At 46.1% G+C, this 144,179-nt stretch overlaps 3 protein-coding genes across 4 annotated transcripts; 2 read left to right on the forward strand and 1 right to left on the reverse strand.

The window, feature by feature from the left end:
* The first annotated feature begins 6,872 nt into the window (after positions 1-6,872).
* Positions 6,873-9,062, forward strand: LOC128843179 (alpha-1,4-N-acetylglucosaminyltransferase-like). The gene is made up of 2 exons (XM_054039778.1): positions 6,873-7,283; positions 8,451-9,062. The coding sequence occupies exons 1-2, from the start codon at positions 6,873-6,875 to the stop codon at positions 9,060-9,062; spliced, it is 1,023 nt and encodes a 340-aa protein (XP_053895753.1).
* A 2,967-nt stretch (positions 9,063-12,029) lies between these two features.
* DZIP1L (DAZ interacting zinc finger protein 1 like) lies at positions 12,030-63,087 on the forward strand. Its single transcript, XM_054040915.1, has 16 exons — positions 12,030-12,109; positions 25,225-25,803; positions 27,688-27,772; positions 29,185-29,309; positions 37,200-37,361; positions 38,096-38,233; positions 40,691-40,753; positions 43,500-43,640; positions 44,911-44,941; positions 46,546-46,596; positions 48,049-48,182; positions 49,622-49,814; positions 50,754-50,964; positions 53,187-53,386; positions 56,091-56,230; positions 58,578-63,087. The coding sequence occupies exons 2-16, from the start codon at positions 25,288-25,290 to the stop codon at positions 58,755-58,757; spliced, it is 2,370 nt and encodes a 789-aa protein (XP_053896890.1). The 5' UTR covers positions 12,030-12,109; positions 25,225-25,287; the 3' UTR covers positions 58,758-63,087.
* Positions 63,088-90,334: 27,247 nt separating this feature from the next.
* CLDN18 (claudin 18) lies at positions 90,335-131,239 on the reverse strand. 2 transcript variants are annotated; one of them, XM_054040646.1, is made up of 5 exons: positions 130,900-131,239; positions 98,321-98,485; positions 95,243-95,351; positions 94,245-94,355; positions 90,335-92,973 (listed from the first exon to the last, which is right to left on the reverse strand). In XM_054040646.1, exons 1-5 carry the CDS (start codon positions 131,117-131,119, stop codon positions 92,796-92,798), a joined length of 783 nt encoding a protein of 260 aa, XP_053896621.1. In that variant the 5' UTR covers positions 131,120-131,239; the 3' UTR covers positions 90,335-92,795. The 2 variants fall into 2 exon arrangements, with proteins under 2 accessions (XP_053896621.1, XP_053896620.1); XM_054040645.1 differs by lacking the exon at positions 130,900-131,239 and adding an exon at positions 107,326-107,625.
* Positions 131,240-144,179: the final 12,940 nt, after the last annotated feature.

Consider the following 144,179-nt stretch of genomic DNA (forward strand, 5'->3'; position numbering starts at 1 on the left):
TGCCAGAGCATCCAGGGACCCCCCCAGTAGAATTTTGATGTAGTTTAGGAACATAAGAATAGTCATACTGGGTCAGCCCATGTAGCCCAGTATCCTATCTTCTGACTGTGATGGGGTCTCCACCCACACAGGACTGGAAGAGGTGAAGGTAGCCAGGTAGGCCTATTAACTCCACAGCCTGCACCAGAAGGGAGAGCCAGGGAGCAGGAAACTGACTGCAAGCAGGTTCACCTGGGCAGGAACAGGTGGGGGCTATAAAGCCAGGAAGCTGGCAACAGAGAATAGGTCATTTGCTTCCTGGTCTATCCAGAGAAAGGAGGGGAACTAGGCGTTGTATGAAGCTGTCCAGGGAAGGAACCAGGAGGGTTGGGAGAGGAAAGCCCAGAACTACTGGGTTGAAAGTCACTGGACTGGAACCCAGAGAAGAGCATGGGAGTGACAGAGGATGTGAAGGGCTGTACTCTGGAAGGGAGAATGCTGAGGGAGTTAGCCAGAGGGCTGAGTCATGAAGAGGACACGGCAGTTCCTGGAGTGAGAGAGGGTCTGCAGACCAGAGAGAGAGAGAGAAATGGAGAGAGAGATGGTGTTACGGTGTGCAGGATCCTACAGGCGGGAAATAGGAGAAGGTGAAAGGGCCAGAAATGGTCTGGCACTAGGAGGTCAGAGGCCCAACCCTGAAGGTGTTAAAGTTGTGGGAGCAAGAGGCAGCTGAAGAGGGAGCGTCCCGATGTAGATGAAAGGAAAGTATCGTATCAGGAGGCAAGGGCCCAGGAAGCCCCACACAAGAAGCGATTGGGTCAGAGGAGAACCTGCTTTTGGTATGGGGAGCAGGGCCATATAAAGAGACATTGCACCTACAGAGAAAAGAAAGACAGTCAATAAAAGAAAGAAGAAACAGAGGCCCATAATGAACCTATAGATGTGGGAAAAGTGGAGAGGCAGCTGAGACTGGGGGGAGGAGAGAGACCCCCAGGGAGGAAGCTGAAGCATGTAGGAATTATCACCTGATGAACCACAAGACTGTGGGGACTCAGACTCTGGGAGAGAGGGTGCTGGGGGACTCACTGGAGAAGATGAAGCAGCTGCAGGGGAGGCTGGTAGCTATAGAACAGGCCTGTCAGGTGGCTGTGCATCACCTGGAAATCTAGTGGAAGAAATTAAGAGATAACATGGGGGGTTCTTCTCATGAAGAGTGATATAAAGCAGGAGAGGGACGGTCGGTGTGCTTAGCTATGTAAGAAGCAGGGGAGATGATACTTGCTCCCTTTCCTCCCATGGGTAGCAATCTTGAGTGGGAGAGTATGTGATGGGGTGTCCACCCCACACAGACTGGAGGGGGGTAAGCCTATTAACTCCACCGCCTGCACCTGGAGGAAGACTAAGAGCCATGGAGCAGGGAACTGATTGCAAGCAGGTTCACCTGTGCAGGAACAGGCGGGGCCTATAAAGCCAAGAAGCTGGCAACAGAGGGGCTGATGCTAGGAAAGGACAGTCACGCCTTGGGAAGAGGGAGGAGTGGCTGGAGCTGATCTACCCAGAGAAAGGAGGGGAACCAGGAGTTGTAGGAAGCAGTCCAGGGAAGGAGCAGTGAGGGTTGGGAAAGGAAAGCCCAGAACTGCTGGGTTGAGGGTCCCCAGACTGGAACCGACCCGGGTTCCCCTACCTGCCTCTGGGGAAGTGGCACCAGCAGGGCAGTGTATAGGAATACTGCCTGAATCAATGCGGAAGTGACAGAGATGTGAAGGACAGTACCCTGGAAGTGGGGGAACACTGAGCGACCTGGCTGGAGGCCACAAAGAGGACACTGCGGTTCCTGGAATGAGAGAGGGGCTGCAGACCAGAGAGAGAGAGATGGTGTGACAGCGTGCAAACCGTGGAAGGGGGCGTTGACCTCAAGCACTAATCCCCAGAGTGATCAGCAGGAGATGCCAGACAAGAGGTGAGTGGAGCAGCCTGTGACACCCACCTTGGTTGGTGCCAGATGCTTCAGAAGGAATGAACAGAATAAGATAATTTTGAGTGATCCATCCCCTGTCATCCCATCTCAGCTTTTGGCAGTCTGTGTGTCCCTAAACCTCTGATCATGGGGTTGCATTCTTGATCATCTTGGCCAATAGCCAGTGATGGACCTATCCTCCCAGAACTTATCTAATTCTTTTTTGAAACCAGTTATATTTTTGGCCTATACAACATCCCCAGCAATGAGTTCCACAGGTTGACTGTGTGTTGTGGGAAAAAGTACTCCCTTTTGATTGTTTTAAACCTGTTGCCTACTGTATTCATTTCATTGGGTGACCCCTGATTCTTATATTATGTGGAGGATTAAATAACATTCCTCTATTCACTTTCTCCACATGTTCATGATTATCTACTACTTTGTTTTATCCCCTATTTGTTGTCTCATTTCTAAGCTGAGCAGTCCCAGTCTTTTTAATCTCTCCTCATATTGCAGCTGTTCCGTACCCCTAATCATTTTTGTTGCCCTTCTCTGTATTTTTCCAATTCTAAAATACCTTTTTTTGAGATGGGGCAAACAGAACTGCCTGCAGTATTCAAGATGTGGACATATAATAGATGTATATAGTGGCACTATGATATTTGATGTCTTATCTATCCTTTTCGTAATGCTTCATAGCATTCTGTTCGCTTTTTTGACTGCTGCTTCACATTGAGCAGATTGTTAGGAGACTATCCACAATGACTCCAAGATCTTTTTTGAGTGGTAACAGCTAATTTAGACCCCAACATATTGTATATGTATAGTTGGGATTATGTTTGCCAATGTGTATTACTTTGCATTTATCAACATTGAATTTCATCTGCCGTTTTCTTGCCCAGTCACCCAATTTTGGGAGATCCCTTTGTAACATTTTGCAGTCAGCTTTGGACTTAACTATCTTGATTAATTTTGTATCACTTGCAAACTTTGCCATCTCATTGTTTACCTCCTTTTCCAGATCACTTATGAATATGTTGAACAACACCGGTCTCAGTACTGATCCTTCACCGGGTCCCTGATATTTACTTCTCTCCACTGTGAAAACTGGCCATTTATTCCTACCCTTTGTTTCCTATCTTTTAACAAAGTACTAATCCATGAGAAGACCTTCCCTCTTATCTTACAGTTGCTCACTTTATTTAAGAGCTTTTGGTGAGGGACCTTGTCATAGGCTTTCTGAAAGCCCAAGTACGCAATATCAACTGGATCACCCATGTCCACATACTTGTTGACCCCCTCAAAGAATTCTAATAGATCAGTGAGGCATGATTTCCCTTTACAAAAAGCCACGTTGACTCTTCCCCAACATATCATGTTCATCTGTGTCTGATAATTGGTGTGCAGTACATGGTACTTTCTCTATATTCTGATCTGTTTAATTAGTTAATAAAACAAGTTACCAGATAAAGAAATGTGGGTGTATCTCCTAACTTTACTAGAAGTACAATTTACTCAGTTTACTCGCAAGTTTAGTGACTACTATAGATGGTTACTGCAGACACCTCAAATCCACAACTTTCAAACAATCACCCTCATGCCATACACTGGAACGGGGGGCCAGGTTTGTATCACTTTCTCTCTTGCAGCCTTATCCTAAACATAAAACAAGTGGCCTCCTTAGGCACTGAGGCTGCTGTTCAAAACCTCAGGCTAGCTAATGAGCATTGGCAGATTTATCTATAATGAATATGCACTGGTAACATGCAACCAAGTGGCACACTCAGTGTGAACATACCTGAAACACAGTCCAATCCAGATATAGGGCCAAATTCTGCCTCTCATGCAGCAACTTCTGATCATAGAATATCAGGGTTGGAAGGGACCTCAGGAGGTCATCTAGTCCAACCCCTGCTCAAAGCAGGACCAATTCCCAACTAAATCATCCCAGCCAGGGCTTTGTCAAGCCGGGCCTTAAAAACCTCCAAGGAAGGAGATTCCACCACCTCCCTAGGTAACTCATTCCAGTGCTTCACCACCCTCCTAGTGAAATAGTGTTTCCTAATATTCAACCTAGACCTCCCCCACTGCAACTTGAGACCATTGCTCCTTGTTCTGTCATCTGCCACCACTGAGAAGAGCCGAGCTTCATCCTCTTTGGAACCCCCCTCCAGGTAGTTGAAAGCAGCTATTAAATCCCCCCTCATTCTTCTCTTCTGGAGACTAAACAATCTCAGTTCTCTCAGCCTCTCCTCATAAGTCATGTGCTCCAGACCCCTAATCATTTTTGTTGCCCTCTGCTGGACTCTTTCCAATTTTTCCACATCCTTCTTGTAGTGTGGGGCCCAAAAGTGGACACAGTACTCCAGATGAGGCCTCACCAATGTCGAATAAAGGGGAACGATCACGTTCCTCGATCTGCTGGCAATGCCCCTACTTATACAGCCCAAAATGCCGTTAGCCTCCTTGGCAACAAGAGCACACTGTTGACTCATATCCAGCTTCTTATCCACTGTGACCCCAAGGTCCTTTCCTGCAGAACTGCTACCTAGCCATTCGGTCCCTAGTCTGTAGCAGTGCATGGGATTCTTCCGTCCTAAGTGCAGGACTCTGCACTTGTCCTTGTTGAACCTCATCAGGTTTTTTTTGGCCCAATCCTCTAATTTGTCTAGGTCCCTCTGTATCCGATCCCTACCCTCCAGTGTATCTATCACGCCTCCCAGTTTAGTGTCATCTGCAAACTTGCTGAGAGTGCAGTCCACACCATCCTCCAGATCATTAATAAAGATATTAAACAAAACTTGCCCCAGGACCGACCCTTGGGGCACTCCGCTTGAAATCGACTGCCAAGTAGACATGGAGCCATTGATCACTATCCATTGAGCCCGACGATCTAGCCAGCTTTCTATCCACCTTACAGTCCATTCATCCAGCCCATACTTCTTTAATTTGGCGGCAAGAATACTGTGGGAGACCGTATCAAAAGCTTTGCTAAAGTCAAGGAATAACACATCCACTGCTTTCCCCTCATCCACAGAGCCAGTTATCTCCTCATAGAAGGCAATTAGGTTAGTCAGGCATAACTTCCCCTTGGTGAATCCATGCTGACTGTTCCTGATCACTTTCCTCTCCTCTAAGTGTTTCATAATTGATTCCTTGAGGACCTGCTCCATGATTTTTCCAGGGATGAGGTGAGGCTGACTGGCCTGTAGTTCCCCTGATCCTCCTCCTTCCCTTTTTTAAAGATGGGCACTAAATTAGCCTTTTTCCAGTCATCCGGGACCAACCCTGATTGCCATGAGTTTTCAAAGATGACGGCCAATGGCTCCGCAATCACATCCGCTAACTCCTTTAGCACCCTCGGATGCAGCACATCCGGCTCCGTGGATTTGTGCTCATCCAGTTTTTCTAATAGTCCCAAACCACCTCTTTCCCCACTGAGGGCTGGTCACCTCCTCCCCATACTTTGCTGCCCCATCCAGCAGTCTGGGAGCTGACCTTGTTTGTGAAGACAGAGGCAAAAAAAGCATTGAGTACATTAGCTTTTTCCACGTCCTCTGTCACTAGGTTGCCTCCCTCATTCAGAAAGGGGCCCACACTTTCCTTGACTTTCTTCTTGATGCTAACATACCTGAAGAAACCCTTCTTGTTACTCTTAACATCTCTTGCTAGCTGCAACTCCAAGTGCGATTTGGCCTTCCTGATTTCACTCTTGCATGCCTGAGCGATATTTTTATACTCTTCCCTGGTCATTTGTCCAATCTTCCACTTCTTGTAAGCTTCTTTTTTGCGTTTAAGGTCAGCAAGGATTTCACTGTTAAGCCAAGCTGGTCGCCTGCCATATTTACTATTCTTTCTACACATCGGGATGGTTTGTTTCTGCAACCGCAATAAGGATTCTTTAAAATACAGCCAGCTCTCCTGGACTCCTTTCCCCCTCATGTTATTCTCCCAGGGGATCCTGCCCATCTGTTCCCTGAGGGAGTCAAATTCTGCTTTTCTGAAGTCCAGGGTCCGTATTCTGCTGCTCTCCTTTCTTCCTTGTGTCAGGATCCTGAACTCAACCATCTCATGGTCACTGCCTCCCAGGTTCCCATCCACTTTTGCTTCCCCTACTAATTCTTCCCTGTTTGTGAGCAGCAGGTCAAGAAAAGCTCTGCCCCTAGTTGGTTCCTCCAGCACTTGCACCAGGAGGTTGTACTGGGGTTGTGCAGGAATGCTGAATTTGGCCTATGCATTTATTTTTCACTTCACACAGCCAAAATAAAACAGAGGGTGACTGGATAATAACCCTGGGTTCCACAGGGACTGCACAGCCAAGTAGACTGGGTTTCTTCTAATATTACCAATGACCTGCAGTGAGAATATACATACAAAAATACACTACCCACTTCCTTTGGGATTTCATATGATCTGAAAGGTGTGAGTGACTGACTCTTCTGCTCCCTTATATGGAGCTCCCAAGACAAAAGAGAAGGTTGTTCATCGGGGCCTTTAACTGGGTCTTCTTCAAACACCCATTACCTTAGCTCAGGAGGGTCCCTTGCTTGTGTGCAGCATGCCGCTCAACTAGAATCCAGACAGTTTCTCCTTTGTGTCATGATCTAGGGCCCTTTTCATTGCCACTGAATTCCATTAAGTTCAGTAGAGAACATCTCTGGTTTGAGGACTGCAAACTTCAGGGCTCCAACCCATAGACGGTTGACAAGTCATTTTCATGAACTGTAGCCTGACTCGAAGAGGCTGATGTCAACTCAGGTATGTGATTCGGTTTAACTCTTGATTCCCCAGTTTTGTAATATGCTGTCCATTGCATAAGAAATAATCCAAGGTAGTAATAATTTTGGAAATCCTGTCCTGTCACATTTTTCTCCCAGCGATAAACAATGAACCACTGACATTGACTTTGTTTGTTTTTTATTAAGGAAAAGCAAGAATGTTGAAGGAGATCCAAATAGTGCTCTGGTTCCTTTTTGTCTTTGTCATTTCCATTTTCTATAAACTCTCCCTGAAGTCTGGCTGCATCTTCTCTTGCATGCCTATTGCTAAGCGATTCCTGACGCCAGAGGATGTTATGAGCCAGAGCAGAAGCATCATCTTTGTGGAGATCACAGATCGCCTTGAGCCTCTTCCACTGGTTTCATGTTCTGTGGAATCTGCTGCCAGGATCTACCATGACAGACCTGTTGTTTTCTTCATGGCAGGGCTGAACAATAGCACATGGCTGGATTCAAATTCCACTTATCCAGCCTTCTCACTTTTATCTGCTATGAAGAATGTCTTCATTTTTCCTTTCCAGATGGAAACTTTGTTCCAGGAGACACCTCTGCTCGCATGGTATCATAAGGTGAGAGGAAATGTTTTTGAACAAGATTTAAAGTAGAGATGGTGGAAAATGAAGCTGTTGTCGTTTTGTTGCACCCAATATGGACCCCTTGTTTATGACAGTTTGCCATGCATTAGTCAAAATACTTATTGAAATTGTTATGGACATTTACCATTTCCTGATGACAGGAGTTATGGTAAATGGAACATTTCAATAATGATTTTGATTAACCAATTTGATAAAATATGGTTAATCACTATCTTTTCAAAAAACACACTATATTGATAAAAAATGTTGTATTTGAAAAATTTCAGTCAGCATGAATTTAAAGTGAGCTTTTACTGTTTGCAAAAGTGCTTTCAGTGCTTCTTAAAGCAATGAAAATGTCTGTGGACAAGCTCTAGAAGTAAGAGGGTTATTCAGAGGTCAATTTTGGGGGAAAAAGGCAGTGATGCTCTACCAAGCTCCACCCACGCCTCTCAGAACTGTTGTTCAGGGAGTTCACACCCTCTTGTTCCGAGTCCTTTGAGTCCTGTCTGAAAACTCAGGCAGGCATCACTGCATTAATCTGCACTTGTTTCATGTTTTCATGAGTCTATTGGCAACCATTACAGCTAAGGACTTCTTTATTTTATTTATTTTTAAATGAAAGTGGAGACTCTGGAGAATAAACAGGGAGCTGGCTGCTATACTGGTATTCCAGCCCTCCGTGCACCAGCATAACCCAAGACCTGAACTTCTCTCTCACTTTTTATCCTCTTTAGAGATTGCCAGGAGGGGCCAGTTCCAAAGCCCACTGAAATCAATTAGAATCTTTTCTATTGAATCCCATGGGCTTTGGATCAACAGTGAGTGTGTAAATTGAGATGAGACAGGGTTGTGTTTATGGAAATTACAGTTAATGATTCATATTCTCATTATTTCATAAACATTGCATGTTTCCTTGGAGTTTACTGCACCTTGGAAACACTTGTAGAATCACGCTGAATGAAACCTACATCTGCTCTTGCCTTTTTCCAGCAAAGTTTCATAGCTGAAAAAGAAAAACAGCCATTAATTTTTAAAGGGATTAAAATGAGGATAGACACTGTTGAGAGTTTTACAGAATATATAGCTAATGGGATCAGGTGTTTAGAAATTTCATAGTGAAGTCCATTGCATCTCTGTGATCCCTTTCCAACTCTGCAGGTAAATGCAGCCCAGGAAAAGTACTGGGTTCATATCAGCTCTGACGCCAGCAGACTTGCACTCATCTGGAAATACGGTGGGATCTACATGGACACAGATGTCATCTCCATGAGGCCTATTCCAGTGGCAAACTTCCTGGCGGCCGAGGCTTCCAAGGTCTCCAGCAGTGGGGTTTTTGGCTTTCCTCACCATCACTGGTTCATTTGGGATTGCATGAATGATTTTGTTCAAAACTACAATGGACGCATTTGGGGAAACCAAGGACCCATCTTAATGACGAGAAGGCTGCGAGCCTTGTGCAACCTGACCAATTTCCATAATGTGGAGGATCAAAGGTGTGGGAACATTTCCTTCTTACATCCTCAGCGTTTCTACCCTATCCCTTACCCAGCATGGAGGCAGTACTACACGGTTTGGAAGAGAAGCCCTGACTTCAACAACTCCTATGCTTTGCACCTGTGGAACTTCATGAACCAGGGACGCAAGACTGCGGTTGCAGGAAGTAACACGTTAGTGGAAAATCTGTACAAAACATACTGCCCCACCACTTATAAGGACCTTATTCAAGGCACAGAAGGCAGTGGTCATATGCAACAAAACAAGACTGAATGACTGCATCTAGCAGAATGAGGGGTTCTTTCCAGCCCTGATAGCCCTGTGTCTAAAATAAACTGTGCACAATGTGTACCTCCTCTTAATCAGTGTCTCTCAGCCATTTTCTGTCTGCAGACCACTTCGTAGGAGAGAACCTCTCAGAAACCACCTCTTTTCCCAAGTTTCCCCAGGACCTAATGAAATTTGTAGGAAGGTGGGGGTATAAATATCATGTAATCACCAATGGTAAGTATGTTTTGTCCTTTAGGGTAAAAGTTTCCAAAGCAGCTAAGTGATCTAGGAGCCTGAGTCCCACTTTCAAGTCATGTTGGCTTTGGGAGCCAAAGATCCATTGAAAATCAGTACCACCTAGGAACCCAAGGGTCAGATTTTCCAAGGTATTTGGTGCCTACAGATGCAGATAAGTGCTTTTGCAAATCCCATTAGGCATCTATCTGCATATTTAGGTGCCTAAATGCCTTTAAAAATCTGGCCTTTTAGATGCTTTTGGAAATTTTCCCCTGTCATTTGCTGTGTGCTTGTACAGCACTTTGTGCAATGAGGCCCCAAACTGGCTGAGGCCTCTTGGTGCTACTGTAATATCAATGTTCAGTAATAATGAATATAATAAGCAACAGAGGGTCCTGTGGCACCTTTGAGACTAACAGAAGTACTGGGAGCATAAGCTTTCGTGGGTCAGAACCTCACTTCTTCAGATGCAATGAATATAATGACAATCAATCGTAGCCCAAACTTTCCCCACTCAAAGTGTTCATTAGCATTGTTTATTTTTCCTCTCTTTTGCTTCAGCTATGCACATGTAAATAAAATATCTACCCCACTCCAATGACTCTGAATTTGTATTCCCCTCTTAAGCCTCCTTCAAGCTTCTGGGATGGAGTGAAGAGAAAAAGGGGTTGTGTTTATTCATTGTTTCCTATGACCCTATTCTTACAGCATTTGGGCAGCTCACTTAAATTATTGAGTTTTGTCTCCCTACAACTTGTGAGGATGGGAAGTGCTATTCTCCCCATTGTACAGCTGGAAAACCAAGGCCTGGAGATGAAGGCCTAGATCCACAAAGGAACCTTGGCACCTAAAGCCCAGTTTTAGGCACTACCGCAATCCACAAAACCCCCATTCAGCTACTGCCTAACCCTATAGATGCTGAACTCATGATTTTAAGTTCCCTTGGCACTTAAATTTCTGCCTCTAGTCACATGTGCTGCCTGCAAGGCCCAGTCTGATAGGTGTGCTCTGAGTATGCCTAACAAAATGGGCAGGGAAAGACGCCTCCTTATAACCTTTAGCCCAGTGGTTAGGGAACTCACACCAGGTGAAGGGGACGCCAGTTCAATTCCCCCCTCTGCTTGTAAGGGGAAGGACTTGTAACCTAGGCTCCACACCTCTCAGGGGACTGACCAAGCCTCTGAACTATGGGGTATTCTCATGTGAGAGTCTCTCTTGAATAAGCTTGGTCCACTTTTTATGAATAATTAAATACGCATTGGGGCAGAGAAAGCATGACCCTCAGTACATCCTCAGGCAGTTAGCCTCTGCCAGGCTGTGGCTATATTGCTATTTTTAGCATGTTAGCTCAATCAGTGGTAGCACATGTATATTTACATAATGTAAGAGACCACGGCACAGGCAGTGTGGCCAAGCAGTAACAGCCGGATTGGGATCCACACGGCAGGGACAGTAGTCAGAGGAATTGCTAGATCCAGGTTCAATAAATAAGAGTCGGGATCAAAATCAGCCAGGGTCAGAGACCAGAGAAAGCGTCAGGCTGCAGTCAGGAGTCAGCTACCTGGGGCACCCTCCAGGGTTAAATAGGGCTCGTGGCCAATCAACAGGCCACAGGGTACTGTCACTCTGGGTCACTTCCTTCAGCTCCTACTCTCCACCATGCTCCCTAGCTGTGACTTTGCATGGGCTCTGGGTGGTGATGTCCCAGGCTCTGCAGACCTGGGTCCTCATCCCTAAATTCTTACACTTGTCCTGGAAATTACACCTCCAGCTGCAGTGTAGCTACACTTTAGGAGAAGAATGACAAGATCTTTCACCATCGCCCCTTGTAATTCACCATGCTGTTCACCTCCACTCTGCGTTACAAATAAACCCTCCCCGTCTTCCATATGGTATGATTTGCAAGCCACAACAGCAGAAAGTCTTCCCAGCTTTTTAGTCTCCTGGCCTTTTATTAGGGGATTACATTTACTTAGAAAGAAATGTAAACTGGATTCTTTCCCAGTGTTAATTCAAATCCTTTCAAGCCCAGACCTCGAACAAGTCTAAATAGCAAATCTGTTTCTGCTCTGCTAGAAAGGCTGTTTAGAAATCCAAAGCCCAGGGGTTGGGAGTTTAATAACCCATCATCAAATGTTTGCCATCTGTGATATGGTGTCTTTTGTAAACACAGCCGCTAACAAGCAGACTGCAATCTGTAGCCTTTTCTATGCTCAGCAAGTTACAGTAGAATTTACTAGCAGGAGTATGTACACGTTTACACACGCACACGCGTAGTGAACCCTGAGCTCTGTTCCCTTAAATCATGGGGCCAGATTCTCCTCTCACTCACCACAGTCAATCGGGAGTAACTGCACCGAAGTCCCTACAGCTAAACCAGTGTCAAGAGGCTACACGTCAGAGGAGAGTCAAACCAAGTGTTTCCAGTTGCCAGAGCAACAGCTTGGCTTTGGAGAGCATTTTACCATTTGTTTTTCCCTGGAGAAGCCCTCTCGGGGGAGGGGGGCGGCGCAGGCAGCTTTCATCAGCACATAGGCATGGGCTGAGGTGAGCTGTATTTTTCTCCTTGTGCTGAGACAAGGGAACTGGGATTTTGCTTGAGCTCAGCACTGACAGCTGCTTTTCCTGGGTGGTTTTGAATTTCCCGGTGGGAGATGAAGGGAGGGGTGTAATGTTACAGCACAGGAAACCCTCCCTGTTTTCCACGCAGCTTTGCGTGGCCCCTCTGTGTTAGGAACCACTTTTTAACCCTCTGCATTCATCGCTCCAAGCCGACCTTTCTAGACTCTTTCCAAACTCTTCCTCTCTGGGGACAGGTAAGAATTTGCTTTTCTTGTGTCCTAGGGCTTGGATCTGCAGTCTCTCCTGGCCGGTCGAGTAATAAATACTGTATGTAAAAGTCTAGCTCGGAGGAGGGCTCTAGGCCAGTGTTTCTCAACCTTTTTGATACCAGGGACCAGCTTGCTGCTTTCCTAAACTGTGTCAGGGAGATCTCAGGGACTGCTGCCGTGCTCGGACCGATCCTTGAGAAACACTGTGTCTAGTTGGAAAGAGCTTCTGTTCGCTCTCATGCATTGGAAAAGGAAGTATTGCAGAGGTCCCGCTTGGTTAAGTATTAGCTGCTGTGTCATGTCCCCTTCCCCCTCCACTTGGCTGTGTGCTAAGTTTGCAGACGATGGGGGATTTTTTACAACCAGCCCATTAGACCTGGGATCTGCACACGGAATCCCTTCCTTGCTCCAGCAGTTAGAGAGTGTTCCTGTTGCATCCGTCCAGGAGAAAGAGAGTTTTGTGTGTGCGCCAGTGATTTCCCCAGGAAGGGAGGTCTGGAGCAGGCATGCAATAGAGGACCCTGCCAAGAAAGGAGGGGACGCCAGCACACTGCTGTCACTCACTCCGGGTCTTGGGGAGGGCTGTTAGCCTGCTAAGCTGTTTCTGAACCAGGGCCCAAATCCTGAAGTCCATCATCTGGTTCTGTAGCCAGTGGGAGATTTGCCTGAATGAGGTGAGGTCACCACCTTTGAAATGCAAACCCCCCAGCACCCTTATAGCTAGCCCACTGCAACCCCAACGGCAACTCCACAACACCCCACCTCAACAGCCATTTATAGTATCTGGAGAGAGAACACATATAGGTAAGATTGATAACATCACAAGTCTCCTCACTCTCCTGTGACTCAAATCCTCTCTCCCTCACACAATGCGCTTGTGTGTTGGTGGGCAGACAGCTGCTCTCTTTTCTACAGTTTTGATCTGTTATCACTTAAACCATGGAAGTGGGAACAGGGCAGTATCTCTAGCTGAACACAGACACTTTTACATATCCCAGTGTATTGTCAGAATAATGCAAATCTTTAGACCCACGTAAAAAAACCCAGCAGATTAAATTATTTTTCTGTCAATTGGCAAATCTATTTTAAAAAATGACCAGGCTGGTCAAATACTGGCCAGCTGATAGCCCTAGAGTGAGGATTGAGAATACAACTGCCAACATTTGGGAACTTTTTTTCCAAGGGACAAATTTTCAAATAAGCGGGGTTGGGGTAGGGATGGAGGGAGAGGCTACTGGCTCCTCTGTGTGAATGGGGTGCATTAGTCTTCCCCACAGCTCGAGTGCCTTTAAGGAGGGAAAAAAGGGCCAGCAAAATAACCAGAATGTCCCTAGAATGCTCAGATAGCGGGGGAAGATAGGAGGTGGAAATGGGAATGGAGGGGTAGGAAATAATGCTGGTGGAAGATTCGATAATAATTGATCATTCTTAACACTTACTTAGAATCATAGAATATCAGGGTTGGAAGGGACCTCAAGAGGTCATCTAGTCCAACCCCCTGCTCAAAGCAGGACCAATTCCTAACTAAATCATCCCAGCCAGGGTTTTGTCAAGCCGGGCCTTAAAAACCTCCAAGGAAGGAGACTCCACCACCTCCCTAGGTAACGCATTCCAGTGTTTCACCACCCTCCTAGTGAAATAGTTTTTCCTAATATCCAACCTGGACCTCCCCCACTGCAACTTGAGACCATTGCTATTTGTTCTGTCATCTGCCACCACTGAGAACAGCCGAGCTCCATCCTCTTTGGAACCCCGCTTCAGGTAGTTGAAGGCTGCTATCAAATCCCCCCTCATTCTTCTCTTCTGGAGACTAAACAATCCCAGTTCCCTCAGCCTCTCCTCATAAGTCATGTGCTCCAGACCCCTAATCAGTTTTGCTGCCCTCCGTTGGACTCTTTCCAATTTGTCCACATCCTTCTTGTAGTGTGGGGCCCAAAACTGGACACAGTATTCCAGATGAGGCCTCACCAATGTCGAATAAAGGGGAACGATCACGTTCCTCGATCTGCTGGCAATGCCCCTACTTATACAGCCCAAAATGCCATTAGCCTTCTTGGCAACAAGAGCACACTGTTGACTCATATCCAGCTTCTCGTCCACTGTGACCCCTAGGTCCTTTTCTGCAGAACTGCTACCTAGCCATTCGGTCCCTAGTCTGTAGCAGTGCATGGGATTCTTCTGTCCTAAGTGCAGGACTCTGCACTTGTCCCTGTTGAACCTCATCAGGTTTTTTTTGGCCCAATCCTCTAATTTGTCTAGGTCCCTCTGTATCCGATCCCTACCCTCTAGTGTATCTACCACGCCTCCTAGTTTAGTGTCATCTGCAAAGTTGCTGAGAGTGCAGTCCACACCATCCTCCAGATCATTAATAAAGATATTAAACAAAACCAGCCCCAGGACCGACCCTTGGGGTACTCCGCTTGAAACCGGCTGCCAACTAGACATGGAGCCATTGATCACTACCCGTTGAGCCCGACGATCTAGCCAGCTTTCTATGCACCTTACAGTCCATTCATCCAGCCCATACTTCTTTAACTTGGTGGCAAGAATACTGTGGGAGACCGTATCAAAAGCTTTGCCACATTAGGGCAATAAAGGGCCACTGTGGGCACAACATCTAATATTAAGAAGTCACCAAATTCCTCAAGTCTAATTTCAATCTGGAACTAATTTTTTACACCCTTTGCATGTTCAAAGTGCTTTACACACCTTAACTAAATAATCTTTATATTGTAAATTCCCTAGCGCAGGGACTGCCTTTTCCTTGTGGGTTTGTAAAGCACCTAGCACTGTGGGCTCCGAGGTGCTTTGGTAATACAAATAAGTAAGAGGAGGGGGAAGGCCCTCAGCCCCTCCAATAGCCTTCCCCTAGTTTTCTAATTGTTAAAACAAACTGTCAAACATCATATCACAATATACAACATAAATATTGTTAAATCAGAGCCTAAGAAGTTCTCAAGCAGCATTTTTCTTCCTTTGCCTTCCTGTATATTTTGATTATTACCTATGGAAATATTTTTGTTGGTTTGTATGTGTACAGTGAAATGAACATTTGCCGACATTTACCGATAAAAATCTAATCTTTCCAAACCTAGTTGTAGACTAGGGTGACCAGACGTCCCGATATTTCCTTGTTTGTCCCGCGTCCCGACCAGTGATCAGTTTATTCCCTGAAGTGACTGATTCCCCATCTCCTCACCAGCAGGACTATATTCACTCTTTCTTTCACGCTCTCTAAAATACTATAAATATATGTAATACATAGAGCATTGTGTTCTCTATAATTCTGTATTTCTGCAGCAGCCCTGTGGTTACCTTTGCTATATGTAAACAGTACAGGGCACTTTCAACACTGTTATTACCTAGGCAACCATAACAGGAGTTGATAACCCAAGGCTAGAAGTGATCCCTGCAGGTTTCTGTTTCACAGAGCGCTGCTCAGCATTCCCGTCCCCAGATCATATTGCATGTCACATTGCATGACAGTCCCGCTCTCGGCCCCCCCCCCCCCTTTGTTTGTCACAGTAACAGTGAAATAGATGTTTCACTGCAGGACACAGAAAACTGACAGCAGTTGGCTGGTTAATTTCAGCTTGTGATTAACTGTTATGAGCCAGGGCTGGGGTTTGTGGCTGTTTTTTCACAGTGCCTGGCACACTGGGGTTCTGATCTCAACTGGGGCCTCTAGACGCTACCACAGTGCAAATCCTAAACAATGAATAGCAATCATTACTTCCACAGGCCAGAAATATGGTGCATCCGGGTATTAGTCATGGGAACCTTACCATTAGGGTTGCCAACTTTCTAATTGTACAAAACTGAACACCCTTGCCCTGCCCCTTCCAAAAGTCCCCACCCTTTCTCTGAGGCCCCCCTCCCTCTGTTGCTCACTCTCCCCCACCCTCACTCACTTTCAGCGGGCTGGGGCAGGGCATTGGGGTCAGGAGGGGTTGAGGGCTCCAGCTGGGGGTGCGGGCTCTGGGGCAGGGCTGGGGATGAAGAGTTTGAGGTGCAAGAGGGGGCTCTGGGCTGGGGCCAAGGGGTTTGGAGTGGAGGAGCGGGCTCAGGGCTGGGGCAAGGGGTTGGGATGTGGGCTCTGGGAGGGAGTTTGGGTGCGTGAGGGGGTCCGACCTGGGGTAGGAGGATGGAGTGCAGGTGGGGGTGCGGGGTCTGGGAGGGAGTTAGGGTGTGGGAGGGGATTCTGACCTGGGGCAGGGGGTTCAGGGTGTGGGCTCTGGCCAGGCAGGGCTTACCTCAAGCGGCTTCCGGTCAGCGGTGCTGAAGAGCTAAGGCAGGCTTCCTGCCTGCTCTGGCTCCACACTGTTCCTGTAAGCAGCCGGCATGTCCAGCCATTCGGTGGAGGCGTGGCCAGTTGGCTCTGCGCGGTGCATGCTGCCTGCGCCCGCTGCCCCTGCAGTTCCCATTGGCCACTGTTCCCAGCCAATGGGAACTGCAGAGTCGGCACTGGAGGCGGAGGCAGCGCATGGAGCCCCCCCAATCACCCCTGCACCTAGGAGCCAGACATGCTGGCTGCTTCTGGAAGCAGCGCAGAGCCAGGGCAGGCACGGAGCCAGCCTTAGCCCCAGGACCCTGCTGACCGGACTTTTAACGGTCCGGTCAGCAGTGCTGACCCAGAGCGGCCAGGTTTCCTTTTCGACTGGGCGTTACGGTCGAAAACCAGATGCCTGGCAACCCGACTTGCCATCTCTATCCCAACAAAGTCAGGTTGCGTAGGATGGGCTTTTAAAGGGTTTTTATTCACTTCCAGAAAAGCTATGAAGTAGGAAACAAACCTATCCCATTTTCTGGTCAAATAATTCAATTGTAGACAGAAGTATGTTGCCCAGGTGCACACTGTTCCCTCTGGAGAACTACTGGGGAGATACAACTGTAACAAAAGCACGCAGGTAGCTGATTTGCAAGTTCACCATTTCCTGTGTTCCTTGGATGCAGGACAAGTGTCTCAGTGTTAGTCGCAGCCAGCCCAATTCTCGTCCTGCTGACACCAGTCCAAATGAGGGGCAACTCCATTGACGTCCATGTGGTTTCTCCTGTGTTAACTGGGTGTAGGTGAGATCAGGCTCAGGCGCGGGCTCCGGCCCAGGACATGCACACCCAGGATAGATAGATTATGCTTCAGGGGGTTCTGAGTGGGAAGAACTCTGGCCGACTTCTCTCAGCCGGGCTGTTTGTGACGCTCCCTCTCCTTGTTACCTTGTGTCATTCCGTTTTACCCCCTTGGGCACAACTCAGGAGAAACACATGGGACGGATCCATGTTGAGTTATATCAGCTGACAATGTGGCCCATGAATCTCTATTTAAGTGTGCTAGAGGCTGTGAACAAATGCTGCCTTATCTTCCTTTGTGAGTTCAGCCTGAGCAGAAGCTCAGAAAAATCTGATAGAGCTCTGCATTCATGAAATGTACCCAGATCTGCATAAACTCTCACTCCGTTTCCTGGCCCTATTCATTACTTGAATCAGACACAGGCACCCTGCACCCTCAAACAATTTCAGACAATGAAATTGTCACATGTTTATTTTAATCACCTGGAGATCTCAGGCTGGCTGCGGTATAAGTCTACAACAGGCCACCCTTAGGCAGCTAGTTACTATTGCATGTGACACACCTAGTAACACACTGTTGCTCTACACAACTCTCTTTGGTCAGTCATCTTGGTGTTCAGAGTTGATCTGAAAATATGGTATGTAACATTTTATAAATGGCAATTTTTCTAAATAACTTCTCTGTAGGAATAGAACAGCAGGTATCCCATCCCATTCAGGATGATTGTATAACACTGAGGGCAGAATTTCAGAATCCTGTAACAGATGTCCTGATTTTAATGGTTAAATACTGGTTACATTTTACAGTTTGTGGATATTAACCCTCAACAGAATTTCTAGCTACGGAGGCTAATGAGAAAGATTCCTTGAAACTATATAGAGAGGTTTACAGATTTTTAAAATATCTTTTAAGCCTGGTTATCTAACTGCTCTAATATGTATGTCTGTATTTTAGGACACAAAATGACCAAACACTGTGTCATGGAATAACTTAGATTTAAGTCAGAGCTAGGTAACATACAAAAGTGTTTTTGGCCTGTGGATGGCACAAATCAAAAATTTTGCAATATTTAAATACTGTCAATGTATCTGTTTAACATGTGGTGTTTGAAAGCAGTCAGAACTGTGTGCTACCATGAAGAACTGTGTGTGTGTGTATTGTGACAAAGTTCCTCCTCTATCTTGGTGGGTCCTGCGCTTATTGGCGGATTTTCTTGCCTCAGAGATTCACCATGTGGGTTGGGGAACAGTCCAGAGACCTTCCCCTCTGGAAGAACCCACAGTCCAGGTCAATTGGGAGGTTTGGGGGGAACCCGGGCCCGCCCTCTACTGTGGGTTCCAGCCCAGGGCCCTGTGGACTGCAGCTGTCTATAGTGCCTCCTGTAACCGCTGCATGACAGCTACAACTCTCTGGGCTACTTCCCCGTGGCCTCCTCCAAACACCTTCCTTAGTCTCACCACAGGACCTTCCTCTTGGTGTCTGATAACGCTTGTGCTCCTCAGTCCTCCAGCAGCACACCCTCTCGGTCTCAGCTCCTTGCATCTCTTGCTCCCAGCTCCTCACACTCGCCCCACAAACTGAAGTGAGCTCCTTTTTAAAGCCCAGATGCCCTGATTAGCCTGCCTTAATTGATTCTAGCAGCTTCTTCTTAATTGGCTCCAGGTTTCCTATTAGCCTGCCTGCCTTAACTGGTTCTAGCAGGTTCCTGATTACTCTAGTGCAGCCCCTGCTCTGGTCACTCAGGGAACAGAAAACTACTCATCCAGTGACCAGTATATTTGCCCTCTACCAGACTCCTGTACCCCACTGGTCTGGGTCTGTCACATATCCCTCCCCCTGCTCAACGCCAAAGGGTTGGGCAGCTTGGGACGCCAGACAGTGCACACGTGACAAGCCATCGGCGTTGTCATGACGGCTCCCTGCTCTGTGTTGCACACGGAACTGGAAAGGTTGGAGGGATAAGAACCATCTGGTCACCCATGTGTTCTTTTCCTTGTTCCGCTGCATCCATTGAAGAGGGGCATGGTCGGTCACAAGGATAAATCTGCGCCTGAGCAGGTAGTAGCGCAATGTTTCCATGGCCCATTTTACAGCGAGGCATTCTCTCTCCACCACTGCATATTTTTGTTCCCTTGGAAGGAGTTTCCGACTGAGTTATAGAATTGGGTGTTCCTCCTCCCCGACCATCTGTGATAGAACGGCCCCCAACCCTACTTCCGATGCATCCGTCTGCAGGATAAACTCCTTGGTGAAATCAGGGGCTATTAGTACGGGGTTATTGCAGAGGGCAGTCCGTAGGTCTGTGAATGCTTCCTCTGCTGCGTCAGACCATCTCACCAGATCAGGTCCACGGGCTTTCACTAGGTCTGTCAGGGGGCTTGCCCTTGTGGCAAAGTGGGGGATAAATCGTCGGTAATACCCCACCACACCTAGGAACGCCTGGACTTGTTTCTTGCGACTTGGTCAGGGCCAATTTTGGATGGCCTCTAATTTGTTCACTTGGGGCAAAGATCCCCACCAGCTCTTTGGCTATAGTTTTAGAGGCCGTGTTCCGCAGGGGAATGGCTTCTGGGTAGCGAGTAGCATAGTCCAAAACAACAAGTATATATTGGTGGCCCCGAGCTGTCTTCTCCAGGTGTCCCACTAGATCCATGGCTATTCGCTCGAAGGGGACCTCTATGATGGGAAGGGGTACTAAAGGTGCCCTCAAGTGGGGACGGGGACTGTGCAGCTGACACTCCGGGCAGGAGGCACAGTACCTCCGCACTTCTTCACGTACTCCGGGCCAGAAGAACCGTCGTAGTACTCGTGCCAGGGTCTTCTCTACCCCCAAATGCCCCCCAAAAAGATGACTATGAGCAAGACTTAATACAGCGTTCTGGTGTTTTTGAGGTACTAGGATCTGCTGTACCTTCTGCCCCTAGATTCATAGATTCTAGGACTGGAAGGGACCTCGAGAGGTCATCGAGTCCAGTCCCCTGCCCGCATGGCAGGACCAAATACTGTCTAGACCATCCCTGATAGACATTTATCTAACCTACTCTTAAATATTTCCAGAGATGGAGATTCCACAACCTCCCTAGGCAATTTATTCCAGTGTTTAACCACCCTGACAGTTAGGAACTTTTTCCTAATGTCCAACCTAGACCTCCCTTGCTGCAGTTTAAGCCCATTGCTTCTTGTTCTATCCTTAGAGGCTAAGGTGAACAAGTTTTCTCCCTCCTTCTTATGACACCTCTAAGATACCTGAAAACTGCTATCATGTCCTCTCTCAGTCTTCTCTTTTCCAAACTAAACAAACCCAATTCCGTCAGCCTTTCTTCATAGGTCATGTTCTCAAGACCTTTAATCATTCTTGTTGCTCTTCTCTGGACCCTTTCCAATTTCTCTACATCTTTCTTGAAATGCGGTGCCCAGAACTGGACACAATACTCCAGCTGAGGCCTAACCAGAGCAGAGTAGAGCGGAAGAATGACTTCTTGTGTCTTGCTCACAACACACCTGTTAATACATCCCAGAATCATGTTTGTTTTTTTTGCAACAGCATCACACTGTAGACTCATATTTAGCTTGTGGTCCACTATAACCCCTAGATCCTTTTCTGCCGTACTCCTTCCTAGACAGTCTCTTCCCATTCTGTATATGTGAAACTGATTTTTTCTTCCTAAGTGGAGCACTTTGCATTTGTCTTTGTTAAACTTCATCCTGTTTAACTCAGACCATTTCTCCAATTTGTCCAGATCATTTTGAATTATGATCCTGTCCTCCAAAGCAGTTGCAATCCCTCCCAGTTTGGTAACATCCGCAAACTTAATAAGCGTACTTTCTATGCCAATATCTAAGTTGTTAATGAAGCTATTGAACAGAGCCGGTCCCAAAACAGACCCCTGCGGAACCCCACTCGTTATGCCTTTCCAGCAGGATTGGGAACCATTAATAACAACTCTCTGAGTATGCTTATCCAGCCAGTTATGCACCCACTTTATAGTAGCCCCATCTAAATTGTATTTGCCTAGTTTATCGATAAGAATATCATGCGAGACCGTATCAAATGCCTTACTAAAGTCTAGGTATACCACATCCACAGCTTCTCCCTTATCCACAAGACTCGTTATCCTATCGAAGAAAGCTATCAGATTGGTTTGACATGATTTGTTCTTTACAAATCCATGCTGGCTGTTCCCTATCACCTTACCACCTTCCAAGTGTTTGCAGATGATTTCCTTAATTACTTGCACCATTATCTTCCCTGGCACAGAAGTTAAACTAACTGGTCTGTAGTTTCCTGGATTGTTTTTATTTCCCTTTTTATAGATGGGCACTATATTTGCCCTTTTCCAGTCTTCTGCAATCCCTGTACTGGTGCAACCCGGTATAAGAGATCCTTCTTCATTATGAAGTAGGGTCCTGGTCCCTGGGTTTTCCCTTCCATGGGTACCCCATCTATTTCAGTCACCTCCTTCCTAATGTTGTCATACCTTGGGTCTTCTGCCTGTTCCCGTCCAAAATTTCCTCTCCCGGGGCTAATCTGCCCAAGATCTAGGGGCCCAGTCTCTGTTGCCTCTACTGGTTTAGCAGCATTAGGGTGGGACTCAGACTCAGGTGCTTCTATCTCCTGCGTGGCCTCCTTTTCAGCTGCGTGGGTCCGCCTACCTACAAGAGCGACCCTCTGGCTTTGGGTCAGTATTCGGGTTCCCAAGGCCTTAGCTGCCCTTCTTTCCCTTTTTGTCTTTCTACCCTGTCTGGGAGTGGAGAACAAATCTGGGGATATTTCAGAGAAGATTGGGGGTTGACAGTCTGCTGTGGATGCCTCATCCATTTTAGGGTCCCCATCTTTCTCCAATCCCCCTACTGGGAGTAAGTCTCCAAACCCTGGGAAGTCCCTCCCTATGAGCACCAGGTATGGGAGTTTAGGGACTACACCGGCTGCTACCTCAGTAGTGTTCCCTTGGATCTCGATTTTTACTGGGATGGTGGGGTAGTAACTAACTGTCCCATGGACACATATTATCCCCGTATGTTTAGCCTGCAGCAGCTGACTACGCTTCACGAGCTTCCCTGAGATAAGCTTGATAGCACTCCCCGAATCAACCAGTGCCGTGGTCCCTACCCCATTTAGTTTCACTGGTCTGGTATACATATGTGGGGTTAGTGAGATCCCCACAAGGTGGATTAGGGAGCATGGATCTGCTCAGTGCCCCAGGTTACACTGCATAGGCTCCTCAGCACTGGGACACTGTGCAGCTATGTGTCCCCACTCCCCATAGGCATAACATCTGTATGGAGCCCTAGGCGTTCCCCGTCTCTTGGTTTGGGCAGTCTAACATCACAATCCTCTTCTCCCTCAGTGCTCCGACTCTTTGTGGCCTCTGATGGGCCTTCAGCCTCTCTCTTTTTCCACCTGGGCCCTCCTGGTGGCCCAGTCACCCGAACTCTAGGGCTTGGTGCTGCTATTTTAACCCGGGGTGCCTCTTCCTTAACTGGTCGGGTCAGCTCCCTCACTGTCCTTCGCCTCTCTACCAGGGCGACAACCTCGTCATAGGTGGAGGGTTCGTTCTGGCTTACCCGGGCACGAAGGTTTGATGGTAGTCCCCTCATGTATAGGTCGATGACCAGAACCGCTAGGATCTCTTCCGGATGCCGGGACTCTGTTTGCAACCACTTTCGTGCGAGATGGATGAGGTCATACAATTGGGACCGCGGGGTTTTGTCTTCCTGGTACCTCCAACCGTGATACTGCTGGGCCCGCACTGCTGTCATTACCCCAGATCTGGCCAGGATCTCTGCTTTCAGCTGGGGGTAATCTGCCGCAGCCTCTTCAGGCAGATCATGGTAGGCCTTCTGGGCCTCCCCACACAGGAATGGGGCAAGGATACCAGACCACTGATCTCGAGGCCAGGCCTCCCGTAGGGCTGTCCTCTCAAAGGCCATAAGGTATGCCTCTATATCATCCTCCCGTGTCATTTTCTGCAGCCAATGGCTGGCCCGTATGAGCCGCGTCCCATCATGGCTGCGATTCAGCTCTGTAAGGGACTTTACCTGGTTTACCAGTTCCCGCAACATAGCTCGGTCTTGAGCAGCCTGGTCCATCAGCAGGCGATTAGTCTCTTGCTGCAGCCGCACTGTCTCCTGTTGGGCAGCTGGCTGGACACGGGTAGCCTCCTGCTGGGCCGCCGTAGCATGTATCAGTGCCCGCACTACATCATCCATGTGGTGAAAAAAAAAACCCTCTCCCTTTTTTTTTTTTTAAATCACCCTCCTTCTTCCGCCGCACTGTGCACCCCAAGATCCCACTCCTGACACCAGTGTGACAAAGTTCCTCCTCTATCTTGGTGGATCCTGCGCTTATTGGCGGATTTTCTTGCCTCAGAGATTCACCATGTGGGTTGGGGAACAGTCCAGAGACCTTCCCCTCTGGAAGAACCCACAGTCCAGGTCAATTGGGAGGTTTGGGGGGAACCCGGGCCCGCCCTCTACTCCGGGTTCCAGCCCAGGGCCCTGTGGACTGCAGCTGTCTATAGTGCCTTCTGTAACCGCTGCATGACAGCTACAACTCCCTGGGCTACTTCCCCATGGCCTCCTCCAAACACCTTCCTTAGTCTCACCACAGGACCTTCTTCCTGGTGTCTGATAATGCTTGTGCTCCTCAGTCCTCCAGCAGCACACCCTCTCACTCTCAGCTCCTTGCGCCTCTTGCTCCCAGCTCCTCACACTCGCCCCACAAATTGAAGTGAGCTCTTTTTTAAAGCCCAGGTGCCCTGATTAGCCTGCCTTAATTGATTCTAGCAGCTTCTTCTTAATTGGCTCTAGGTGTCCTAATTAGCCTTCCTGCCTTAACTGGTTCTAGCAGGTTCCTGATTACTCTAGTGCAGCCCCTGCTCTGGTCACTCAGGGAACAGAAAACTACTCATCCAGTGACCAGTATATTTGCCCTCTATCAGACTCCTGTACCCCACTGGTCTGGGTCTGTCACAGTATATATATGTGTGTGAGAGAGACAGAACATTTAAACAGCTGTAACTGGATGGGTTTCTTTTTAAAGTATCCACTTTAAAGCATTAAAAGCTGAAAAGTACCATTCAGCAAAGTTACCATCTGTTGATTTTCCACATATCTAGTGATTGCTCGGTCTTCAATATATCAGTAGCTGACATGTATTTCCCTGCAGAATTTAACAAAATAAACCGATACCATTTCCTCACAGAGAATCATTTTCTAATAGTCTCTTCTATTTACATAGGCTATTGTTTATATGGATATGTGCGTCTCTATGCATGTGTATGCGTCTATGTATACAGTGTAGTTATAGCCATATGTTATTGGGATTCATACACTGTGGTTGCATGATATGTTTTAGGTGTGTATAGGTGTGCTGTATAGAAGTGTTTGTATGAACATTAGATATGTATTTGTAAATGTAGGTATGTGTATGCGTATAGTTGTGAGTGCTAGGGCCATTATATTAAAAAGTGATTTTCTGAAATTGGCTCCTAAATACACATTTAGGCACCTAACTAAGTTCTCTGATTTTCAAAAGGGTTGAGCACAGCAGTTTGCATTGACTTTGTATAGGCATACAAGTATGTGCAAAAACCATTGGTATGTGCATCTTCAGTATATGAGTGAGTTCTATACAGAGTTGGTAAAAACGTATTTTAATTACCACAAAAAATTGAAGAAAGTTTTCCTAAAAATAGTTTGGTTTTTCATCCCCCCCAAAATAAATAAATAAATGATTTAAAAAAGAACCATTGGAGGGGATGGTTGTGGTTTTTTTTTTTTTTTTTGACAAAAATCCAAAATATTCCAACAAAACCAGAAATTTTCTTGCACAAATTTAACAAGCCATTTTTTTGTTCTGAAAAATGTTTTGATAAAATGTTGCAGCCAGCCCTAGGATCACAGAGATTTGAATGTATGCAGATGAAAGGTAGCTTTGTGTTTGCACACAGTAGATGTTCATGCTCAGTGCAGATTTCTGTGTGTGAAGAACGATAAACATACCTACCAGCCTTTTTTCCTTATTTTCCAGCCTTTCTCCCAAAATACATACTACCCATTGCATTGGCCTGTCTTCAGAACTAAGTGGCTGGGTATGCCAGGGCACACCACCTCCATGAGCTACCCTGCTAGTGGGATTGTCTTTGGGAACATGCTGGCCAACCCAGGTGGAATTCCCGCCTTCAAATTCCAGTCCCGTCGAGACAGCGTTGACTGGAGGCGGTTCAGTGCCATAGACGTGGAACGGGTGGCTCGGGAGCTGGACGTGACCACGCTCCAAGAGAACATTGCCAGTGTCACCTTCTGTAACCTGGACTCGGAGAAGTGCCCGCACTGCCAGCAGCCCATAGACCCGGTTCTCTTAAAGGTCCTTAAGATGGCACAGCTGACCATTGAATACCTGCTGCACTCGCAGGAGTACCTGACTGCCAGCCTGGCGCTGCAGGAGGAGCAGCTGCAGGCTACCCTGGAGGAGCTGAAGCGCACCAAGCAGGAGCTGGACAAGCAGGCAGAGGAGTTGAAGGGAGTGAAGGAGGAGAGCCGGAGGCGGAAGAAGATGATTGCCACCCAACAGCTCCTCTTACAGGCTGGGACCAATAACTACCACAAGGTGAGCTCTGGGGCTGAGAACAAAAATAACTTTCCAGCATTGATTGTCCTGGAGGTGTGAGAGGAAGGAGTCTTTTCACCAGTGACCTCAGCGGCAATGGCAATTCAATCCCCAGCAGCACTAGGTAAGCGTGACCTAGACCAGGTGCTAGACAGAAAAATTCCCTGTTCAGCCCTGATCCAGCCAAGCTGAACTGGAACCTTGCGAAGAGTTCCATTGACTACTGCCCTTCTTCTAGGTAAGTGTGTGCTTAAGTGGCGGGATCATGTCCCTGGTGGCTCGGGCACTCACCCAGGATGTGGGAGACCCTGATCAAGTCCCCCCTCTGCCTGCTGAGGAGAAGGGATTTGATCAGGGATCTCCCACATCTCAGATGAGCTCCCCGAACCACTGGGCTATGGGACGTTCTGAGGTGGGTCTCCTCCAGTCTCTCCTGTTGAAGCCTCTTTCATTAAATGTCAGTTGGGCCACAGCCAGTGAGAATGACTCTCTAGCCCAGCAGTTGGAGCAGTCCCCTGAGAGGTGGCAGATGCCTGGTCAAACCCCTTCTCCCCCCCCAGGCAGCTGAACTGGGGTCTGCCACATCGGGGGTCAGGGCTCTAACTACTGGGCTAAAAAATGTAAGGGAGGAGATCCTCCTCCTTCCCCCCTTCCCCCAGGCTGTTTTGTGTGGAGTGAGGGAGGTACCTAAGATGCCCAGCTCCCGGTGAGGGGCCTCCCTGCAGCCCAGACTTAGGTGCCTAACTCCGGGAAGGGGTGTGGCTTAGGGCACACCCCTCTCCTCAGCATCTCCCATTGGCTATCTTAGACGGCTCCCTGCCTAGCGTGCTGGCTTTGTGGATCCCATTCTTAGGTGCCTCTCTCTCCCCATTTGTTGTATAAGGAGCCTAGGTGCCTCGCTCAGGCTCTGTGGATCCCAGTGTGTTCCTGTGATTTGCTAGGCACCTAAAAGTTAGGGGTTGCAATGCCGAAGCCCCTTTGTGGATCCAAGCTGAGGTGCTCAGAGTCTACGGTCCTGGGGGACATATAAATACCGATGATAGATATATGACAGGAAATGCTAGGATTCCTTTCTTTGGAAGCCAGTAGCACATTTCTTTCCTCCAGTCTTATTGTACCTACCCATTTATCCATAATTATTAAAAACAAGTGATTGCCAATAAATCACCACATCCGTCAGCTAATTTCCTTACTGCTGTGCTATGCATGTCCTACAAGCCATCGGATTTATATTCATCTATTCCAAACCGTCTCTTAGCCGCAGCTCTTCCGTCTTTATTAATGGCTTCAGCTTCACTTCCATCTTTTTCCAGTTGAAGACCAATTTTTTTTTTAAATTGCAGTACTTCAGCCATTTTTGAATCATTAATTCATCCTCCTCTTCGTTTGTTAATGAGCCTACTCTCTCCCTAGTACTTCTTTCCTCCTGAATATCTTTATAAAAGCTCTTCTTTTTGTCCTTCATCACCCTGTGGCTGATATTAACTCGTTGTGGTCTTCTATAGCCAAAAGTTTTCCCTGCAAGCCTGAGCAGTCTCTGAATCTTCTTTTTAGATTGTCTCTTCTTCTCCAACCCTACGAGAGGTTCTCTTTTGGCCTCAGAGTAAAGATGCTCTGATAATCGTGCTATGATAAGGTTCTGACTCAGCGACAAAGTGTCCTGTGGCATCTTATAGACTAACAGAAGTATTGGAGCATAAGCTTTTGTGGGTGAATACCCACTTCGTCAGATGCATGTGGTGGAAATTTCTGACTCAGTTATCCAAGTATGTTGGGAACTCTGCTTTCAACTAACAGAATGAAGTCTTTTTGTTTGGGGTGGGATGGTAGGATGGGATGGGATAATCTGACCCCTTTCACTCATTCGCTTTTTCTAATGCCCAGTGTCAGCTGTGTGACAAGGCCTTCATGAACTACTCCTACCTCCAAGCCCATGTTCAACGCAGACACACTGAGGCCAGCGAAGCTGGTGAGTATGGGGCTGAGCTTTTCTCCTTCAGCTTCTTTTTGGAAGGGTTTTAGGCCTCCTAGCTGCAGGGGATGACAAGCCTTGGAGAGGAGCAACATGGGCATGCAGCACACTGTATTGATTTTAAGACTGTCTTTCTCTGATATACTTTTGTTCTAAGTAGATCATACTTTCCTTTAAGGAAGCTGCTGGGTCACTAATTTCCACTGTCATTGCCCTGATGGGAGCAGCACTGCAGGGTCTGAGTCCAAGTCCAAGCTGCTAAGGTGATCGTAGTGCATTGCCACCCAGCATCCAGTCTGAGAGTGGGAAAAACCTATCTTCTCACCCCTCAAAAGAGGTGACAGACCCAGGGCTGGGACCTAGAGTGGGTGCTGTCAGAGAGACCAGGGGCTGTGTGAGGTACAGTGAGCCCAATAACTATGATACTCAGCATCTCTGAAAATCAAGCTGTATATTTAGGTTCATAGAAATGGATCTACGTGACTAACATTAGGCGACCATCTGCACTGCTGAAGATCCCAAATCAGTAATGAACATTTGCATCTAAAATCAGAGACAACACATTTGAAAACATAGAGATGTCTCCTTTATTCAAAAAAAAGGGGAAAAAAAAAGAAAGAAAGGAGAGACAGGGTGGCCTAGTGGCTAGAGCAATTGACTGGAACTTAGAAGATCTAGGTTCTAATCCTGGTGCTGCCACTGGCCTGCTGGGTGACCCTACGCAAGTCACTGCCCCTTCTGTGCCTCAGTTTCCCCATCTGTAAAATAGAGATGATGCTACTGATCTCCTTTGTAAAGCACTTTGCTATCTATAGAATTACTTAGTCACTTATAAAACCAGAATTCCAATGCTTCAACTTGGCAGAGAAGAGAAGTCAGAACCGGAGCCACACAGACACTATAGTCACCTGTTCCACTACCCACAAACAAGTTGCCCGAAGGAAAGAAATCACAACATTGGGTACAAAAAATTCAAGCTGAGCTCAACTCAAGGATGGCTCTCCAGCTGCTGTGATATACATTCTGTCCAGCAGAGGGTAGTTGTGTTATACATATAGCTTACACATGTGTCCATCCTTAAGCCATTTTCCCATGTATCTTATTTTAAAATTGCAGCAGCTGTTCAAAAAAACTTGCAGTGAAAAGCCAAAAATGGCTTGGCGTTTTTAATTTTGTTACAAATTTGAACATGTGCCACATTTTGCAAATGTTTTTCAATGAAAATTGAGCTCCTTTTCTGGGGCAAATGACTCAAGGACTGATCCTGAAGCTTTAAAGTCAATGAGAGTTTTGTCACTTGCTTTAATGAAAGCAGGATCAGATCCTAAACACCCCAAATAAGTCACAGCAGAAGCCTCTGGCAATTCAGGCCATCGCTCATGGTTCCACGGTTTGAATGGCCTTCCCAGAGAGACAGAAGAAGAAGCAGGTTGAGCAAATGGAGGATGAGATTCAAGAACTAAGAATGAAGCTGAAAGAGACCCATACCCAGCTGGAAATTGAGAGAGAGGCTGAGACTCAGCGCAGGGTTCAGGTATGAAAAAAAAGTGTATTTCCAAGGATTTGGGGGGGAAACGGGGGAGGGAGGGAGGAAGGAGGACATTTATTTTACTTAGGGTGACCAGACAGCAAGTGTGAAAAATCGGGACAGGAGGTGGGGGATAATAGGAGCCTATATAAGAAAAAGCCCCAAATATTGGGACTGTCCCTATAAAATCGGGACATCTGGTCACCCTAATTTTACTTTGACCTGAAACAAAATGAAAAACTCAGTGAACATTTTCCAACATCAAGGAAAAGTCTAATTTCTTTTGAAATTGTTCACAGAAAATCTGCAATGAAAGGCAAAACTGCATGACAGTAACAAAATTTTTGATATATCCTAAAAGTAACATTCCTTTAAAAACAAACAAACTTTCATATAAATGTAGGCCTAGTCTACACTAGAAAAGGTTTTCTGGTGTAACGATACGGGTATATACAGTCAGTGCTATACCAGCAAACCCTCCTGCTGGAGATGCAGCTATTACTGCCAAAGAGTGCTTTTGCTGGTATCGCTTATAGTAGTTCCCCAAACTGAATAAGCCATGCTGACAAATGGTCTTTTTGCCAGTATAACTTCAGTTACACTAGGGTTTCTTCCACTATCAAAATGTCATTAAGTCATAGCCCTGACTGATAATATTATACCAGCAAACGTTTCCACCGTAGACCTGACTTTAGCCCAAGGCTGTCTCCACACATGTTTTTTGCAGTGGTGTAACTAAGGATATGTCTACACTGCAATCACAGGGTGTGGCTGCAGCTGGTTGTAGATATATCTGAGCTAGTTCTCATCTAGCTAGCTAGGGTACCAGAGCAGTGACGCTGTGGCAGCCTGGGCTGTACTAGCCAACTTGGAATTCTGGGTAATTCACAGTGTTCTCATAAAACAAACTAGGGAAAGCAACCTAGATGGAGCTACTATATGGTGGGTGCATAACTGGTTGGAAAACCATTCCCAGAGAGTAGTTATCAGTCATTCAAAGTCAGTCTGGAAGGGCATAACAAGTGGGGTCCTGCAGGGATTAGTTCTGGGTCCTGTTCTGTTCAATATCTTCATCAGTGATTTGGATAATGGCACAGAGATTACACTTCTAAAGTTTGTGCACGATACCAAGCTGGGAGGGGTCACAAGTGCTTTGGAGGATAGGATTAAAATTCAATATAATCAGGCCAAACTGGAGAAATGGTCTGAAGTAAACAAGATTAAATTCAATAAGGACAGATACAAAGTACTCCACTTAGGACCGAACAATCAGTTGCACACATACAAAACAAAATGACTGCTTAGGAAGGAGTACTACGGAAAGGGATCTGGGGGTCATAGTGGATCACAAATTAAATATGAGTCAACAGTATAATACTGTTGCAAAAAACCACAAACATCATTCTGGGATGTATTAGCAGGAGTGTTGTAAGCAAGATACGAGAAGTAATTCTTCCACTCTACTTCATGCTGATTAGGCCTCAACTGGAGTATAGTGTCCAGTTCTGGATGACACATTTCAGGAAAGATATGGACAAATAGGAGGAAGTCCAGAGAAGAGCAACAAAAATGATTAAAGGTCTAGAAAACATGACCTATGAGGAAAGATTGAAAAAATTGGGTTTGTTTAGTCTGGAGAACACTGATAGGGGACATGATAACAGTTTTCAAGTACATAAAAGGTTGTTACAAAGAGGAGGGAGAAAAATTGTTCTCCTTAACTACTGAGGACAGGACAAGAAGCAATGGGGTTAAATTGCAGCAAGGGTGGTTTAAGTTGGACATGAGGAAAAACTTCCTAACTGTCAGGGTGGTTAAGCACTGGAATAAATTGCTTCGTCATTTGAGATTTTTAAGAGCAGGTTAGACAAACACCAGTCAGGGATAGTCTAGATAATACTTAGTCCTGCCCTGCTCTCGAGGTCCCTTCCAGTCCTACACTTCTTTGATATTATAATTACATACTCTTGTCAATTGGGTGTGTGATTTTATACTGAAATGGTTATACTGGTAGAAACGCTAGTGTGGCTGCAGTTATACTGGTATAACTATGCCTGATACCAGGATACCTTAGGCCTGGTCTACACTACGAGTTTAGGTCAACTTTAGCAGCATTAAACCGAATTAAGCCTGGACATGTCCACACAACGAAGCCCTTTCTTTCGACTTAAAGGGTCCTTTAAACCGGTTTCTTTACACCACCTCCGACGAGGGGATTAGCGATAAAACCGGCCTTTGCGGGTCGGAATTGGGGTAGTGTGGACGGAAATCGACGTTATTGGCCTCCGGGAGCTATCCCACAGTGCTTCATTGTGACCACTCTGGACAGCACTCTCAACTCAGATGCACTGACCAGGTAGACAGGAAAAGACCCGCGAATGTTTGAATTTCATTTCCTGTTTGCTCAGCGTGGAGAGCACAGGTGACCACGCAGAGCTCATCAGCACAGGTAACCGTGATGGAGTCCCAGGATCGCAAAAGAGCTCCAGCATGGACCGAACGGGAGGTACGAGATCTGCTTGCCATATGGGGAGATGAAGCAGTGATAGCTGAACTCCGTAGCAGTAAAAGAAATGGAAAAGTATTAGAAAAGATCTCCAAGGCCATGAAGGACCGAGGCCATAACAGGGACACACAGCAGTGCCGCGTGAAAACTAAGGAGCTACGGCAAGCTTACCACAAAGCCAGAGAAGCAAACGGAAGGTCCGGGGCAGAGCCGCAAACTTGCTGCTACTACGCGGAGCTGCATGCGATCCTAGGGGGTGCAGCCACCACTACCCCAACCGTGTGCTATGACTCTCTCACTGGAGAAACACACAGGGAAGACGGTTCGGGGAACGAGGAAGATGACGATGGAGGTACTGTAGGTAGCTCACAGCAGCAAGGAAGCGGAGAAACCGGTTTCCCCAACAGCCAGGATATGTTTGTGACCCTGGACCTGGAACCAGTAACCCCCGAACTCACCCAAGACCCTCAGGGCACACAGGAGACCTCTGGTGAGTGTAACTTTGTAACTATTTGTAAACATTACAAAAAAAAAGCAAGCGTGTTTAATGATTAATTTGCCCTGGCAATCGCGGCCAGTACATCTACTGGAAAAGTCTGTTAACGTGTATGGGGATGGAGCGGAAATCCTCCAGGGACATCTCCAGAAAGCTCTCCTGGTTGAAATGGGGTGATTTTATTAAGGGGACATTCAGAGGCGCCCGTTCCTGCTCTTCTGACCAGAAATGTTCCCCGCTGTTAACCACGCGGTTGGGGGGAGGGGTGAAGTGATCATCCCAGAGAATCGTGTGTGTGTGTGTGTGGGGGTGGTTTACTTGTGTTTGTGCCGCATGTTAACCGGGAAACCGCAGCCCCCTCCTTTTACATTGAAACCCCATTTTAAATGGACAGCCCAATTCATCCTTGATATGGGAAATGCGCTGCTGTTTGCAACCTTTCCCGCATGTTAAGAAGGTTAAAAAAGCCAAAACACTGTGGCCTACCATGGCTGCCTGCAAGCCGAAATATGCGACCTTGTAATGAAAGAGTGTACCCATTGTTCTCTAAAATGTGTCTTTTTTAACCACCTCTCCCTTCTCCTCCACCAGCTGCAAATGTTTCTCTTTCGCAGAGGCTCGTGAACATTAGAAAGAGAAAACGTAGGACGAGGGACGATATGTTCACGGAGCTGCAGATGTCCTCCCACGCTGATAGAGCACAGCAGAATGCGTGGAGGCAGTCAATGTCGGAGATGAGAAAAGCCCAATATGAACGAGAGGAGAGGTGGCGGGCTGAATCGCGGGATGAACAGAGCAAGTGGCGGGCTGAAGACGATAGGTGGCGTCAGCTTGCAGACAGACGGCAAGAGGCAATGCTCCGTCTGCTGGAGCATCAAACTGATATGCTCGAGCGTATGGTTGAGTTGCAGGAAAGGCAGCAGGAGCAGAGACCGCCGCTACAGCCCCTGTGTAACCAACAGCCCTCCTCCCCAAGTTCCATAGCCTCCTCAACAAGACGCCCAAGAACACGGTGGGGGGGCCTCCGTCCACCCAGTCACTCTACCCCAGATGATCGCCCAAGCATCAGAAGGCTGGCCTTCAATAAGAGTTAAAGTTTTAAAATGCAGTGTGTCCTTTTCCATCCCTCCTCCCCCACCCATCCCAGGCTACCTTGGCAATTATCCCCCTACCTCTGTAAGGAACTAATAAAGAATGCATGAATGTGAAAAAACAATGACTTTATTGCCTCTGCAAGCGGGAGGGGAGGGTGGGGTGGGGTGGTTGGTTTACAGGGAAGTAGAGTGAACTGGGTCGGGGGGGGGGGGGTTGGAGGGTTCATCAAGGAGAAACAAACAGAAGTTTCACACAGTAGCCTGGCCAGTCACAAAACTCGTTTTCAAAGCTTCTCTGATGCGCACCGCGCCCTGCTGTGCTCCTCTAACCGCCCTGGTGTCTGGCTGCGCGTAATCAGCGGCCAGGCGAGTTGCCTCAACCTCCCACCCCGCCATAAATGTCTCCCCCTTACTCTCACAGATATTGTGGAGCGCACAGCAAGCAGCAATAACAATGGGGATATTCTTTTCGCTGAGGTCTGAGCGAGTCAGTAAGCTGCGCCAGCGCGCTTTTAAACGTCCAAATGCACATTCCACCACCATTCGGCACTTGCTCAGCCTGTAGTTGAACAGGTCCTGACTACTGTCCAGGCTGCCTGTGTATGGCTTCATGAGCCATGGCATTAAGGGGTAGGCTGGGTCCCCAAGGATCACGATAGGCATTTCAACATCCCCAACGGTCACTTTCTGGTCCGGGAAGAAAGTCCCTTCCTCCAGCTTTCGAAACAGAGCAGAGTTCCTGAAGACGCGAGCATCATGTACCTTTCCTGGCCATCCCACGTTGATGTTGGTGAAACGTCCCTTGTGATCCACCAGGGCTTGCAGCAGCATTGAAAAGTACCCCTTGCGGTTTACGTAGTCGGTGGCTTGGTGCTCCGGTGACAAGATAGGGATATGGGTTCCGTCTATGGCCCCGCCACAGTTTGGGAATCCCATTTCAGCAAAACCATCCACTATTGACTGCACGTTGCCCAGAGTCACTACCCTTGCTATCACCAGGTCTTTCATTGCCCTGGCAAATTGGATCACAGCAGCCCCCACCGTAGATTTGCCCACTCCAAATTGATTCCCGACTGACAGGTAGCTGTCTGGCGTTGCAAGCTTCCACAGGGCTATCGCCAATCGCTTCTCAACTGTGAGGGCTGCTCTCATCTTGGTATCCTGGCGTTTCAGGGCAGGGGAAAGCAAGTCACAAAGTTCCATGAAAGTGCCCTTACGCATGCAAAAGTTTCGCAGCCACTGGGAATCGTCCCATACCTGCAGCACGATGCGGTCCCACCAGTCTGTGCTTGTTTCCCGGGCCCAGAATCGGCGTTCCACGGCATGAACCTGCCCCAGTGACACCATGATTTCCACATTGCTGGGGCCTGTGCCTTGTGAGAGGTCTATGTCCATGTCAATTTCCTCATCACTCTCGTCGCTGCGTTGCAATCGCCTCCTCGCCTGGTCCGGGTTTCGCCTTGGCATGTCCTGGCTCTGCATATACTCCAGGACAATGCGCGTGGTGTTCATAGTGCTCATAATTGCCGCGGTGATCTGAGCGGGCTCCATGATCCCAGTGCTAGCTATGGCGCCTGGTCTGAAAAAAGGCGCGAAAGTAGTATCTGATGGACCAGGAGAAGGAGGGAGGGCAGGAGGGAGGGAGGGCCGAGTGACGACATGGCGTACAGGTACAGGAACAGGGAGAAACACAAACAACTGTCACACAGAATGGTCCCCCCAAAGATTAAACTGAAAACCGTGGGCTTAGCAGGCCATTGATTTCACGGAGGAAGGGGAAGCAAATGAATACAGAACAAATCTATTTTTTACATCTTAAGCTGGCAGCCGACGGTGCAGCATGAGTGATAGCCTCTCCAGTATGATGACGATGGGTACCAATCATAATATACCATCATCTGCCAAAAGGCAAGGGGCTGCTGCTGTGTAGCAATGCAGCCCCACGTCTGCCAGCCCCACGTCCGCCAGCACCCAGCATCGCCCTCGGCCTCTTCTGGGTGCTTAGCAGACAATACTGGGCAATTGGCAGGAAATAGTATATTACGACTGGTAACCATCATCATCGAAACAGTAGCATGTCTGCCCAGGTGGCCATGATTGACAACCACACCAGTACGACGACGATGGGTACCAGTCATAATATACCATCGCCTGGCAAGGGGCTGGTGCAATGCAGCCCTACAGCTGCCAGCCCCACGGCTATCACTCATGCTACACCGTCTACCGCCAAAAGGCAGTTAGCAGCTGCTGCTGTGTAGCAATGCAGTCCCACGTCTGCCGGCACCCAGAAGACATATGGTGACGGTGAGCTCAGCTGAGCTGAGCGGGCTCCATGCTTGCCGTGGTATGTTGTCTGCACAGGTAACCCAGGTAAAAAGGCGCGAATCTATTGTCTGCCGTTGCTGTGACGAGGGGGGAGGGGCCTGACGACATGTACCCAGAACCGCCCGCGAGACTGTTTTGCATCATCCGGGCATTGGGATCTCAACCCAGAATTCAAAGAAACGGCGCGAAAGGCGCTTCTCGGCTCTCTGAGCTGTGGCGCAAACGTAGTATCTGACGGACTAGGGGAAGGAGGGAGGGCGGGCCGAGTGACGACATGGCGTACAGGTACAGGTACAGGGAATTAAAATCAAGAAAGGTGGCTGTGCATCAGGGAGAAACACAAACAACTGTCACACAGAATGGTCCCCCCAAAGATTAAACTGAAAACCCTGGGCTTAGCAGGCCGTTGATTTGACGGAGGGAGGGGGAAGCAAATGAATACAGAGCAAATCTATTTTTTACATCTTAAGACGATAGTGCAGCATGACTGATAGCCCTCGGCATCTTTCTGGGTGCTTGGCAGCAAATACGGGGCGGTGTATGACGATGGTCTTCAGGCCTATTGCACAATCGGCTGCTCAGGGAAGACTCTGCTAATGTACGATGACCCGACTTGTAATAGGACGGCTAACAGTCGTAATACACCATTTACTGCCAAAAGGCAAGCCCCACGGCTGCCAGCACCCAGATCGCCGATGAAGGCTACCAGTCTACTGCACCGTCTACCACCAAAAGGCAGTTAGCAGCTGCTGCTGTGTAGCAATGCAGTCCCACGTCTGCCGGCACCCAGAGGACATATGGTGACGGTGAGCTCAGCTGAGCTGAGCGGGCTCCATGTTGTCTGCACAGGTAACCCAGGTAACCCAGGTAAAAAGGCGTGAATCTATTGTCTGCCGTTGCTGTGACGGGGGGGAGGGGCCTGACGACATGTACCCAGAACCGCCCGCGACACTGTTTTGCATCATCCGGGCATTGGGATCTCAACCCAGAATTCCAAGGGGCGGCGGAGACTGCGGGAACTGTGGGATAGCTGTGGGATAGCTACCCATAGTGCAATGCTCCGGAAGTCGACGCTAGCCTTGTACTGTGGACGCGGTCCGCCGACTAGAGCACCTAGAGCATTTTATTGTGTGGACACACACAATCGGCTGTATACAACCGATTTCAATAAAATCGGCTTCTATAAATTCGAACTAATTTCGTAGTGTAGACATACCCTAATAGGAATAAGCACCTCTATACTAATATAACCGCATCCACACTTGAGTGGGGACGTACCACTTTAGTTATACCAGTATTGTTAAATCAGTACAAAATTTGGGTGCAGATACGACCTAAGCTCAGTGAAGCTGACTGATTCATGAAGTGAGATTGTCAGAGCTGGGGTTGGGGAAAGTGGTGGTGGGGGGTCTGAATCATTTGACAGGTTCTGTTTTCCTCTCAGCTCCAGCTTGGAGTTTATGTTTCCTTGGCAGGAAGCAGAGAAAGTTCGCCAGAGGGAAGAGGAGGGAAAAAGGGAATTTGAGAGCTGGAAAGAGGAGGAGAGAACAAAGTTTCAGGAGGAAATGAATGGCTTGCGGCAGTTGTTCCTGACAGAATTCAAGGACATTGCCAGCAAGAATTCTGCCTTGGAAGGGGTGAGTGAAATGTGAGGGTTAACGTTCTTCGGTTGAAACAGATGCCCAGCTTTCCCCCTGGCATGTGTGTTGGCTTCAATAAGTCCCATTGCTTTTTCTCTCTAATGCCGTCAGATCAGAACAAAATATCAAAGGTTGGCAAGGATGTTTTTCATCCACAGGCTGATAAGTGTAGCTCCCCTTTATACCAATGGGGAAGGTGAAGGAGTGTCACACAAGGAAATATCAGTGAAACTAGGAAGCAAAAAAATTGGCTTAAAATAGTGCTGGGAACCCAAACGAGTGACAGCAAGAAATGAGGCTGCAAGGGGCGCTGAACATGCTCAGTGGAGTCAGTGGGATTTCAGAGCTCGGTGACCTGTGTATTCCAGCCCTGCAGTAGCCCTGGCATTTTAATTTGCCCCATTGCACCCCAGTTTAGCAACACGGATGAGTCTCTCTCAGAATGGGGACAAATATTGACCTGTTCAAGGAAACTCCTTACCATGCCCTGGCATGTCGTGTACAACATCAAGCCAGGATTGCTTGTGTCTAGTTCAGTTCCATTGTTATTTTTATGGTAAGTCTCATCTAAAGGAAAACAATATTCTAAGGTCAAGCACTCCCATCTGACAGGCAATGCAGCAGTTTGATAAGTGAGTTGCAGGTGTCAGGGTTCGAGTCACTTTCCCATCAGATACCATTGCTAGCTGGTATCTGACACGGGTAGAAATATTTCCTTCCATCATCTCTAGAAACTGCAGGAGCTGCAGGCCAAAAACCTGGTGGCGTCCAATCTGGGGGTCCTGCGGGATGATGACTCTGATGACAAGCGGCAGTGGGCACTGACTCAGAGAGAGCTCCAGGGCATGAGGGAGAAGACTGAATTACAGGTGAGGAAGTGCCTCCAGCTGCAGCAGCCCATTTGATTTGGATCAGTTCCCCATCAGCCAGCTGTGGGGCACCTCTCCTATGACTGCGCAATATAGCGCAGGGCAAAGGAAATCCAGTAACGCCCCTTGCATGGAATTTCATGGCACACTAGGGCTCACATTCAGGATAGCACTGGGCACATGGTTAATTTTTAGCACATTCTTAATCCCAAGTGCTTTCCTGAATCGTGGTCTGCGTGTGTTTTCCAATCTGCACAGCTCTGCAGAAGGGTTATAAGCCCTCATGCTCCAGTGCATAACTGACCTCTAATTCATGGGAGAGAGAAACTTTCCTTGGGGCAGCTTAAGCCATAACCACCCCTTGCAGGGGTTCCTGCACCATCCACTGAGGCTAGGTCTATACTACTCGCCTGAATCGGCCGGTAGAAATCGACCTCTCGGGGACAATCGATCCCTGAATCGGCGCTCTAACTCCACCAGCGGAGGTGGTAGTAAGCGCCGCTGACAAAAAGCCCCAGAAGTCGATTTTGCCGCCGTCCTCACAATGGGGTAAGTCGGCTGCAATACGTCGAATTCAGCTACGCTATTCACGTAGCTGAATTTGCGTATCTTAAATCGACTCCCCCCGGTAGTGTAGATATACCCTAAAACAACTTTGTGACAGGCTATTGGAGTAGATAGAGCCCTGATCTGATCCGATCTGGCAATTCCTATGTGCCTATGAGGTAAAATTTTAAGACATAGCTCTTGCTCTCTACCCATGCAGAGATGAAAGTAAGCCGGTACGGTCTGGTACGGCATACCGGCAAGAGCCAGTACACTGTGCTGGACTGGACTGGCTTCTCCGGCGGTGATTTAAAGGGCCCAGGGCTTCAGCCACTGCGGGGAGCCCCGGGCCCTTTAAATCGCTGCCAGAGCTCTGCGGCGGCCGGAGCCCCAGGCCCTTTAATTTGCCCGTCAGCCCTGGGGCTCCCAGCCGCCTCTGCAGCTGGTAGCTCTGGGCACCCCAGGGCCTTTCAATCTTGAAAGGCCCTGCCTCTTCTGGTTGAGGTCACGCCTCTTCCGGTTGAGGCCATGCCCTCGCTCAGGACTCCGGCATACCGGTAAGTCCTTTAAGTTACTTTCACCCCTGTACCCATGGTACATGCACAGTGGAATGGTCCATTCTTCCTGCAGATGTTATTCCATTGGACAAAGGCTCCATCTGTCCAAAGTGAGGATTTGGAATATCTGACCAAGCAAGCTCACTGATTACATGGCCCCATTGCTCTCTTTTCTGCTCGATGTTTGCGTGCTGTGGCAAGGTTAAGTTTGGTGGAAGACAGTCTGAGCAGACATCCCCTAGAGGCAAAAGCCATAGGCATGCATTGCATGGTTGACCATGCTTTTTATTTTAGACACAGTCATGGGCCAGCTGAAATATAGAACCTCCAGTCTCCTGTCCCCTCTGCTAAGTTATGGGGCTGTTCACCATCCTTCCAGTTAGTGAAGCTGTAAATAGAGCTGTCTGAAAGTGGCTCCCAGTGGCTATTACAATATATTTGACTACAATTGTTTGACTACACGCATGGCTCGTTCTTTAAAACATTCACGAGACCAAATAACCAAATTTATTGTCTAAAGACAAAGCAGTAGAATACGAAAATGAGAAATACATGCCATTCTTCCAAGGAGCAAATTCTCGCAGTGGATTCACCTTACACAGAAGGTGTGCTTCCCCACGCCCCCTTAAACTAGCCATCTTTTATAGCGTGCCTGTTCACATGTTACAAAGCACTATTCACATCACTTAAAGTTTAACTAGCCAGCGTTGTCTTTGGTGCCTCACTGTACTTTTCCATCTGTAGTTTGACTATTACATTCCAGACATTAAGGGGCATGAAGATACTCCCTACTACAATGCATTCATACATCTTACATTATTGTCTTGTACCTTTGTTTCATAACACTCATCCAGCTAGCTTTTGACAGTTTTTAAATTTCCTTATGCCACGTACTGAACTATATTTGTCCCAGGGCATCATGGGATATCTGGCTTAGCATAAGTGAGCAAGAATAAGCATAGTACAATTTAACAATCTATACCCTGCACATAATACTATTAATGTGGTGTATGGGTGTGTAAAAAATAACCTATATGCGTTGGCTAACAAATAACGGGGGATTACAGGAGCACAAGAATACTGGCGACAGCCCCTCTTACTCAGCCGTGGACTCTGCCATAGTGTGGTTGGAGGAAGAGCCCTATACCAGGTTTAAGGCTGCCTTGAAACAGTCTTATGAGGTCCAAAGGTCAAGCCAGAGAAAGTTAGGTAGCTTGGAGAATGGAAACATTAGGAGGTGCTCCTATGCACGAGCCTTAACCTCTGAAACTTTGAATAACAGTAATGGTGAATAATGGCACACTCGTGGCAAGGTGAATGAGAAGAAAAAACAAAGGTATTTTTGATTTGTCAGAAAACAGAATGGAAGAAGAAGCTGAAAGAGCTTCAGAAGGCGCACCAGGTGGAAAAGGAAGAGGTAAGTACCAGACGGAAGCTAAAAGCGATGACTCAGAGTTCTCCTATGGGTAGCACGTCAGTCATGAGCTCCTGAGGCACACAGTAAGATCCTGCTTGCGCCACCCGGACTCACCTCTTACAGACACATTTATAGAAGGTTTTTTCTGCCTCAATTTAACACATCAGCAATATTAGACCATATCAGCTGCACAGAGCTCCCTCAGCAGAATTCGGCCCATCCACTAGAAACAAGGAAGATAGCCCTGCAATGTAGTGCAAAGGCTGAATAGTAACTACACCTCTACCCCGATATAATGCGGTCCTATATAACACAAATTCGGATATAACGCAGTAAAGCAGCATTCCGGGGGACGGGGCTGCTTTACCTCGTTATATCCGAATTCGTGTTACTGCAAGAGGTTCCTCTGCGCCCGTGTTACTTGCTGCGGCCCTCCCCGGACCTCCCGCCCCAGCTCACCTCCACCCCACCTCCTCCCACGAGCGCGCTGCAGCTCCGCTTCTCCTCCCTCCCAGGCTTGCCGTGCCAAACAGCTGATTGGCGCGGTAAGCCTGGGAGGGAGGGAGGAGAAGCGGAGCTGCTGCGCACTCGTTGGAGGAGGTGGAGCAGAGGTGAGCTGGGACGGGGGCCGCAGCAAGTAAGGGGGGGCGCAGAGGAACCTCTCCCTGCCCCAGCTCACCTCTGCTCCGCCTCCTCCCACAAGTGCGCGGCAGCTCCGCTTCTCCTCTCTCCCAAGCTTGCCGCACCAAACAGCTGATTGGCACGGCAAGCCTGGGAGGGAGGGGGGAAAGCGGAGCAGCGGCACGCTCATGGGAGGAGGCGGAATGGAGGTGAGCTGGGGTGGGGGGCCCTGGGGAGGGCCGCAGCAAGTAACGGGGGCCGAAGAGGAACCGCTCCCCGCTCCAGCTCATTTCCTCTTCCCTGAGCACGCCGCCGCTGCTCCGCTTCTCTCCCCCGCCCTTCCAGGCTTGCTGGGCCAAACAGCTGTTTGGCATGGCAAGCCTGGAAGGGAGGGAGAAGCAGAGCGGTAGCGGCATGCTCAGGGGAGGAGGCAGAGCAGAGGTGAGCTGGGGCGGGGAGTGGTTCCTCTCCCTACCCTGATGTAACGCAGTCTCACCTATAACACGGTGAGATTTTTCGGCTCCCGAGGACCGCATTATATTGGGGTAGAGTTGTATTTTTTTTTGCTCCGGGATGTTGTGAAGGCCAAAAGTATAAGTGGGCTCAACAAAGAATTAGATGAGTTCATGGAGTGGATAGGTCTGAATGGCTGTTAGCCAAAGCAGCTAGTATGCTCCATATGTCCCTAAAATCTCCAACTCCCAGAAGCTGGGATTGGATGATGGAATGGATCACTCACAATTGTCCTATTCTGTTCACTCCTTCTGAATCATCAGGCACTGGCCAGTCAGAAGACACGATACTGGACTAGATGGACCATTGGTCAGACCCAGTATGGCCATTCTTATGTTCTTTTTCAACAGTAGCTTTCTTACAAAATAGCTCAAGGGATTTTACAATAAGGGGTTTCAGTAGGGTGGCCAACAGCCCCATATTACAAAGGACTTCCCTTATTTTTTCATCTTTATGCCACAAGATTGGGAATTACTGAGTGCTGCAGAAAGCTGCAAGAAATAGCCCTGGTGCAGGTAGGTGAGTACTTAATAAATAAAATAATAATAATAATAATAATAATAACAACAATAATATCAGGGGAGGATGGTGGGCAGGGGTACTTAGAAAACCATCCCTTATTTTTGAAATACAATGTTGGCACCCCTACAATAGAGAAGAAACACTTTACAGAGCTGGTCATAGACTGATTAGGGTAAACGAAAATGTAACTTGAAATATAAGGGCCCAATGTGATTCCAGTTAAAGTCAATGGGAAGATTCCCACGGTGCCATCACTTGTGACAGTGGCTTTATGACGCGGCCATGTGTGCTTCCAAAAGTGGAAAGTCACCATCCGCTAACATTACACAGAGGGCACTGAGCACCATCAGACAGCAGCAGCTGTGGATCGCTTGCTACTAGAGCTGGTTGGAAAATAGAATTTCCACTTTGTGGGAAATTCTGACACTTTGAAATTTCTTGTGACATGAAAATTTGTGACCATTGAAATGTTTCATTTCAATAATATTGAAACATGATAAAATATTAACTAATACAGATTCAACTTTAATATAATTGAAACAAAATTGATCAAAAGGATACATATTAATTTCAATGATATATTTAATACTATAGATACATATAATATGTTAATTTTAATGTAATATAGACAAATTGAATCAAAATTGTAAAGTCAAATCTATAGTGTAGTTAATATTTTATATCATTATGTTTCAATAATATAGTGAACTATTTTACCTTATGGAAATATCAAATGAAACAAAAAAGTCGAATGATTAGTTATGACATTTTCCCATCAGAAACTTAGTCAAAATGACACTTTCCCATGAAATGTTTTGATTTTGATGAAGCTGCATTTTCTGTTTCTTCTCTCTCTACTTGGTCTTGATTTGAACCTATGATCAAGCAGGAAAAGAGAGCAGCAGAAGTTTATAAATATGCCACTGGATCTCAATGCAAAATAAAATCTCAAGGCAAGTGAAAATCCAGGAGCTGCCCCACTTAACAGTGACCAGGAGAGCAATCTGAGCTAACGGGCAAAATGGTATTTTCACCATATTTTATACTCATCACGTCCAGATCTCATAATTACCTTCCTTGTCTCTCTCAGTTGAAGAGTGAAAATGAGAGACTCCGGGCCTCCCTGTCTCAGGACCAACGGATAGCTGCCGACCGCTTCCAACAGCAAATGGGCTCGCTCAATGCTCGGCTCAAAGAGCAGACCAAGGTTATCAGATCGCAGGAGAAAACAGTAAGCTTGCCATGTTCTTGTGGGCCTGTGAACACAGCATGGCTCTCTGTCCCATTCCAAAGGCTAAGCCATACCTAGTTTATGAGTCTGCCACAGCCTTTGAGCTACTGAAGATGGCATCTTCAGCTTAGGCAGTAGCAGTTATTTGCTTTAGAGTGCATCTGAAGTGTGATTTTTAAGCCACTCACTTCTCCTCAGTAAGGACCATTTACCTGAGGTATTTCAGCTTCCTACACAAACTGCTGAAGTACTAGAGCTATCCAAAAATGAGTGGAGGATTTTCATATACAATGGGGAAAACGTTGGGTTTTTTTACTCAGTCTTAAAAATGACTAGTTTTGAAGGGGGGAAAAAAGGGCAAACAGTTATAAGGAGGCGAGAAGCGTCCTTCAAGGCCCCCAACTGTAACTGCTGCTGGTGCTTGAGCTAAAATATAATGATACAATTAAAGATGTAGGCCCTGATTCAGCAAAGCACTTAAGCACGTTCTTAACTTTAAGCACATGCTTAAATGTTTTACTAACTCAGGATGGATTTAAGCAGGAGCCTGTGCTAAAATGGTTTGTCAAATCAGGGTCTCAGGCCTGGGCTACACTTCAGTTTAGGTCGTCCTAGCTACGCTGTGCAGGGGTGTGAAAAATTCACATCCCTGAGCTCTATAGTTAAGACAACCTAACCCCTGGTATAGACATGCCTTCATTGATTGAAGAATTCTTTTGCTAATTTAGCTACCACTGCTTAGGGAGATGGATTAACTACGTGGATGGAAAACCCCCTTCCGTAGATGTTGGAAGCATCTGCACTATGGTGCAACATTGGCATTGTAGTGCCTGTAGTGTAGAAATGGCCTAAGTCCCACAAAATCACAACACAACACATACATATGGGAATGAGCAAGCATGAGCCATGTACAGAATAATAATGGGACAGCATTTTGTATTGCGGCTTGGAGATTATTTTGTTCTTTTCCAGACCTTTGACTGAGACAGTGTTACATATAATTGTATGTAATAAATAAAACTTTTCCTTTTGTCTGCTGGCAAAGCGTCCATCTAGGAACCATCTGGTGTATAATTCTAGCAAAAATGTCTCCCTTGCATGTATGATGAACTCAGCTTATGTTTTGGCCTTTCATCAAATTATTTTGTGCATCCTTTGATGATGTGCCCAATGGTGCAAATTCCAGTTAGAGATAAAAAAGTTACTAGACTTTGCAGACAAAAGAAACTGGTCTTTGAATGGTGGATAATGATAGATAATTTCTTTGCAGATCAAGATACTGTCTGCAAGCAAAGCTGAAGGTAATGTTGTGTCTTTTGGGTTAATGAGAGTGAGAACTGCTAAGATTTCCATAGCTGTGACCGCCCCGCAACTTCATCTCTCTCTTGACAGCCTTTACAGCATACTTGCTGGTTCAGGCAAGCAAGCAAGGAAAATATCTCATTAGCATCTAAAGTTTTCTGACCCTCGTGTCTAAGGGCTGGTCTACACTACCGCTTAAGTTGATATAATGTACATAGCTCAGCGGTGTAAAAAAGACACTTAAGTGACACAAGTTACAGCAACTAAGCACTGTCCACATTGGTGCTATGTCAGCGGGAGATGCTCTCCCACCAACATAGTTCCACCTTTCACAGAGGTGGAGTAATTATGCTGATGGGAGTGTGCCTTCCCATCAGCATATAGCATCTTTACCAGACGCGCTACAGCAATGCAGCTATGCCAATGTAGTGCGATAGTGTAGACTTGCCCCTAGGGATTCAGATATAAATCAAGATCTGGGAATAAAAGTAAGATCCCCTCCCAAACGATTCTTTGTTCCAGTAAATCAGTTGCACGAGAATAAGGAATTGTTCCAGCTCAGATTTTCTTATTGAGATTGAGGTTTCCCACAATGCCAGTCCCGGGGCAAAGCAAGGACTTCCCTTCAGATGCTGTGGCTGCTAAGCTGCAGAGATCCCTGAAGTGTCAGAAACCAGTCTTGGCAGCAAAGAGATTTTAGACATTCCTGCCATCACTGTAACAGTCCCCTCCCCACTAGGCACTCTCTTGTGGCCTAGCTTGGTATTGCAGCTCTCACACTGGGCCAGCCAACCGTCATTCCAACGCTGTGACGGTTTGTTGGGTAACTTGGCAGTTGAGTTGGGTCAGAATTTTAAGGTCACCCCTTCCCGAGTCACAACTGTCCCAACTAAAAGGTCCAAAATGTCAATAACAGAAACAAAAAAATCCTTCCACCTTCTCTGGGGCTTCTTCTTGGCTCAATCTGCTGCTCCCTTGCTGGGCTCAGCTACCCTTGTAAGGGGTTTATGCCAGTGAGGGAACTCAGCTCCACCCTCAACTCTGGGTTCCATTGACTCTGGGTTGGATCCTCTACCTGTATTGCAGTTTTCCCAGGACCCCTTCCTATCTTGAAGGTCTCCCAGTCTGTTCTGCATTTAGTCAGGGTCTCTCCCTGCCTGGAGAGCTGTGTTCTCTGCTTGCTCATGGCCCTGCAGAAGCCATCTCAGTCCCGTCCCTCCAGCTCTTCCCCGCACCAGACCCTGTCGGCACTTAACCCTGGCTCCTTTTATGTAGTAATCACATGATTCCTCTCGGATGGAACCCATCCTGTAATCAGGGCTGGCTTAGGCCCAGGCTCTGCACCCACCTGTTACAAGCACAAAGTTACAGTGCCAGACTCAAATGAATGGGGCAGACCTTCTCACCTCCTCACATCCTACAAGGTCCTAAGAGTCTGTGTGGAGTACTAGTCTGTTGAGTTACTAGCTTTGAAGACCATTGTTTTCATAGCGTTCATCAGAGGAGTGAGTCTTCCTTTTCTGGGGAGAAGGTCCCTCCCAGCAGGATATGTAACTAATCATACGTAGGTCTCTGAGTCATCAAGGATTTCTCTTCTCTGCAGTGACCCAGGAAATACCCAGGGTACCAGATCTAGAGGAGTCTTCTGAAGAAGGTATCTATCATATAAATGAAAGTCCTTCTCTCCTGGTGTCACGCAGGTGTTGGACTTTAGACATTGATCAGGATGTGCAAAAAGGAGGAATTTCGGGACAAAACAGGCCTTGGGTGAGGTACTCTGTCCCCGATGTTTTCTCCCCAAGGTTGAGCAGAGCACTTGATTGCAACAGCATCACAGCAAGCAGCCTTCTGCATGCTCCGTGGGGTTAGATGTTTTCAACAAGGATGCCCTTCTTGCACTCTGGCCCACACTGTCTCCCTGTAAGAAAGAACCTGATTGCACCTCAGCTCTCAACATCGTACAACCCAACAGCACCCAGAGGGTAATGCCACCCTAATGTCAGCACTCTATCCCTCCCTCGGAAGAGTAGTGCTGTCTGCAGGAGCAATCCCTGAGCATTGGGGAGACTTTAAGTGGAAGGGAAAGCCAAGAATCACTTACCGACCCAGCCTTATGGAGCCATGTACTGTGAGCTGGTCAAAAATGGGAAGAAGTTTTTGACAAAAATGAAAGAAAATAATCACCCCACATTTTCATTTAATTTTTTCCCACAAAAATTTTCAATTTTTCAGCAGAAAAATAACTACCAAACAAAAAATCAGCTGAAAACCAAAGTATTTCAATTTGGAAATACTGCTATGGTGCCTCGTGGGAGCCGTAGTTTGGGTGCCTCATATTCCCGTTCTTCTCTATAGCTCAGGCTCCTGAGTTGGACTACATCTCCCAGGATGCACCATGGAATCTTCTCTTGGAGAAGGGAGGTTGAACATCAGGGAATCCCAAGAGGAGACCGTGGTGCATCATGGGAGATGTATTCTGATGAGTTTTTGGCAAAAACATTTCAGTTTTGGGGCATTTGGTTTTTGACAAAAAAAAAATCAAATAATTTCAGAGAAACTAGACACTTCATGAAAAATTTTGTTTAGATGAAAATCCAATTTTCCATCAAAATCAGTTTAGATGGAAAATTTGCAACCAGCTTGAGAAACGTAGTATGAATGTGTGGCAACACAATAACAAAATAACTGCACAACTGAGCACCTGATTCTCCCAGTGAAACTCCCAGTGGGATGGGGCCCACCTTACTCATTAAATTGGTATAATCTGCCTTTCAACAGCCGAGTCAGGGATGTGGTCTGGGGTGGGTCAGATATTGAGAAAGTTATGGTGGGGACAGATGAAGGCAGAGGCGCAATAGACACATGCCTAGGGCCCAACTCCCAGGATCTTTTCGTGATGTTAGAATCTCAGCTTTTGTTTATATATGTCTTGCCCTTGTGGAAATATGCCACAGCTGGGGAACAGGGAGCTACCAATCCACCTTCTGCTAAGGAGGAAAGTCCCCAGGAGGGACCAGGCCTCTGGTCCCAGAGTCTCTGGCTCTGACTTTGATATTGAGGTTTGGTCCATCCAAACCCAGCCTTGTGATTTTGGGTTTTGCCGCAGACTTGGTGGACACCCTGGACATGAAGCAGAGGCTCCTGGAAGCCCTGCGGAGGAATCCCAACCTGCTGAAGCAGTTCCGCCCCATTCTGGAGGAGACGTTGGAGGAGAAGCTGGAGAGTATGGGTGTGAAGAGGGTGAGTATCAGGAGAGGGGAAACCAAAAAAGGGCGGGGAGAGACGTCTCTCTATTTGCAGTGCAACCTCTTCCCTCCTTGTCCCTTTCACGCCTTCCAGTTTTTCAAAAGTTAATTAGCTAGCCAGGGTATAGTTAATATTTGGGGGGGATCATTGCATGGATATAAAGAGCACCTCAAATTTCATTTAAGTTACTGTGCTAAGTAGAGGCCCTAACTGAGATCAGGATCCCATTGTAACAGGTGCTTCATAGACAGTCCCTGCCCAGTGCTTGTCATCCAGTTTCTGTGTCCTTCCTTCACGCTCCAGAGAGGGAGGGTGCACCCTTCCCAGGAAGACCCGGCAGAGCCAAAAGCAACTGAGACCTGCATTGAAGTGGGGCATGGCAGAGATGGGAGCACCCCAAGTCTGCCTCATGTCCTCTAGCGCTTGCATGCAGTCAGCATGTGAGTGACCCTGCAGGTGACAGCCAGTTCTCTGAGCTTCTTCCTACCCCTTCAGAGATGTGTGGGATTGCACTGGGAGGACTAACCACACAATTGCAGCTGCTAAAGCAATGCTCGCTGTCTACGCTGGCACTTCATAGGTGTAAAGCAACATGGTAGTTGATGGCATAGTGGGTATGACTACACTGCAGATGAGGGTGGCATGGGTAACACTGGTAGAGGGGACTAGCCCAGCAGGGACTCTGGGTATGTATTTACATTGTTAGCCTATACCAGGATCCATGCCACCATGTCCTCACTGCTATTGCTACCCGTGCTAGCTAGATTAAAGCTAGCACAGGTATATCTACACCTGCCACAATCACCCCTTCATTTGCAGTGCAGATGTACCCAATGGTTTTCCTTACTCAGAGCAGGTACAGTCCAGGCATGTGTGCCCCTGTGTGCTACCAGTGACACGCTTGTGTGTGTGTGTGGTGTGTTCCGGAGAGGTGGGGGTTGAATGTCACCAGTCTCTAGTGTAGACAGAGCTAAGTGAGGAAAATCATTAAAAATCTCCTGTGTGTCTGGAGACTGGTGTACATGATGCTGACAGGAGTGGAGGGTCGAGAGTGCTCACTTTTCCACACTGCTGGTAGGTACCCTGCTGCAGCACACCTCAATGGAGCATACACTCCTCTGGGCTGGGACTCTTATTACATGTATTGTCAACCCCCAGTACAAAAGATGGATGGAATCTGATACTGGGTCACCTGATGGGGTAGGAGTCTCTCCATCTTATGCTGATGACCATTCTGGGTATAAGGCCAGATCCAAAGCCAGGTGAATCTGATGGGATTCATAGTTAGATGAGATCCATAGTTTGCAGAAGGCCAAGTTCTCTTTCAGAGGTGATGGAGAACCTTAGGGGAGAAGGCTTGTTTCACCATCTGAGGCAGTGTCAGAATTATGTCGGGGTGGTTGTCACGTTACCCACAATTCTCTCTGCTTTAGACTGCGAAGGGGATTCCAGCTCAGACCTATAAAAATCTGAGCTGCCTCGTAAAGACTCAGCAGCAGCAGAAGGCCAAGAAATTTCCAAATCTCCTCAGCTTGAGAGACAAGCTAGTCCGAGAGGTCACCTGGAAAGTCAAGCAGCGCCAGAAGGATGATGGCGTTTTGCCACAGCAACTTTTGATAGTCTCAGGTAAAGAGCTGTGATGCTGTCTTTGGAAACCTGTGCTGCAGACAAGAGTTCAATCCCAACATAGTGCTATTGTCACGAGACATTTCCGTGACCCATTGTGCATCCCCAAGGAAACTGGGCAAGATAGATTTTTGTGTTCAGTGTCAAATTACCATTTGCAGTTGTGGTGTGCACTGCTTGCCTTGAGTGAGCTTGCAATATATATATATATATAAAAACAAAACACACACTTCTCCGCTGGGTGGGAAGAGCTCAAAGGGAAAAGAGCTGCAAGAAGAGCCTGGTCCACAAACTCTCTTCCTTCTGCCTGTTGCTAGAACATGCAGAGAGCCAGTTTATCACCATTGAATGGAAGTTACGGGGAGCCACAAAGCTCAGTATCATCACACATTAGTGGAATGCCACACAGGAAATATCAGAAGGACAGTGCAGATGAGGAGAGTGGGTGGGGTGAGGGAAGGAAGGTGATTCTAACCCACCTTTCTGCTTCTCTATTTTTGGGCCAGCTAGGGACCAAAACATCCTTCAGCATAGTTTAGAGCAGCCTAAAACCAGCTCTCTGTTACACCAGCTGAGTTACTGCATTGGCCAAGGATCAGACAGAGTCACGTATGTTGACCTCTCCTCCCAATGTGAAGTGGATGTGCGTGTATGTAAGAGGGAAAGGAAGTCCCCTAACACTGGCTACATTGGCTGTGTGACATTTTGAGAATGTTAGATGGTAAAGCATGGGAGTTCAGATCAGCCACTCATTTTGTACGTCTTTTTCTTTTCTTAAGCCAATCCAGTTTAACAGTATCGATTTACAAGTACTAATCCTGGCTGCTGGGCAAACACCTGCATGGGTCAAGCAGTTTGTAGGTGTTAAAGAACGTCCATACCGGGTCAGACCAAAGGTCCATCTAGCCTTTGCTCTCAGTGTCCCTTGTACCTTTCCAGCTAAAAGCCAGAAGAGCCCCCTGTCGCCTTTCCGGGTCGCATCTGCCCAACCTGGAGCGCTGCAAGTTGAGTTACAGCCCTATGCGGAGGAGACGCCCAAACCAGCTCCTCGGAGCAAAGCCAGCTATTCCCACAGCCCAACAGAGGTGCCCAGAGTAATGCCACAAAGCAAAGCCAGCAGCCCACGACGTGCTGCCATCCAGCAGCCGAGGTGAGGCCCATCCACAGCTCGCATCCTCACCACAGACATTGCACTCATGCCTTTCACTAGCATGCTTACTGGGGTGAGCAGCCTCGTACCGAGCTTGGACATCCCTATTCTATTACGATGTGGACTGCAGTAGCCCCAGGGCCCCACTGTGCTGGTGCGGTGCAAACGCAGATCATTTGTTGTGTCAGGAAGCTTTGTGTGGGGTGCACCTGAAATGTCTGAGCTGCAGGTCCCACGGAGGGTATGTCTACCCTAAGGATGGAGGTGTAATTTCTAGCTCGAGTAGATACACCAGCACTAACCAGTGGGGTGAGAAGGGACCACGTCTAACCCCCTGGTAAGATGCAGGATTTGTTGTGTCTATACCATCCAAGACTACGTAGCTTCCTTTTGAAAGCCTCCAGGGAAGGAGCTTCCACGTGTTGTAACAAAACAATTTCCCAAAAACGAAATTCAAAAAACGTTCTGGAGGTCCATAGAAACATTGATAAAATCTAAACATTGGTTCCAATTTGACCTTTAACTTTTTCAAGTTTTATAGAACATAAAATAAAACCCAATGAATTTTGTTTCCAAATGAAAAGTCTAAACAATCCATTTCAAGAATATCAAACCAGGACATTTTGACATCATCAAAATGCTTTGTTTTGGGGTTTTTCCCCTCTACAGGAAATGTCAACACTTTTTCAGAACATTTCCATTTTGACAAAAAAGTGGCATTTTTAATCAAAAATGTTTTGATAAAAAATTTCCAAGTAACTCTAGTAATAAAAGAGACTAGAACTGGGGTGGGCAAACTATGGATCCAGCCTGCAGGATTGCCCCCCATGGTGCCATGGGCCCTGCGCCGCTTTCAGAAGCAGTTCCCTGTGATCCCCGGGCGGGGGGGCAGAGGGCTCCGTGCATTACCCTTGCCTCCAGGCCCCACTCCCCCCAGCTCCCATTGGCCGGGAACAGGGAACCGTGGCCAATGGGAGCTTCGGGGGAGTTACCTGGAGGCGTGGCAAGGGCAGCGTACGCGGAGTCCTCCATGTCCCCCCCTCTCCCCTGCCCAGGGACGCAGTGCTTCCTGGAGCAGTGCAGGGCTGGGGACAGGGCAGGCATGCAGGGAGCCTGCCCTGGCTCGAGTGCGCGCTGCTGCCACCCTGGATCCATTTTAGGTAAGCGGCACCGGGCCGGAGCCCAAACCCCTCCTGCACCCTGCCCCCCAACTCCCTGCCTGCACCTCGCACCCCTCCTACACCCCAACTCCCTGTCCTGAGCTCCCTGTTGCACCCTGCACCCCTGTGCACCCCAACCCCCTGCCCTGAGCCCCCTCCTGCAGTCCGCACCCCTCCTGTACCCCTGCCTGAGCCCCCTCCTGCACCTTACACCTTTCCTGCACCCCAACCCTCTTCCCTGATCCTCCTCATACACCCCGCACCCCTCCTCTGCCCCAATCCCTTGCCCTAAGCCCCTTCCTGCACACCACACCCTCTCGCACTCCCTCCCGCACCCCAACCACCTGCCCCGGCCCTGCATACAATTTCCCCACCCCTGGACTAGAAGAACAAGAATGGAAAGGCCATGCCACTTAGGCAGAATGAAGAGGGCAACTGGAGGGGATAAGAGATGACAGAAGAGAGGTATGGAGTAACTGAGTTGTGTGGGGTTTTAAAAGTGAGAACAAGGAGCTCACATTTGCTCCAGGGAGGAAAAGGAAGCCAGCTGAGGGTTTTGAAGATGGGCTGGAAGTAGACCAAGAATTGGTCAAGATATTTGAGTTTTTGTGGCAGCATTTTGGACAGAAGAAGATGAATTGGCAGTTGGAAATTCCTGCTCCCCCTGCTGGTGGGGAACAAGCTAGGTACTGAAGCTGTGATAGCCTGACTCTGAAAGTGGTGTGATGCTGAGGCCAAGGTTGAGGTGCATGGAGCAGCAGCTGCAGGTTCCAGTGGGATGGGAGTGAAGGAGGGGAGAGGAAAACAGGCCCAATATTTGCCCAAGTACTCTACCTTGCTGTTCAGAGTTTCAGTGCTGGTTGTACATATGCTCTCGCCCCACCAGGGGACTTGGACACACAGTCTTCTAGCCAACTGCTGAAAGCACTGCCAATCTGTATTTAATGACAACGATCTCAGTCTCCTCATCAGAAATTGTCCCAGATATCCCTGACCCAGCTGCTCAGAGCCCTCCACTTCCTCCATGTCTGATCTTTCCTTCTTCCATCATTTTACTTTCAGCACCCCACCTTTCAGTTCCGAGGAAGACTCTGGAGGAGACCGCGCCAGCCTCACCCCAGTGAAATTCAAACATCCCATCACCCTGCAGCAAGCGCAAACGCCTTTGAGGCTGACCCAGGATGACGAAACCGCATCAGACTGGTCTGACAGCGATTCCTCTGAGGGAAAAGCCACCCCAGCCATAGGAACCACTCCAACAGGTGAATCATAAATAATAATTTTAATCTATCGGAATATAGTTAATGTGCTAAAATCAGAAATCTCCATCATAGTTCATACCCTGATACTGAAGGAAAGGGGAAATTTGCATGCACATCTGTTTCTACATTTGACAGCTTAAGCCAACAAAAGGGGTAATTGTATGTTAGTGTCTATTCGGCCCCTCTTCTCACCCCTCGGGAAACTGATTGTGAAGAGAATGGGGTGGTCATTCTCCAGGAATAAAATCCTAAATGCATTAGTGCCAAGGCTCCAGAAAAGGACATTTCTCACCCTGCTTTTCCTAACACAAGACCCAGAGGTGCCAAGCTAAGGGTGTCAGGAGCAAGACTTTGTCCTGATGCATCCGCACTCTTGGGAGTCAGTTGCAGTGGCACGCTACTGGTTCTGCTAAGGGGTGTTCACAGATAAGCAGCCTTCACCCTGCTCCATGGTATGTACTCCTCCCCATGAGAAACAGAATCAGGTTCTATTTTCCTGCAGAGCCATTACTAAGTCACTTTGGCCCCAATCCAAATGAGCAGTCCCACTGAAGTCCATGGGACTATTCACCTGCATAAACATACACATGTACACAACTACCTTCCTGGATTAGGGCCTTTGTGAGGGGATTAACACTGATGTGCTTTCAAAATGCAGTCACTCCCCTCTTAACTCCCAGAGAGTGGGGTGCATGGTTCCTTCTTTATCCTTTTAGAATAGGCCTTGCCATTAATCCAGGGGATTTCTCAATATCTTCTCTAGGTGTGAGAAATAATGTTGTTCAAAGGGACCTCTCAGCTTGGCATTTTTAAATGGACTAAAATGCTAGTTTCTGCTAGCTCACCCTTGAAGGTGGGTGTGCTGTCTTTTTAAAAAATGCTTTTGGGGAACAAATATCAGGGTTTTTCTGCTGCCCTTCTGAGATTTATTGGGGGGGCGCATTTCAAGCAAGATAGAAACTGACTATACACGGAAACAATGAAACAAACTATATACAAAGGGCTGTCAAATACACAGCAGAGAGAATCACTTATTTCAACTAGCTCCCTTCTAAGATAGAAGCCTTAGCTGCTATAGTAGATACCACAGTTCCCTGGCTGAATCCCCAGTGGGGAATAAATCCAGGTCTTTTAGCTCCAATGCGCCAGCTTCTCCTGCTTGAGCTAAATGATGTCCATTGCCTGGGAGCAGCAGCAGGCATCTTTCATCTGTGGAGCAGCCACCACAGAGACAGACATTTGGCAAGTGTGTTACATGGGTACCACATTTGTAGTCCCACATGTTGAAGTTGTCCCTTTAAATGACACTCCTGATGCACATTATTGGCAAAGGACTTGTGTAGCACCAAAGGTTTTTTAGGCTAGTGTGAATGCTCCCCAAGCATTTGTTGAAGGATATAAACCTTGTACACAGGTGAACCACAGGCAGAGGTATAGTGTTGATCTCACTGACCTTCCTCACAGTAAAAACTTCACAGCCTTGTTTCCACTAGGGCTTTCCAGCAGGATAGTTAATGCATTTTAGTTATCCCACAGTAAAATCAATGGTTTTTGGCAGTGAAAACTATTGCCTTTGTGGTTCACTCTGTGTCCAGCTCCATGGTCAACTACAGGTGCTTTTATCTTGGAACAGACATTTGGGGCATGTTAAGACTATTTCTTATACACATGCTAACTATGTTGAGTTAACTGGCAATCAGTTAACTGGAGGTCACTAGACAGGCCCTAAACCATTGGAGCAGCTTACCAAGGTTCGTGGTGGATTCTCTGTCGCTGACAATTTTTAAATCCAGATGGGCTGTGTTTCTAAAAGCTCTGCTCTAGGAATTACTTTGGGGAAGTTCTCTGGCTTGAGCTACACAGGAGGTCAGACTGGATGGTCCCAATGCTTCCTTCTGGCCTTGGCATCTATGGAAATGACCCAGTGGCTCCACCCTCCACGATGTCAGTACTTTGCAATAACTGGGAAATCTCAGTGATTGGCCATGAGCCACAAAGCCTTTCATGTGCAGGCCAGCAGTTCAGAGCTGAACCAGGCTGGGCGTGGACAAAAGTCATTCTTCCCTGGCTGCTAGTCAGCCCTGTCTACGAAATGAGTGGGTGGCTTCTATCCACTGCCTAGCTGGCAGCCATCTGCATCTCAAAAATTGTCACCACAGCCAGAGTCCACATTAGCTCCTTTTGGAAGGACTGACTAGACATGGACTAGCAACTCCAGTGCTTAGCAGGAGCCTTAGTAACTCAGGATTGAGGCACACTGCTGTGGTAGCCTGCAGCTGATTGTATTTACCCTATGGATGAATTGAGGCTGGAAGTTAGGACTGTTTCTAACCATCAGGGGAGTGAGGTTTTGGAACAGCCTCCTGATAGGTGCACTGGGGGTAAACAACTGAATTGTTTGAAGACGGAGCTTGGTAAGTTTGCAAGCAATATGATTGGGTTGCCTGAGAAAGCACGGGACTGGACTCAGAGACCCAGGAGGTCCCTTCCAGTCTTGTGTACTATGAACTATAGTTGGCTTCTCAGCTCCATCACTGACACCTTTCACCAGCAACACGTTCCCTTTAAAACTGGAAAAGGGGTCTGGAAGGAAATCCTTTCCCATCCACTCTGAGTCCTGATGAGCAATTCAGTTGTGCAGTGATATTGACCATGTGAGTGCAGGGCACTGGATTCCAATTCTAACAAGCTGTGTTCTGTGCAGGGACGCTGGTGTCTGCAATGGCTAAAAATCTGGAGCGCACACTGAGCATGCCAGCAAGGAAGCCTGCTGGTGGGATAAAACTCCTCCCCGCCTTGCCCTCTGACTCTCCTAAAGCGAGCCTCTCAGCCAAGAAACTCCAGGTACCTTGTGCAACTGGCAGACTTGCAGAGAAAGGGAAATGTCTGGTATTCAGGAATGCATCGATTTAGTGTGGAGACCAGCATTGTCTCAAACCATTTCAAAGTGGAGGCCACTGTATAGCCAGAGACTCAAAAAATAACAAGCCATTGGGGTAGGGGAAGACGTTTTATAGCGTTAGCATTGGGGAGGAGGAATATGTGTTTATGCTCTGGGCTAAGAATAGTTCACTGATGTCTAGAGAGCCCCATGGTTGGTTCAGGTAAATCAGGTGTCTCTGGTTTAGCTGTTCATTTGGGCCTCCCAGCTGCAAAGCCTAAGACTCAGTGTGTGATTTTTTCCCCCCTTCCTCCAACACCTCCCCATAGAACAGTTCTACCATATAAGCTGGGTCAGGGTCAAGAGTACCATGGAGCTTGAGGGGTGAGAATAGGGAACCTGTCCCAGACCAGGTGGGTCTTTGTATACAGAGTTAGGACAATTGCATGGAGGGGTGGGAGAATATGCAATATACCCCAGCTAGAGGAAAGAGAAGCCCAGATTCCCCAGGCCAGCTCGTCCTGTACAGAACTTTGCGCTGGAGCAACAGCAGTAGGTATCACAGCAGCATTTCCATCTGCCCCAAGGGTTCAGAGCCTGTGAAGCTGCAGGTCTGGCAGCATTACCAGAACCAGCCTTTGAGATCTAGATGTGACCGTGCTGACATCTCAGCGTTTAGCCCAATGGGACTGATTGTCAGCTGGTGTAAATCGGCCCAGCAGCCTGGTCACATAGACAGTCTCTGCTGGGAGGAGTGATGGTGATTTACAGCTGTGGAGGATCTGCCCCATCATCCAGTTATTTTGTAGGCCCTTCCAAATATTTGCCTATTCACAATCTTTGGAAAATGGAAATTCACATGGTTAAAGACAGGCATGAAATGCCTGGGAATGAAATTAAACAGAAGTCTCGAGAACATGTCCAGAGCTAATTGGGGTGACGTGATGAAAAAACTATCAGATTACTAAAATGGGACATATGTAACCTCAATTTTAATTACATTAACTCTTTCTCATAAATGGCTGCAGCACTGAAGTCCTATTACTTTTTAAAATTACTTTCCCTGAACAGTTCCATTGAGCATACCATAAAGTTTCTTCACAACAATGTGAAAGAGATTCTCTGCCTTCATGTGGCAAAGTAGAAAGCCAAGAGTGAGATTTACAAAATGATTTGCAACCCATGAACATGGGGGGAAGGAGTCTAGCAAGCATCAAATTACATCATCACATTAAATCTTGCGCTCTCATGCAACTTGGGCACAACATGGTGTTGTGGGATAAATCAGAAATAATCCCAGCCAAACCACTAACACGGGGATTCCTTACTGAAATCACAGTAGGAACCTGAAAACAGTCCTCAGAGGTGGGGTAAATAAATGACACTCAAAGTAAGGCCAAATCTCGCCCAAGAAAATACAAAGATACCCCTATTTGGATGTAAAGTAACCCGATCCTGCTATAAAATACTTGTGGGTACAAGGAACTATCCTGGCAAATCCAGCTGCAGGATTGGGTCCTTAGATCCCTGGGAAGACTGCGTTGTAGCTGTAATTTACATAAAGTATCAGACCTGTTCAATGAGTGAAATGTCATTGGTTTTATTGAAACAGAGGCCGAGCCAAAAGTGAATGTCAGTGCCCACTGTCAATAGGTCACAAGGGATTGTTTAAGAACAGATTCAGGGGAAGACTTTCTGCAACTATCTCAACATTGTTCCCCAAGGATTTTTTTTTCCAGTTTTTGAAATGTCATGAAAATTCTGTAACTTGACACACTTCAAGCAGCTCTGTCCCGTTCCTCTCCCAGATCCATTAAATCAGGACTGGATGTCTCATTCTAAAATATACACTCCAGTTCAACCCACAAGATGTAGGCTTGATGCAGAAATCCCAGGCTGATCCTCTGGCCTGTGTTATGCAAGAGGTCAAACTAGATGATCCCAACATCCTGGTCAGGCCCATAACTGTGTGTTTGAGTTTCCTAGGGAGTCCTTGTAGTTCATGCGCCATAATCTGACCCTATAAGTAGTTCTGCTGTTGGGCAACAGATGGCCCTGCCTTGCCCTGGGAAGTGCTGGGGAGCTGCAACAGAAAACCAGTAGCTGAAGGAAGCATTTGATAAACCTAAATTTGTATTTGGCTGATAAGGAAGGTTTGCCACATGGAAATGCTCCCATGAGTGCCGAGGGCAAGCACTACACTAACCCCATGCCAGCCCCCTGCAGTCAGCCAGGCCATTATCAGCAAAGACAGCACCGGCTCACACTCGCCATATTTGCTCATTCTGTCTCCTCTCATTCCCCATGCAGTTTGTGAATGAGAACAGCGACTTGGAGACTTCCTCCCTTGAAGAGATCACCGAACTCCTGGATGCCAAGAGCCAGATGAAGCAGCAGCTGCAACCAGCTGTGAGGCACAGCGGGGACTCGGCAGGGTCGCAGGGCACCAGCATCTGGAGTTCCAGCAGCACGAGGGCTGGAGGCTGGTGACTCGTTTGACAGCCCCCTTCGCCGTACTCTACAAGTGCTTGGATTTTAGGGCCCAATCCCAAAGCTGGAAGTTCCTGCCATGTGGCCACAAGGCTTTGGAATCCTGCTACTATAGGAAGATCAGGCACTGGGCTCCAATTTAAAAACAACCCACCAGTTTAGAGCAATCAGAATGGGAATCCCTGTCCCATGGCCTCAAGTGCTACCTAGCTATGATGCATTTTTACAACGGCTGCCCAGGTGCCCTTTCCACCATGAGTGCGGGTAAGTGTCTCCTGGGCTGGTTGGAAAAACGTATCATTCAACACCCCTGCGTGTGGAGGGGCACATTCTGCTGCCCCAGCCACCAGTGTGAAGAAAGTAGTGGGCGGAGCATGTGGAGGGAAGAGTCAGGGTCAGCATTCAGGGGATACACAGGGCTCTGTGGGGGCAAGGCAAGGGCATGGCTGCCATCCTTTGGACACTCTGGAGTGGGGTTGCACATGGTATGGAGGCCACTGAGGCATCAAGGCTGCAGGTGCAGCCCCCAAGCATCTCATCCCCTCCTTGGCCAAGTGGAGGAAGGAATCCCTCACTCCTCCTGCCCAGAGAGATCCCCAACAGACAGCTTACTGTGCATAGATTCACAGGATCGGGCCCTAAAGGAGTCTGATTGTGCCCCAGGGCTCCATGCACAGTGGGGACACTCCTCATGCAGATCAACCCCTTCCATGGGGCTAGAGGGTCAGCCGCCATGACTGCATCATCCCCCCCAACCCCCCAGGCCCTGTGGCAGGCGATCCTTGGTCTGCCGGGGGGAGGAGATAGGCCAGGGAGATAGGGCAGGGCCCTGGCAGGGTGGGGATGCATTTTGGACCCCCAGAGCCCTGCACACATCTCCATGAAAAGATAATACAGGCCACAGCTAGGTTATTTTAATGCCTCCCCACTGTCTGCGCTGGGATCCCCCTTTAGGAGGGATCCTAGTGACAGCTGCTGGCTGTGAGGCCCCATCAGCTCAGTTCCGTAGGCAGCACTTTGCCATGGAGCAGGCGGGGGAGGGATTGGCACAGCCCGCCAGGGGCACAGGGTCTCAGATGGATGGCTAGTTCTCCCACACTGTGGGATGGTTGGGCTGGCCCTGTGGCCTGGTCTTCAGTGGGCAAACCTCCTCTCCCCACTGAAACACTCTCCACAAGGAGAGCCTCAGCAGGTTTCCATCCCCCTTCCCCACCTCACACTGGGGGTGTTCCCGTAGGAGCAGGAATCAGGCCCTGATTTTATCGCCGGGAGCAAAAGATTAGATACAAGAAACAGGACTCTGTTAACCCCCTCAGTGCTGCAGGGACAGGCCCCTCAGCATTGGCCTGGCTGCAGCTACTCCCTTTGACAGAGTACACCAGCTCTGATGAGCCATGTCCTACAGCTGACAAAGCAATGCAGAGGGTGACAAAGGAAACACTAACACAGCTGGGAATGCTTGGCAAGTTCTCTGAGAACACACATGTACAGAAACGTCCACTCGATGGCGCCATAGCCCCAGAAATGGGCAGGGCTGTCATACTTAGGACTGACTCAGGGAGCTGCTGGAAACTCAGGAGCAGGTTGCAGGAATAGATCTGATCAAGCAGGTGCACTTGTCTAAAGCACATTACAGAAAGCACCGGAGCTCTGTCACATAAATATGCAGGTGCCGGCTCTCTGTGAGCTTGCACCTTATGCCGCTGCTTACACCAAGGAGCGTAAAATATTACCTGGTCAGAACAGTAGCCGCTTATATCCTCCCCTTGGATGTGCATAAAGTATTACACAAGGTGCAGTACAGAGGATCAGCTCCACAGTGTCATGCGCTGAAGAGCATAGGAAGCATATATGAAACCACATTCTGTGTACTGTGTACTCGGTGTACTGAGAATCCACAAGGTTCAGCAATGAACTCTACAGTGCCTCACGATTTCCCCAGCTGCACCAGAGGGACATAGCCCCAAGCCATTACGGCCAGTAGCACTGTGAATTTAAGGTATATCTGCAAGGTGGCATGTGGCTGTGCCTTATTCAGGTGCACAAAGACGGAGGATGCAAACACTCTCCTAGCGTCCCACTGGCATGGGACCTCTGCAGTCCGTGGCCACTCCAGAGTGCAGGAGCTGCTCCTTGCAAGTGCTTCCTGAATCTCAAGCCATGCCAAAATGGACAGGGGGCAGGTGGAGCCACACAATGCTGCCCCAGACCTATAGGGCAGAGCTGCACCTCTGCCTACTGCGAGCTGTGCCTTAATGACAGATTCCCCCTGTGTGACTATAATGGCTGGATATGGTGTATTACTTACATAACAATCAATATAACAGCCTTCCCAAATTCTACCTCCCACTCACTTGAGGATGCTTTTCATGGTACTTTTACAAGGCTGGGATATATTTCCACAGACTCCAAAGGGTTAACAAGGTTTCACTGCATTTGCTCTAGCTCCCTTTACTTTACAACATATCTGCTGTCCTTTCTAATCAGGATATTTTTCATGTTTGTTGCAGAGTTCCTCTGTGTTGCTCTAGCTAGAGAGTTATTCTGCTCCCAGGCCTTGATGCAGCAAAGCACTTTAGCATGGGAATGGTCCCACTGTCTTCAGTGCTTCAGTGCTTGATATTATGTTTGTGCTTAAGGCCCAGATCCTGACAAGTATTTCAGTGGGAGCTAGACACCTTTGAGGAGCTCGGCCTAAGTGCTTTGCTAGATAAGTGTTTCAGAGGCAACTGCCTTGAGCCAAGTGGAGCAAAACAAATCCAATCTGTGTTCAAGGGACACTTTCATTTTGAAATCAGGTGTCTTTTTAAAACAGTTAAAAATTTATCCCAGGTATTAACCCTGCCCCTGAGTCCGCCTGCCCTTTTTTGTTGTACAATCAAATTTTCTATTTGTTTAAAATATGATTTGTCTCCCCCCTCCTGCAGGGGAAACTGAATAGACAAGGAGAAACACAAAGTGACTTGACAAAAAGAGCTGTCAAAAGTAAAAATGTAATGGAAAAATAGGAACAAAAGTAGATTTTCAGATTGGTATCACTGAAGAAACTGAAGCATTGCTTGAAAGAAGAGTATGTGAAAAAGTGTCAGACTTGGTGGGGGGATTAAATGAATGGTGTCCCTTTAGTATTCCCATCAAAAACATCTGTTAATGAGTTTAGAACTGGTTTTAGAAAGCAAAAGGACTCTTAAGAGCATAAGAATAGCTATACTGGGTCAGACCAATGGTCCATCTAGCCCAGTATCCTGTCTTCTGACAGTGGTCACTGTCAGATGCTTCAGCGGGAATAGGGCAATTATCAAGTGATCCCTCCCCTTTCATCCAGTCCCTGTTTCTGGCATTTGGAGGGTTAGGGACACCCAGAGCTGGGGTTGTGTCCCTGACAATCTTGGCTAGTTGCCATTGCTGGACCTATCCTCTTCCTGTTATGTCACCCTCCATATGATGGGAAACAACCAGGGCCTTCCTGCTTTAGAATGGCGTTTGCCTGTGCGCAGCTGAACAGAAATGCAGATCACAGCTTTACTCCCCTTCTTATTTTTAAATTATTGGAGGACCCTATCCAAAGAATGAATATAGTCAATGTAAATAAGTTACTGCATAAAATGAGTTTTGCTATGTAAATTTAGCTTTAAAAATGAAGTAAGTGCCAGGAAATCTATACATTTTTGTACATCTACTTATATGCTGCGTCTGAGACAATTTTGACAATTCAAATTTCTAATTTTTGTAAATTTGAAAAACGGGAAAATCAGTGACATTTTTACAATCTCCATCCCCCTCCCCTTTTTTTCAACCAAGTATAGAGCTGGTTGGAATTTTTACATTTTTGTAATTTCACTTTTTTTAAAAAATGGTCAAATTAAAAGCAAAATTCATCATATTTTCCCAGTTTTTTCAACCAATTTAATTTCTAGTGCCTCTGTCATTAGGGAAAGAATAGTTTAAGCTAACATTTTACATGTCTGGTCTCATCATCTGTGGAATGTAAAACAGTCTGAGTTTAGGAGAATGGAAATAGAAATTCAAACCAAAATGACATTTCTGAGCTTTCATAAAATATCAAGGATACCTGGTAACCAGCAATCTCAAAACAAGTGCAAACAAACCCTATCTGAAAACACGGAAGCTTGTTCCATACACCCCATTACTAATTAATGTTCCCATTTTAAGTAAGAATGATGATTTATTTGTATTAATTATTTATTATGGCTACAGTGTCATAGCTATGCCTGATACTATACAATTACTTTAACAGATGTTATCCTTCTTTTTGGCTGATGATCAGCCTGTTTTTGAATACTTCCTTCAATAAAACATGTTTGTTTCAGCAGTGGAGTTTTCTTTTAAATAGTTCCTTCTGGAGTTTTTGTCTGGGGAAAACAAATGAAAGAGTCCCACCAAACATACTCTGGAATAGTAAATGAGTTTACATTGTCACAGGTCCAAGGTGTTAGCTGGAATGCACCTGAAGCTAGAGTAAATACACATGGGCTAAGGAAATCAAATCCAGTTCCTAACTCATGGGCCACAAGCCGCCACTCCCTAGCTATAGCTCCCTTACTGTCATTAATGATTTCTGGTAGCTCCAGCTCAGCACATCATGCTAGGCGCTATACAATCACATAGTAAGAGAAGATAGACCATCCCCTGCAGATCTTCCAATCTAAAGAGCCAAAACAAAGGCATAAAAAGGTGAAGTGACTCACACAGCAGGGCAATGGAAGAGCTCAGCTGCTGTCTTAGTCATTGGACCACACCAGGGCCGGCTCTAACTTTTTTGCCGCCCCAAGCAGCAAAAAAAAGCGCTGCCCCGCCGTAACACCCCCCTGCACCGAGTGCCGCGCCGCTGAACCCCCCCCACCGAACAACCGCCGCCCCCCCGCCGCGCTGCCGAACACCTCCCCACCCCCGCCGTGCTGCTGAACCCCTTCCCTGCGCAGAGCGCCACCGAACACCCCCTGCTGAGCGCTGCGCCGCCGAACAGCCCCCGCCTCCCTGCCGTGCTGCCGAACACCTGCTGCGCCGCGCTGCTGAACCCCCCCCCCGCGCGGAGCGCCGCCAAACAGCCCCCACCACCCGCCGCGCTACCGAACACCCCCACCCCCCCACGGAGTGCCCCGCCGCCGAAACCCCTGCTGAGCACCGTGCTGCCAAACAGCCCCCGCCCCCACGCCGCACTGCCAAACACCCCCTGCCCCGCTGCTGAACACCTCCACCCCCGTGCAGTGCTGCACTCCTGAAGCCCCCCCCCCGGCGTGGAGCACCACCAAACACCCCCGCTGAGCGCTGTGCCGCCGAACACCCCCCGCCTCCCACGGAGCACCACGCTGCCAAACACCCCCCGCCAAATGCCGCGCTGCCGGAACCCCCCCCTCTCCCGGCCGAGCGCCGCGCTGCGTTGCCCCCCGCCACCCCAAGATTGGCCACCCCTTACCAGGTGCCGCCCCAAGCACGTGCTTGGTTGCCTGGTGCCTGGAGCCGGCCCTGGACCACACTGGTTCTCTCATCTAGAGATACCACATGCAGTCCTGTAGGCCTTGACTCCCATTGCCACTCCCCTGGCTCTGCCTGAGCCCAGCCCCCTCCCCACATGTCATTGCTCTAGGAATGGTTTGGGGGCAGGTGTCTGGCCTGTGTTATGCAGGAGGTCAGAAGAGAGAATCACAATGGTCCCTTCTGACCTTGGAATCTATGAATACGGATCCCATGCAGAAGCCTAACAATGGCCTTTATATTGATGTCCACTTTGTAACAGGGATTCCAAGCCAGCTGTTCTCGTGGCCCTGGCCAGCATTTTAAACCATTTCAGTGAGGAGAGTCTAGGAACATGTGGAAAGAACCATAAAGACCACAAGAGCAGTCAGAGACTCCCAAAGTTTCGTGTCTCACTGACCCGGCCAACAGGAGAGTCAAAACTCATTGAAAGGAGCAGGTAGCCCAGCATTCACAAATGAGGGGAAGAAGAAAAGAATCCGTGCACCAGCTAGGGATGGCTGCAAACAAGAGACGCCGCACAATGGGGGCCATCAGTGGGAATGCCTGGGTCCCTTTCTATACTTGCTGGATTGAAAACAGCATCATACGCTTGCACTGCAGTAATGTACTACTGGAACATGGATATTCTACAGATTGATCAATCTTCTAACGAGCATCCCAGGTCTTAGTAACCCTTAACACCCTCTGCTAGGAACCCTGGAAATGTATTTACCAACCTCTGTTATTCAATTAGCACTCCCATGGAGCACGGTGCTGTATTAATTAAGCATCACCACAGGTTGCAATAGTCTTTAGATCAAAATCAATTATGTTTGACCTGGATAAATAATTTCCAACCTGCAAACAACCTGCAGCCTCATGCTTGAAAGAGCCTCTGCCACATTTCAACATATTAGATAAAAACAACCAGTTTTATCAGTGCATGTGTATGTGTTCCAACTATCCCTTTGCTGACTGGGTACATGTCACCTCAGGACGGGATGCAGAGATGAAGTTTCTAGATGCTAATAATGACTGCTTCTTGGAGCAGCTAGTCCGGGAACCCACAAGGGGAGAGGCAATTCTTGATTTAGTCCCAAGTGGAGCACAGGAGGTCCAAGAGGTGAATATAGCTGAACCACTCAGCTATAGCAACCATAATATAATTAAATGTAACATCCTTGGGGGTGGATGGGAAGATACCAAAGAAGCCCATCACAGCGGCATTTAACTTCAAAAAGGGGACCTACACAAAAATGATGAAGCTAGTTAAACAGAAAATAAAAAGGAACAATCACAAGAATGAAATGCCTGCAGCTGCATGAAAACTTGTATTTTTAAAAAATATCATGACAGAGGCTCAAATTAAATGTATTCCCCAAATTAAAAAAAAATAGTAAAAGGACAAAAAAAATATCACCATGAGAAAACAGAGTAGAAGAAGTGGTTAGAGGCAATAAGGCATTCTTTAAAAACTGGAAGTTAAATCCTACTGAGGAAAATAGAAAGGAGCATAAACTCTGGCAAGCCAAAGTATAATTAGGCAAGCCAAAAAAGAATTTGAAGAGCAACTAGACAAAGACCCAAAAACAGTAAAAAAAACAAAATTTTTTTAAGTGCATCAGAAGCACTAAGCCTGATAAACAATCAGTGGCGCTGCTGGGCGAAAGAGGTACCAAAGGAGTACTCAAGGTCAACAAAGCCATTGCAGAGAAACTACATGAATTCTTTGCATTGGTCTTCACAGTTGAGGATGTGAGGGAGATTCCCAAACCTGAGCCATTCTTTTTAGGTGACAAATCTGAGGAACTGTCCCAGATTGAGGTATCAGAGGAAATTTTGGAACAAATTGATAAATTAAACAGTAATGAGTTACTAGGACCAGATGATATTCACCCAAGAGTTCAGAAGGAAATCAAATATGAAATTGCAGAACTACTAAGCGTGGTACGTAACCTATCACTTAACTCAGCTCCTGTACCAAATGACTGGAGGATAGCTAACTTTTTTTTAAAAGGCACCAGCGGCGATCCTGGCAATTATAGACCAGTAAGCATAACTTCAGTGCCAGACAAATTGGTTAAAACTATAGTAACTAACAGAATTATCAGACACATAGATGAACGTGATTTGTTGAGAAGAGTCAACACAGCTTTCGTAAAGGGAACTCATGCCTCACCAATCTATTAGAATTCTTTGAGGCGGTCAAACAAACAAATGGACAAGGGTGATCCAGTGGATATAGTGTACTTGGACTGTCAGAAAGCCTTTGACAAGGTCCTTCACCAACTGCTCTTAAGGAAAATAAGCAGTCATGGGATAAGAGGGAAGGTTTCTCATGGATCAGTAACAGGTTAAAAGACAGGAAACAAAGGGTAGGAATAAATGGTCAGTTTTCAGAATGGAGAGAGGCACATAGCAGTATCCACCAGGGATCTATCCTGGGATCAGTACTGTTCAACATAGTCATAAATAATGTGGAAAAAAGGGTAAACAGTGAGATGACAAAGTTTGCAGATGATATAAAATTACTTAAGATAGTAAGTCCAAACCTGACTGTGAAGAGTTAGAAAGGGATCTCACAGAACTGGGTGACTGAGCAACAAAATAACAGATGAAATTCAATGTTGATAAATGCAAAGTAATGCATACTGGAAAACATAATCCCAACTATACATACAAAATGACGAGGACTAAATTAGCTGTTACTACTCAAGAAAGAGAGCTTGGAGTCATTGTGGATAGTTCTTTGAAAACATCTGCTCAATATGCAGCAGCAGTCAAAGGCTAACACAATGTTAGGAACCATTAGGAAAGGGAAGACATAAAATAACATAATGCCACTGTATAAATCCATGGTACACCCACACCTTTAATACCATATGCTGTTCTGGTTGTCCCATCTCAAAAAAGATATTAGAAATGGAAAAGGTACAGAGAAGGGCAACAAAAATGATTAAGGGTATGGAACAGCTTCCATACAAGGAGCAATTAAAAAGACTGGGACTGTTCAGGTTGCAAAAGAGAAGACTAAGTGGGAAATATCATAGAGAAGTATAAAAACATGAATGGCATGGAAAAAGTGAATAAGGAGGTGTTATTTACCCTTTCACATAACACAAGAACCAGAGGCCACCCAATGCAATTAATAGTTAGCAGCTTTAAAACAAACATAAGGAAGTACTTTTTCACACAATGCACAGTCACCCTGTGGAACTTATTGCCAGGGGATATTCAGAAGGCCAAAAGTATAAGCCAAGATGGTCAGGGATGCAACTCCATGCTCTGGGTGTCCCTAAGCCTCTGACTGCCAGATGCTGGGAGTCGGGACTGGATGACAGGTGATGGATCACATGATAATTTCTGTGTTCTGTTAATTCCCTTTGAAGTATCTGGTATTGGACAGTGTCAGAGAAAGGATACTGGGCTAGCTGGACCATTTATCTGACCCGGTGTGACAGAATGCACCCCTGTTTTCACACCCTACATACTAGTGTAATAATCTTTGTACAAAATATGCCCTGTAAGGTATTATTTGAAAACTAGTAACTTGCTGGTAAATAATATCACGGTGAAATGTATGTAGCAACATTATATGTAAAGTTATGAACATAAGCTGAAATCATGACTGAAACTTGACTGTTTACCAGACAAGTCTTGGGAATGGATAAGCCTATTTCTCAAAGACAAAGGACAAGTTGACTCCCCAGCCAGGTGTCATCAAAACTGAAGGGCCATCACCTATCAAGTGACTATTCTTTGGCAAGGAAGGGGGGCAGGAACAAACAGGCCTGCATCTCAGCAAGCAATTTAGCAAACCTCTCCCCCACCAGATTCCATGTCTCTTTGCTCTCAGCTGGAAAGTACTTTATCTAGGGTCACTCTAAAGGAAATGCATTCCAAAGGGTGACAACTATAAAAGTGAGGGGAAAAAACACCCCAAGTTCTCTCTTCCTATCCATCTCTCTTTTCACCTGAGAAGACAATAGAAACAGCCATTGGACTTGGGGAGCAGAGCCTGGCCTGAGAGTTTCTTCAGAAATGTACTAACAACATGGTAAGGGACTTCACCTTGAGACAAGTCTAGTTTGCTAAATTTAGAAAGTGTTTTATCTTTATTTTTCCTGTAGCCTGTGGCAGGGCAGAGGTATAAACCCTGTGGATGCCCTGCTAAAGGTGTGGTGCCTCCTCCCCCTACCCCCGCTTCCCAGCAGAGCGGCCAGGTGTGGAGGCCCAGACACTCCACAAGGAGCTCAGCTGCAGGCCCTAATGAGGGCAGGCTCAGGAATCAGCTGAGTCAAGTGGAACCAGCTGGGCTGGTGACTGGGAGGAGATATAAGCCCAGGGAAAGGCTCAGTGAGGGGTCTAGCCAGGGTAGAAGACAGGGGGACTGTAGCTCTGTCTCTACAGGAAGCCTCAAGGGCGAGAAGACCCAGTGAAGGGTCAGTGTGGGGATTGGTGTTGGGCAAATTGGGATTGCACTAAGCACAGTAATAAAGAGACACGGGTGAAACACCTGACCCTTTTCTTTGACCAGCCTAAACACAGAGCACAGGGATGAGAGGGAGGGAACCTGTGCAGACCCTGTGACAGTGGGGGCTTGTCCAGGATCTCTCCTAGCCACCGCTACTTGTGACTGCTAGCATGAAGGAAACCCTAAAGTGGATGGTCAATACAGTGCAAGAGATGCAGCAGTCGCCCCAGACAGAAAGGCAAGCCCTGATGACGTGGCAAGGAGATCAACAGCGGGCTCTCCAGGAGTTCATAAGGGAGCAGCCCAGCAACAGATCCTTCAATGCGTAGTGAGTCCGGCATCCACGGATGGCACCAGGACACCAGATTGGGGGCTCTGTAAGATGGGCCCCATGGACAACCCAGATGCCTTTCTGGGGACGTTCGAACGGGTGGCTACGGTGGCTGGACGGGAGAGTTCGACGTGGGCCCTGTGACTGACCCTGTACCTGAGAGGGGAAGCCCAAACGGCATTTATGGCTTTGAGCCAGACCCAAGCCAGGGACTATGAGGCGGTAAAGGCCACTATCCTAGATAGGGTTGGACTCTTAACAGAGATGTACCGTCAGCGGTTTCGGACTGCCCATTGGACAGAGGGCTTGAGGCCCAGGGCATTCGCCCAGAAGCTGATGAACTGGGCCACCAGGTGGCTGAGGCCTGCCACCCAGACAGTGGAAGAGATCATGGACCAAGTGATCCTAGAGCAATTCCTCCTGGGGCTCCCAGACCCGGTGAGCTTTTGGGTTTGAAGACATCAGTCGGCCCACGTGGCCGATGCGGTCTGGCTGACGGAAGAGTACATAGAGGCAGAGGGGCCCAGGCGGGTGGTGAAGCCTGGTAAGGGAGCAGGACCTGTAAGGAGCCCATCAGCCGCTACATCCAAGAGGGGGTCAGACCTGGGGCCCACCCACAGCTGCGAAATGACCTGTTGGCAGTGCGGGCACCTGGACCATAAAAAGCAGGACTGTCCGCAAATGGAGTGTGGACTGGCTGACTTTTCTGGGTGAACTGGGGAACAGATGGTGCTGGGGTGGAAGCCCCGGGGGGGAGGGGGGTGCACTCTGCCCCCACCCACTCACTGGTTTGGAAGGGTCTAGCGAAATAACGCTGAATGATTCCAGGGGCAAAGGTGGTCCTTCGTTGTGTCCATGGCGACACCTGGAGCTACCGGATGGCCCGGGTACCTATAGAGGTCCAAGGACGCTTCTGGTGGCAGCGGGTAGGGATAGTAGAGAACTTACCCTATCTGGTCCTGCTGGGAAGCAATTGGAGACCCCCTACTGGCGAGGCACGAAGTCAGGAGGGGGATCCTGGGGAAGGGGGCATGGAGAACCCAATTAAGGAAATGAAAGGAGAGGAGGGAACAGAGGAACCCCCTAAGATAGCAAGAACCCCCCTCGCGATGCCGTGGGAAAGTGGGGGGAATGAAGCAGAAACTCCTAGACAACAAGTAGACAGACTCAGGGAATGTTGGTTATGCGGCAACAACGGAACCTCCAGGCAGGAGTGCCAAGAGTGCGGCCCTCGGGAGCCCCATATAGGCAAAGGCCGGAAGGCCATAGAGCCGAACCCAGACTTGGGGTACCTAGGCACCCCGCCAGGTCAGAGGGATGGCCCAGAGAGGTGAGAGGGCAACCAGCCATGGCCAGAGCAGAGGTGTGGACTCTGCCAGGCAAACGGCCATATGGGGCAGGGGTGGGAAACCCCAGGGGCGACCCGCTGCAACCCACAGGGGATAAGAAACTCCTGCCAAAGAGCCAATATGTCCGGCCAAGAAGGGGTAAGGGCTGGTGGAGCCTGGCGGCTCATTGAAGGGAAGAGATGTGTGGCAGGGCAGAAGTATAAATCCCTTGGATGCTCTGCTAAAGGTGTGGTGCCTCCTCCCCCTCCCCCCGCTTCCCGGCAGAGCGGCCGGGTGTGGGGGCCCAGACACTCCGCAAGGAGCTCAGCTGCAGGCCCTAATGAGGGCAGGCTCAGGAATCAGCTGAGTCAAGTGGAACCAGCTGGGCTGGTGACTGGGAGGAGATATAAGCCCAGGGAAAGGCTCAGTGAGGGGTCTAGCCAGGGTAGAAGACAGGGGGACTGTAGCTCTGTCTCTACCGGCTGCAGGAGGCCTCAAGGGCGAGAAGACCCAGCGAAGGGTAAGTGTGGGGATTGGTGTTGGGCAAATTGGGATTGCACTAAGCATTGTAAATAAAGAGACATGGGTGAAACACCTGAAAGAGGCGCTGGGACCCTTTTCTTTGACCAGCCTAAGCACAGAGCACAGGAACGAGAGGGAGGGAACCTGTGCAGACCCTGTGACACAGCCATTTCTGACCTTAATGCCTCATTAGTTGTACTCATTTCAAATCTCTTTGTAAGTAAATAAACTTGTTTTATGATTTAATTGCAACTAATCTAGTGTTGTAGATTCTTTGGGTAATGCCATTTAAGGTAGCAGGCTGTTGTATGTTGACCCCTTAGAGGGGCAACAGACCTAATATATCTGGACTGTCCAAGAAAGGGCTGGACAGCGCAGACCACACTTTTTTGGGGGGTGGGAGTGGAGATGGGATTCAAGACTGGGAATGTGTTGGGGTCACCCTGAAAATAGTAACCAAGGGTGGTGGGAGACAGAGTGTGGCTGGTGTTTGCTGGACCTCTGGCTATACACAGACACTTAGGGTGTGACCTGCATGCTCTTTAGGTGTTTGTTAGGCAACCAGGTTGGGACCTATAGCAGCAATGCATCGTGAGGCACCCCAGGTTGCATGGCAAGTGGTGTCAGTCCCTCACTGGTCTGGACTGGACCCAGAATGTAATTTCTAGTCTGGCCATTTGCATGTTCTGTATTGTTTTTTCCGGTGCTGCTGATGAACATGAAGTTTGTGGCTAATGAGGAAATTCAAAAAGTTTTAATCATTAGAATCATAGAATCATAGAATATCAGGGTTGAAAGGGACCTCAGGAGGTCATCTAGTCCAACCCCCCGCTCAAAGCAGGACCAATCCCCAACTAAATCATCTCAACCAGGGCTCTGTCAAGCCCGAGCTTAAAAACCTCTAAGGAAGGAGATTCCATCACCTCCATAGGTAACCCATTTCAGTGCTTCACCACCCTCCTAGTAAAAAAGATTTTTCCTAATATCCAACCTAAACCTCCCCCACTGCAACTTGAGACCATTAATCCTTGTTCTGTCATCAGGTACCACTGAGAACAGTCTAGATCCATCCTCTTTGGAACCCCCTTTCAGGTAGTTGAAAGCAGCTATCAAATCCCCCCTCATTCTTCTCTTCTGCAGACTAAACAATCCCAGTTCCCTCAGCCTCTCTTCATAAGTCATGAGCTCCAGCCCCCTAATCATTTTTGTTGCCCTCCGCTGGACTCTTTCCAATTTTTCCACATCATTCTTGCAGTGTGGGACCCAAAACTGGACACAGTACTCCAAATGAGGCCTCACCAATGTCGAATAGAGGGGAATGATCACATCGCTCGATCTGCTGGCAATGCCCCTACTTATACAGCCCAAAATGCCATTAGCCTTCTTGGCAACAAGGGCACACTGTTGACTCATATCCAGCTTCTCGTCCACTGTAACCCCTAGGTCCTTTTCTGCAGAACTGCTTCCTAGCCATTCGGTCCCTAGTCTGTAACAGTGCATGGGATTCTTCCGTCCTAAGTGCAGGATTCTGCACTTGTCCTTGTTGAACCTCATCAGGTTTCTTTTGGCCCAATCCTCTAATTTGTCTAGGTCCCTCTGTATCCTATCCCTACCCTCCAGAGTATTTACCACTCCTCCCAGTTTAGTGTCATCTGCAAACTTGCTGAGAGTGCAGTCCACACCATCCTCCAGATCATTAATGAAGATATTGAACAAAACCGGCCCCAGGACTGACCCTTGGGGCACTCCACTTGAAACCGGCTGCCAAGTAGACATGGAGCCGTTGATCACTACCTGTTGAACCCGAAGATCTAGCCAGCTTTCTATCCACCTTATAGTCTATTCATCCAGCCCATACTTCTTTAACTTGCTGGCAAGAATACTGTGGGAGACTGTATCAAAAGCTTTGCTAAAGTCAAGGAATAACACATCCACTGCTTTCCCCTCATCATCCACAGAGCCAGTTATCTCCTCATAGAAGGCAATTAGGTTAGTCAGGCATGACTTGCCCTTGGTGAATCCATGCTGACTGTTCCTGATCACTTTCCTCTCCTCTAAGTGCTTCAGAATTGATTCCTTGAGGATCTGCTCCATGATTTTTCCAGGGACTGAGATGAGGCTGACTGGCCTGTGGTTCACCGGATCCTTCTCCTTCCCTTTTTTAAAGATGGACACTACATTAGCCTTTTTGCAATCATCTGGGACCTCCCCTGATCACTATGAGTTTTCAAAAATAATGGCCAATGGCTCTGCAATCATATCCGCCAACTCCTTTAGCACCCTCGGATGCAGCGCATCTGGCCCCATGGACTTGTGCTCATCCAGTTTTTCTAAATAGTCCTGAACCACCTCTTTCTCCACAGAGGGCTGGTCACCTTCTCCCCATACTGTGCTGCCCAGTGCAGCAGTCTGGGAGCTGACCTTGTTTGTGAAGACAGAGGCAAAAAAATCATTGAGTACATTAGCTTTTTCCACATCCTCTGTCACTAGGTTGCCTCCCTCATTCAGAAAGGAGCCCACACTTTCCTTGACTTTCTTCTTATTGCTAACATACCTTAAGAAACCCTTCTTGTTACTCTTAACATCTCTTGCTAGCTGCAACTCCAAGTGTGATTTGGCCTTCCTGATTTCACTCCTGCATGCCTGAGCAATATTTTTATACTCCTCCTTGGTCATTTGTCCAATCTTCCACTTCTTGTAAGCTTCTTTTTTGTGTTTAAGATCAGCAAGGATTTCACTGTTAAGCCAAGGCTGGTTGCCTGCCGTATTTACTGTTCTTTCTACACATCAGGATGTTTTTTTCCTGCAACCTCAATAAGGATTCTTTAAAATACAGCCACCTCTCCTGGACTCCTTTCCCCCTCATGTTATTCTCCCAGGGGATCCTGCCCATCAGTTCCCTGAGGGAGTTAGTCTGCTTTTCTGAAGTCCAGGGTCCGTATTCTGCTGCTCTCCTTTCTTCCTTGTGTCAGGATCCTGAACTCGACCATCTCATGGTCACTGCCTCCCAGGTTCCCATCCATTTTTGCTTCCCCTACTAATTGTTCCCGGTTTGTGAGCAGCAGGTCTAGAAGAGCTCTGCCCCTAGTTGGTTCCTCCAGCACTTGCACCAGGAGATTGTCCCCTACACTTTCCAAAAACTTCCTGGATTGTCTGTGCACCGCTGTATTGCTCTCCTAGCAGATATCAGGGTGATTAAAGTCTCCAATGAGAACCAGGGCCTGCGATCTAGTGACTTCTGCTAGTTGCCGGAAGAAAGCCTCGTCCATCTCATCCCTCTGGTCTGGTGGTCTATAGCAGACTCCCACCATGACATCACCCTTGTTGCTCACACTTCTAAACTTAATCCAGAGACTCTCAGGTTTTTCTGCAGTTTCATACTGGAGCTCTGATTCTGGGTCTCCTAGGATGATTGTTTCACAGAAGCGATTGCCAAATGATAATCACACTAAGACTGGTTGAAAATTTTCCCATTGACTTGTTTTTTGGATGGAAAATTGGATTTTTGATTAATAGAGTCTACTTTCCAGGTAAAATTGACTTTTGGGTAAAAAAAATAAAAAACAAACAAACAAATATTTTTGGCCCCAAATTGAAAATTTTAGCCAGAAACTGAAGTTTTCAATTTGGAAATGTTCTGTTGCTTCATGTAGTTCAGGTGCCCCATGGCCCCATTCTCCTGTATGAGCTGGGCTCCCCGGCTGACCTATGTCTCCCATGATGCACGTGGTAATGGGACTCCCAGGATGCATTATGGTGGTTCAACAAAAGGGGAGTCTGTGGTGTATCATGGGAGACGTCGACCAGCCAGGGAGACTGGCCCATAGAGGAGAATGGGGGCATGAGGCATCCGAATTACAGCTCCCATGAGGCACCAGGATGGCATTTCAGTATCAACATTTTCAGTTTCTGATTTTTGCTAAAAAATCACATTTTTTTTCATGGAACATTTAGATTGAGCAATTTTTAAAATAAAAAATGGACGTTTGCTGCAGAAATTTGCCTTTAGATTAAAAAAATAAGTTTCAGTCAAATCAAACAAAAAACCCATAATTTTTGGATGGAAAGTTTCCCACCACGTCAAGTTATCCCTTTGCAGCCATAGGGACAAGAAACTTAAAATTCTGCAGACACTGATAGGGCCACCAGTGTAGTGCTGGAAAAGTGTCAGACTGCCTGCTGTGCCTCATGTCAAGTCTTGATTTTCAGGTGCGTGTAGTCTCCAGTTTAATCCAGTCTCTGTATTCCAAAATTCAACAGCATCATTGCATGTCTGTTGCTGAGAAATTGCACATTTACAGTACTGAATGCTCTTGATGTGCTACACAATGATAATACAGGCTAGAAATAGAAGTGAATTTCACTTCCACCAAGGGATTACCGAATCCAAGGGAATAAACAAAAACAAAAACAGAAAAAGATAGGCAATGCACAGCATGAGAGACAGTCAAAAGCAGGGGCAGGGAATCTTGCTGTAACCCTTCTGCCAGGTGGATCCAGCAGCAACAAGGGCCGGGTTCAGTATCTAGGGGTTCCTTTTCAATAATACAACACAAAACCAGCTCAAGCCCTCACCCAGTGACTTGGGACAATTACACACCACCCCCTGGGCGCGTCTAAGAGGCAATACTTCCCCTCTCACAAGCACAGAGTCTAAGGGCTGGTCCACACTAAGCCCCCAGTTCGAACTAAGATATGCAACTTCAGCTACGTGAATAACGTAGCTGAAATCGAAGTATCTTAGTTCGAACTTAAAGGTACTTACCGCAGATCCACACGCGGCAGGCAGGCTCCCCTGTCGACTCTGCCTACTCCTCTCGCGGAGCAGGATTGGCGTCGACAGCGAGCACTTCTGGGATCAATTTATCATGTCTAGACAAGACGCGATAAATTGATCCCAGAAGATCGATTGCTTGCCGCCGAACCAGCGGGTAAGTATAGACATACCCTGAGTCTAGCAAAAACTTGTAATAAAAGTAGGGAAGTAACTCAGCATTAATTTGGGAAAATACTGCAGCTAGGGTTCATAAACATAAACCATGAGCAAAAGACCCAGCCCCAAGTAAGTTGGGCAGTGTCCTTTTCCCCTCAGGTTCTTAAGTCCAGCAACCCAAAAGTCCCTTTAACATGCCCATCCCTTCTGTGCTCCCCACTCAGTTGCTGTTCTTGACCAGTGCAGCCCCAGAGTTCAGAGGTTCATCCTCAGAGTTCACCTCCCATCCTGTGTGAAAGGAGGCACCTTACACGCTTTACTGCTCAGGCACTCACTCATCACCTCAATGGCCGATTGCCACACCTCTGTGTGGAGCTCTGCTTTGTCCCTCTCCACCAGCCGGCCTTCTGGCCTCTTGCCAAGATGTCTTCAGGGTTCCCCACTTAACACAGCTGTCAGTGTGGGGGAGCCTCACTGCTGGTGCACACTGGGTGGTCTCTTGCAATAGGGATATTGTCCCAAAGTAGGTCTAATACTTAGATCTAGGTAACAGTGATTTCAGCTCTAGAACATATAACCAGACTCTCAATTGAGTGTAAATTAGCTCTTTTATTATACTGTGGAGAAAAAGGGTCAAATGGTATCTAAGCCCCTTAAACAACACCCACACCACCAAATACAAGTACCTTTCTCCATTCATTGGGCTTTGGAACCCAAGTCCCCTGCCTAGCGAGTGCTGTTCAATTGAGGGTGAGTCCCTCCATTGGGGTATGCCAGATACAGTTCTGCTGCCCTCGGTTCACACAACAAGGATAACAACCGTGTATTACTCCCGCCCCAATAACAAGGAGACTGGGGATCCAACACCAGCCACAAGTGATCATTTGGGCAAACAATCCCATCAAGCTGAGCACCTAGGCCGGGTGGGTGTGTCCATGAAAATGAGATCAGCTCCTGAAGTCTTTTTCCATGGCTCACCACTAGATGTCAGGGGAGAGCTCATTCAGACTCTGTTTATATTACTATGAATCGAGTTTAAATAAAGAGACAAGTGTCTTGGTAATTCCTTTACACAAAGATTTACTTGTGACAGAATTAGAAAACAAATTTGGCTTCTCCCACAAGAGAAACACAAAAGAACAAAAGCCTAACCTAAAAGGATTTTCCCTCTTCCTGTAAAGATGAGAATCCAAAACAAAAAAAGACAAGGCAATACAGTTAACAGCAAATGCAAGTGGGGAGCAGGGCAGGCCAGCCTTTTACAAGCAGAAACCATGCATGCAAATTGAAGATGCTTTTATGTTGTGTGATTAATGGGATGCCCTCTTAGCACTCAGAGACACCCTTCTGAGATCCTTGCACCTGGTCCTCAGCAAATGTAAACTGGGGTAACTCCAAATCCAGCCTCATCATTTAGAGCTGCTACTCACCCCAAATCCATCATTTAATTTTCTAGGTCATGCTGAGAGTTCTAGGGGCAGGTTCTGGTCATTGGTCCTAGAGCTAAGTAGGCTTGGAACCCACAGCTGCGGATAGGTATCCCAAAGATCTCAGTGCCCAACCAGCTGAGCTCTTCTGAAAATCTGGCCTCTAGGCTTAGAGCCTGATTCTGCTTCCAGAGAAACTATTGACCATGCTCTAATTTTGTTCAGACAGGAGCAGGACTGGTGCAATAATCAACAGCAGTAAATGTTTAGAGAGAAGAGTCACCACACATTGGAGTAAGACCCAGATCTGAGTCAGGTTGAAATACCAGTTAGATTATAAGATGAATGCTAACTAATTGTTTCATTAGGGATGTTAGCCTTGCAAAAAACCCAGGGCCCAATTTCCCAGTGTAACTCCACTGAAATCAATGGCGATGTGTCAGCCACACATTGGAGTAATGTGGGCCCAAGAAACACTCATTGCCCAGCCCTGGTTATGGCAGTCAGAGCACTGTGTGCATCCCTTCCCATATGGGCAGGACAGCAGTGTGTGGTACCCTTAATATCTGCCTCATCAGCTGGGGTTTCTCTATTTGAGTGAAAACATCTCTGCACTGCTCTGTCCCTCTTGCCATACAGAGTCCTCAGCTGAGTTGGGTTGTTGGGCCCAACTCCTGAGGAACAGGGGTTAAAAGCAGCCCTGGGGGGGGGCTGTGGCTGGGAGAAAGCAGCTACTAGGCTGATTGGGGAAGCAGCCGCAGCTGGGACATGCTCCAGTCAGGCCACAGCTGGCCCTATAAAAGGCCAGTGAGCCAGGAGCTGGCAGAGACTCTTTCTAACTTTGAGAGGGAGGGACCTGGATGTAGGGAGCTGAGAGAATGTACCTGGAGTGGAGCAGGGCTGGGGGAAGGACAAGGAAGCTGGGGAGCTCTGGCCTGGGAACCCCCCCCCCCCAGGCTGTGGTCTAATGGAAGCCAATTAGGTACTGGGGTTGCAGGGGGCAGCCCATAGGTAAGCAGAGGCAGCAGGTCCAACCCCCCCTTGCCTATGATGAGTGGCTTTTACAGTGCGGTCTGCCCCAGTGAGTGGGGACTAGATGGTGACTGGCAGTAGCCCACAACTGAGGCAAGGTGGGGATAGAGGGTTGGGGGTTCCCCTGGGTGGGGAGAACTTGAGACTGTGGGGGTATTGCCAGGGGACAGCACCCCAAAGACAAGGGGCACTGGGTCCTGGGAGGGACACTGGGGCCCGCGGCAGTGGGACGCTGACCTGCAGAGTGCGCTTCAGAGGCTGGAAACACTAATTCCCTGAGATGACCAGCAGGAGGTGCTGTAGGAGTGAGTCCTACACCGTGACATGTGGTGTAGAATGTAGGCATCTGCAGTCTGCCCCTGATACACGGGACCAAGGCAAGGACTGTGGGACAGTTGCCCAGATCTGAGTGAAGGAACTGAAGGTGGAGACACAGGACAGAATGAGGGACTACTACTGGAGAGCCTGTGTGGCCCATCTCGCCGAGCAGCAAGCAAGGCTGCTACAGCTGTTGCGGGGGAGGGCACATAGCTCTTATTGGGCGTCAGGCACCTTGGGCTGGAAGCCCGTGCTGGGGCCTAAAGACTGTTTCACCTGTGGGTGAATGGGGCACTATAAGAGGGAGTGCCCCTATCGGGATGAAGCAAAGAGGCTCCGCCTGGGACATTGTGGAGAGATTCGAGTGCCCCCTGTGAAGCTAACGGGGGGCTTCAAACTTGTTGGGCCTGCGGGGAGCCGGGGCACAAGAAGAGGGAGTGCCCTCATAGGACTCACAGGGCCAGGCTTAGCCCGGAGGTGGTCAAAGGAAGGCACTGGCTGGGCTTTCTGTACCACAAAGCCAGCCAAGTAAAAGGGCCTTGCCCCCAGAGAAGGAGGGGGAGGCCAGAGGATGGGGCTCGGTTGGAGACTGCCCCAAAGGAGGGGGTGGTAAAGACCAGGGCCCTAGAAAGGGGATTGTCTGGGGCAGAAAAGCCCCAGATAAAAAGTGGAACCCACGCGGGAGTGGGACGACCTACGATGGGGACCCAGACAGACGGGGAACCCATGCAGGAGTGGCTCCAGGCACCAGCACAGCAAGTGCGTGCCTAGGGTGGCAAGCCACAGGGAGCGGCGTGCCGGTCACTGTGAGGACGGCAGTCAGGCATGACTGCGGGAGGTCCGCTGGTCCCGCGGTTTCGGAGGCAATTCGGTGGAGGGGACGCCAATGGCACGGCACTGGCGGACCTTCTGCAGGCATGCTGCCGAATCTGCATGACCGGCAGACCACCCGCAGGCACACCGCTGAAAGCCGCCTGCCTGCCGTGCTTGGGGAGGCAAAAAACATAGAGCCGCCCCTGAACCCATGCGGGAACAAGACTGGCTACTGTGGGAACCCAGACTGCAGAAGAGGTAAGCAGGTTGCTCCTCTTAATAGAAAACCTGAGGCAGGAGAGGGACATCCTGAGGGCCCAGCTAAGAGGGAAGCTGGGGATATAGGGGACCCCCCCCCAGTGTGGGCTTAAGGGGGAGGGTGTATAGTGGGGCGGCTGACCCACTCTTGCGGAACAGGGGTTGAAAGCAGCCCTGGGGAGGGCTGTGGCTGGGAGAAAGCAGCTACTAGGCTGATTGGGAAGCTGCAACTGGATCGTGCCCCAGTCAGGCCACAGCTGGCCCTATAAAAGGCCAGTGAGCCAGGAGCTGGCAGAGACTCTCTAGCTTTGAGAGGGAGGGACCTGGCTGCAGGGAGCTGAGAGAAGGTACCTGGAGTGGAGCAGGGCTGGGGGAAGGCCAAAGGAGCTGGGGAGCTCTGGCCTGGAAACCCCCCAAGCTGCAGTCTAGTGGAAGGCCAATTAGGTACTAGGGTTGCAGGGGGCATCCCACGGGTAGGCTGAGGCAGCAGGTCCAACCCCTCCCTTGCCTATGATGAGTGGCTTTTACACTGCAGTCTGCCCCAGTGAGTGGGGGCTAGATGGTGACTGGCAGTAGCCCACGACTGAGGCAAGGTGGGGATAGAGGTTTGGGGGTTCCCCCGGGTGGGGAGACCCTGAGACTGTGGAGGTATTGCCAGGGGACAGAACCCCAAAGGCAAGGGGCTCCGGGTCCTGGGAAGGACACGGGGGGCCAGCAGCAGCGGGACACCGGCCTGCAGAGGATGCTCCGGAGGCTGGAAACGCTAATTCCTTGAGACAACCAGCAGGGGGTGCCGCAGCGGTGAGTCCTGCACTGTGACAGGCCCCCAGAGCAGGAGTCCTGGGAGTAAACACAACATTGAAAGGACTAGGCAAGACCCCCTCACAAAGCAATCATCTCAGGCTCTCTGCAGACACAGGCAGATGCTGCTGTGTTGCTTACACTAAACTCACGTTTCCAGGCTTTTCATCACAATCACGAGGACTACACATAGACATTTTCTTTCAGTGAAAGCTGCGAGCCTCACATAATCAGAAGCCTCGACATGCTGAGCCTGTAGGCACAGGCCTACAGTGCCTCTGCCTTAATCTAGCCTGGGCTTCCCTCACCTCTGCTGATTCCCCTGAATCCCAACTAGGAACCCCCTGTTATTCCAAGCTTGGATTTGCCTGGGTCCTGCCCTCCATCCAAGCTGGTGATCCTGCTCAATACCAAACTGCAAAACACTGCTAATCCCAGCCCCCGCCCTCCCCCAGCTATGCATATGCTCTTCTTTCCCAACCCAGAGCCCCCCTACTAGCCTAGCACTACACAGCTCTGCTGATGTCCCTCTACCAGTCCCCTTGTATTCTAGCCTAGGAGTCCCCTCCAACTTGCAGACCCTCTTGCTATTCCATTCCTAGGCTCCGTCCCCATCCACCCACGGCTATATCAAGGGCCCCTACATCCCAATACGCAGAGCTTTCTACTATTCCAGCCTTTGGCTCCCACCCCAGAAACACAACTCTGCAGATGCCCCTCAATCCCAGCCTCCTGCTGATGTCATACATGCTGTATTGCTCAGACTTGTGCAGTTATTTAAAGCTGTGCAAAGTAAGCATAAATGGGTTGAAAAATTAGCAAAATTGTATATCTCCTTTGCACAGGGTAAATGACTGCAGCAGTTGCAATGCAGTGGAAAATAAAGTTCTGTCCATATTTATGATACACCTTTAACAAGCTAAATAGTATATAAAAGCATCTGCATAGACTAGTCTCGTCTGACTCATGAGTTGAGGGGTATTTCAGAGAAAAATCAAATACATTTATAGTGACACACAAAAAAATCCACAAAATTATCAGGATGAAATGTGGCTTTCTGAAGGCATGTGAAAATGCACACATTGTTCAAAATTAGCCACCAAAACAAAATTGTTCATTTGCAAACAAAAGAGAAAAAGTTTTGATTCCATTTGACTAAAATAATATCAGTGATTGTGGTCTTGTGGGTCTTCCCACCCCACTATGCAAAACCCACTTCTATGCAAAACCCACAGAAACAAAATCTTATTTGGTTCTATTTGAAATGCTTTGTTCCATTTCATGTTGATGGCAAATCAAAGAATTCTGTGCAAAATTTTGAACAAAACTAGGTTGTTTTCTGTTTCTTTAGAAGTTTCCTATGGAAGATACATTCATTGTTGACCAGCCCTACAAACTAGTAAGGAATTCTCTGGCTTCCCTTTTGTATAATGCCCGACCCTGATGGCCTTTATGTATAAGGCAGGGCATTTCTTCCTTTTTACTGCTTGGAATCACTAGAGGCCTGATCCAAAACCTCTTGAAATCGATGGGAATATTTGGCAGTCCCTAGGTTTTCCTTCTTTAAGAAGGACCTCACCAGCAACTCACTCCAAACAAAGCTGGAATAAGAAATTAGGAAGGAGTCTCTACTCAGTGCTTCTATATCATGATGCCAACTTTTCCCAACCTAGTGCTAAAAATTTCCTAAATCTGGTGAAAAATTCCCAGATAAAGTTTTTTATAGTGCTTCTATATCCTGGGACATTTCTCAAAACCTGGGAATTTGTGAGTAAAATGTTTCAACTTGGGAAATTGGGAATTTTCATTCAAAACATTTTACTCAAAAATTCCCAGATTTTGGGAAATGTCCCAGGATATAGAAGTACTGTCTTTAATGGTCATCCCTCAACTATTCTCTCTTTGGGAAGATGAAGGAGATCAGGCTGTTCATGGACATAAACTCAAGTAGCTCCTGCCCTGATCAGACCACTTCCTCCCTCTGTTGCCCAACCAGAGAAGCCTCCCTCTATGAAAAGCCATGGGCCATGCCAATTCCACATCATTGCTCATGGAAAACTCCATTCACACAAGAGACCAAGAAATGGAAAAATTGCTGAAGTACTTACCGCTCCCTGATTGCTGCTATGGACATCCTGGTTTAACCATAGCCTGACACAGAGAGAGACTGGGATGCAAAGGATTCCTTAATATCCCCAGGTGCTGTAAATCAGCCTAGTTCCATTGGAGTCAATGGACCAGATCCCCAGCTGTGTGCCAATCATTGTACCTCCACTGAAGTCAAAATTTTGTTTTAGAGTGTTTGTGCATGGATTTTGTTTTTCCTGTTGACAGTTTCCTGTGTAGGGTTGGATCTATCGGTAATACCCTTATAGTCTACATAAGTGCGTGGGAAAGCGAACAGGTAATCAAACAGCACCAACATCTGCCTTTCAAAATGGAACACAGTGCACCCAAAAACCACAAAAGCTGAAAAATAAAGGAAAAGAAAAATCCTATCACATTTATGCAGCTGGAGTATCTCACCCAGCAAGCTACACTCCCATAATATTTGGGCAGCACAGTGTCATAAATCTTAGCACTATTAATCCTCAGCCTCATTCATTTCTGCTCAGCTATATAAAAGCAGTAACCTTGTCACTATAGGCAGGGAGATAGGGCTTTTAATTGCATATAGATTTCAGGAGAGTTCTTATCTCACAGTCCAATTTGGAGCTCCAGATATGGGTTTTTGCTTCCCTTGGTCAAAGTCAATACAAATTCACAGCACTCCATAAAGTCAGAAATGTCTCAGGAGCCCAAGGCCCTTCAGAAAGAACCTATATCAAGCTCTATTTGTAGGTAATACAGGCAACCTTTTAGTGTGTCTTTCATTAGATGAGCCTAAAACAGTTGCACAAAGAGCTGTACACTAGCTGACCAAATTGTATGAAAACAAAACTATTCAGTGGCTCCCAGGGGCCTCAACTGAAGATAGGTGAGAGATAGTCCCTGCTCCAAAGAGCTTACAATCTAAAGAGACAAAACAGATACAAGGAGGATTATTATTATCTCCCTTTTACACATGGGGAACTGAAACCAAGAGAGATTAAGTGATTTGCTCAATGTCAGACAGGAAATCAGTAGCACAGCCCAGGTCTCCTGAGTCACAAGCCTAGCCAGCCTCCATAGCAGGCTCACCTGGTCTTTGTCTGTATATTCTGAAGCACTTACCGCTCCCTGATTGCTGCTATAGACATCCTGGTTTAACCATAGCCTGACCTCCATTTCTGTTCACTACTTTCCTGTCTTTTGTTTTTTGGTCTCCCCGTGTCCTCTCTTCTTGACTCTGAGTCCCTTGGCAAACACTTTGCCCAGTCTAACCCCTTTGGTGACCTACATTCACCCTCCCACAGGTGTGGTGTTGGGTTTCATGTCCTTTGCAAGCAGCCCACCTGGGCCAGCCCACCCAGCAATCAATTCTGAAGCACTTAGAGCAGAGGAAAGTGATCAGGAACAGTCAGCATGGATTCACCAAGGGCAAGTCATGCCTGACTAACCTAATTGCCTTCTATGACAAGATAACTGGCTCTGTGGATGAGGGGAAAGTAGTGGACGGTTATTCCTTGACTTTAGCAAAGTTTTTGTTACAGTCTCCCACAGTATTCTTGCCAGCAAGTTAAAGAAGTATGGGCTGGATGAATGGACTATAAGGTGGATAGAAAGCTGGCTAGATCGTCGGGCTCAATGGGTAGTGATCAATGGCTCCATGTCTAGTTGGCAGCCAGTATCAAGTGGAGTGCCCCAAGGGTCAGTCCTGGGGCCGGTTTTGTTCAATATCTTCATTAATGATCTGGAGGATGGTGTGGACTGCACCCTCAGCAAGTTTTCAAATGACACTAAACTGGGAGGAGTGATAGATACACTGGAGGGTAGGGATAGGTTACAGAGGGACCTAGACAAATTAGAGGATTGGGCCAAAAGAAATCTGATGAGGTTCTACAAGGACAAGTGCAGATTCCTGCACTTAGGTCGGAAGAATCCCATGCACTGCTACAGACTAGGGACCGAATGGCTAGGCAGCAGTTCTGCAGAGAAGAACCTAGGGGTTACAGTGGACGAGAAGCTGGATGTGAGTCGACACTGTGCCCTTGTTGCCAAGAAGGCTAAGGGCATTTTGGGCTGTATAAGTAGGGGCATTGCTACAAGATCGAGGGACATGATCATTCCCTCTATTCGACATTGGTGAGACCTCATCTGGAGTACTGTGTCCAGTTTTGGGCCCCACACTACAAGGAGGATGTGGAAAAATTGGAAAGAGTCCAGTGGAGGGCAACAAAAATGATTAGGGGGCTGGAGCACATGACTTATGAGGAGAGGCTGAGGGAACTGGGATTGTTTAGTCTGCAGAAGAGAAGAATGAGGGGGGATTTGATAGCTGCTTTCAACTATCTGAAAGGGGGTTCCAAAGAGATTGATCTAGACTGTTCTCAGTGGTACAAGATGACAGAACAAGGATTAATGGTCTCAAGTTGCAGTGGGGGAGGTTTAGGTTGGATATTAGGAAAAAACTTTTTCACTAGGAAGGTAATGAAGCACTGGAATGGGTTACCTAGGGTAATCTCCTTCCTTAGAGGTTTTTAAGGTCAGGCTTGACAAAGCCCTGGCTGGGATGATTTAGTTGGGGTTGGTCCTGTTTTGAGCAGGGGGTTGGATTAGATGAACTTCCGAGTTCCCTTCCAAACCTGATATTCTATGATTCAGGCCCACTTGTGGCTATGCCCCTGGTGTGCAGGGCCTGGTCCAATAGGTATGCTGAGAGGTCACCTACCAGAACAGGTCTCATTCCAAATCTGGCCAGAGGAGGAGGTTGCAGTGCCCACCTCCTAACTTTCAGATGAGTGGCTAAAGCATTCACCTGGGATGTGAGTGACCCAGGTTCAAGTTCTCCCTCTCAAGCAGACAGGGAGAAAGGATTGAACGGGAGTCTCCTACTTCTCAGAGGAGTGAGACCCACTGAGGTAGGAGACGTTCTGATTTGGGGGTTTCCTCAGGCTCTCCCGCTGAAACTTCTCTACTCTGGATTAAAAACTTGAAAGAGCATTTGGCCAGAGAGAGAGAGAATATGACTCTGTAGTCTAGTGGTTTGCACGCCCACCTGGGAGACCCTGGGTCACTTGCTCCAACCACTCTTTCATTATTGAGCCACAGTGGAACAGATTCAACATTAGAGTGTAAGGAAACCTGCTAGCAGAATATCCCTTAACTCAATGGTTAGCCCACTCTTCTGAGGGGTAGGGGACCTGTGGCAGGTTGGATCACAGACACCCCCTTGAGAACTGCCAACTGATGTGCCAAGACTACTTCTGTCCCTGCTTTCTCTGCCGGCCTTGGAATCCAGCACCCTGTCTTGTTGAGCCAGACATGCCAGTCTGCTCCAACACAGACCCAGGGTCTGGACCACATGCCCCAAAGCTACAGACTTAACATGAAAGCAACTTACAGAAGCGTTCCTGTCTTTAACACTCAGATGCCCAACTCCCAGTGGGGTCTAAACCCCAAATAAATTTGTTTTACCCTGTATAAAGCTTATACAGGATAAACTCATAAATTGTTCACCCTCTATAACACTGATAGAGAGGTATGCACAGCTGTTCCCTCCCCCACTAAGGTATTAATACATACTCTGAGTTAATTACCAATTAAAAAGTGATTTTATTAAATACAGAAAGTAGGATTTAAGTGATTCCAAGTAGTATCAGACAGAACAAAATGAATTACCAAGTGAAATAAAATAAAACATGCAAATCTAAGCCTAATACAGTAATACAACTCAGTTCAGATAAAATCTCACCCTGAGAGATGTTTCAATAAGTTTCTTTCACCGACTGGACGTCTTCCTAGTCTGGGCACATTCCTTTCCCCTGGTACAGCCCATGTTCCAGCTCAGTTGGTAGCTAGGGGATTCCTCATGATGACTCTCCCTTTGTTCTGTTCCACCCATTTATATATCTTTTGCATAAGGCAGGAATCCTTTGTCCCTCTCTGGGTTCCCACTCCCACCTTCTCAATGGAAAAGCACCAGGTTAAAGATGGATTCCAGTCAGGGCCAGCTCCAGGCACCAGCTGACCAAGCACGTCCTTGGGGCGGCACCTGGTAAAGGGCAGCCAATCCTGGGGTTTTGGGGGGCCTCAGGGTTTTTTTTTTTGGGTTCAGTCAGGTGGCGCTGGGGGTGGGCTGGGTTGTTTTTGTTTCGGCGGCTGGGCACGCAGGGGTGCTGGGGGGGGATTCAGCAGCGGCGCTCTGCGGAGGGGGGGGCGGCGCAGCGGGGCGCTCCGTGGGAGGGGGGGTGTTTGGCGGCGCGGCGCTTGGCTGGAGGTGTGTGTGGTGGCAGGGGGCGAGGTTGGCAGTGCGGCGCGGCACTCCACAGGGTGGGGGTGTTTGGTGGCGCTTGGTGGCAGGCTTCGGCGGCACGGCGTTCGGCGGCGCTCTGTGGGGGGGGGTTGGCTGCGCGGCACTCCACAGGGGGTTGGGGGGTTCGGCGGCGCTCGGGGAGCTGGGGGGTTTGGCGGCACGGCGCTCGGCAGGGAGCTGGGGGGTTTGGCGGGGGGGGTTCGGCAGTGCGACGCTCCACGGGGGGGGGGGGTGGCGTCGCGGTGCTGAGGGTGTGTGTTATGGTGGCGCTATGGAGGGTGGCACTCTTTTTTTTTGCTTGGGGCGGCAAAAAAGTTAGAGCTGGCCCTGATTTCAGTTCAGGTGACATGATTACATGTCACTGTAAGACTTCATTACCCACTTGCCAGCACACAGGGAGACTTACAAGTAAAACAGAGCCATCTTCAGACAATTGTCCTGGTTAATGGGAGTCATCAAGATTCCAGTTGTCCTGGTTAATGGCCCACACTTTGCATAATTACAATAGGCCCTCAGAGTTATATTTCATATTTCTAGTTTTAGATACACGAGTGATACATTTATACAAATAAGATGACCACACTCAGTAGATTATAAGCTTTGTAATGATACCTTACAAGAGACCTTTTGCATGAAGCATATTTGTTACATTATATTTAAACTCATTAGCATATTTTCATAAAATCATATAGAGTGCAACATCACAGGACCAATGTTCCAAGCCTTCCCCCCCTCCCCCCCCCCCGGTAGAGTGGTGACTTGAACCTGGGTCTCTCACATCCCAGCTGAGTGCTCTACCCGCTGGGCTAAAAGTTATAAGAAAGACATCACCTCCTACTTCAGATATTTTGTGTGTGCCAAGGCAGGTGTCTAATTCATTCCAGCAAGAAATGCCTTAGGCACTAAAGTCATCTGGATGGTGGTTCCCATTTGTGGATTGCTAAGCAGAGCTAGGTAGCTCCCAAACTTAGGTATGGATCTCTGAGAGAGGGGCATGGCAGGGCTTAGCACTCACCCCTCTGGTCACCATTTCTCAATGGCTAGCTGAGGCAGCTCCCCACTTTGCATGTTGGCTTTTGTAGATCACATTCTAACATGCCGGTGTCTCCCCATTCATTGTATGGGGAGCGCAGGCACTGAACTCAGATTTGTGGATCACCCTGCTGTTCCCTGATTTTTCTAGGTACCTAAAAGTTGGGGGCTGTGACGCTCAGCGTTGCAAGGCCTAAGTCCTTTTATGGATCCCATCCCACATTACTATGGCTGCATCATGAAAGATGTAGTCCAGCCAGGGAGTGTGGCCAATAGCGGATAATGAGGCAAGGAACACCAGAACTACAACTCACATGAGGCACTGGGGCGAAATAGGCAGATGCAGTTTAATGTTGAACAGATTTGGAATGAAATATTTTGATACACCTCTACCTCGATATAACACTGTCCTCAGGAGCCAAAAAATCTTACCATGAAAAATGTTGATGTTTTCATTTTTCCTCCTGATTCAGGACAAAAACAAATAATTAATTGTTGGAATTTCCCTAGGAATGGAAATTCCACTTTTCACTCCCCTCTGTTTCATCCTCTGTGACATATCTGTTTATGTTCTTGTTATTCAGATACTGTACTCATTTGAATCCTATTCAGAATTTTGCCTCAATAATATCAGGGTCAGTGAGCACTTCAAACTAACTGTGTTGTGTAAAAATACTTACTACATTTCAGTGTGTTGTCTTGTAATTTAATTGAGTTACCCTTTATTCTTGTATGGTCAAAAATTTATTCTTGTGATTATTCCATGCCTTTATTATATTCTATTCCTCATTGTTTTATGTACTTCTGTCATGCCACCACTTAACTGACTGCTATCTAAACTAAACAGTTCCAGTCTTTTCAAGTTCTCTTCTGATGGAATCTAGCAGCAGAAGTGGGAGCATACCAGCAATTTTTGTCCCATTCAAAGCACAATGAAGTATTCAGAAGTATTTGTTTTTCTAATGATCCCTTTCCTTGAATGGCTATTGAGTGCAAGTCAGGGGCAGAGCCTGAACTGACTATGGCCCAATCCTGCAAAGATGTTTAAGTTTACTGCTGCAAGTAGACTCACTGAGTTCAATGGCCCTATTCACATGGGTTTGGTTAAAACCGTGCATAAGGGTTTGCAGGATCAGGACCTACGTTTTCTGTGATTCTGGGATTTTTCACAGTCAGCTGGTCATTGTTTTTTTTTCCCAACTGTTTGATCTGGTGCGGTTTGGAGACCGGAGGCCTAATTCACCACTACGCTACTTCAGTTCTATGCTGGGGTAAATCCATTGGTTTGCAGTGCTGACTCAACCCTGTGGCGTTGTGATAAAGTGACTTCTGCCATCTTGACAGACACACTAGGGATTGAACTGGGAACCTCCACAGATAAAAGCATGAGCTGTTGTAGGTAAAGCTAAAGAGTCAGCAATTGCTAGTTTGGGCTGTAATACACTCATATCCTCTGCAGATTGGCCACAGAGGAGCCTATAACATATACTCACCAGTGGGTTACAGTAGCATCTGTTGGATTTTCTATTAGTGTACCAGAATATATTTTTAACCGTTCATTAAAGGTAAATGAAGTCTGAGCTAGGTTGTTTCTCATATTCATATGATGATGAACCATGTCAGTAACAGTACAACTGGCTGAAAGATCCACCCAATCTCTTGGAGATCACAGGTTGTACTTTCCAGTTGTATGGGATTAGACTCTTTAGCTGCCCAACAGGAAATGACAAGCAAACCCAAAATACCTTTTGCACTTTAACATAATGAGCACGTGAACCAGACTTGTGGTGAAAACTAGCAGCCATCTGAACCTCCGTTATCAGAAGAAACCTTTTTTGTGCTTTGCCGTTGCAGGTTCTCTGTGTTTACACAGTAAAAGCAGCCATCTGCTAATATATGACTTGTTTGCTTTTTAATAAGAGGCGCCCAGCATGGCTAGATTTTCTGGTAACAGTCAGCAATAGATCTTCTAAATTTCTTGCAAAAGTAATATGAGAGTTCTTTGAGTTTGTTGGGCAAAATGTAGTCATTGGATCTGATGCTCTGATTCATTTAACTCTTAAAAGTGCAGGTGTAGATTCCTGATTTATCATTCCAGATCCATATGCAGTGTTCTGTATGGAGCACATATTGGAGAACATATTATTGGAGCTCAAAGCAACCCTCCATATAAAACTGAATTTCCAATGTAACAACAGGCAGGAAAGAAACTTTGAAAACCCAACAACAAAACCCCTTCTAGTTCTTCTTTATACACCTAGAAGAGGCAAAAAACAAGACCCATTTTTCCCTCTTTTGCAGATCACACCCCTCAGAGCTTGAGGAGTTCAAAGCTGGAATGAATCTAGTAATGCAGGGAAATTAATGGCTCCTGTTTACCTAGCTTCAGGGAATGACAAAACAAAAGCCAAATAAATCAACTAACACTTTTCAAACTTAAAGTCACTTTCTTTAATATTCAAGTAACAAAAACATAATGGAGCACAATATTTCCAGCATGCAAAACACAGACACGAAAGCAAAGTATGTATCAGAGCTGTATGAAAATCTAGTCTTCAAAGTAACAAACACATTAGTAAAAAAAAGCAAACATCTTAGTGCCATGTAACTAAATGGGCCTGTAAAAATAATGCTCCCAAACCTCCAGTGGTGTAAATCAGCATATCTCCCTTGAATACAATATTGCTATGCAGATTTATACCTTCTATGGTTCTGGGTTTAAGGAAGTGAGCATTCTTTGTACTTAATTGGTGACTTTCACATACTCCCACCTCACTGCAGTACAATAAGGCTTTGTTTAGGGTTCTGCATTAGGATTAGGGGATGCAGTTCGTCTCCGCTGAGCCTTGTGGCTTCACCACAGCCCCTGTGCTGCTGATGCCCTTCCACAAATGGTGCATCCTTTCTGGGCTTCTGAATTCTTGTGGCTCCACCCTGACCCACCTCCAAACTCCCTTTACACACTCTCCTATTTGGAGCTAGTGTGGAGATACACATGGGGTGCATAACCACTCCCCCTGGGGACCCATCCCATCCAGCGTGGGCTCACTGCTGGGCTTCAGTCTTGTGATGGGCCATGTGCACATATGTGTGTGGACTACACGCAGTGTGAGTACGGAGATTCATGATACACTGTGCTTAGGAGTTTAATAGACACACAATCAGTGTGTGTTGAAAGGTGATGCTGTCAATACCTCCAGACATTAAAAGGATCAAATTGTTGGGGAAATCTTCTGCCTTCATTTCTGTTCCATTTCAGTTGAGTTCACAAGCTAGTGGATACAGAGAACTCAGACTGTTACCAAGAACGAGAGCAAAATCCCATCACAGATAGCTATCAAAATGGCTGCTTGGGAGGGAAGGGCTTCTAGGATCCCTCTTTTGCTTATCCCTTTAAACCATCAAAGCCCCTCATGAGAAGGATCCTCACTCTGCCAAGGAGTCACTGTTCAGAGACCCATCAAAGATATCCCTTGAGTCAGACTTGCTCAGGTGACAGATGATGCTTCCATCCTCTGGACTGAGCGAGGTCTCTTTTCTGTGCTCTTGGCCTTGATGACTCAAGCAGATTGTATTGTCAAATTGACCACTGAGAAGATGATAGTGACCCTTTAAGGGGTTAATATTCAAATCAGTATGGGAAGAATTAATACGAGGAAGCTGTAATGTCAGTGAAGAGAGTTACACATCTAATGCTCCATGGGATTCCTGCTCCAAATGTGACTCTAATTAATTCTAAATGAGAAATTCGCCTGGCTTCATTAAAGATGACATCTGCAGAAATACCAGTTGTGCACAAAGGTTCTCAGCTATCACAGAAAATACCATGCCTAGCAATAACAATGGATTATGTATATTCCCCGATGGGATCAGAGGAAATAAATACACTTTGGTATCACAGGTTACATTGAATGTCTAAGTAAGGTAAATCAAATTAAATATCACACCAAATCAGCATTATATAATACATTACAGTACCAGGGAAGGAAGTGTCTGGGTACAAGTGATGACCAAGCACAAATGTGGGATCTGCCGAGCTATGCTCACTATGCTTAAAGAAAGGCCATTGGAATTTCATTAAAGCACACAGCATATAACACAAAAGGCAATGATTTTTCATCTCTTTAACCTGCTGTGGCAAGGCTGGGTTACAAAGCTAGGGCAAAGATACACTATCGTTTAAGCAAAGCACTGTCGCTTTATCTGACCGTAACTAGAGGTTACGTTAAGGTCTCCGGGATCTGAAAAAAACAAGAGGCAACTCTCTATACCTTGCGTGAAATTGAATGGGGAGATGAGGAATGTAGTGGTGTGGTGCTGTTTTTACATACTGCTCTGTAATTAAGATCGGCCACCAGCGTTTTTGGAGACAATTGCCTTTTGTTACTAGTCAGCACAGACATTTGGGTTTAGCAATCTGACTTTCAAAGGCCTTTCATGCCTGCTCTCAGTGCTATTTAGTTTTTAGTCACAAACACAAACATGATCATGATTGATTTACATGGGATTGCAAACACCAGCTGTGTTCTGTTATTAAATAGAAATGTAAATCAATTAAAAGAAACAGAAAATGGTGCATGGGAGAACCACGCTTTTGGCTTTCATAAGCTGTATTTGAAATACTAACCATCTCTTTTAAGGATGAGAACAACTAGAAGAACGCGCTGCTTGTTTTATGGACCTCATCATACTGGGGACACCAGTACAAAGTCAAATCAAGGTCACATTAGCAACCAATGAAAATGCCCCACACCTCACCACAGTAAACCAAACAAAATAAGAAAGAGTGAACCTATGTACAGGCCCATATGCCTCTTGTTTGAGCACTCTTTTTGGTTTGTTTTTGGACTGCAAAGTGTTATAGAACAATAGTGTATCTTTGACCCCTGAAGGACTTCTAGACATAGTCATATTTTGAAGGGTATGAGCGTTTCCCGTCATCGCTACGAACGGTGTCATCGTATGCTGAGACTTTTTTACTTTTGGCTTCAGATTCATAGCCAGTACCAGCCTTATATGGCGCAGTCTTGTAGGAGATATTCCGTCCTGATGCATTGTAGGAGACTGCCTTGTAACTGAAAGAGAAATAAAATACAATGTCAGCAATGCAGACTCTGTGACAACCTCCAATATCCACTCCCCTCTGAACTTTATTCCCGTGAGTTCCTGGATTTAATGCAACTGATTAAGCACTATATTAATTCCTATTATTTGTATTATAGTATCACTTGGAGGCCCTGACAAAAATGAGTGCCAAATGTCCATAAACAGATTGCAAAATTATCTCCTTTAAATTTGTTATTTGAAATGCTTCACCAGTTTCTTCCCGAATAATTCCTGGCCTGCAGATTGTTTGAATTGCAGACTGAAAATGTAACAATGAAACATACAGGGACAGATTTGCATCTGGTGTAAATTGTCCTAGCTCTTTTGGCTTCAGAGATTCTATGACAAGTTACACAATTTGCAACTCATGCTGTAATTTATGTAACAAAGTTAGCTAACCAACATAGTGCACATTTTGAATTGTATGTTTGATTGTAAAAATCGCAAGTCATACCTTGCTGACATATATATCATCCAGTCAGGGAAGAGAAACAATATCATGAGACTCATGTAAGTAAACAACACTATACAAGTAAGTAGTCTGTATTCTTAGGGGGCCCACAGATGACATGATTACAGCTGAGCAAATAATTGAGTTCAAAATAATTGGAGTTACAGGGCCAAAATGAAAAATCCCTCCCCCTTGCCTCCCGCCAATTTGGTTCAATTCAAATCCAAACCAATCTTTTTCTAAATGTTTCACTGAATTGAAAAACTTGAGAAAATTAATTTTTGTGAACCCATTATGAATGCTTTTTGGTTTTTCATTTGGGATCTTTTTGGCTGTTTTTCACTGTTGTTTGTTTTTGTTTATTTTAAAAAGTGGCCAAATTTCAAAATGAAACAAAAAGTTTCAAAACAAAAAAATCAAAAAGAAATATTTTTACTTAAAAAAAATCATTTTTTGGCCAAACTATGCCAAAATTTAGCCTGAATTTAGCCTGCGCCCCAAAATACATTTTTCAGTCAAATTACTATTCTCTGAAAAAAAATTGCCAAGCTCTAATCATTATATCCTTCGTAACCTGGGTGTGCCATATGATTGCAGCTACTGTGCATCGGGTCCATGGGCTATATATGTTTTGCACATCCAGTGCTTGCCAGGGTAATCTAAGCTAGAGATCTGTGATGTGCCTTAAAATATTGAACCCCGCAGAAGAGTGTCCATCACTTCCTAGTGCACGATCAAACACTATTTCACTACAAGCAAAGCTTCCAATTTAGAAGCATAGGGACTTACTTGGTTTCTTCTGGTACCAGTCCCCTGCAGGCAATGCACATCATAACGCCTCCTACCAGGGACAAGCCCCCAGCAACCCAGCCAACGAATAAGGCTGAACCAAAAGTATACCTACAAAATAAAAAGACAAAGGGCCCGTAATGCTGTGGGGGTGCAGGAACTCTCCATGCAATTTGTTTTGAAGTGTCTTTAACATACAGAATTCTCTCCTGGAGCAGGACCTCTCTTCTACCATGTTGGTCTTTCTTAGCAGAGGTCTTTCTTAGTTTTTACCTTCAGATTTCCCTCTGTCCCAACAGGAATGAGAGTGACTATATCCCACCCCAGCCACACAAGTGTCGTCCATGTTGTAGAGGGGACCGATGCGTTCTCCCTACTCCTTTGATTTGGCTACGTGAACATGGACATCACTCAGTTATATTGTTTTGGTTGCTTGTTTATTCATTTCAGTCTTCAAAGTGCCCACTGAAGGCAATTGACAGACTACCATTAACTACACTGGACTTTGGATCGGATCTTAAAGCAGGACCTCCACCCCTCCCCAATCCCACTCCATGCAGGGGAATAATCAAGTAGCGTATCACCACTATAGTTACTTCTACATCATACCCCCTTCCCTACAGACATACTAGAAAAATGACATTACTGGGCAGCCCTGTCCCCAGCTGCTGTAATAGCCTCTGGGGACCATTAGCAGCTGGTACAAGTTACAGAAGGCTATGTGCTTGGGAAACTGGCTTTGGATAGAGTAGACCTGATAACACGGGACCCCCAGGATGGTTTAAAGCTACACTGTGCACTCATCACAGCTAAAGATCTGGCCTGATAAATCCATCTAGCCATAGCATCAGAATTGATCTGAAAACACAGACTAGATACCATCACTACATGCTTGTTGATTCTGGGGCAGCTGTGGCTACTGCATGCCAATGCTAACATTCTACTCCTGAGCTATACCGATCTCGCAATGACTGCTCTTCACAAGAGGAGAAGGTTACCTTGTCTGGATGGTCTGCATCGATCCTTGGTACATATTGGCTGTTGACATCCAGAAGTTTGTGACCAGCATGTTGGCAAATACCGACACTCCGGCAATAGCACATAGACCTGGGAACAGAGAGAATGTGGGACTGGGAGCAAGATTCCCCACTGCCTTATATGTCAGGGAGTCATTCAGATCTCTGAAAAAATGGGAGTAAAGTGCTACCTACCACTCCAATTGCAATCACTTTGCACAAGTTATACAATGGCAGTAGCATTGAGACCAAGAATTGTCAGGTTTCCATGTAAATTGCTCCATAATGGAGTGCTCCAGAATCAAAGCGTTCATTACAACCCGGCCTTCCCCTTCCCCTACCCCAAAAAACCTTCTCTAGTAGAGCTGGTAGATTTTTTCTGTTCAACCTTTTCTCAGTGGAAAACCATTTTGAGACATGTAAATTCTGATTGCTGAAAACCACCTTTTTTTCTGTTTTTGAGATTTCGTTTTTTCAATGAAAAACTTCAAAGAAAGAATTTTCATTGTCATTAAATTTTTCATGGAGAAAAAAATCTTTTCACAATCATTGGGATATTGGAAAAGGGTGCAAATAGCAGCTATGAAAGTTTTCTGGGGTTGTTAACGCGGAATCCAAACATCCCTCTTGCAAATTTGAAGTCACAGATATCCCTGCCCCAAAGCAGGAAGGAAAAAACTCAAACCCATCACATTACCAAAGTCATCAAAAGTCCCCTGCTTGCCAACCAGCAACACTGACTCTGACACCTTCCAAAAGCCCCACCTATTCTTTATCCAGCTGCCATAGCCTCTGGCTCCCCTACAAGACCCTCTATTTCTAGCATGCTGACAACTGAAAATTTGGGGGCTGTGGAAATCAAATGGGTTTTAATAGCCAAATAAAAATGCAAGTAATACTTTATTGATGGCATGAGTGGGAGAGCTTGAGGAGCCAGGACCACAGAAATCAGTGGTGTTTCCATCTTAGGTATTAAATTACTCCCATTAGCCTAGTATCTGGGCATGTCACAGTCTTTAATGCATTTATCCACCTAGCGCCTGGTGACTTTGGGAAATGCAATAATCTCCATTTTACAGAGAGTTACTTGAGGTCACACAGCAAGTCTATAGCACAGCAAGGAATCAAAGCCAGGTCTCCTGAAGGCTAGGCTAGATCTAACCATTGGACAATCCTTCCTTTCGACTTTGCTCACCAGCTCTAATATGCCACATGATAGCTGGGGCCTTGCCTGTATTTTAGATAGATAACTCTTCCATTCATTGTCTTTCAGTGATTTCATAAATGTAGAATATATGGGTGGGATTTGCACAGACTTTCACTGTTGGCCTAACTCTGCTCCCTGTGAAGTCAGTGGGTAAAATTATATGTATTTTAAATGCAAAAAGGAAGCCACATTATACGAAGCCCTTTCTTTCATCCAAACAGTGTATATTGTACATGCTTGAACTGTTTTATTTGAGGTCACTGGGACAACCTGCCTGAGTAAGTGCTCAACCTGAGTAAGCATTGCAGAAATCAGGCCTTCATAGAATGATAAACGTGAAGGCCTGGAAGAGATCTCAATAGGTCATCTAGTCCTATCCTCTGCATTCAAGGCAGGACTAAATAATAACTAGACCATTCCTGACAGGTTTTTGTCTAACCTGTTCTTAAAAACCTCCAATAATGGAGATTCCACAACCTTCCCGGGCAATTTGTTCCAGTGTTTAACTACCCTGACAGTTAGGAAGTTTTTCCTAATGTCCAATCTAAATCGCCCTTGCTGCAATTTAACCTCATTGCTTCTTGTTCTATCCTCAGAGGTTAAAGAGAAAATTTTTTCTCCCTCCTCCTTGTAACAACCTTTTATGTACCTGAAAACTGTTATCATGCCCCTTCTCAGTCTTCTCTTCTCCAGACTAAACAAACCCAGTTTTTTCAATCTTCCCTCATAGGTCATGTTATCTAGACCTTTAATCATTTTTGATGCTCCTCTCTGGAGTTTCTCCAATTTGTCCACATCTTTCCTGAAATGTGGGACCCAGAATTGGACACAGTACTCCATCTGAGACCTTATCAGCATGGAGTAAAGTGGAAGAATTATTTCTCTTGTCTTTGGGCTGGTCTACACTGGGGGGGAGGGGGGAATCGATCTAAGAAACGCAACTTCAGCTACGTGAATAGTGTAGCTGAAGTCAAAGTATCTTAGATCGATTTACCTTGGGTCCTCATGGCGCGGGATCAACGGCCGCGGCTCCCCCATTAACTCCGCTACCGCCGCTCGCTCCGGTGGAGTTCCGGAGTCGACAGGGAGTGCATTTGGGGATCGATATATTGCGTCTTAGTGAGACACGATATATTGATCCCCGATAAATCTATCGCTACCCGCCGATACGGCGGGTAGTCTGGACGTACCCTTTCTTACAACAATCCTGCTGAATCATTCCAGAATGATGCTTCAGTGAGACTATGGACTCAATTTCTTTACTCACCTGCAATGGATTGTGGGTAAATCTGTGATGAAGGAATTCCCTTAGGCATCACCACTTTCATAGTTGGTTGCTTAGTGCAAATATGGGGTAAATTCTGCTGATTTATTCATGCAAGTCGTGTTACTAGAACCTCTGGGATTGCCCACATGAGGAAGACAAGCATGACTGGATTTTATTGGCAATCCCAAGTATTCAAAAATCATGAAACTGTCTTAAAAATCATGAAACTTTAAAAGTAATTTCTGGGCTCTTTTTATTTGTCTGTTTTTTGACCTTTTAGGGTTCACATTTTCGTGCTGTTTTCCATCTCCATGAAGGCTAGAAACTTACTTTTTTATCAACTGAAAACTGAGGTTCTCATATATTTACATGACTCTTGGAGCTGAGGCCTTAATAAAAAGAACAGAAATATTGCCAGAGTTGGTAGCACTGCAGTTTGCAATTCTGAAACATTCGTTTCCTGTGCATCTTGACTGTATTTGTCCTTTTGCTTTTTTGTTTTACAAAGACTTCCTCAATCTTAAATTCAGCTGCTGGCTGAGCTTTGCACATAATAGAAGAAATTGTGTAAAGCACAATGACTTACCAGCCACAATAAACATGATGCCAGAGGTCAGAGTCATGTTGGCTTTTGCGGAGTCCTCCATATTGCCAATACGAATGCATTTCAGGGCGAAAATGGACACAAGGAGGCCAATGGCACCCAGGACGATGCCCACGATCATTAGGGCTCTCACAGCCTGGAACATTGCTGCAAAACAAGTCAAGGAAAAAAACATTTGACTACATAACATGGGGGTGTAGTCCAAGCTGTGGCTGGAAGGCTGGGGACAGCCAACGTGGGCCACAATGAGCATTGCTGTTTCCAACCACATGAATTCTCAGAGAAGAGCTGAGAGCCATGATGAGGCTGATGGAGCTGTTCAGACATTTTCCATCAAAAACATTTTTTTCAAAGGCACATGGCTTTTCAACAAAAATGAAAATTTTCACCCCCAAAATTCTGTTTTTGTCAAACCATTTTAGGTTTTCATCGATAAACCAAAACCCAACATTTTTCTTTTGTTTTTAGCAGCCAAAAAAACCTGAACATTTTTGGTTTTAAATTTTAAGCTTTTCAGTTGCCAAAAACTGAAATATTTTCAGCTTTGGGTTTTTTACTTTTTTAAGAAAAATCTGTACATTTTCAAAGAAAAATATTTATGAAAATGAAAGCATTTTTCTGGAGTGAGGGGAAACAATCCTTTCTTGAGTCGCACCAGAGGCAGCCCTTTCATATGCAGAAGGAAAGATGTTAAATCTATGTCCCCATGAACTATTCCCATTGAGCATATTCTGAACCTGGCATGTTGACCTTCTAGGTGCTCTTCTATATAGGAGTGAGCTTCCTGTCCCACACTGTAAGAAGCAAGGGAAGAATGAGATTGGCCCACAGATACATCACAAATGGTCCAGTTAGCTCTAAACGGAACTTGGGCCAGTTTTATATAGGCGTTTAGACACCAATGGTGTAGATAAGGGCCTGTCAGCATCTTTGAGCACCTAAATACCTTTGCAAATCTGCATCTTTATCTTTACCATTTACAGGGTTCCCCCTTTTCAAATGATGTTAGTAGTCGGTTGGAATTTTATTTTTTTTTGTCAAAACAGTTTTCCATAAGAAAATGCCGTTTTTGACAAAACCAACATTTTTCATGAAAATTTATTGATTTTGGTGAAATTTTACTTCAAAAAAATTGGAACACAGTTACAGAAATGTCGGACATTTTGGGAACAGAAAGTTGTGATTTTTCATTTTGAAACAATGTTTTGTTTTGAAATGTACTTTATTTTATATATTAAATTAAATTCAAACAGGTGGAAATTGAAACAAATTGAGAGACAGCCTGGGCCAGATTGTGAATGGTTTGCGGGAGTGGAGCCCATGGCTGACAGATTTTAAGCGCCACTTCCCGCAGCTCCTATTGGCCGAGAACGGTGAACTGCAACCACTGGGAGCTGCGGGTGGCTGTGCAAATGTAAACAAACTGTCTGGTGACGCACCAGCAGATTACCCTGATGGGCTGAGTGCGGCCTGCAGGCCGCAGGTTGCCCACCACTGATCCAGAGTCTCTATTTACAGCTGTGCAAGGCTAGTGCAAAGTATGACTAAAATCAGGAAGTTAGGATTTCACACTCACTTTTCATGGGTGTGAACAGCAACACAAGGTACAGGGCCTGGGGGACAATCAGATCCACTGTCTTTCAGGTATTAGGTATTCAGGTATGTCTTTCATTGTTGGAGATCCAGAGACAAAGCTAAAGCTTAACCAGGTATAGCAATTTTTAAAATGCAATAAAAAGAAATATGGCCACCTCGCGGTGGCTTTATTCTCTTTGGTGTTTTCTTACAATAAGCCAAAGGAGTGTGCCATATTTATTTCACTGGCTGGCAATGAGATAAGCAGATTTGGTTGGTACCAGATGTTGCTCATGGCAAGTGTGCGTGTGAGCAAAGAGTAGCAGCTTGTGATTTATGCAGAAAGTTATGCCAATGCTGAGAAATTCCACAAACAACTCCTTTTCACATAAGGCTTCAACTGAGCAAACAAACTGTGAAAAGCAGATTGAAGAGTTGACACATGCTCTCATACAAAGCTACTGTACGTTGGTTCCCAACTGTAACCCAACATATTGTGAATCATCTATAGCAACACCTCTTAACATCCCTCAAGCTGCCTCTCTATCAAGCAGAGAAAAAAGGTGTATGGTGTTTGAATATCAAGAAGTCTTTCTAATGAAATGGCATCTATTTCATCTCATACACAATTTAACACTTGGCTGCAGATATTTCTTGGCAATAATGTCTTTGCCAGTGTCCATACCAGTTGTTAAAGACCCCATGAGAGATGAGAAGGTATCAGAGTAACAGAGATGGTCAAATAATGGGAGGATGCAATCACAAATGTGTTTGTAAAGTACCATTTGTGATTTGATTTTGGTACATTTGTGGCTCTTTTTTTCATTCCATGAACATTCCAATGACTGAGTTCTATTTACGTCAATGCTGTTATGGGTATGAATACCTGTGTTTCTGCAAGAACAAGAGTACCTATGTGACCAAGAGGATGAGAGTTTCTGGTCTGATCTCATCAGACAGGGAATTCTCTTGCTATGCAGGTGTTCTCAGCTGGCACAGAGGTGGAATAACCATCTTCTACACCACTCCATATCCTAGGCTCAGCACACAGAGTGAGCCTAGTGAAGGAAGGGGGAGTGGCTGGAGGGGTACTGTGTTCTGGATGTTCCCAGCTCATGTGTTGCTCCTTGTGGGCTGCTATTAGCTGGTGTTAGGGTGACCAGATGTCCCGATTTTATAGGGTCTGTCCCAATTTTGGGGTCTTTTTCTTATATAGGCTCCTATTACCCCACACCCCCGTCCTGATTTTTCACATTTTCTGTCTGGTCACCCTAGCTGGTGCTGGCTGTCGTAAAGACTCCAATTGACCTGAATGGCCATCGGTTGATGGTGTATATGAGCTGACAGTGAGGGAGAAGGTACTGTATGGAAATGAGCCAGAAGTGAACTATATGGCATTGCCCAGAGGAGAAGCCATTGTACAGAGGGCATTCTCTTCAGTGCCATTCCTGGTGATTTGAACATTTTTAAAGAGTGTTTCTCAGAGTTTTGAGGTAGCCTTTTTTCAATAATTCTTTTCACATTTGATACCACCAGGACAACTTGTCCCACAATCACAGAACTGCTGACATAGCTACCTTAGAAAAATTACATTGCAGAACAAGTTGGCCAGGAGTGAAAGGGAAATATTTGCAATTCTGCCAGCCTTGCCCTACCCGCTTGATCCATGTTAGATGGGGAGGTGGTCAGGGGACCATGTAGAAGAACATCAGATCTCCCTGGCATTAGTGGGTTACCTCATGTTTGGGTAGAACCAATAGCTTTATCAGCTTGGCGCAGTAACTCACCTACAGATGAACATGACAAGTAGCACTGAATGCATGGAGAGACCCAACCTGAAATAACCATGGCTTTCAGTGGGATTGGACCATATTGACAATCCCAGGTTATTGCTGCTCTGACTCATTCTGATCATCAGGTATATCCTTATCAGCTGATAACAAGTGTTAACAAACCAGGTATTTTCAGCCTCCCACTCATCAGCACAGAGGTGTGATTTCATTATTATTCATCAGAAATCAAGAGACTGATGGATAAGTGTTATCAGTCCCAAAGGGTGTTCACAAGACATTTGGTGCAGAGCAGGAGGAAGCAGTGAGAAGAAAAGTACAATGTTCCTTTACTCATTTTTCTTTACAAAGGCTGAAGTTTCATTTCATCTGCTTTGGTTTCAGTGAGAGTAGAACTAGCCTGTGATATCACCAAGCAAGGTGTGTGCTGCTGGCTGAGTGACAACCAGTGAAATTAATACTCCATAGTTGTGAGTAAGCCACTATTGAATAGAATCTATAGCTCTGGTTTCCTCTCAGGGAGTGATAAGCTCTCCCCTGAGACACCCTTTTACATCCTACAAATGTCCTATAAAAGATTACAATATTTGTGTGCAAGTAAGATGATAGGAGGGGTGCTCTGATTCTCAGACGTCACTAGTACATTCTGGATCAGATAAACTGGTACATTCCAGTTGCTTTGTGTGCCTCTGATATGGTGTGAAGCAGCCAGAGTACAGCCATGGATCTTGCTCTCTGTTTCAGAATGCTTTAGTCCCAACCCTGCAATCATTGTGGAGAAAAATCTCTCAGTGAAATCCAGCATGGGCTGGAAGATTGAGGCCAGAGTTAAGGAATTGACTCCCTTGAGGTGGTAAGTCCTTTATTTTAAAAACAGCAGAACTCTATCCCTGCGTAGCTGAGCTGCAGAAGACCAGGCAGGCGAGAACATTGCTTTGCTAGGGGATGACTGACATGTCATGAGTTTTTCAAATACATTGTTCATGCCAACAGAAGAAAAAATGAATTATTATGCACTAAATTATATCCCTCCCCACATGGGTTTGGAAGGTATGTGGGAGAGAGAACAAGATACCTCATTATCTTCTATCCCACATAGGGACCAGGCACAACTGTCGTCCTTCCATTCACCTCCCTCTGGCATAAATCCCTTTGAAGGGTGGAGCTTAGGCTCCTCCATTCTCCTTGGCATTTCCTCCTCAGCTCAGCCTACGGCCTCTTTGTGGCTCAAGTCCCTTGTCCTTTGAAATGGAGTGTGTTAGAGAACACGTGATGGGCCAGATCCCCAGCTGGTGTAAATCAGCATAGTGCTACTGAGAGTGGCCATTGTCTATGTGACTGCAACAGAGCTATGGAATGGAACTACCCAGACATCTGTTTGGAAAATAAAACAGCAGGGCACAGATTATCCAACAAGTTCTCAGAATGTATTGGAGACTTTTTTTTATTTCAGAAGGTGGAGAAAGCTACTAGGTGGGAGGCTGTTCTAGATTTGATTTTGACAAATAGAGAGGAACCTGTTGAGAATTTGAAAGTGGAAGGCAACTTGGGTGAAAGTGATGGTAGAGTTCATGATTCTAAGGAATGGTAGGAGGGAGAACAGCACAATAAAGACAATGGATTTCAAGAAGGAAGACTTTAGCAAACTCAGGGAGTTGGTAGGTAAAATCCCATGGGAAGCAAGTCTAAGGGGGAAAACAATTGAAAACAGTTGGCAGTTTTTCAAAGAGATATTTTTAAGGGCACGAAAGCAAACTATCCCACTGCATAGGAAAGATAGAAAGTATGGCAAGAGACCACCCTGGCTTAACCAGGAGATCTTCAATGCTCTAAAACTCAAAAAAGAGTCCTACAAAAAGTGGAAACTCGGTCAAATTACAAAGGATAAATATAAACAAATAACACAAGTACTGTATGTAGGGACAAAATTAGAAAAGCCAAGGCACAAATCAAGATTAAACAAACTAGGGACATAAAAGGAAAAAAGAAAACATTCTACAAATACATTAGAAGCAAGAGGAAGACCAAGGACAGAGTAGGCCCATTACTCAATGAAGGGGGAAAGACAATAACAGAAAATGTGGAAATGGCGGAGGTGCTTAATGACTTCTTTGTTTCGGTTTTCACTAACAAGGTTGGTGGCCATTGGATGTCTAACATAGTGAAAGACAGTGAAAATGAGATAGGATCAGACTCTAAAACAGGGAAAGAACAAGTCAAAAATTACTTAGACAAGTTAGATGTCTTCAAATCACCAGGGCCTGATGAAATGCATCCTAGAATATTCAAGAAGCTGACTGAGGAGATAGCTGAGCCATTAGTAATTATCTTTGAAAAGTCATGGAAAATGGGAGACATTCCAGAAGACTGGAAAAGGGAAAATATAGTGCCGATCTATAGAAAGGGAAATAAGTACAACCGGGGGAATTACAGACCAGTCAGCTTAACTTCTGTACCTGGGAAGATAATGGAGCAAATAATTAAGCAATCAATTTGGAAACACCTAGAAGAAAATAAGGTGATAAATAACAGTCAGCATGGATTTGTCAAGAACAAATCATGTCAAACCAACCTTATAGCTTTCTTTGACAGGGTAACAAGTCTTGTGGATGGGGGGAAAGCAGTAGATATGGTATATCTTGACTTTAGTAAGACTTTTCATATTGTCTCACATGTTCGTCTTATAAACAAATTAGGGAAATACAACCTAGATGGAGCTACTAGAAGATGGATGCATGACTGGTTGGAATATCATTCCCAGAGAGTAGTTATCAGTGGTTCACAGTCATGCTGGAAGGGCATAACGAGTGGGGTCCCACAGGAATCGGTTCAGGGTCCGGTTCTGTTCAATATATTCATCAATGATTTAGATAATGGCATAGAGAGTACAAAGTTTGTGGACGATACCAAGATGGGAGGGGTTGCAAGTGCTTTGGAGGATAGGATTAAAATTCAAAATGATGTGGACAAACTGGAGAAATGGTCTGAAGTAAATAGGATGAAATTCAATAAGGACAAATGCAATTTTACCAGAACAGGCATGAAAATGGAACCCTACTACCAATTAAAATTACCAGAATATGGATATCATTGGGGATTTTTAAGGTTGGACAAACACCTGTAGGGATAGTCTAGATAATACTTAGTCCTGCCTTGAATGCAGGGGACTGGACTAGATGACCTTTTGAGGTCCCTTCCAGTTAGGGTGACCAGATAGCAAGTGTGAAAAATCGGGAAACGGGGTGGGGGTAATCGGTGCCTATTGTAAGAAAAAGCTTCAAATATCGGGACTGTCCCTATAAAATCGGGATATCTGGTCACCCTACTTCCAGTTCTATGATTCTATGATTTCTATGATCTTTAAAAAAAAAAAAAAAAAATTAAAAGCCAGGTCATTCCAACTTTACATTTCAGCAATGCACTATGGAAAATAATACTGATCAGACCTGTTTTTGCAATATGACCTTTCTGTGACTGTTAAATACATTTTCTTATTTCTAGAGATGGGTGGGAAAGTTTTCCATCCTGCAAAAATTTTTGAAATTTTGAAAAATGATTCCCAGCTTGAATTGGGATGAGAAGTCAAAAATCTCAAAACTTTCACAAACCAAAAATCCAAAAAAATCAGATCACATCAATCAAAATGTTTAATTTTATTAATTTCCAAATGTATCATTTTGATTTTAATCTTTTAATTTTTTTTTTATTTTACTATAAATTAGTTTAAATTTCAAACTGAAAAATGGAACTTTTTGTTTCAAACATGTAGACATAGGAAATTTGTCAAAATTGACCCCTTCCTGCAAAAAGTTTTGGTTTAATGAATGGACATTTTTCCTACAAAAAAGTGTTTCATCAAAAAATTCCTGACAGGCTCTACTTATTACAACATTACTTAAAGAGTAATTTAATTAAGAACTGGCTCTTGCCAATGATAAATCAGCACAGTGAAACCTGATCATCACTGTTGCTAAGGGAAAATATATTGCTGTCTTAAACCATAATTAGTCATGTACAGCTTTGGTAGAGACATTTATTAAAATAAAAGCAACTCCAGGACAGCTAGCTTCAAATGTTTTTTTCTCAAAATGGACAACACATTGTCTACCAGTCATAATGCAGAGTGAACACAGGTGTATTTATTAAATCATATCTCTAGAGAGATGCCCGGAACTTTTTGAACCAACAAACACAAAAGCAAAAAAGTTTGTCTTCAACTGTACAGTCTCTGGTGACTTCTCAGAGACGAATCAAGTCAGTCATCAAAATGGACAGAACAGGCGAGAAACACTAGGATCTGTTCTCTGCTTTACACATGTCAATATGCACACAAAAGGCCGTGATTCACCACAGCTCTGCATCCTGGGCAGTTATTTGCACCTGTGCAAGGATAAATGGGTGTCAAATGCCACTGAATTGGTGACGCAGCATTAATTTTTTATTCCACATTGCCCAGGTGTAAATGACTGCATAAAGTAAAGGAGAATCATACTGGTAATTCCGATTCATTTTAATGTTGATCCAGCCTCAGCGCATGCTAGTGCTTTGTAAATTACTCAAATGCTCAAAGGCAGAAGTGACTTCCCTGGTGTAAAATGTCTGGATATTTGTTTACAAAATGGTTTTGGCAATAGGGATTGTACCCTGATTTCAATGCTCCTGAGTTTGCTACTGACCCCTCTCACAACCTTGCTCCGAGTTCTTTACTGCCTTGCCCATTTACACCTGGGCAAAGTGACTGTAAAATGCTACTGGATCAGAATGATTTTGCACCAAATTTGCATTCACTTTGCGTGGGTGTAAATCATTATACAAGTGGCTCGGCAGCAGAGAATCAGGCCCCAGGATAAATAACACGGTAACGAAATAATCCAATGGGATGTGGACTATGCCGTATTTTAACAGAAACTTTCATACACCTGTCCCTAACCACCAAGTTAGCTTTAGATGAGATGCCTTAAAGGCCATAGATCAGTTTGATCAGCTTTTCCCAATTAAAAAAAATTGACTGAAGAACCAAAACCAAAATAAAAAACAATCAGCCAACCACAACCTTCCAGTAAAACTCCATCTACAAAAAAGAGTTATTAAAAATACCCTCTTGCACTCCAATTCCTCTATGCCCACTGTTCAGCACCAGCTTTCTCAACAAGAAAATTCAGCATATCCTCTTTCCTTTGGGGGAAAAATGTTTCCATTGGTTTCTTGCTGGAAATTACCAATATGATCAGCCAATAACAGTTACATTAAATAACTGAACAGCTCTTATCCTCCATTTCATATGTGTTTAAATCCAAAGAGCCAGAATCTCAGCTGATTTGAATCAGTGTAGCTCTATTAACATCAATGGAGCTACGCTGATTTGCTTCTAGCTGAGGACAATAATATAGGTACCAGACAAATATGCAACATTCTGTAATATTTGCCATGCAAGATTATTATTTATGGTAATACAACATACATGTGTTGCTATACTCATATGCTAAGTATTTTTGGAGATATTTCCTCCCCGCCCCGCAAAGCGCTTTAAAATATCAGCTCCTGCTATTCAGTGAAAACTGTATTATATTTATCCTTCAAGAAAACTCCAGGGGTTCACCTGGGTCCATCTTTTGCCCCTACCTGGTAGCCCAAGAATGGTGAAATAAGGCCGGCACTCTGTGAAACCTGAGCTCTGCCTCACGCAGCTCCTCCAGAGTCCCTGATACTGGAACACGGATGTGACTGGGTTGTCATATAAGTCCTGTGTGCTCCACATGTCTATTCCAGTGGCCGCGATGCATCCAGCAAAACCCAAAGATGAGACAACAAAGCCCATCACTTGGCAGATTGTTGTCGACATGGTGTCTCCCCTCTGGACAGGATTGAGTTAGCTCTGATGAAGCTGTAGACCTTACGGGAACACTCAAGTCCTCTCGACTGAGCCACCAGAAATGCAGCTGCTCTTATCAGATGGTGCCCATTCAGCGACTTTGTTTGCTCAAAGTGTTTTTGCAAGATAGTCCAGTTTCGCTCTCGCTGGGTAGGGTTGTGTGTTTTTTGGTTGGTGAGTCAAGAGATAGGTGCTTTTGTCCTTTAGAAGCACTTGTTCTCCCAGAGCTAAGCAGTCACTCCTGGTCAAGTATAGGGCAACCCATTTTGAACAAAGTTATGAGGAGCATTACCTTTCTTGAATTCACCTGCACCTTTCCCCATATCTAAATACTCTGGAGTCTGTTACACTTATTCTGTGTAGTTGGCACATTACTGCTGAGAGGGATCAAGGGAGAACTAGACACACAAATGAATTCTTCATTTTTGGGTAGACATACCATGCCAGTGCTTCCCAACACGGCATCCCCCAAAGGTCTTCACATACAACATGGGTCTCATTCTCACTGCTTTGTTCCTTCTGTTATTATTTACCCCTATCCAAAATGGGAGTAAGACACTCCCAAATCAGGTTTGTAGTAGCAACTTATCCCCACTCTACATTCACTTGACACAGGTGCAGATGTCTACACAAGGTGAAAGGTGGTGGAGAATCAGGTCATATGTTTTTTACTTGAGTTCTTCAAAAGATCTGCCACCAAGAGAGGAAAAAGCTGAAGTCTTATCAGAACAGCCATGAAAAAATAAAGGAGTTTTAATAAGAACAAAACAGAATGGACTAGATACCCTAGGGCACCAAAGCTGTCCTCAGTGCACCTGACGGGAACAGCACAAGTGAGTTTCAACCATCTTTCAACCATCATCCCCAATGCTGAGGTCAGGCAGGAGCTGAACTGGGGCTGCCTTAACTCATGCTGGCATCAAACAGTCCCCAAGAGTCTGTTCTGCAGAGGAAAGCATGTCCTGGCCATGCCCACCATCCATGGAACAACTCCCAATAACAGGGCAGCAAGAGCGGGTGTGACCTAGAACCAGTTTTACACCATCTGGGGATTCCTCTATATAAAGCCTGGTTACCAAAACTTCTTTACTGTTAATTGATACAGAAATGATCCAAATGGGGAGGTCTCTACCTAGTCAGGTATTTCTAAGGCGCCCATCACTGTGATACCTCAGCCCCAACTATACATGCGTGACACCTGCCAACATCAATGAGTATGCACTGAGGGTAAAACAGACCGCTCGGAGAGTGCCGTTTTATTGGTAGTTATTTACAAAGGCTGAGGGGAAGCGAGAATTAGGAAATTAATTATCTCTTCCCACAGTGGTGAAGTGCTCTGCTCAGGGGAGCAATATAAATTTGCCATGCTGCTCTACCAATGCATTGCTATGAGTTACAGGGACCTTCCAGACTTCACGCTCATCAATTTTGATCTAATATACTGTTCCAACTGATTTACTTCAACCCTGACCTAGAAACAAATTCTGTCTTTATCCAATCAAGATACCTTTCTTTGCTGCAGACATAGTCTATATGATCGCCTCGTTATGAAGCAGAATGAAAGCTACCAGAAAGAGAGGTGAGGTTATCACTAGGATGGGTGATTTACAGGGGTGTTATTATGTATTGACTATCGTCGCTGTATCCTATATAATGACTACCCAGGACATCCCTTTTAACACTTCACGTGCACTGCTGTACTGGAGCCAATACATCCTGAGCTTGACAATATATATATAGATTTACATGCAGGAATATTGGGAGACGACTGTGGTCCATCTAGGTCTATTTTATAATCTTAAGCCATACAAAATCATATGTAATCCTGGTAGAATAGCCACAAGATAGCAGCTGTGCCTTTTGTTTAGATCACTCTCCCTGAAAAGGGTGATGTTAGGCTGCTCTTTGAGCTGATTCACATGGCTTTCTCTTCTTGCTCTAACAAAGGCCACAGAGGTTTGCTTCAATTGTTCATGCCAGTTGGGAACATCTGCTCACAGAATGGTCCCCTGTTCTTTTGTACAATCCAAGATATCTAACTTTTCAAATTACAGATAGTTGCTAGTTTCTGCCTCCAACAACTGACTGGCAGCAAACAGAATCCTTTCTAGCCTGTATTTTATAGTTTCTGTTATAGTAGCTGAGAGTCCTGTAAAAGGCCCGGTATGAATCTCTAGCACAATCACAAATCATAGGTATTACAGTGAAATCATCATGTGAATTGCTTGTGCACTAGTTGTAAACTTGCATAGTCTCATTGATTTTACTAGAATTGCACCAGTTTACACCAGGTGAGGGGCTGGTTCCCGATTAGCTAAGGTCAGAACTGGACCTTAAATTTCTACAATGAATGCAACAAATGGGGATGGGGTAAGGGTAGAAATGCTTGTGAGATGAGGACACTGATTTTATGGCTGAAATATTGACATCTTTTGTTAACCTGCCAGTTCAGCATCTGAACAAAAAAACAATTGTTTCAAATTGATCTGAAACAACATTTTCAGCAAGCTGAAAAAGTACAAAACCTTTGGTTTTGAGTTGAACAAAATGTTTCATTTGATCCAAAACACATTGTTTTGTTTCTTTTTTGAGGGTTTTTTTTTTTAACCTTTTTTATAAAACTAAAGTAAAGGTCAAAACAAAAAGTAATTTTGAATAAAAATATTGAAACATTTCATTTAGAAGACAGAGAAATGAAATGTTCTGATTTTTTTGTTTATTTTGGACCAACAGAATCTGGCAAATTCAGCAAACATTTGCAAAATGTTTCAGTCAACCTGAATCTGCATTTTTGACCATAAAAGTTTGTCTGAAAAATTTCACCCAGCCCTAGCTTTAGCAAGGAATTACAGAATAATTTGAACAGGTAGGAAGCAAGGACATCCCAGTAAAAATGGCCATTGATATATAAAGCACATAAGGGAATACTTGAAAAATCTGAACATATACAAATCAGCTAATCTCGGTGATCCATGGTCTTGAACCCAAGCCTACAGGCAAATTTCACCTCCTGGCTGTATACTTTTAGCTACTGGGCTGATGGCCAATGGAACCCTGACCCCACAGGTGTCCTGATTGGAGGAGCGACTGTCACTACTTATTGGTCCAGCTGTGCTATTTAAACCAGAAGGAGGCACAGGAAGTTGTCTAAGCAGCTGAGTGAATTCCTAGTTGACTGCTACTTCATTGGACCCTGACTTTTTGCCTGATTCCTGAGCTCTGCCCTCCTGCCTTGTTCCTGATTTCTGCCTTCCTGCTTTGTTCCTGATCACAGCTCTGACTGTGATCCTTGGTTTGATTCACTGACTATAATTCCAGCTCTGACCCTTGACCCCTGACACTGACTCCTGCTCTGACCAGTAGGAATGACTGGCCAAGCTCTGGTTATGACACTAGAGTATTAAAGGGATTATTTCTGGAACATACTGAACCACTGACAATTCATTTTGAAAACCCATGGCTGGCTGAGGAAGAACCACAAGATGGGAGAACAACAAATGCCATACAGGGTTAGGGTGGGGACTTGTCTTCTAAGGGACTTGGTGGAACCTCCAGTGCTCAGGGCTATTACAGTTAGCCTGGAAAAATCACTGGTAAATGCACTGGAGGAAGCAATCCTGCATTAGCAAGGAGATGGGCTGGGTGACCTAACACAGCTTTTCCTTCAGGAACATCTATCAGAACAACAAATATGTGGCTAGCACTTTCTCTGGCCCCCTAAAAGACCAATCCAGATAGTGACCTCCCACCAGCAGATGAAGAGAGGACTGAGCACTCTGCACAGCTGTTATGAGGGTTACAGGTGTTTGTATACACTTGTCCCTTCATTTTCAATTTAAATGTTTCTGTACCGAAAAAATCTCAGGTTTTGCAAAAAGTATTATTCTTTTTCTCTTATATTCACCCTACTTTTGTATCATTCAAATATATTAAAAATAACTTGTTTTATTAGGAAAATATAATACATTACATCAGATGTATTACGATAATACATTAGTCTGTGTGTATATGCAAAGCTTCCTGTTAAAGTATGGCTATGTATTAGTCTAGAAAATACACACAATAAATAAACAGGCACGCAAGCTCTGAAGTGCGTGAGCCTCTGAATGTACTGATGGTTCTCACACCCACCACGTACACATTTCAAGCTGTTAGCAGATAACTGTTTAAAGATCTGACACCCTAAAATGGGAAGAAAATGAAAATCTGTATCAGAAAACGTTTCAGAACACAAGGAAGGATTCAAAAGTTTAAAAAAACAAAAGCTGGAGAAAAGGATGAAATTGAGCGTATGCGCTGCAAACGGTGTGGCCCAATTATTAAATGTAAATATTTATAGACTAATAGTTCTAAGTCTACAACAGTAAACTGTTTATTCAAATGAAAAGTTTTATTTGGGGATTAGAGATATATTGTTTTCTTAAACTCAGAGGTGACGTATTTTGAGTTCTCTTTTAGTTTTACAGCAAACCAAATTGAATTCCATTCGTCAAAGCATTAATTTACTGAATACTTTTTTCCCCTGTCCTTCCATCCACCATAATAAACCCTGATATTTTTCCAGGAAAAATATTATTTGTTTTTTTCCACCGATTTTTACTTTTTTTGTTGTAGTAATAAACACTGATATATTTCTGGGAAATATTAAATAAAATAAAACCCAAAAATGAAGGGCCTTCTATATACTCTACATCTACCCTTTTTACCAGCAGGATTAGCTTTCCCTGGGGTCCTTGCAAGGATTCTGTTTGCCATTCTCCATTTGCCCTCAGAGAGTGCTGTGGCCTACAACTCTCAGCATTTCCTACTCTCTTCGGAGGCAGATCTGCCCGTAGCTGTTCCCAGTCCAGAAATTGGGGCCATAGTCCAGGTATGGGGGAGGGTGCTACAGACATCCAATTGGAAGAGACTCAGCACACAAAACCCACAGTTATCCACAGCTCTGCTATGGCTCTCTCTCCCACTACAGCCTAGCCACATGTGTGCACATACAGGTACCAAGAAAAGGCAGATCCCCGCTGAAGGGGTTGTTTTTGGCATGAGCCCCCCTGTCATTTTCTCTTGGCCCCCCTGCACCTGCTCAGACACAATGGCCTAGCATATCTGGGATGCTCAGCTCCCAGAATAGTCTCATGAATGGCTTTTCTTCTACTGGCCATGCCCTAAAGCTTGTGCTGCTGTCACCATCTAGTGGTAGGAAATCATATGGCTACCGTTTTGCCTTGCATCTAATTGATCCTGGGGAAAGAAAGGGTTAGATTGTGATAGGCTGGTATAGGGGGCAGAGCAGAGACATGCCACCCTATACAGATGTCTAGAGGAACTGTGCCACAAGGAGGCACAATCCTACCCCAGTGGGACCAGGGCAGGGGGATCTGAGACAGCTGCCCAGGTACACCTGACGTATTCTGCACCTCAGCGTGAAGAGATGTGGGGCTCAGACCTTGCTTCCTGCCCACCCTCGCTGTGGTGCCTAAGGAAGAGTCTCTTTGTTCTCTCCATGGCAGGCACTGCAGTCATGGCAGAGGCTGTGCCAGGGTTTGGAGAAGGAGCTCTTGTGCATTCCCTCACTGCATGGTGCCATATGGACCTGTCACAACCTGACCCTAAGTAAGGAGGAAAGACGGAGTCTTTCCAAACAATGTGTTCATATATTTGAAGGCCAGAATGGATGGTTATGGTCATGTAGTCTGACCTCCTGCATAACGCCTGCCAGAGAACATCACGCAATAATTCCTGCATCACACCCATGGCTTCCATTTGAGCTAGAGCAGATCTTTTAGAAAGATACTCAGGTTTGATTTAAAGACTACAGGGACTTGACAATCCACCATGTCCTTAGGCAAGGGGTTAATTACTAGAGCTGGTCAAAATTTCTCTGAAGTAAAAGGCTGATTCAAAGAAAGCGCCAGAAGGTATCAAGTTTGCTGAAATTTTCACAGGAAATGATTGAAATGTTTGGGGGGGGGGATAGCTCAGTGGTTTGAGCATTGGCCTGCTGAATCCAGGGTTGTGAGTTCAGTCTTTGAGGGGACCACTTCAGGAGCTGGGGCAAAATCAGTTCTTGATCCTGCTAGTGAAGACAGGGTGCTGGACTCAATGGCCTTTCAAAGTCCCTTCCAGTTCTAGGAGATGGGATATCTCCATTTATTTTTACTATTAGATTAGATTAGATTAGATATAAACCTGGTGGCCTGAAGCCCTAGAGAGTTGGGAGCTTGCTACTGACCCCTATTGGTGGAGTGGGAGAAGAGCATTTCAGAGCTGCTTGAGAATGCCAGATGGAAAGGGACTCCCTATGGGAGGGAGCTCTCTGCTGCCATCTGTTGGTGAGCAAGATAAAATGACCAAATAGGCCAGGCCTCATTTGCATTTCAGTTATGTGAGAATTTGGGGGCATTTTGGTTAAAATACAGTTAAGTTTTGAGCTTGGGGACAATAAAATACTATTGTCCTTGTTGGGAAATGACAGGAGAAGAAACTGCACCAAATGTGCCTGGGGTGAGGAGTCATCCTCACTAAATTGAAATCTGGCACAGTGGGTAGCCGTGCCAGGATAGAGCAAGAGTGAGTGAAGAGAGGAGGAATGGGTTCTGTTTGGAAAGTCTCTGTGGAAAGAAGGATGCTGAAGGTCCTATGTGATATTGATTCCTCTCTGAAGACTAAGCACAGAGCTAAGACAGCTTCAAGAAAATGGATGGTGCACAGATGGTGGACTGAGCTGTGCAGGCTTCAAGGCAGCAATCAGAGCTTATCCTAGTCAGCTTTGAGGGGGCAGAGAACACTGAGGCAGGTGGCAGCACTGAGATTTAGAGAACAGCAGCCTATTTGAAGGACTCCGGTGTGGGACCCTTCTACCCAGCACTCAAAGCTGAAATCCCTTCAGCTGGGTCAGGAAGTAGGGCTCAGACAGAACCTCCCAGAGGGGCTAGGGACTGACCTGCCCAAATATTTGGACTCTGCCACAGTGACATAGCTAAGAATGGAAATTTGGAAGGGCCCCAACTTATGGTGAATAGACAATGACCATTGACCTTGGCTGGACTCCTTTGTGGCTCCGGCACCCTGGGCCCCATTTCCTATCCCAGCTACTCAACCCCCATCACCTCTCGTGTAATGTGCTGTTCCCTACCCTCCAGAAGCAGCAGCCTGTTCCTCTCTGTCCCGAAGCTGCAGTCGGTTGGCTCTGACTCCTGTTGTCCCTAGCTGCCCACTGCCCCACTCCCCCCACTCTCCAAGGCTGTGAGGACCCTGGGCAGGTGTCTGTGGGGCAACTGAGTCCCAGTGATGTCCCCTCCCTCCATGTGTGATGAGGGTTGCAGTTACAGACTAATCCAGAACAGCTGGGGAGACGCTCACTGGAGCAATGTCTCCCCTCCTTGCCCATCTGATGGAGCAATCCACTGCTGTCACAGGGAAGGGAGGGGAGCTCACACAGGCTCAGATTTGGGCAGGTCTGGGTGCTAATTGGTTGGGCTGTGGCCATGCCCCTGCTCCGCCAACAACAAACTGCCAGTGGGGAGCTGGGGAGGAGAGAAGTGGCTAGATCACATCAGCCACTCCCAGATGCCAGAGGAGGACTGAGGTTCGGACTATTGCTGGCAGGGGAGGGTGGGGGGGGGGAATCTTACCTAATATTGTTCATTTATTAATTGCTGATTGTTCCAGGTTTGTTCTGTTCTCCCCTTATTCCTCCCTAATAAAGTTCTCTTTGTTTTAAACCCCTGGACTCAGTGCTTGTGAGTGGTATAGTGTTGACTATCAAGCCTGCCAGGTTGACGGTTATAGTTTCTCAGGTTTCTGCATGGGAGCTCGAGCCAGTGTTATTTAAATTTTCAGAAGGAATCCCTCAATAACTGAACCTGGCCCTTTTTGCTGCCAGCAACACCTGGCAGAAGGCTTACACATTATAAAATAAAAGGAGAAATGATTACATTATGATGAAACATTTCAACCTTATCCAAAGGAAATTGTTTCAGAATATTTCATGGAATTAAATTTTTTTATTTTAAATTTTCATACCAATGTGGGACAAAACCAAAATTTCAAAGTCTTGGAATTTGTTTCAAGACGGCAATTCCAAATTTCAGTTACCGTCACAGTTAAAAAATAGCATCCTATTTCCAGTTCGTACTTTACAGACTTCATCTTCCAGCCACTGGATTTCATTGTCTTTGCTAGTTTAAAGAAGCTTTTCGTAACAGATATCGTCTCCCTGTATAGGTGCTTATTAACTGTGAGCAGGTACTTCTAGGCCATTCACTGCAATAGCTTTACACAGAAGTGTAGGTAGGTGTTGAAAAGATATGGGTAGCAGTGTACATGGATACAACTGTTATCCACACATGTATTAGAACGTTAATTTAAAACCTGAGCTCTCCCCTACTTAACAGTGCTATGAAAACTGTTCACACCATAGAGAATGTTGGAGTTTGAAATAAAGCTCCTTTTAACAACTATTTTCACACAATTGTACATGCAATAATGCGACACTGTATTATCCCAAATGCAACATAGTCAGATCATAGCCAGACTCCGCACTGCCCAGCACATTGGGCCTGCATTAACACTACTGCAAAGTGAACATAAAATATCACAGGTCATATTCTCTCCTGCACTGAGATACTCCTGGCACAAGAGTGGGGGAAAGTCTCAAACTGCTTCAGCCCTGGTATAAGGTAGAGCAGCCCAGGGGCTGCTCCAATTACAACAGCTGGCATGGGTCTCTAAGGGCTTGTCTAGACTAGAACAAAAAGGTTGTTTTTAAAAAGTGCTAGCTAATACGTTATAACTAGAGCTGGTGAAAAATTTTCCAATGGAACACTTTTCCATCCAAAAATGCTGATCTGTTGACAGAATGTGCCAATTTCAGTGAAATATTTTGCAGAAAAAAGAAGTAAAACAAAGCATTTTGATAACCTGTCCTTTAAATCGGCTTCTGTACCCAATGACTGGAAGATAGCTAATATAACGTCAATATTTTAAAAGGGCTCTAGAGGTGATCCTGGCAATTACAGACCGGAAAGTCTAATGTCAGTACTGGGCAAATTAGTTGAAACAATAGTAAAGAATAAAATTGTCAGACACCTAAAAGAACATAAATTGTTGGGCAAAAGTCAACATGGTTTCTGTAAAGGGAAATCGTGTCTTACTAATCTATTGGAGTTCTTTGAAGGGGTCAACAAACATATGGACAAGGGAGATCCAGTGGACATGGTGTACTTAGATTTCCAGAAAGCCTTTGACAAGGTCCCTCACCAAAGGCTCTTACGTAAATTAAGTTGTCATGGGATAAAAGGGAAGGTCCTTTCATGGACTGAGAACTGGTTAAAAGACAGGGAACAAAGGGTAGGAATAAATGGTAAATTCTCAGAATGGAGAGGGGTAACTAGTGGTGTTCCCCAAGGGTCTGTCCTAGGACCAATCCTATTCAACTTATTCATAAATAATCTGGAGAAAGGGGTAAACAGTGAGGTGGCAAAGTTTGCAGATGATACTAAACTGCTTAAGATAGGACCAAAGCAGACTATGAAGAACTTCAAAAAGATCTCACAAAACTAACTGATTGGGCAACAAAATGGCAAATGAAATTTAATGTGGATAAATGTAAAGTAATGCACATTGGAAAAAATAACCCCAACTATACATACAATATGATGGGGGCTAATTTAGCTACAACAAGTCAGGAAAAAGATCTTGGAGTCATCGTGGATAGTTCTCTGAAAATGTCCACGCAGTGTGCAGAGGCGGTCAAAAAAACAAACAGGATGTTAGGAATCATTAAAAAGGGGATAGAGAATAAGACAGAGAATATATTATTGCCCTTATATAAATCGATGGTACGCTCACATCTTGAATACTGCGTATAGATGTGATCTCCTCATCTCAAAAAAGATATACTGGCACTAGAAAAGGTTCAGAGACGGGCAAATAAAATGATTAGGGGTTTGGAACGGGTTCCATATGAGGAGAGATTAAAGAGGCTAGGACTTTTCAGCTTGGAAAAGAGGAGACTAATGGGGGATCTGATAGAGGTATATAAAATCATGAGTGATGTGGAGAAAGTGGATAAGGAAAAGTTATTTACTTATTCCCATAATACAAGAACTAGGGGCCACCAAATGAAATTAATGGGCAGCAGGTTTAAAACAAATAAAAGGAAGTTCTTCTTCACACAGCGCACAGTCAACTTGTGGAACTCCTTGCCTGAAGAGGTTGTGAAGGCTAGGACTATAACAGCATTTAAAAGAGAACCGGATAAATTCATGGAGGTTAAGTCCATTAATGGTGAATAGCCAGGATGGGTAAGGAATGGTGTCCCTAGCTTCTGTTTGTCAGAGGGTGGAGATGGATGGCAGGAGATAGATCACTTGATTTTTACCTGTTAGGTTCACTCCCTCTGGGGCACCTGGCATTGGCCACTGTTGGTAGACAGGATACTGGGCTAGATGGACCTTTGGTCTGACCCAGTATGGCCGTTCTTATGTTCTTATGATAAGGAAACAAATGTTTTTGCTTTTTCAGTTCAAAACAACTTTTTGATTCAAGATATATTTTATTTTATATTATAAATTATAAAACAAAATAAAATAAAATGTAAAATAAAATAAAATAAAAAAGTCAAAATCAAATCAAAACATTTCAATTGACCTAAAATGAATGTTTTCAAAAATTGTATTTTGCTGAAAATCTCAATTATTTGACTTTTTGTACCAATTCAGAATTTCCCCCCCAAAATATTGGGCTTTCCTGCAAAAGAGAAATTCTGATTCCTGGCCATTTCTACCTATACATTTTCTGTAGAAATAATCACATTTTGCAACCAGCTCTACTGAAACTCTCCACCACTATGAATGGAGAAATGACAAACAGCATTTTTTCCCCCAGCAAACCGACCACAAAATCAATACAACCCCCCTCTCTTTCTCTCTGATGCACACCAAAGAAGGTTTTTAAAATAATGTGTTAAAACTTTTATTTCCAAAGGAAGGAACACTGAAAAATGTATTTTCTGCCTTTGCTGGGAGAGGAGACTGTCTTACGTATAAACCTCAGGTGAACAGGACAGCTGAACACCAGCTACAAGCTCAGGAAGGTGTTTTCCATAGCATTTACTCCCAGTTGTCCCTGTCTGTACACCAGTGAATACGAAGGGGTTACTGGCATGTGAACTGTAGCCCAGGTTTTCTCCTGGCATAATTCTCGTGACATTGAGAGTTATACCAGGAGGGAGTTTGACCCAGACTGTTTATTTTACTCAGCCTGCACACGATTCCCCCCTCCATTCCTACTCCTTGTAATGCTGCCAAAATGCTGCCAGAGGCTGGAGGTAGATTGCTGGAGAGGAACTGTGCAGGCCAGGAGGGAGGGGTCAGTGTCACTCCTGCCTTTTTTCTCCCCTCAACCTCTCCTGTCGGTTTGCCATTCTCTGCCAGCCCTCAAAACCCCAGTCCTGACATGGAGGCTAAGCTGCCATGGTGCATCCTCTCCCTCAATTCCCCGATCACTGGCAGCCCCTGTTGCGCCTAAAATATATGCCCTGAGCAGAGACACAAGTGAGCTAGAGGATAGCTTTATTGGAAGGATTTATGTCTCCTTTAGCTACTGGAAAATCTCCACCACTTGCTTGTTGGATGAGCGAGTGCCCCTTCCTGTCCTCTATTATGTCTGCCCATTCCCTAGTGCTCCCCTTTCTCTATGGCATGTACCCATTTCCTCCTTCCTCTATTGCTCGACTCCCCCGTACCACTCAGCCTGCTGCCCCGCTCTGTTCTTCAAGGGTGCTCTCTCCTTCCTCTGCTCTGCGGCTCTATTCTTTTAGCTCCTCTCACACCTCGCTCTGTGCCCTTTTTCCTCTCCCCTCACTCAGTTGCACTGTTGGTATCTTTTGTCTCGTTCTTTCCCCTCACTGTACTATCTGATCCCAATGCATCTCTTTTCTACCTGCTTTTCATTTCAAACTGAAACATATAGTCAGAGATGAGCCAAAACACTGTGATCCTTCTGCGCACACCCCTAAAATTTTGGTCATGAATTGAATCCCAGACTGTGAGGGGCATATTTTTGGTTTCCAGCGTGGATGAAACCTTGCAAGTCCCGCTGATCTTTACAGGATTTGGGTGCTGTCAAATACAGTGAACATGGCTACTAAATGTTTGTACCTGATCCCCAAAGCTTAGCCTAAATCTAATCCAGATCCAAACAATGCTATGTCAGCCCATTTCCACTATGTTGTAAGTTACACCAGGTACAATTTTCAAAAGCACCTAAGCAACTTCCATTGCCTTTCAGTGGGCTCCTTGGTCCCTTTGGCTTTTGAAAATGTTACCCGTGCAACTGAGCTTGAAGGGGTCCCTGCATCACAGCATGGAGAACCAGCCCTGCTAAGGGTAAGTTTGGAATCCACCATAGAGAGGAAAAGGGTATCACAGATGATGGAGGGAGTGGGGGAAAGGAGAGGAGATGCCAGGTCCTTCTGTTCTTTCTGCTAAATTTTCTCATTGGACAGCAGAGCAGAGAGGGGGCAGCAAATACCCCCGGCCATGTGGAGTTGCAGGACTTCTACCCCCTAAAAGCAGATTTGTAGTACATAGTGTGCAAACTAGCTCAGTGCAGCTGAGCTGCCTAACCTCAGAGGTCACTGCCTGAAGGGAGAAGCGGAGTAGGTGCATGTAGGGCAGGTGTGGTAGGGGTGAGTGGTCAGTCTGAATGCCTTTGGAAATCTGTGTTGGGCTGGTGATTTGCCATTGAGGCAGCACTAGCATAGGGGTTTCCTAGACCTCTCTAGCTGTCACAATCTGAACAGTTCCCTAGCTCTCATGCTGCTGTGGTAAATCCCTTCCCATTTACTTGGTGACTTGTGACGAGATCCCCATCAAACAAATGGGGGATATAATATACTAATACAAAAGTACTGTCCCCTAGCAACATCCTCCAGCCATGAGCCACTGCACTGATTCTAAACGACTGACATACTACAAGCTTTATGTTGTTTAACATCTTGGGGCCAAATTCATCTGTGTTGGGGGCACAGCTCCACCAACATCAGTGGAGTTGTGCTTCCTTACACCAGAGCTAGACATGGTCTCTTTATTTCTGTCTCCTTTCTCTCTTCATAGTCAGTTTTCTGTCCTCAAAAGCTGCAGCGGAGGAAGGAATTCCAAAAACAGGGTCATGGGGGAGTTTTCAAGCTGAATGGCAAATCTACATCCATGTCAGTCGTGCTGAGTGCACACCCCAAGCACTGCATTTTTAAAGGATTATTGCAGTACTCAGGGCTTCAGCTCACTCATCCTTGAGCCCTTAGAATACTGTAATAATCAGCCAGAATTTAGCTGGTTGCCATTTCTTATGCCTTGATTACCATCACAGCTGTGAATACAGGAGACTCAAAGCCCACAGGAACACCTATCGCAGTGGTCGCTTGTACTAAATGCTGCAGTTAAAGTTGTAAACCAGTTTCAGTTCTTTCCCGTTTTCCCTTGCTGTGTCCTTTCTGAAAAATTCTCATTTTAGGCTGAAATTGTCTACGCTCCATCTCAGCTGCAATGTGATTCCCCCACCTCCACCCACCCCAAAATTTGAGGAAAATCCACATAGTCATTTCTGAGTTATTTAAGATGGAAAAAAATTTTCCTTTTGTAAAAATGCATTCTCCCTCCCTTCCCACAGATAATGCAAAAGCAGCTGGGTTTTTTAACTTGCACATGTGCTCCTTGTTCTGGAGGCTCACAACAAAGCTTAAAAAAATTGGTTGGGTAATTATAAAGCTATAGGTAATTGGCAAATTATTACTGAGCATGCTCAGTGAACGTCTGCTAAAGATTTCTTTGCTTGACATTCATCTGTAACAGCCCCTAGAAGGCATTCTGCAGCTGGGAATAGCTGGAGCTCAATAGGGAGCTCTGGCCATACCCCTCTCTCTAAGCATGTCCCTGGGATGTCCTCTATTCAAAGGGCTGAGAAGGTCAGCAGATAGATTTTAGGAACATAGGAACTTCCACAGTGCATCAGACCAATGATCCATTTAGTCCACTGTGCTGACACCAACAGAGTTCAGTACCAGCTGCTTCAGAGGAAGGTACCAGAAACCGTGAAGCAACCTACCCAAAGATGAAGCATCTCCATCACCTACGCAGATAGTGGTTGGCTTTTGTCTTGAGACATTAAGAGCATTTACAGGGCTTTACCAAAATTGCAAAATGGGAGGTGGCTTTGTAACTGCACCCTTCAATAATCTTTGTTTCATGACACACCTCCTTTGTCTGCCCAGTGTTAATTTATCTCAAACCTAATCACTGGGCCCATTATAGCCCTTGAATGTTATCACTGCTACTCCCATGAAATTACCTATAGCTCATATTTACTTTGTTGGCAAATACAACGTACACCCATAATAGCAATTTCCAAATTGTTCTGACTGTATCAAAGGAAATCCACCCTCTTCTCCTTCTCCATATGACTTGCAAAACTAGTCAAGGTAACATGAGGGCCTCACAGTACAAGGTATTTGCGGAACGGATGGGCTGTTTTTTCTGAACCTCTGGGTGGGGTTTTCAGAAGTACTCAGTGCTAGCTTAACTCCCCTCTGTCCCCCTGTTCTTCAGTGGGTTGGTGCCTTTAACTTCAGTGGGAGGAGAGTTGGACCAAAGCGGAGTGCCTTCTGCCTGCCCTCTGTGAGCACTCCATGGGGTTAGATGTATCATGGTGAACCTGGTGGAGATTGATGGCACCTTTCCCCCCTCCTGACCCCAGGCTACTCTGCAGGCTGGTTTCATCTTCGACAGCCCCAAGAGCCTGTGTAAGTTACAGCCACCTCCCCAGGGTGCCCTGCGGGTCTCAGTATACCCCAAATCTCCACAGCACTGTGTGTCTCGAATTCAACCCCAACATATCCCCTACCACCTCCAGCCACACCCCTGCACCAGAGCTGGTGAAGGAATCATCTTATGGCAGCCCTATTGCTCTTTCCACAGTGCCTGCACTAGAGGAATCTCCCCCTGGAGCAACCAGGGCTTGTAGGGTCCCTTTACACCACTCCGGCCCTTTTACACAGCATAAAGGGACTGGGATGAGGGTGAGGATCTTGTCCAAAGTGTCTAGCTTGCCATCCACCCCGCCTGTGCTCATAGCCATCTCTAGCCATCAGCACCCAGAGCTCCTGCTCCTTGCAGCCAGCATCTTTCCTTCCCATGGTGCAGAGGGATGGTTGCTGGATGTGTCCCATGGGGCTGAGCCAGGGCATGAGGACACACAATGATACACTGCCCCAGGTGCCTCTGCCAATTTCTGAAGATTTTAAGCTTTCATTTATAAACAAAGGCCCAGGTCCTAGGCTGGTGTCACCCTACACACTTCAGTGGAGCTACACCGATTTACGGCAGCTCAAGATTTAGCCCCCCCCAATTTCTAGCTATTATAGATGTGAAGAAAACCTTCTGAACACGATCCACTGCAGAGAGACTGAAACAGCAGTTCTAAGTGAGTCGTGAACTGCCCCGTTCATCACAACAGGTGGTGTTAATTCCAGATCCTAACAATGACACTGTAAATGTCAATGTAACTATTTAATTATGGTAATTTGTGCAGAAACATCCAGCCACACTGTGGATGGGAGATTGTAGACAGAGCGTGAGCAGAGTACCACCATGCCCTCTGCCGCTCGACCTCTTGGGGTATCTGAGACAAGGCATTAGGGAGGTACAATTGCTTGAAAAAGCAGAGGCACTGTTCTTATGCTTTCTGCTGCGGGGTGGGAGGGGATGTGTCATTTTAAAAATGGCTTGTTAGAGACACATCGGGTTTGTTTTTTTCTCTCGGCCTGAATGAAGACTGGTGCCATTGAATATTTTTGGATAGGTTGAGCGGTTCATTTTCAAGTTATTCATTATGGCCCAGATCATGTCCCCTTAGCCTGCACTCAGTTAGCTCTGTCCCCCCTAACATCCCTCCTTCTAAAGATACAGCAATTTTGGGGGAGTCCCATAGATTCATTATGGAGGGCCTACTACTTGACAAGGAGGAAGATACCCTTGCTGCATGATCCAGGCTATTGGTCTCTTTAGCCTCTGATAATTCTGAGAGCTCCCTATTATAGTCCATAGACTCCCTAGCAGACTCAAAACCCTGCCATCCACAAGGCTTGTCTTGGAAGTTTTTAAGCTGGCTGCTGTAGTTGCCCGCTGATGTTTTAAAATCAGGAGCTGAACTGACTGGGGTAAACAATTTTAAGAAGTGAGCAGGCACAGCTTTGAAGAAACTCTGTTGCACTTCTTGCCAGTTGAGGATCAAGATATGCCAATTAGTACCGTTGTGATCACTTACTATCTCACTGGATAAAAATAGTCCTACACAGCAGAGTTGCCAGCAATTTTCCTTAACGTATGTACCACCCTACTACCAACATTCTCAGACAAAGTGCTTTATTAAGGCTGAATTTTAAATATGTATCAATTACATAAGAGAGAAATCTTATTAAAATGTTGTAGGTATAATACACACACACACACACACACACACAGAGGAAATTCTAAGTTTCAAAATTCTAAGGACCATATTCTGCTCCCAGGGTCTATGAGGTTGCTCCACTGACTCACACTGGTATAACTGAGAAGAGAGTTTTGCTCCAAGGGTGTGAAAGCCTGAATATTCATAGTTACGATTCCACAAGCAAGTTTAACTCTGATCAATGCTTAGCCTCCGCCCATCCACTACCAACCCCTTCATACCCTACCTCCATATTGCTTCTCGACGCTTCCCATACAGACTGCAATCCACCTTCCAGAGTGTAAATAGAGATCTGCACTCACATAAGCACATCTCATATGGGCCTCTGCTTCATCTACCCACAAATTGCCAAAGAGAACTCAGACATTGTATCTTCCAGACATATTCAAGAAACAATATTTCTATCCACCAGGCTGCTATTAGCCAGACAACCTAGTGTATATAGGACCAGTTTCTGCCACCTTTACTCACACTGATTAATACCCTACTCCATGAGTAATGCTACTGAAATCAGTGGAGCTACTTGCAACATAGATACTATTGAACATGAGTAGGGTGGCAAAATATGGCCCTTCGTGACTGTAGTACTCCTCATTCACCTCCTGATATAACTCAGACACTGCACCATAGAACACTTATCATAGACCTACATGAACTCCCAAACAGATGACCAAACACCAGGGGTGAAATCCTATCCTCAGCTCGGTCAATGGGAGTTTCACCATTGATCTCAGTGGGACCAGATTTTTACTCCAAAAATAATTATGATATACTTTACTAGACCTCAACCCCGGCTAAATCTTGGGTACACAGCATGACAGGCAGGGATGGGGAGCTAAGAGATAATGTTTATTGAACCTTACCTCTGAATTCCTAGACTCTCAAACATTTGTTATTCTAGAACTAACATGCTCTAATAAGTCTTAGTGTTAAGTAATCGATGTGCATTTTGAAGATTGTTATTTATTATTACATTCAAAATACTATGTTAAAAGGATGTTAAGGTTGCAAAATCAAGGAATTGTCATTTGTTTAGGAGATGCCAGAATCAGGGCCGCCCAGAGGATTCAGGGGGCCTGGGGTCTTCGGCAGTGGGGGGTCCTTCTGCTCCGGATCTTTGGGGCACTTTGGTGGCGGGTCGCGGAGCGAGTGAAGGACCCACTGCCGAACTGCGCCGCCGAAGACCTGGAGCGGAAGAAGCTTCGGGTCTTCGGCAGCAGGTCCTTCACTCGCTCCTGGTGTGTTTGGTGGCACTGAAGGACCTGCCGCCGAAGATCCCCCAAAAACTCTCATGGGGGCCCCTGAAAACTCTTGTGGGGGCCCCTGCGGGGCCCGGGGCCTCGGGCAAATTGCCCCACTTGCCCCCCCCTCTGGGTGGCCCTGGCCAGAATTAAGTTTGTCCTTATGCCTTTTACACAGGAAACCTTAATTTTGGCATTTCTGTGCTTGACTTGCAATATTATTGTTGTTTCAATGTAGAATTTTAATGAAATTTCCTAATTAAAAAAAAAAAACAGACTGAAGATATAAAGATTCTACCATGTGACACCGTACTGACACACAACCTGGCTAATCAGCAGGATTGGAACTTTTAGATCCACCACACAGAGCTCTGCCACTTGAACTAATGATGTAACTGGTAGCAGTAGAAGCTGTTATCCTCTATGTAGACTAGCCACTACAGGGAGATGGGACACACTTTTTCCCAGTGAATTTCACAAGTCTTTGCAGATAATAGAGGAATATAGAGATTAAGGTCTCCTGGGTTTAGTTCGAGGTTTTGGAGGGAGTGTGATCTGGTGGTTACAGACTATTCTGTCCCTGTGCTCCAACCTGTCCCGCTCCCTCTCTCCTTCTGTCCACCCCAACCACCCTAATTTCTGCCCCCCTCTACCTGTGCTCGAATCCAGCCCCACTCCTGTCTCTCATCCTTTGATCCCTGCAGCCACCTCTCCCTTACCCCCACCTCACCACTCAGCATTAAAATCAAGCTGTACTCTCCTTCACTTCCACACTGCCTGTCTCCCTGCTCTCAGTTTTGGTACCCAGCACCACATCAGCCAGGAGCAGCAACTGCAGGGAAAGTCCTGCTCAGCTCCTGCAGCCCTGGGATGGAGCATGCTCAGTCACTCTGTGGGGATGGCACATGCAGCGTATGGTCACACACAGCAGCTGTGAGCATGATCAGTGCAAATGGAATCTTTGGAGAATTTAGCTGCCAAATGCTAACAAATCTCTACTGAGTATGTATGAATTTTATTTTGGATCAACTTTTGTTGGTGGAAGAGACAAGCCTTCGAGCTTCATAGAGCTCTTCTTCAAGTCTGGAAAAGGTAACTTCTCTCTTTTGCCAACAGAAGTCAGTTCAATAAAAGATATTACCTCACCTACCTTGTCTCTCTCCTATGCTGGGATCAACATGGCATCAACAACACTGCAAATATGTATGAACTGAAATTTTTCAAGACTTATAGCTTGGCCAAATTTGGGCAGATTTTCACAGGGTCAGCAGAAGGCACCTCCCTGACACCAGGGTGACCTCCTGCCCCAGCCACATTTCAAGACCCTGCTCTAAAGCACAGAAAAGCTAGAGCTTGTCAACAAAATAATTGTAAGATTGTTTTTAGCACGGGACAAACAATCTAATTCTCCCTAATCCCCCATTCTCAGAAACAGCCAAACCAATTTTGCTGAACGTCTCTGAAAAATTCAGCCTGAAACAGACACCTGGCATTGAAAATTTCATCCTGAATTATTGAAGTTTGGCATTATAAATAACTGAAAACTGGGGTGTATAAAGGAATGTGTCTGGCAATATATATTACAGACAGCGCTAGTAGCACTGTCTAGAATTAGTAATGGTTATTTCTTCATTTATTTATTATTTGTGTGTTTAAATCCAGATGATGTGCCTCAGATGATCATAAAAGAGTATTTTTGTCCACAAAACCAAACAGCAAAAACAATGTTCATAAACAAAATGAGAACAAACAAGCTTGGTTCTTGGGTGACAAATTTCACATTAGACTGAATGTTTATAATTGAACTGATATAGTAAGAGCAATACATTACAGAAGTTATTTCTCATTTTCATATTTTCTGTATTGATTTTTCCTCAGTATATTCAAAATGTAAATGTCCAGATAAATTAGACACACATTATAAGGATGGAAAATTACAGTTCCTCTATTTTTGTTATGCTCCGGGTTGGGAAGTGAAAAGTAAAATACAGAAACCAAAAATGTAATGATGCACTCAGGGTCACCTGGCTGATATACTACAGTTTTACTATTTTTATTCACTTCGGCACTATTGTTCATAATATAAATTGCCATTGTCAGAATAATAAATAGGGATTTATAATGGAAATGCTGACATACCATTAATTATGGAACGGCTAGCAAGATGGCTGCAATGCAAATCAGGGTGTGACACAGTTAAAACAAGCACCAGGATGATCAGCTTAAATAATATAGATAGATTTTTAAAAAATATGTTGGTTTTGTTTAATTTTTAAACTCCTTTTTTCTAGTTAAAATACAATTGCCCTTTGCTAATTGCATGTGCAAAGGTATTTCTGTGTAGCAGAATAAGCTCAAATATTAAGCCAATCTAGAAGCAATGGTGAAGTTGTTTTTGTTCCACTGTCACCAGAGACTTGAAATGTCATGCAGTATATAATAGGGGAGAAAAGTTATCTCCACTTCCCTCCCCCTTAAGAAAAGCAAGGTCTCCCTAGTAAAAATAGATCATCACTCTTCATAGGGCAGTGCTGATAATTTTTGCCATAGTGATCAGCAAGTCAGAACTACGGAACATAAATATCCATATATACACACACGCATATGCACACCCACCACAGGATGATACCCTGAGGCCCCATTTACCAGGGCCAGGATTTCAACCACATTTTTACAAGAGATTTGTCCTTATTGTCAATGTTTGCAATGTGCCCAAGACTTCTGATATGGTAATTAACTGATTCAATCTGTTAGGACTTGAAGATGATGAGTTAATTAAAAGCCTGTAGACACTGTGGAATACTATACAAGACCACTCAGTATATTTGGATTGATTTTATTTTGGCCTACCAGAAACTTTTTCCTTTCTGGTGATTTTTAATACCAAAATCTTCCAGTGTTTGATGAATGGATAAGGTCTGTCTGATCACAATTGCTCTATGTTTGCAGACTGGGATAGCTTCGTCTTGCAGGTATCAACCCAAGATCTGGAGAACCAGGGGAAATTTGGGGAATTGAAAAGCTTTGCAGTTTTTCCTAAAGTGCTGAGGCACATGATGAAGCAATTTTAAATAGCTTTTTGCTGCTTTCTTTGTATGGGAAAGATGCACTGTCTCTTCAAGAACTGCATAAAAATAATCCTCAGTACAGCAAAGCAAGCAAACAAACAAAAAAAAAAACCACAATGTTTTCAGTCTTACCTTGAAAATTTCACTCGTATATTCCAAAGTTAAAAGCAATTTTCACAGATGAAGAGTTGCAAAATGAAAATTGGTAGTTTCATACAATTCTACGTCCTTCTCTCTATTTCAGAGTAACAGCCGTGTTAGTCTGTATCCGCAAAAAGAAGAACAGGAGTACGTGTGGCACCTTAGAGACTAACAAATTTATTAGAGCATAAGCTTTCGTGGACTACAGCCCACTTCTTCGGATGCATATATAAAGCTTATGCTCTAATAAATTTGTTAGTCTCTAAGGTGCCACACGTACTCCTGTCCTTCTCTCTATATTACTAATCACAAGCATTTTAAAGGTTGAGAACTCTAGAACCTACCAATATTTAATGTTATAGTTTTTGTGTTCTCCTGTCTCCGTTCATTATGGATCTCACTGATTTTAATCTAATTATTTTTGAATAATGTGTTAGTGGATTGAAGTTATGTTAAAATATAATACCAGCCTACTGCATCTCAGATCTGCCCTTCTTTGCTGATTGCATGGTAAATGGTGCACTTTAAACATTCAGTTGGGTTAACATGTCACTTTTAGGGCCAAATTCTGCCCTTCGTTACATCTGTACCGCTCTGCAGTCATCATTGGGAGTTGTATTTGCAGGCAGAATTCGTACTTTTTGTGGGATGGGCAGCAAATTTTCAAAGGGGCACTATAAATGCACACTTGCGGGGTTTTGCATGAGCAAATGTGTGGCATCCAAACATGCAAAATATTTCACAAGGAAAATTATGGGACAAATTAAGGACCAAGTCGTTCAGATCTTCTTCAGGCAATTGCCTAAGGACTCAGTAAAGACTGCAGTGTTTGGCTGCTAAAGAGATTTAGCTTGAAAATGTGGCTCTAAAGACGTCTGACTTGGAAACACAGCTAAGGGTATACAACAGACTCCTTGTCTGTTCCTTATGTTGTAATTGTTTAATTTATGTACTTAGAGAATGAATGCACAACCCCAAGATGTGATTCTCTACACTTTCATGAATAATGCTCATTTCTGTGTGTTCTGAAAATGTTGTTTTTTTAAAGTTATGCAGTGATCTGGTGATATAATTGGTTTCTTCTCTTCACGCTTATCTCATCAAAATCTAGAGATTATATGTGCATAATGCTACAAGAACAATATTTCCTTTTTTCTTTGTGCTGATGGAAGAGTAGAGCCCCAGTGGTCTGGCAAAGGAGGCTGTTTCTTGCACATATGGACACTCTGTGCTAAGCTACATGACTTTGGAATGATTTCTAATAAACGGACGTCTGACAAGGTGGTCCCAGTCCAGTTCCATTTGTTGCCAGGCCACATAAAGAAAAACACAATGAGATGAATTTTCAGTACAGTGAGTGGCAATTGAGAAGCTCAGCTTTTATTCTCATATCTGCCTCACCTGGCACTGAACATATAATATGAACTAAAGTTTTCTGCTCAGAGCTGAGTTTTGAGGCAATAATAAACAGTTTATCATTCTCCATGATGTTCAATTTCTGTAGGAAAGTCACCTAACTTTTATACACAGCAGATAATGTCAATGTACAATACAGCAAACTCTTCACATCTATGGATGCATCCTCTCAATCCCCACAAAGGTTCAGGTTGGGCTTTGAGATAACACACATTTTTCAGTGCTAAACAGGAGATGGGGAATTCTGCATGGACAGGTTAGAATTATCAACTCTTCCCATGTAGAATGGATAGTCCGTGTTTAAAAGGGTATTGTGAGGGAATTGGTTCTACAAAATGTAACCTTGGGAAAGCTCTTCTCCGTGAGCATTAGTCGATCCATTTTTTAAAATGTTCTTCAAATAGAGCATTCACAAATCATTTGTTTTCATTACTTGGTCAATATGTCCAGGTGTCATGGGAACTCTGGAAGAGGAGAAAGCCCCAATGGAGGACGAACATGGAAAGAGTCACGGTAGGGCATTTGCAAATGGTAATTTGTGTTATTTTTGACCACCTCGTCTCCCCCTTTCCACCTCTTCAATCTACAACCACTTCAGGGTATTCATTAAAAATGGAGTCTTAATATTTCAAGAAAGCCAAGAACTGAAAGCCTTTAATTATCAAACGTGGCTAGTGCTTTTTGGATACTCAAACTGAGGCATCTTAATGGGATCTGCAATTCAGAAAGTGCTGAGCACCCCTCCGCCCCCCCGAACAGAGGGCCTTTTAAACATGCCTCAATTTGGACACCCAAAATCACTCTGGAAGACTTAGGCCTCGGTTACTACAGAAATCATGGAAAACGGTAGGGGAAAGAGAAAACAGATGGCAGGCCCAGGCCTTTTTGATCTAGAGCCCTCCCAACCCCCACCTCTGCCCCCAGTGACGTTATACGAGCAGCAGGCCCCTACCTGGCAGCCCAAGGATGGTGAAGTAAGAGCGGCATTCGGTGAAACCTGAACTCTCCCTGACACAGGTGCGCCACAGGCCTTGGTAGTTATACACGGCTGTCACGGGGTTGTTGTAAAGGTCTTGAGTGCTCCACATGTCCATTCCTGTTGCCGCTATGATTCCACCTACCCCTAAAACTGACACCACAAAGCCCAGGGACTGGCATATTGTCACAGACATGACGGCTGCTAGATCTCAAAATAGGCCTTGGAGGTGCAAAAGCACTATACAAATCTTGTCTGGGCAGCCCGGCCAGCACAAAGGTACTTTTAGCTGGAGCCGCTGGCCACGTCACTAATGGAGTCAGGAAAGGTCTGGCCTGTGCTTCACAGACTTGCCCTGTTCCCTTTATCTGTTTCAGGGAGATAATTTTGCTTAATCGGTACCAAGAGCCATTTGTTACTCACAGTGTTAACACCTTGCTCTCTGTTTACTTTGCGTAAAGTAGTTTCACTCTCACTAATGAGGTGCACTGGCAACTGCAGCTGTGTTTGGCGACGTATTGAACAGAAATGAGAGAAAAGGCATCAAAAAGCCCAGCAGTTTCACAGGTGGTGGGCCAGATATTCCCAAGGGCTGCTGGGGCTCCTGAAGGATATCCATGCTGGAGGGAAAGGCACCTTCCCAGCTCTGTTGTGCTTTCCTTTGTCTCACAGTCAGAGCTTCTCTGCTTCCCTTTGATTTTGGCTGACATGAGCAGTGTGTGGAGCCTAGGTCTGAGAGCATGAGACCTGTCCATGGACAGGATTAAGTATTTCAGTGGGAAGGCAGCAAGGCATACCCAAACTCTGCCTCCTCATCTGCTGCCCTCAATGCTAAGTCCTGGGAAGGTCCCCTGCATGGGCCACTTGTCTGGATTCTTTCAAACTAGGGAGGACAACTCCACATCCTTGCACAGGCGCTGGCTACTATTGCAGTCCCCATGTTGTCCTGGTCTGCTAATGAGGCAGGGCCATGGCCACACAACTAATCATTAATTAACAGCACAGCTAATTATTAGGCATACAAGGGAGTGTTTCCTGCCTCCCATTAGAGAAGGTGGGCTTGTCAACGCTTGAAATCCCACAGTGGCACAGCAGCTGTAGTGCTTCTGTGTAGACACTCACTAAAGCGATGGGAGGGGTTCTCCATCTCCTTGAGCACCAGTAGCGGGATCAATGGACGAATTCTTCCATCAACCTAGCACTGTCCCCACCGGGGTTGGGTCGGCTTAACTGTGTTGCTTAGGGGTGTGGATTTTTCACACCCCTGAGCAACATAGGTGGGTCAACTTAACATCTGAATGCAGACCCAGTTGCTAGCATCACTGCATCACACTGCTCCGGCATCTGCATTGCTTTCAATGCCAGGCTGTGGATTTGGGCCACAATGTCTGTGACAGAGGCTTGGTTCCGGGCATAGCATTATCTCCTTATAAAGACAAAGCTGGTTTTACAAAACAAGGTCCAATCAGTTGCTTTAGAACAATAGCTTGTCCCGCACTCTGTGGAGTGTGTGTGTGTGTTGGGGGAGGGGAGGAGAAGCTAAGTACTAGGCCTTCACCATAATTCAGGTGCCTCCAGGCATGTGAGAAGAGCCAGATCCCCTAAGCTCTTCACGAAGGGCCTGGGCCAAATGGGTAGCTTCCCAGTCTCTTCATTGGGCGCTGGGTCAGGCCCAAACACCTACTTGCCATAAAGCGTGATGACATGCACCACCTCTCGCATGTCTTGGCTGTGATTACTTTCGGTATCAGTCACTGCAGAGAGCAGGTTCATGAATCACGGGAAGTTTCCCTGATACCACACAGCTCAAAATAGAGACTAAAACTAGAGAACAAATACGGTTGCCTCTGTTTGCCTGTGCTGGGCTTTCACAGCTTGGGGAAGGGCTCACCACATGTGGGGTTTGTTTGAAATAAATACGTAAATAGAAATACGCCCTGGCACCTGTGACACCAGCTCAACATGCTGGGCATTGGTCACCAGCAGGATGCTCCAGTGTAACTCAACCCGGCCTATTGAATCCACAGAGGCAGCAGGGCATATGGGAATGAATATGTGAGAGGGAGTCACAAGTCCCCCAAGTTCTAATCCTTGTTCTGACACTGACTTGTGTGGGGACTTGGACAAGTCCCTTAGGGTCAGAAGATGCCTGGTCCTTGTACACATGTGAAAAGGGACTGGAAAGGTGGCTCTCCCGTTGGTGTGACACTCTGCACAAAGGGGTCATGACAATGTGTGTGGGGGGGTCATGTCTTGTACTCAGGAAGCACAAACACTGCTCAGGGCTGGTGGTACTATCGGTGCCATTCTCAACATGCAGTAGGGAGGGGCCAGGGGTTTGTGTTCCTGTCCTTTCCCCAGGCTTGGCACAGCAGCAGAACATCCACCACTTCCAGGAGGATATACTGTGCCTTTCCAAAAGCTCCAGGTGGAGCACTGTGCTGCTGCAATATCTCCAACATTGGGCAGCATTTTGCAAGCACAGCTGAGCCTAATGCCTCAGTTTCCCCATCTATAAAACAGGGTTTAAGTCTTACTTCCCATGGGGCTGTAAGGCTTGAGTCATCAGTTGTGAAACCGTTGAATTCCTAGCGCAGAGTGCTATAAAAATGAGAAGGGTCGGAGCCTTAGCTGAGGTAAGTGAGCGTGACTCCATTTGTTTCAATGACTATGCAGATTTATACCAGCTGAAAATCTGGTCCGAAGTAACATTGTTATCATTCATAACCAGAGGTCTCCATTGTAGCAACCCAATGCAGTTTCATCAGTCTTACAGTGAGACTGATCAAGGATTTAACCCTTCCGACCACCTAAAACTTCAAAACTTGATATTACAGTTCCCCTTGTTCTCCTTATTCCAGCATGAACAATTCATGTATGTGCTTGAGTCATTACCCAATGCTTCCCCTCCTCCTGGGAATCAAACACCATGGTGGATTCTTGTGATTTCCCCTTTCCTCCATCAATCTGTGACAATATCTCTGTTCTGAGTGATTTCTCATTGTAATTTACTGGACTATCGCAAAACAGGTTCAGAGCAACCGAGACTTTTCCATAAAAGCTTCTTCCTTGACTTTATATTTTGAGGAGCTTCTTCCAGCTCATTCCCTGGTGAGCAGCAGCAGAAGAGACTCCAAAATCAGCAGGTTCTCTCATTCTAAAGGAGCAGATTTACGGAGTGGAGAAGAGGGGATTAAAGTTCTGTTATGCTACGGGAGCGCTTTTCTGAGATTTCATCTGTCATCTCCCAAACCACTTAATATTATAGTTTAATCTACCTGAAAAACAAAACTCCCACTCCCAGAGTAAACTTTCCTCTGCTGTTTTTTATTTCTTGTATAAAAACTAGAAGATTTGTTTTAAAAAAAGGTGATTTACTCCCAACCACCTTTAGTGAGAAGAAACAGCAAGACGGTAGATATCTCTCCTAGGAACATCCTAGCAATCAAACACCTCACGTTATCCTTACTCTTCTCTACATGTAACTACAGCATCAGAGAAATGGCTGCAGATATATTTTTCTGAATATAAATAAGATTAAGGGATTGAGATGTGACCATGAATATTCATTGTGCCTATTCAGTGGGGACCTACTAATCAGGACAATGGCTCAGGGTATTTTGATATTTGTTCCCCTTCATTCTCAGAATGTGGTTCATCTGGCAATGGCCTAGTAGATTGGTGAGACAATAAGTCTAAAAGAAGATGGTAGGCATAGTATTTTAATATTCTTTCTGTATGTCTCTGCTCAAGTGGACTTTCACAATCAGTGGCTTGTGGGGAAAGAGGAGTTAAGAGGTTCCAAAACTAAAGGAAAATTAAAAAAAAAAAAAAAAGAATTTTGTCAAGCCTGTGCTACAGTTGGACAGGACATTGGAGTTAACAACCTTAACAATGTGAAAAAGGCCTTATGATGGGTATTGACCACATGTAGCTAGGGCTTCATTTATAAATCACATCCAACGTACGGCACCTATATCAGCACAGTGCCCCCTAGAATCAGGATAGGGCAGATGCTGCCAAGCTGGGGTTTACGGATCACTGTTGGCTTGAAGAGCATTTGCTGATGGTCTACAGAGGTCTATGGCTCCTTCTTGCTGCTCCATTGCATTAAAGAAAGCTATCTACCAGGGTATTCATAGAATCACAGAAGATTAGGGTTGGAAGAGACCTCAGGAGGTCATCTAGTCCAACCCCCTACTCAAAGCAGGACCAACCCCAACTAAATCATCCCAGCCAGGGCTTTGTCAAACCGGACCTTAAAAACCTCTAAGGATGGTACACCACCTCCCTAGGTAACCCATTCCAATGCTTCATCACCCTCCTAGTGAAATAGTGTTTCCTAATATCCTAGACCTTCCCAACTGCAACTTGAGACCATTGCTTCTTGTTCTGTCATCTGCCACCACTGAGAACAGCCAAGCTCCATCCTCTTTGGAACCCCCCTTCAGGTAGTTGAAGGCTGCTATCAAATCCCCCCTCACTCTTCTCTTCTGCAGACTAAATAAGCCCAGTTCCCTCAGCCTCTCCTCCAGGCTCATGAACATTTTGTGTCAAAACTTTTTTCAACAGAAAACTGGATTTTTGACTAAAAAGAATTTTTTGGGTGAAAGTGTCTGCTTCCTTCTTTTTTTTTTTTTTGGTCAATCCTTCCTCCCTTCCCAACATCTAAAATGTTTTGGGCTCTGGGCACTGAAACTAGTCACTAATTTGGCAAAAAGATTTTCCAAACAAACTGGAAAAAAAAATCAAAAATGTATAAACGGTGTGTTTTGACATTTTCGAAACAAATAGTTTCATTTCCTTATAAACTGACATTTTCCAAATGAAATGTCAATTTGAAATGACACTTCAAAATGTTTCATTCAACCCAAACAACATTTTTTTTTTTTGGCTTTTGAATTCACTGAGAAAAGCTGGAGGGAAAAATCAGTTTTGGTTTGAAACAAATCTTTGTTTGTTCAGCCACCTATCTGAAAAATCAGTTATTTGCTTTGCTTAACTTACCCAGGTTGGGTCTTGTGACTTATGCTCTTAAGTGCCTAAGGCAGTTTTGAAAATGGGACTTAGGCTCCTAAATCATTTGGGTACTTTGAAAAATGTCACCTGCAAGCTATTGCTGTAGGTGCAATGTGGGAAGTGGTATGATTGTGAATGGGGAAGATGGGCTGTGTGATCACAGCTGGTGGGGAGGAGACAAACTCTTGGTGGAGATCTGGTCCTTGCTATGAAAAGGGTGGAGAACCGCTGGGCTAGGATATTGGTTTAATGCTGACGGAGCAAGCAGTGCTATTTACTAAGTTACCCACACAGATTCCTGCAGCAGCTGGGTTACATTTGGGAGGGTTTCCATCCAAATACAAAGCAGCCCCAGCCTTGTATAATGTATTCAGGTAAGTTCATGCAGTCGACAATTGATGTATACATCACATAATGTCTATTGAAATTAATTATGATAAAACTACCAAAAATAAGTTACTTTAAATAGCGAGGTAGGTGCTCAGATACTACCACGATGGGGACCATGTATTTACCGAGTGAGAGCTTTGAAGAAATCCAGTTCAGAAGCTGGTTGAAGGATGGGTGGGCCTGAGGTTTTCCTCTGGACTGATTTTTTTTTCCTGAAGGATGAAAGCCCATTAATTCCTTCCAAATACAATTGCCTCCTCCAGCTTAGGGCCAGATTTTCCAAAGTGCCAAAGGCATTTAGAAGCCCAAGTCCCATTTCAATGGACAATCCCTTAAAATCTTTCTCTTTAACAGGTTTCAGAGTAGCAGCCGTGTTAGTCTGTATCCGCAAAAAGAACAGGAGTACTTGTGGCACCTTAGAGACTAACAAATTTATTAGAGCATAAGCTTTCGTGGACTAAGAAGTGGGCTGTAGTCCATGAAAGCTTATGCTCTAATAAATTTGTTAGTCTCTAAGGTGCCACAAGTACTCCTGTTCTCTTTAACAGGGGCTCTCCCCTCAATACCATGTCATCTCTTAATGACTTTAGACAAATATCTGGGGGAGTAACTCTTTAAACCTGGCTTGTTATAGTGGCTACAGTGACCCTACTAAGGGGGTAAATTGAACTAGCAAGGTGAGACTCAGAGTGCATTCCTTATAATGCTTTATGGGCCTAATCCAGAGACAAGAGTCCATCAGCAGTCTTTCCATTGGCTTTAATGGGTTTTGGATCAAGCCCTGTACATGTATATTTGCAGCCAAACATTGTCCAGTGTTTCCATTTGCCAAGTTTCCCTATGACCCTGCTAGGTTTCTTTATCCTGCCTTCCCCTGTGTCAATGGGAGTGGATCTCTCCTGGATACCAGATTTGTCCCAGAAAGGGAGGGTGCCTGGGATGACTAATTATTTTATTCATAAGTCAGCTGTAATTTCAAAGACATCTTGTTGACTCATCTAAAGCCAAGTGAATCACTCACGCTGGAGGAGGCTCTTTCGGCTTGATCCCTCCGGGGACACAGCGACGTTGGGTGGCAGGAGGAGCCGCAGAGGGAGTGATATCCAACCGGACAATGAGGAGCACAGTGATAAAGTGTTCACATCATTGGCTGATAGGTCTGCATCAGTCACTCATTCACAAGCACAAGGTCTAAATTGCAGAACCAATTAACGGCACTAATAGCCCTTGCCTGAATTAATCTTTGAGACAAAAGGGAAGAGAAGTGGAAGTGCTATTAGCAAATCAAGCTGTACCATCCCTGCTTTATTGCAGGAATCTAAGTGTCTGCATTTGGCTATTATGAACTGACTGCAATTACAGCCCTCATTTAAAATGATTAAATGGTTATAATTATTTTTCAATTAAAACTTAGATCTTCCATTTATGCAATATCGTAGGCTTCAATTAAAGTTATTTTTTTTTCCTGGAAAAAAAGTGCTGCTGTGCCAAAAGATTCCTGCTTCTGCTCCAGCTGCTAAGAGCCAAATAACTTGCTAATAAGGCTTTTGTTTTTATCCCTTAGTCCCAGCCGCACTGAACTTGTGCACAGTGAAGCGGATTAACCACCAAGCACAGCATTTGCAATACCTGCTGGTGGTCAGGAACAATATACACGTAGAGAGTTTTACAGGTCTCAGCTGCCCCTCTGGATCTAAAGCACCTTCTGGACATGGGCAGGTGAAAGGGCATCATACACCAGCATAAGGATTACACATAAGAAGCTAACGAGATCTTGAGCACCATTCCCTTCCCATGTCAGCAGTTGCTGCAGTTGATGTGTGACCATTATTCAGTCACCAATGGGAGGACAGGGTGTCCGAGTGACCATGAATGGCAGATGCCAAGGAGAGAATGGCTCCATTCACACGGCCCAAAGTTGGACAAGATTTGCCCTAGAAATTGGAGGAGTTCATCTCTGGGGGGAAGTGTGTGGAGAGCATAGACGAGGGGTGTTGGAGAAGAACCCTAGGGGGGAGATGTGGGGAGAATGGAAGAAGAGAAGGTAAAACAGGGGTAAAGGGAGGAAGTGGAGAGACAATAAGAAACAGAAAAGAGAGAAAAAACAAACAGCAGGAAATCTTCAGCCAGCCCAAGTAGCAGCGCCCTAAGGGGGATCGCAGAGGGAAGAGAAAGAGGAGTCTGTCTCCACAGGGATGCAGAAAAGTGGTGCAGCTGCTCCACAAAGGCTTCTTCAACCCAATGAGTAGAACAGCATTCACAGCCTAGCACCACCACCTTTCATACAGCAAGGAGCAGCAGACTGCCCAAACGTATCCCTGCCTTGGCCCATCTGCATCACCCCACACTTCCCTGCATGCTGCCAAACAATGAACCTCTGCAGAACCTGGCTTAGACTTGTAGGGAAGGGAGGGGGTGCACAGAGCTGTGCACTCCTCAAACACTACTCTCCCTCTGCAGCAGAACCTCTCCAGTTGTGCTTCATTGTGACCTTCCTCACTTGTGGAGAAGGAGTTGTGATTTGCCCCAGAAGGAAAAAAAACAGGGACAACGGAGCTCTTGACCATCACAGGCTGGAGGAGCTGCTTAGAAAGAACTAATTAGGCATCATAAAGCAGAGGGGAAATAGGGAAGGTAAGAAACTGAAAAACAATTCAGTTCTCACACCCCTCAGATTGAGGTTTGTCCAAGAAATTCAGCTTCTTTTCCTTCTTAACCTTTCCAAAGTGCAAGAGAAGTTTGCAAATAATGGCCCGATTCCTGAAAGGCACCAAGCACTTGTGATTCCTGCTACAATTAATACTAGAGGTTAATGGAGAACAAAAATTCCATTTCACAAAGGATTTCAGAATTTGTTTTGATTTTGATTTGGAACACCACCTGAAAATTTTGAAATTTTCAAATATTAAAATAAAAAAAAACCCCTTTCAGATAGATCAAAATGCTTAAATTTGATTTTGGCTTTTTCTATAATATGTAATGTAAAACAGCATAAAGAAATTCAAAATGAAAGATTGTTTCAAAATGAAAAATCAAAAAGTTTCAGAAAATGTCAAAACAACGTCAGAACTATTAGAATTGTTTTCCTTTTTTTCCCCTCAGAATGAACTTTTGGCAAAATTTGCATGATTTCACAAAGTGCTTTGATTTTGTTAGGACTCCAATTCCAATGGAAAATGGTTCCATCAAAGTTTTTCTGACCAGCTCCAATCAATAGGAGTTAGGGTGACCAGATCAGCAGTCCAAAATATCAGGACGGGGGAGGGGAAAAAAAGGGGGGGGTGGAGCAAAAAATAGGGGGGGCGGAGCAAAAAAAAAAAGGCGTTTAAAAGGGGCCGGGGGCATTAGCAAACCCCGGCCCCACGCGCTGCCCTCCCCGCGGAGCCTCCCGCCTCCCGGCCCGCCACGGGCATATGCGGCACGCGGTGGATCCGGGCAGGGGCAGCGCAGAGCAAGCAGGAGCTGGGTGGGCGGCAGGGGCCGAATCCCCGCTGCTGCCAGGGAGCCCCGCGCCTCTCCTGCCCACTCGCGGCTGCGGCTCCTTCCCAGCGGGATGCCCCTCCTGCTGCTCCGGCCACATGCGGCCCGCGTCCCCTGCGCCTACTCTCCCTCCCGCCGGAAGGAGTAGCTGGACGCGTGCCGCATGTGCCCGGGGCAGGCTGGGGCGCGCGTCCCGCCGGGGAGGAGCCGCACCCGTGAGCGGGAGGGAGAGGCGCAGGGCTCCCTGGCAGCAGCAGGGATTCAGCCCACACCGCCCAACCAGCCCCTGCCTGTTCCACGCTGCCCCCGCCCAGACTCACCGCGCTACCCCGTGGGCTGCAGGGCTGGAGCAGCCTCCAGGCTGCGCTCCCGACCCCGGGTGCACCGGCCCGGGCAGGAGCCCCCTGTCGCGGCGGGGGGCTCAAAGCTGAGCCCCCCGTCTCCCTCCCTTGCCAGCCTCCCTTTGCCTGCCGGGTGCCCGGGTGCCGGAGCTGACTCACCAGCTCCAGGATCCAGGCACCGCTGCCACCCCCTCCCTCCCTGGCTTGCGCCGCCATGCTGCAAGCCTGGGAGGGAGGAGAAATGCTGCATGGTTGGGGAAGAGGTGGGGCCATGGCGGGGATTTGGGGAGGGAGCCAATGGGGGAAGGGGGGGCAGAGCCGGGGCGGAGCACAACATTTCTTTTTTGTCCAGTGTCCCAACCAAACATCGGTCGGGACGCGCGACAAAGAAGCAAAAATCGGGACAGTCCCGATAAAATCGGGACATCTGGTCACCCTAATAGGAGTTCAGTAGGAGCTCGGAGACTTCTTGGGATTTGTCCTTCTGAATTAAGGATACACACAGTTGTATTGGACCCGATTTCCTGAACTATGAGTTATCACCTTAATTGCATGTAGAATCATATCATAGTAACCATGACTGGGTTTGCAATAATGGTAATTGTGCATGCAAACTAAGGTCATTAATTCCAGCATTTTATTGGAGGAGTTTTGTAAACCATGAGCCTTGAAATGAATGTTTCTCAGGGATTATCAAATATCCCAATTGGCAGTGCTGTTTAAAAGCACTATGAATCCTGAAAAAAAAATAACTCCACATGCTAGTTGTCCACTAGCTTCCTCATGGAGATTATAAACACTGTGTTCTCTGAAGAGAAATCCATGACAATTATAAAGACTTTCCACTGCAGTTTGTAAGATCTGAAAGTCCTGAACTGAGAAAGAATCAGTTCTATCACCTTGTCGACAGTTATTCTAGCATTCATGAGACAAAAGTTGGATGGCTAATGGAGGTTATACAGTTATATTAGTTTACAAGAGGATCTTGAACACAGAGCTAGTCAAGAACTGTAGCTGTTCATAAGAAAAAGAAAGTTTTCAAGGAAATTTTCATTTCCAAAAACTTTGGGGGAAAAAATGAAATTGTTAAAATGTCCTGTTTTGACAAAACTGAATTTTTCTTTTCAAAAATTTCATTCACAAATAGCTTTTTGTTTTGAAATGTAAGCTAATTATAGTAAAATAATTAAGAAAGGTCAAAATCAAAAGAAAACATTTTGATTGACTCAAACCAATTTTTTTTTCAGGTTGTCTGTTTGCAAAATTGTTTGAGAAAGGGCAAAATGTTTGAAATCTCAATCATTTTCCTAGGCAAGGAATACCATTTCCTGCCTGGCTCTCCCTTTGTAAACTTTCTGCACTGAAACAATCAGGGAGTATTGTAATTAACAGAAGAGGTCCTACAGATGGTATTCACAAGGTTCTTAGGCAGAGAGTTACCTGTTTAGCTAACTAAATATGAGGGTTCAATTTTAGACACCAAGCTTGAAAATTTTGCCTCAGATCTGTAGTATTATATATATATGTATAAAATTATGTACAACTTTCTTTAGCAGATATTAAGTCTGCTAAGGAAAGCACATGGTTTGAAAGTAGACACTATGCTGACATAGTTGATAGTTACTGTTCATCTCAAATGATGGTGAAGCAGGGAATGGGTGACGGGATGGATCACTTGATGATTACATGTTCTGTTCATTCCCTCGGAAGCCAAGGCCGGATTAACTTTTTGTGGGCCTGATGCCAAACATATTTTTGGGCCCCCATGGGGCAAGGTGCAGGGGGGCAGGATGGCCAGTCTCCAGAGTGAAGGGCAGGCTGGGGGCAATGAGGCACAGAGTGGCGGGAGCAGCCCCGCTCCACGCAGCCCAGCAGGGGGGCACTGTTTATGAACCTGCAGCTGCCAGATGCACACTGACCTGCCCAGTCCTGTGCTGCCAGCATGCCCCTTCCTCTTGAGGGCGGGCCCACACCACACCGCCCCCCTGCCCAGCGCCCCTCGCCCAGAGACCTCTACCACAGATCTCTATGCCCAGCCCACACCCCTCCCAGAGACTTCCCCTGCTGGCCTCCCACCACAACTGCACAGCACCCTGCATACCACACCACTCGCCCAGCACCCTCCTGCCCATAGACTTCCCCACTGCCCACCACCTCCTTAGAGTCCCACCTTCACAGCTGCACAGCACCCATATTCCTGAGGGGATTCTACACAAAAAAATTAAAAATTCTGCACATTTTGTCAATAAATAAATGTGGAGGCTCCAACATGGTAGTGGGGAGCACAGGCCACTGGTTGCATGGAGGTGGGAGATTACCCTGCAGCCTCCCCCACCCAACCCCAGGACAGGGACTCGGCGGTGAGGCTGCTTCCGACCCTGACACAGTCCAAGGGCCAGGCCTGCCCCAGAAACACCCTGGGGCCCTGCCCCCCTGTGCATGGCGCACCAGGTGTGGGTGATCAGGCTCAGCCCGGTAACAGGATCCAAGTGCAGAGGGACTTAGTGACTTCTAAGCAGCACCCTCTTTTTTCAGCCAGGCAGCTCTGTGCTTGCAGAAAGGGGGGGAGGCAGTGGCATGTGACTCCATTTGCCCCCCAGCACTCACCATCGGCGCGGCTGGGAGCCGGTGGGGTGGAGCAGAGCGGACTAGGGCTGGGTCACTCCACTTCCCACCGCCCAGTGAGTGCAGGACAGGCCCGACCCCTGCTGCAGTCCCCCGGGGTGTAGCTCAGGGGAAGGTGTGGAGTGGGGCTGGGGCAGGGATGGAGCAGGGGTGGGAAGAGGTGGGGCGGGAGTGGAGCAGGGGCGGGAGCAGCTTTCCCAACAGGCTCAGCCAGCCAGGGGATCGGGCTGGCCACTGGAGGCTGGAGCAGCAAGTCCTGACACTGGGACCCCTTCTGAGTGTGGGCCTGGTGCCATGATGCCACTGGCGCCATGGTAAACTTGGAACTGTCTGAAGCACTTGGCTTTGGCCACTGTTGGAAGACAGGATACTGGGCTAGATGGACCTTTAGTCTAACTCAGTATGTCCATTCTTATGAGAGTGGATAACTGGGACCTAGGATGATCCTTGTGTTCTAACTATGACTAACCAAATTCTCAACTTCTTTGTGCTTCAGGCTCCTAGATGGAAAACTGGGTAAAAAGTAGGATGCTCATGGACAATCAGATTTTGCATTTCAGCGAGATTTTCTTTAAAGAAGGAATTTAAAAAAAAAACCCTCTCTTGTATATTCCCATCTGCCACGGGATGTTTGACCCTATTTTTAAAAAAAAATAAAGTTACTTTTTGACCTCCAAACCTTTGTGTGAATTTGATGCTAATGAAATGAGGCACTGGGGGACCTGACTATACTGCTCTGCTGGTCGGTGTGTGAAGAGCTGTGCACCTCAAAGCACTGCACTGTAACTCCTCTGTGTGGACACTGTGGGTATGAACAAAAATATTCTTACTTTGCATTCAGGTAGCCCTGTTTGAAGAAGACTGTGTTAACCCAAACTAGGAACCTTTTAGTTCACACCCCAGTGTCCACATGGAGGAGTTACAGTGCAGCCCCTTGGTGTGCACGGTTATTCATACCTCCGTAGTCCGAACTGCAGGGCAACATAGACATATCACTAGCTAAGGTTTTTTTTTTTTCCAGGTGCATACACATATCTGTACTGCAGCTCTGTCAGTTCCACATGCCTGACTGGATCCTTTGTCTCCTTCTCCCTCCCATGTTGACCAATTCAAGCTCGAAATGAGATGGAGATGTTTAAACAGTGAATGTAATGCACCCCTGGAACAAGATACTGCGGGTTGTGGGAGATCCTCCAACAGGAGACTTTAAATCGAGACTATCTCTCTAAAAGACATGCCGTAGCTCAGCCCTAAGCTATTGGGCACAAAGTAGGATTCGCTGGGTGGGCCTGTGCTATGCAGATGGTCAGACTAGAGGATGGGAGTGTGTCATTCCAGATGAGTAGTGCGTGGAGAAGGAGACATGTGGCAGTGTGGGGAGGCTATGAACAACAGGCAACA

This window comes from Malaclemys terrapin, chromosome 9 (assembly GCF_027887155.1).
Source record: "Malaclemys terrapin pileata isolate rMalTer1 chromosome 9, rMalTer1.hap1, whole genome shotgun sequence".
NCBI lineage: Eukaryota > Metazoa > Chordata > Testudines > Emydidae > Malaclemys > Malaclemys terrapin.

Bases quoted from the DNA above. Each gene is read 5' to 3' on its own strand.
- LOC128843179 (XM_054039778.1), top strand. From the start codon at position 6,873: ATGTTGAAGGAGATCCAAATAGTGCTCTGGTTCCTTTTTGTCTTTGTC. The intron at 7,284-8,450 runs GTGAGAGGAAAT...CCAACTCTGCAG, and splicing joins TGCTCGCATGGTATCATAAG to GTAAATGCAGCCCAGGAAAA.
- DZIP1L (XM_054040915.1), top strand. From the start codon at position 25,288: ATGCCAGGGCACACCACCTCCATGAGCTACCCTGCTAGTGGGATTGTC. The intron at 44,942-46,545 runs GTAATGTTGTGT...TCTTCTCTGCAG, and splicing joins GTCTGCAAGCAAAGCTGAAG to TGACCCAGGAAATACCCAGG. The intron at 49,815-50,753 runs GTAAAGAGCTGT...GTACCTTTCCAG, and splicing joins GCAACTTTTGATAGTCTCAG to CTAAAAGCCAGAAGAGCCCC.
- CLDN18 (XM_054040646.1), bottom strand. From the start codon at position 131,119: ATGTCTGTGACAATATGCCAGTCCCTGGGCTTTGTGGTGTCAGTTTTA. The intron at 98,486-130,899 runs GTAGGGGCCTGC...CTTGTTTTGCAG, and splicing joins CACCATCCTTGGGCTGCCAG to CAATGTTCCAGGCTGTGAGA. The intron at 94,356-95,242 runs GTAACCTTCTCC...TTTATTTTGTAG, and splicing joins ATGCAGACCATCCAGACAAG to GTATACTTTTGGTTCAGCCT.